Source organism: Dermochelys coriacea, chromosome 18 (genome assembly GCF_009764565.3).
Source record: "Dermochelys coriacea isolate rDerCor1 chromosome 18, rDerCor1.pri.v4, whole genome shotgun sequence".
Classification (NCBI taxonomy): Eukaryota; Metazoa; Chordata; order Testudines; family Dermochelyidae; genus Dermochelys; species Dermochelys coriacea.
Window position 1 is genome coordinate 8,950,850 of NC_050085.1, and position 112,570 is coordinate 9,063,419.

The 112,570-nt window shown below is 47.3% G+C and overlaps 3 protein-coding genes and 2 long non-coding RNA genes across 9 annotated transcripts; 1 reads left to right on the forward strand and 4 right to left on the reverse strand.

The window, feature by feature from the left end:
- Positions 1–4,774: 4,774 nt before the first annotated feature.
- Positions 4,775–22,270, reverse strand: LOC119845179. Its single transcript, XR_006276331.1, has 3 exons — positions 21,488–22,270; positions 14,008–14,142; positions 4,775–5,115 (listed from the first exon to the last, which is right to left on the reverse strand). It is a non-coding gene; the product is annotated as an uncharacterized LOC119845179 (long non-coding RNA).
- Positions 22,271–27,981: 5,711 nt separating this feature from the next.
- Positions 27,982–31,368, reverse strand: CAMK2N1 (calcium/calmodulin dependent protein kinase II inhibitor 1). Its single transcript, XM_038376902.2, has 2 exons — positions 30,953–31,368; positions 27,982–29,352 (listed from the first exon to the last, which is right to left on the reverse strand). Exons 1-2 carry the CDS (start codon positions 31,119–31,121, stop codon positions 29,282–29,284), a joined length of 240 nt encoding a protein of 79 aa, XP_038232830.1. The 5' UTR covers positions 31,122–31,368; the 3' UTR covers positions 27,982–29,281.
- A 13,353-nt stretch (positions 31,369–44,721) lies between these two features.
- MUL1 (mitochondrial E3 ubiquitin protein ligase 1) lies at positions 44,722–52,032 on the reverse strand. 5 transcript variants are annotated; one of them, XM_043499906.1, is made up of 5 exons: positions 51,985–52,032; positions 50,642–50,776; positions 50,389–50,476; positions 49,666–49,786; positions 44,722–46,964 (listed from the first exon to the last, which is right to left on the reverse strand). In XM_043499906.1, the coding sequence occupies exons 2-5, from the start codon at positions 50,762–50,764 to the stop codon at positions 46,235–46,237; spliced, it is 1,062 nt and encodes a 353-aa protein (XP_043355841.1). In that variant the 5' UTR covers positions 50,765–50,776; positions 51,985–52,032; the 3' UTR covers positions 44,722–46,234. The 5 variants fall into 5 exon arrangements, with proteins under 5 accessions (XP_043355841.1, XP_038232827.1, XP_038232829.1 ...); XM_038376899.2 differs by lacking the exon at positions 51,985–52,032 and adding an exon at positions 51,683–51,829; XM_038376901.1 differs by lacking the exon at positions 51,985–52,032 and adding an exon at positions 51,578–51,690.
- Positions 52,033–61,351: 9,319 nt separating this feature from the next.
- Positions 61,352–65,254, reverse strand: FAM43B (family with sequence similarity 43 member B). Its single transcript, XM_038376842.2, has 2 exons — positions 65,105–65,254; positions 61,352–63,818 (listed from the first exon to the last, which is right to left on the reverse strand). The coding sequence occupies exon 2, from the start codon at positions 63,809–63,811 to the stop codon at positions 62,840–62,842; it is 972 nt and encodes a 323-aa protein (XP_038232770.1). The 5' UTR covers positions 63,812–63,818; positions 65,105–65,254; the 3' UTR covers positions 61,352–62,839.
- Positions 65,255–73,513: 8,259 nt separating this feature from the next.
- Positions 73,514–80,972, forward strand: LOC122457068. Its single transcript, XR_006276364.1, has 2 exons — positions 73,514–73,640; positions 79,813–80,972. It is a non-coding gene; the product is annotated as an uncharacterized LOC122457068 (long non-coding RNA).
- The last annotated feature ends 31,598 nt before the right edge of the window (positions 80,973–112,570 follow it).

Genomic DNA, 112,570 nt, shown 5'->3' on the forward strand with positions numbered 1-112,570 from the left:
CTCTAGTGGCAAGAGGAGAATTAATGTTTTATGACCTGTTCAGACACAGCCTCTCTGTGGAGACTGTCAAGAAGAGGGCCAATGGTGAGATGCGGGGAAGAGGTCTAGTTCGTAAATATGGCCATCTGCCCATTAAGACCACCAGCTCATTTCACATAGGCTACCAGACATCTGTCCAATGATTATAGAATATTGACTAATATGAACCTGGCTTGGATCCTAGGCACCTGTAACCTAGAGGATGAAAGGATCCACAACTATGCGCCAGCCTATCTGGTGCCCTGATTGTCTGTTGCTGTGTGTTCATGTGTATAGGAGAAAGCTTATATTTTTATACCTGGTTGCTATGCTGTGAGCACTGAGAATCTCCAAAGAACTAAAATACAGGCAGTGCTGCATAGATGTGCAGTGGAATTCACAGATGTGCCCTGACTTCAGTAATGTTCATGCTAGTATAAAAAAAAATCCACTGGTTTTGTTAAATATTAAACAGCAGCTGAAACCCAGGGGTGTTTAACTGTTCATTCCTGCCTCTTTTGAAGACATTTTGCAGGGAAGCCGGTGTGACTCCTGGCCTGATCCCAATGGAGAGATGCAGGCTGGAGGGAAGAGGAGGTGTTCAGAGCATTTCCCTTGCCTGCTGTCTGGGCAGACTCCGGACAGCTGGGATTACCCGTGTGCAATTACTGCCAAGTGTGCGTATGATGCAATCAGCACTTTAGTCTGTAGCTTGCAGTAACTTTGGAGTTGTTCTCCTTGTTTGCCAAACTGTGTGGAGTGAGATGGCTGAAAAGCTTTGGAGGAGACCCTTGCAGAGAGTAGTTCTGTTAGAAAGGAGGCTCAGCCTGCACCCACTGCTTCAAAGTCGTGCACCAATAACATTTCCAGTAGCCCTCACTGTGCATTTATAAAGTGCATGTGGGGACATACACACGCGCGCGCCTCTCCACCACAACCAAGTTGCTGTAAGGAAATGCTTTGCAGTGTATATTACCAAAGTAGCAATTCTGCAAGTGCCACGAGGTATCAGCTAAATTATCCCAATTCTTCTCCGATCTCAGTTATATCCACAGCCATCAGCTGGCCTAACAAGGGAATTGAAGATCCTGAGTTACTGGACCACTCAGCAATTATAGGAAAATAACTTGCATGGCTTCACCTGACCTGTTACACTAATATTCAAACACAAGTGCATTGGTAAGTTACCATAGCAACTCCAGCATCACATGGTGCCAGTGTGTGCTCTACATACAGCCCCTCAGAGAGAGAAACAGAGGGAGAAAAATATCACCACGAGAACTTTATGTTTTAGCAGGTACAGTCACTTTGGTTACGATATTCTTGCCGTGAGACTGAACTAGCAGGACATGGCAGTCAGGACATATCAGCTATATCCTTATATCAGTGACATGATAACCCCGACCAGGATAGGTCACCGCTATGTCATCTGTCTCATGCCAATTGTATCATGGAGGTGGCTCTCTTGTGCCATACCTGGGTCAGGAGCATGTTTTATTAGGACATCCTAATCATATGGAGACAGCTGGGCCAGGATAGTCCTGGCACGATGGATTTCAGAGACAGATCCCAAATTTCACCAGATTTCAGTCGTGTTTGGAGCTTAGGGTGACCAGACAGCAAATGTGAAAAATCAGAGTGGGGATGGGGGGTAATAGGAGCCTATATAAGAAAAAGACCCAAAAATCAGGACTGTTGGTATAAAATCAGGACATCTGGTCACCCTATTGGAGCTAGGGTTTTTGTTTGGACCATTACACAAATAGTGAGAAAACCAGACCCTGGTCAGCATGTTTAGATTATGGTCCATCCTAACACGACAGCATTAAATCAATGGCACAAGAGTGAGGCCACATTAGTCACATACAGCCACATACGACTAACATAACTGTAGCATTACCATTGCACAGTGGCTGAGCCATGATCATTTTCAGCTGCCTGCTTCACTGTTCATCCTTAGCTGGCTCAGAGAAAACATACAGTTTTCTACATGCCTGTTGATGTTCCCCTTTGCCGGCTCATAGCAAGTGAGAGAGAAGTTATTCACCTGTTGCAGGAGGGAGATGGAAAACAAAATCCCTGCATGTTTTAAACAAGACTTGCGGTGGCGTTTTGTTTGGTTGGATTTTTGTTCTTAGAGACTAAGGCAGTTTATATATACAGGGTACAGCCACAAGTCACACAACTCCCTCCACAGAGTCTATCAAGACTTACGTCTCTAGCAGCACTCCACTTCTGGCCTGGGTCTCATGAACAGTCAAGGGAGGGCAGATCTCAGGAGCACTCTTTATGCTGCCTAGCACTCACCAGGCAGCATGGAGAGTGCAAAGCAAATGGATTACTGCTGGACTAAGCTGACCATCCCATCCCAGGTGTGACATAAGTAGCCAGGTGCATCTCTTCCCCTTGCAGCAGTCAGCAGAAGTGAGAGATGCCCGCTACCCTTCCAGCCTCCAGGAGGGGAGAGAGGGAGAGAATTCTTCCCCTTTCACCAACTAGGGCAGGGTTGTGCAGGTGCCATCAGATTCACAGCCAGCTAAATACATTAAACTGCGCCCCCCCCTTATTAGGGATTTCACAAAGCGTTTGAATGATGCTGGTTTTGCTTTGTGGCGGTAGCCTGGAATGCAGACCCCAGCCGCCTGGGATGTTTGACTCACTCTGCAGTCAGCTTAATAGGAAAGAAAAGTAGACGTCAGAAATATTGACCATATTTTTTTTTATACATAGCAAAATAAATATACAAGCCAAAAATACCGTTCTGGAGGTCCAAAGCACCTCAGACTCTAGTCTGATTGGTGGGGTTAGCAATAGCCTACTCCTCCCTGGGTCGTCCAATGTTAAACTTCTGGGGAGCCCTTCAGAGCTGTGCCATCAGTTCTAGAATGCATTGCTTTGGGAGAAAATATTGCTGACTTGCCAAGCCTCCCTGCACACTGTCCCAATGCACTCAAGTCAGGTAGCAAACTGAGCCTTCACCAACATTCACATTGGCAAATGGAAGACTCACTGACTAAGTGATCCCCGAACACCGCAACTAATGATGATGCATCATCAAAGAGTGATGCAATCTCGAGACCCACGTTTTGCAAAGGAATCCCTTTTGCTTCAGTAACTGTCCCAAACATAGCAGCTGGCAGTAAGGATACTTCCCTGTTTGGAGTGATTGTCTCAGCATCCTTTATAAAAAGGATATGACAGTAATCATACCATGATTGCTTAGTGGCTCCACTGAATGACAAAGTGCCTCGACAGCTGGTAAAGGCTGAGTACCTCTTCTCCAACCGGTGTCAATAGTGAGAGATAAAGACTAGTTGTGTAACAGTATATTATACTGCACATTACACCCAACCCTGATATTTTCTGTTTTAACTATTTTGCACACATTCAGGGAGGTAAGGAAGAAGAGAGAGTGAATAGGACTTTTTGGGTATCCAGCAAATATAATCACGAGCAATCAGGAAAAGACAATAAAGAACTAATTTATTACATAAAAGGCTGTCGGATTCACACACCTGACTAAGGACCTAATCTTGAGGATTTCAGCATAACATATTAGGGACAGATTCTGATCTTACAGATACTGGTGTAAAACTGACATAGCTCCATTAACTTCAGTATGAATCCTCCCTCTTTAAACCAATGCAAGACCAGAATCAGGTTCTTAACCTTCCCTCTTAAACAGAATGCATGCTTTTCCAGGCCAATATCGTACCACCCACTGTCAGTGATGTTCAGTCTCTCTAGTGATTTCCACTTCCTTAGTATGGATCTCTTGGCCAGGTGATTCTTGTCTCAAATACCCAACACCTTGCTAAATTACTGGCTGCTTTGATCAGTGATCAATGATTTGCAGTGGAGGATGCTAAGTGGAATAATTGCATTCGAGTTGACACAGAACAAAGATGTCTAGAAATCAACAGCTTCCAAACCCATAAACCTGATCAGAGCCAGCCCTAGAAATCTTCAGAAGTTGTTATAGCTCAGACCCTCACAGGCTTTTTTCATCTAAAAAACAAAAACAAAGAACCCCTAAAGGTCCTTCCCCCACCCCACATCCTTGAAGTCAGTAAGAGCATTTGGTTCATAAGGGATTGCAATAGGCGGTTCCATTTATTTACAGATGGAGTCCGTGAACTGGACCAGCAGAGGCTGGGGCAGCCAATGTAGACAGAGGATTCCCCATTACAAGATCATTAATAAATAGGCACTTGTTCTGCTTTCTCCTTCCTCACATTGGGCAAGAGTCCCAGGCCTTTTCTGACTGTTCATGCCACTTCAGTGAGGCTTCTGGAGCACACAAAGGCACCTCTGTTATTTCTCATAACAGCCCTAGAAACCACCAGCTGTCCACTTCAAACAGTGCCCCTGGGTGGTAGACCAGCTAACACCACCCGGCAGTGACTGGCTGATGCTAACCATCCAGTCTCTGGCTACCTGGTGTTAACCCACCCCTAAGAGTGCCTCAGATCACACAAGCTAGCCTGCCTTACTCCTACCACTGCTCTAAATGACACTCATCACTAGTCTAGTGCATTTCGGAATCTGGATAGAGTGTTTAAGAACAAAAGAACAGCCATACTGGGTCAGACCAAAGGTCCATCTAGTCCAGTGTCCTGTCTTCCGACAGTGCTTCAAAGGGAATGAACAGAACAGGTAATCGTCAAGTGATCCATCCATTGCCCATTCCCAGCTACTGGCAAACAGAGACTAGGGACACCATCCCTGCAGCTCAGAGCAACCTAAATACCAAAGATGTTTTATTTAATAAATTTATTTTTTTTAAAGTAGCCATTCCAGTCTTATTCATACTGAAACTCCAGTAGTTTGGTGATAAGGACAAAGGAAGAAGCAAATGATCTGGGCTTTGGTTCCCAGTTTGGCAGGACAGATGCTCGCCTTTGTATTCCCACTAGAAGGAGAAGAGTAGAAATAGCACAGCTGTTTTGTTACCATTTCTTGGGTCCAACAGAAGCGAGTAAGGCACAGGCGTGGTCATGGTGGCCATCTTCTTGAAGCCTCCGACTCTTTCGAGAATCATCCAGAAGTGGTTCGTAGCCAGCCTCCCTGTGTTTTACATCTCCAGCCAGTCAGGCCCTAAGAGAGTGATTTAGTTTGAAACAGCCTGCCAAACGTGTCACAGGAAGCACCGAATCGATCAGTCACAACGCAGACATGTTTTGAGACCCGTGCACAGCCTGGCGTGTTGAGACAGTGAATCTGCGCTTCCTTGGGAAAGCCAGAAGTACTTAAGAACAGAGGGTAATCTGACTGATGCAGCACTAATCTGCATTAGCTTCCTCTGGAACCACGCACAGCCTGTGGGAAAGTATAGGGCCCTAATCCTGAAGTCTTTCCATACCCAGCACTTACTTCCATTGACAATGATTAACGGCCTTAGGACCTGTGCAATTTGGCTGTTGTAGGAGATCTAATTCTATGAAAATTGCATTTTGCTGAAAGGAGTTAAGTAATAAAGGGTCCAACCCCCTACAGCCCTTGCTCAGATAAGATGCCTTGCACAGCCAGAAGGAATTTGGTCTGGGTAAGGAGTGTTGGTCTTGCTACTCTAGCAATAAGTAAATGAAATACAGAGTATTAACTGAACAAGGGTTCAAGCTAAGAGGGTCTTTCTGAAATGTTTTAGCCCTCCCCGCATCCCTACCCATCTCATAGGAGTTCTACCTTGGGCTGCAATCCCAAGCAATTCTCATACGCGAAGCACGGCTGGCCCAAGTTAGCACTCAACAGGGGAGCTCCCAGGAGGGCCGAGCTTGTTGCAGGAAGTGGTGCTGGTGACTCCGTTCAGGTTCCACCTGAGTCAGTATTGAACCCGTGCCCGGCACGGTGCTCAGAGGCATATTTAAGATGAGGCATAACACTGAGGTTCCTGAATGCATGTGGCCATCCGACAGTGTGATGGCATTTTAATAAGAGCAGGAGTGTTAGCTCCAGCATCCCAGGGAAATGCTAATGTAGATAATTTGCATTCACCCCCTCCTAAAATGTCCTGTGCAGTTTCAGTTAAAAAGATGGTTCTTCAGTTCCTGTCCTTAAACTGCCCAGCAGGGATGCTTTGCACTGTCATACACCACCCCAGGAATGGCTGGATTTCAGGGACAGCTGGGGCTGACTGCCATGGAGGAAGCACATACACTGCCCACTCCAGCCAATGCTCAGCAGAAGCCTGCGACCTGAACAATCCCAGCTGCAGGAGCTGCCCCTGCGTAGCCCTCCTGCAGTCACTAGGCAGGCCAACCTGGTGGGTGAGGAGATGCAGGGAGAAGGACTAGCTGTGGACATTTGCTGCACCCCTTACAGGGTGGAGTAGCAGGGTACACCAGGGGGCTCCCAAAAACATTGCACCCTCTTGAGGCACATGGCTCTGGGAGCTCCCCTGGGGTGGATCTCACACCCACCCCAGGGCTGTACCTGAGGGGCACCAGGAGCCATGGCCTTCAGGAGAATAGGGAGCTCTAATGACCAGTGGCTGGAATTTCAGCTGCTCCCATTCTGTTCAATCAGCAGCCCTGCATGAGCGTCTGTCCCTGGGGAAGGAAGAACCCACCCACAGCTGAGCTCAACAGCTCTGGATGCTTGTGGCTTGTGTTCTAGTGGGGGTTAAAGTCTTCAATAGAATGGTCAGTCCTTGAGTAAGAATACAAAGACCATTGTGTGCTGGGTTTAAGGGGCTGGGGTTTCACATACTCTAGGAAAAGCTGCAGATGTTAGGATCCCTGTCCCTCCTTAGAGATACAAAACCTGCATGTTATGGTGAACTAATGCATCCTTCCTCCCAGTACCAGTGTTGCCATCTGTGCGGCTCCGTTATCCCTCCAGGATGGAAGTGAAGGGTGGGGGCAGGGCTAAGAGGAAAGCAGAAGTGGCCACTAAAGCTTTGAATGGGTATTTGCTTGGGGACCCATCCACAAACCACTATGATCCCTTGCCCAGATCCGCAGTTAGGAAGTGTTGGAGTGTTTAGTGCATTAGCATCCCCCTGTACAAGACACAGGCTTGGGAGAGGGGTGATAATTAGGGTGGCATGGAGTGGCACCCCCGCTGCTCACTAATGGCAACTGGAGGACATTAAAGAAAGTCTGCCTAACTTTTCCCTATCAGAAAACTCACCAACAGGGAGCGTTGAAAGCACCAGTTAGGACATTAGACCTGCACCAGAAGCATGCTGGTGGGAACAACCTTGCACTTTATGGGGCAAGTGGGAAACTGGCCCAGGCCTTCCAGTCTTTGTGATAGTTTGGGCGTGAGTGATGTGTGGAAGGGGCTGAGCCCAACAGGGTTCACACAAGCAGAGCTGAGTTTCCCAGGTGAGCAGTGCTCAGGGGTGAGGATAACTTGGGAGGCTGGTTTCTGGAAAAGCTGGACCAGAGCTCCTGGTTATCATGTGACCATGCACACAGAGTCCCCTCAGCCTTGCCAGAAACCAGCACTATGACTGGCAAGAGTTGGCAGCCTCAGCTGTAAGACCACTGCTTGAAAGAGACCAGACTGCTCTCTGACCCCTGGACCAACAAACACTCCCCCTACACACGCTGCTGCATCAGTGCTGTGCTCAGAAGATTTCAGGCTCTAGGGTGATTGTGACACTGCATCCCATATTTTTCAGAGTGATATTATGATGTGGTTATGACATAATTAAGGCATTTGGTACAAGAGAGGGCACATGAGGTGTCATTGGAAAAGTTATGATTTGCTGAATGTGATTATTCTATTTGTGTGCATGTATCATTTTTGTATCTAAAGTTATGAATATTGACTATATAGTTGTAGTTCAAATGTGCTTACTCTGGGTGACACCCACAACTAGCCTTTCAAGTACAACAATGAAAATGCAATGGACCTTGGAAGAACTTAACCTTCCTGGAAATATTCCAGGCAGCCTGTAAGTAATATCTGCTATGACTCAGCAAGGTATGCAAGGTCACATGACCAGGTCACATGACTCTGGATTCCATCTTGGGCTATCTGTATTTTTTCCACAAACTGGTCTGGGAATCAAGTTTAAAACAAAGGGTTCCCGTGACCTACGATAAAACTATACAAGGCAGGGAGTGACATCATCTAGTGTTCTTCACTCCCCACACACGAAGACAGCTGAGGAACAAAGACTGAACTGGGGGAAGTGCTGGACACAGGCTAAAGAAATTTCTGTCCTGTCTTTGAAATCCTGGGATCCCAGCCTACAAAGCAAATGCAGCTTGTCCCTTACGAATCTGCAAGCCTGCTTATGCCATCTCTTAGGATATGAATTAGCAGTTTCTCACCCTATCTATCTAGTATGTTAAAGAAATTAAAACAAAGCTTATTTGTTAGGTAATCTGCTTTGATCTGTTTGTTGTCCCTTATAATCTCTTAATTAGGGCTGTCAAGCTATTAAAAAATTAAGCACGATTAATCATGCTGTTAAACAATAATAGAATACTATGCGGAAAACATCCAATATATTTATATAAAATCTCAAATATACTGATTTCAGTTACAACACAGAATACAAAGTGAACAGTGCTCATTTTTATCATCAGTATTTGCACTGTAAAAATAAATAGTATTTTTCAATTCATTTAATACAAGTGCTGTGTGCAATTTCTCTATCATGAAAGTTGAACTTACAAATGTAGAATTATGTACAAAAAATAACTGCATTCAAAAAAGAAAACAATGTAAAATGTTAGTGCCTACAAGTCCATGCAGTTCTACTTCTTGTTCAGTCAGTCATTCAGACAAACAAGTTTGTTTACATGTGCAGGAGATAATACTGCCTGCTTCCTGTTTACAATGTGACCTGAAAGTGAGAACAGGCGTTCTTATGGCAGTGTTGTAGCTTGCATTGCAAGATATTTACATGCCAGGTGCGCTAAAGAGTCATATGTCCTTTCATGCTTCAACCACCATTCCAGGGGACATGTGTCCATGATGACAGGTTCTGCTCGATATTGATTCAAAGCAGTGCAGACTAAGGCATGTTCATTTTCATCATCTGAGTCAGATGCCACCAGCAGAAGGCTGATTTTTTTTTTTTTTTTGCTGGTTTGGGTTCTGTAGTTTCCGCACCAAAGTGTTGCTCTTTTAAGACTTCCAAAAGCATGCTCTACACCATGTCCCGGTCAGATTTTGGAAGGAACTTTGGATTCTTAAACCTTGGATTGAGTGCTATAGCTATCTTTAGAAATCTCACACTGGTACCTTCTTTAAATTTTGTCAACTCTGCAGTGAAAGTGTTCTTAAAATGAACAACATGTGTTGGGTCATCATCCGAGACTGTTATAACATGGAATATACAGCAGAATGCAGGTAAAACACAGAGCAGGAGACATACAATTCTCCCACAAGAAGTTCAATCACAAACTTAATTAACACATTTTTTTTTAAATGAGCGTCATCAGCATGGAAGCATGTCCTCTGGAATGGTGGCTAAAGCATGAAAGGGCATACGAATGTTTAGCCTATCTGGCACATAAATACCTTGCAATGCCAGCTGCAAAAGTGCCATGCAAATGCCTGTTCTTACTTTCAGGTGACATTGTAAATAAGAAGCGAGCAGCATTATCTCCTGTAAATGTAAACAACTTGTTTCTCTTAATGATTGGCTTTACAAGAAGTAGGACTGAGTGGACTTGTAGGCTCAAGTTTTACATTGTTTTCTTTTTGAGTGCAGTTATGTAACAAAAAAATCTACATTTGTAAGTTGCGCTTTCATGATAAAGAAATTGCACTACAGTACATGTATGAGGTGAATTGAAAAATACTATCTTTTGTCATTTTTATAGTGCAAATATTTGTAATAAAATATAAAGTGAGTCCTGTACACTTTGTATTCTGTTGTAATTGAAATCAATATATTTGAAAATGTAGAAAAACATCCAAAATATTTAATAAATTTCAATTGGTATTCTGTTGTTTAACAGTGCACTTAATCACGATTAGAGTTAATTGCATGAGTTAACTGCGATTAATCAATAGCCCTACTTAAAAATAATCTTTGTTTTATGTTTTAATTTAAACCCAGTGTGCCTTTAAGTGAAGCGTCTGGGGGGAAAAACAAAAATCTCAGCTTGGTTTAACACAGGCTTGTTGCATTTCCTCTCCACATTGATGGGGAGGTGAACTGGATAATAAATTCATACTGGCTGGGGTTTTGGCCAGGGCAGGACGGTACAGCTCTGGGGTCCCAGGCTGTGAAGCTGGTGGTTATTTTGGCTGTAGCCTCTCTATGGTTTATGCAGTGGCTGGTCAGAGAGCCTGCATGTAACTGCAGCTGGGTGTGAACCTACCTGTGTGAATACTGGAAGAAGTGTTGGACCAGGAGTGGGTCTGCAATTTGTCACAGCAGCACAGTGTGAGAGGGAGCCCAAGCTGGTGGGTCAGAGGGCTCAGTAGTACCCCAATTCCAGGTGGCACCCCCAGGGGCAACCCGTCACAGTGGTCATTTCCGTCACACCAAAATTCATCCGAAAATATTATTTAAAACCCCAGCCCCAGATGTGCCATTCTGACGGTAGGGATGTCTCCAGCTGGGTGACTATTTGTTAAGGGCTGAGAGTGCTTGGTGCTGTATGATCCCCGCAGATCCTAGAGTATGGCAGACACCCAATGCATGGGAGACCCAGAGGGGAGTTTGTCATCTCGGGCTCATTGCCTCTCCTTACAGGGACTTTTGCTCCCCTCTCTTGCCTGCTCCTGAGGCTGCAGCATGAACAGACCCCTCAGAACACCACGTTTTCTGCAGTAAAACCGCTCCCACCCGCAAACGCATCAAAACAGCCAACCACCAGTTTTGTTACCATGCCGTTGCCATGGAAACATGGCTCTGGAGATGCTCCTCCTGACAGTGCCTGAGTCCCTGCTGTCTCTCCAGGAGGGTATTTTCCTCAGGCTGCTTTACTGCCGTAACCGGAGCCCTGATATCACATGCTTCTAATTGCCAGACTCCATGGGCACTTACAGAAGGTCATTTAGGAGACAATGGGCTCTCGACAAGCAGTGGCTGGATTATCTTCCCGGCTCTCCACAGAGGAAGCCAGGCATCTTGTTTCACGTCTCACCCTCCATGCCCTCACACCCCAGAAAGGGCAGAGGTTGCCCACAACATAGAGGAAGGGCAGTTGACCGGTGCCTCCGAAGTTTGTGATCAATTCTGCTCCCTCTTCCTCCACCCCAACTCTTGTCCCTCAGGGCCTGACCGGATTGACCCAAGCTCCTCGGGATGAGTGGTATCTTCCCAGGTGTTTGTACAGTGCCCAGCTCAGTGGGGCCTTGAGCAGGGCCTCCAGGCACTAACGTAATACATATAATAATTCATTATCTCGTGCATGGAACATGTTTTACATCTTTTACTCACAATCCTGGTTTCCTATTCAGGATATCCTTCTTCCCACATTACTTCTCGTAATCATGAATAAATCATGTGAACCTGTGTCCATCTACATTTCCAAAAGAGGCCTCTTAGACACGGCCTAGGACTGGAAGTCAGGTTTCCTGGCTCTGCCACCAATATACTGTGTGAGCCTGGGCAAGTTGTTTCACTCCTCTGGGCCTCAGTTTCCTCCCTCCTCCATAAGGGAGGATAAATACCAACCTCGCATGGATGGGCGTAAGCCAGTGTGAGACAGCATGACTTTCCAGAAGTTCTTTGAGGGCCCCATCAGTTTCTAAATAGGATATTGAGGGGCAAACAGATTTCTTACCCCTGGCTATGAACCCCCATGGCTGAGGGCCCTGTTGCCTCCAGAGGCATTTTGGCCAAGTGAGCTACATAGTCACAGATCAGCTGGGAACAATTGCCCCTCCTCTAGTCCAGGTCCAGTTGGGGCATGCTATGTTTGGAGACGCTGCATAGGTAGTACCATCATGATATTTGCCCTATGCTTTTAGTTCCCTGCCATGTACTTCTCTGTACAAAACAGAATAATTAGTACTGAATGAAAGTTACTATTTTAAACAAGTCAGAAATGAAGGCTATCCTAGCAATGCTAGCTCTCATAATTATCTGTGAGGTATCTAGGATTTTTATGCAGCGTCCAAACATTTAAAACTCAGATGCCTAAAACATAGGTTCCTAAATCCATGCTTGGGCACCTAAATAAGTAGCCAGATTTGTCAGGGGTGCTGAACACTTACAAATTGCAGGTGCTTATCACCTTGCAAAGAAAAAAGAACCAGCCCATTACCTATGGATTTAGGAGTCTAAGTTTAGGTATTTTAGCTTGAAAACTCTGGCTAACCACAGTACATCCTGTTTATATGCTGAACGTGCATTTAATGCCCTGAACAGCAATAGATTAAAGATTGATTCAACAAATGAGTAGAAAGTGTGACATGCACAACATAGCCAAGTCAACATGAGGGTGAGAATCTTGGAACTGGGTTTCCTGAGCCTTTCCTCTATTTCTCCCACACAATTATTAGTTGCTTCCTTTCTCCTGATTTAAGTCACTTCAATGTATTTTTATTTTAAAGGGAAGCCCCTCCCCCAAATTAAGTCACAGGAGCGGGGTTGAGATTGGGAAGGAGAAAGGAAAGCTAAAGAGTGTCATAAAGTTGAGGCCCAGTCCTGGGAGCTGCTGTGCATTTCTAAGAGGTGCCAAGCAACTTCTCCTTCTAGTCCCTTTCGGAAGCACACCACATCCTTCAAATTCAGGAGCATCTGGCCAAATTTTGCTGTCTTTACTCACTTGGCCAAGGCTCTTGTGGATTTCAATAGGTGCTGCGGTGGTTCAACACCTCGGTGAAAGTTAAGCCACTTATTTAGGAACCCAAACTTTTACACAACCACGTTTGAAGATTTCATCTTTGATGCCTAAAGATTTTCTACACTGCAAGCTTTGAGCAGGGTGTCCATCTCCCAGGAGCACAGTTGGCAAATCACAATTGGCCTGTCCACCAGGGGCAGAGAAACACCCCCACATACCAATAGGCAGCTTCACATCATGGTCAAGCCTGGGGCATCTCATGCTATTTTGCCAAAACGAGGCCTTGATTGCAAAATCTGGATTGTGCTCCGAAGCACTTCTGGGCTTCAGCCCTGTGCCATGGGGGTCTAGCAATTCCTCTGGCCTGCAGTGAGGAAGACACCAGTGTCCAAAGCAAGCAGCCCTTATCAGATAAGCACGGTGGCCCCAACAGCTGCTAAAGATGAGATCAGGCAGTGAAAGAGTTAGGAACCAAGCTCCATCCCTGGACCAGCTTCAGAGGCAGCACTATCAGCTCCAAAAAGCATCCTGTATCTGTTTTCTCCAATGGCTTGATCCCTGCCCAGCCAATGGCGGCAGAGGAAAGAAGCTCTGAGCAAGGGTCCCCATGGAGTTTGCCTTCCCTTGTGGGTTCTTTCACAAGATGGGACAGTGTGGGCTATGGACAGCAAATTGACTGCAATTTGACATCTGTTAAATGTTCTGTGCAACAAACTCTTACCAAGCGTTCAGTCTAATCCTTAAGCACCTTTCAGTATATCATACAATCTTTATGCACAGTTGAGGAGCACCAGCTCTTTATGTCCTTTCAATTCTCATCTGAAATCATTGCCTTTTTCCCTACACATCTTAATTTCACTGGCTCAGCTATTACACCCATAGAGTGGGATAATGTGTATTATTTATCTCTGTAACTGAGCCAACTAGAACACCATGCTCTGTTACTCCATTATTTATTTCGTGCTCTACAGCACTTTAAGAGGCACAGTTTGTATGAAAGACACTTTTAGAAGATATGAGAAAATTCTAATTAATAATACAACTTCCCCCCGCCCCAACCTTTTGGGCCCCAATCCTGCTCCAATTAAAGTTAACTGCAGAACTCCAACAGATTTCAATGAAAGCAGGATCAGGCCCCAGTGTGAGAATGGCTGCTATTCCTGTTCAGAGTCAAGTTCATGCCAGCTCGTGTGGAGGTATGCTAGCTGCATCCTAGACTCAACTGAGTTCACCAATCTTTGGACCCAAGCTAGATTTGCTCAAGGAACATTGTTGGTACCTTTGCTAAGATTCAGTTCTTCTAGAAATCTTAGAGATGGGCGAGACCATGGGCCTATGGGTCTTGCATTCCCAGGGTTCCGCAAGCCCTGGGTAAGAAGAGACCCCTCCCATCTTCAACCTGAACCCAGGTCAGCTAGAAAAGCAGAAAGAAAAAGATTTGCAGAGCTGTCTTGTCTGCAAACACGTGTATTAAACAATTGTCACGAGAGTGGAAAAGGTGACTAGCTTCAATCCACAGTTATTTAACACTGAACGAGCAAGACCATAACATCCTCACATTGCTCATGCACTAGGGACAAGCCAGAACCAAAGCCCTGAATCCAACCAACCCTGAGCTTTATGGTAGCATGGTCCAGTGGCTAGGGACTGAACCGAGAGCTAGGAGCATAGGCTCTGTTCCCAGTGCTACCACCAATTTGCTGAGTGTCTTTGGGATAGTCACTTCCCCCCTCTGTACCCATTTCCCCTCTTGCCCTTTGTCTGTTTAGGTTATCAGTGCTTAGGGCAAGGTCTTATGGGCACGTACAGCACCTAGATTGGAATCTCAAGGTGCTACTGTAATTCAGCTAATAGATGCTGAATCTGCAACTCCAACTCATCTACTATTGATGGAAGAACCTCTAAAAGGTCTGGTTTACAGGACCCCACCCCCGCACCCTGACCCTGCTCCACATATTTAGCCCCCTGGGATTATACAATAACAAAGCTTCCTCCTGCTCTTTTGGGGCTGTGGCTCCAGCTGCTTCCCAGAATCAGGAAGTGCCGAAACAGGCGCAGAGATGGAAAATTGTTTTGTTTATTTCAAGTTAACCTAAGGAGCCCTGGAACATTGGTTTTGTGAACGTTTGATTTGTCATTACTAACATCTACATGCTTTGCACGCTGATTGTGCATTTCAAGCAGGATTTTGAAGCTTCTCTCACAAACAATACACTAAGCTTTTTACAGTGCCCTTGTGAGGTCAGCAAGTATGATCCACTTTTTTACATACAGGGTAACTAAGACGACGCAGGCCCCAAGGTCACAGAGCAAGTCCTTGCTCCCAGTCCTTTGCTTGACCCCTCCACACATGGCCTCTCAGAACATCCTGCCTGAGGAAAAGTTTGGGTCATGTCATTAACTCTTTCCATTTCCCCCCCCGCCCCAATTCGTACTCTTCCCACCCCCTAGCAATCTGTCCAGGCCACACCAGACACATATCATAATCCGAACAGCAGTGGCATTGTAGAGATGCACCCTTAGCAACTTAGCTCTAGTTTTTAGGGTTTTTTTTTTTCTGGATTTGTGAACACCCACCCAGGGAGGGGAATGGGGGTGTGTGAAATCAGATGCTCCCCCTTAATTTGGCAGCAGACCTTGTGCATTCTTGCACTTATTTCCCCCATCCTCAATGCAGTTATGTGGCTGCACCTCTGTCACCTTCTTCCATCAACCTGTATCCATATTATATTGTCTCATGCCTTGGAACGTGTTAACTCTACCAGTTTCTCCTCTCACCTCACACCCATGTAGCTAACTATGATTCCTGAATTACACCCGCATAAAGTGGGAAGAAAGTCAGGATCCGTGTTCTTCTGTGGTGCCAGTCTCTAAGAAAACCCAATCAAAATAAAACTTAAAGATTCCCTGCAAAACTCTCCCTGGAGGCTCCGGCAGGGAAAGGTATGCAATTTACACGAGGCTAGCTGTAGATGAGAAATGAAGTCTAATCAAAATAAGAATCACTCCTTCGTGTAACCTTCCCTGGGCCACTTCCTATGTGGATTGACTTCTCTGAATATTATTCATATGTTAAGGGAGAGAGATGCTGATGCATTTCAGAGGCAGTAAGTAATAATGAGGCCAGGCTGCAAACAGATGGGCTAACAGGATAAATCCTCTCTCCATTGATTTTATTTTATTAGTGGTATTATTGCAGGCCTTTAAAAGGCAGATTGCAATTTCCTCTCTCAAGGGGAATACTCTAATCTGCACCGTAAAGTGTAGCTACAGAGAAACCAGTGTGGAAGAAAATGAGGCCTATTGGTTACAGCATGAGACCAAGAATCAGCAAGCTTGGGTTCTGTTCCTGACTTTGCCACTAATGTTGGCTCACCATGGGGCTGTGAGGAAGCCACCTCCCCATTTCACAGAAGGGTAAATGGAGGCAGAGAGAGAGAGAGAGAGAAAAGATGATACTTACCTGGAAATTGAAAGGTCTAACTAAGTGGCATGGAGAGGACACTGAGCCAAAAGGTACTACACAAAGACCTTCTGCTCTCAGCTGCCCCGTAGCTAACATTGAGAAGTAGTTATATTACAGGAAGATCTGATCGTGCTGCTATTAAGGCTGCCTGATACTTTTCATTTTAAGACCCTGTTTTCTGTTGCGTATAACTTTGCCAAACATTGGCCATTTCAGCTGAAATTATTCGCTCCAGGTGTTTGCCTCAAGCTGAATTAAGGTTGCATGGGGAAGCTAAATTCTGGTACTTCCTAACTTTTGAGTGCTTAGTTTTGCAATCTGAATCATTCCCTTTTAATGTATTTTTGGTGTATTATAATGTAGGAGGCACCCAGCTGTTCAGACGGGCCCCTCCGGCAGTTCTTACACTAATCTTCAGTCTCTCTCTCTGGAATCTTATCTTTGTATTTTCAATGCCTTTCTCCCTTTAACTCATTCTCTGTCCCTCACACTGTTCTTCTCGTACATGTTTTGTGTAAACTAGGCATGGAAATCAGTCTCTGGGAGGGCTTGGACACAGGTTTTTGTTTGAAGGCTCAACTTCAACAGCTTGAGCCCACCCTTACTGGCCTATTAACATTACCTCCCTGACTTCTCTCCCCTTTGGAAAGATCCTGCTGCTTTCACTACACTGTCTCCTCTGTCCAACCTGCAGGGAACTGAATTGGTCTTGTTGTTAAAGTGACAGCAACCAATCTATTATTGTTTGCTGTTCTTTACCTCTTCTCTTGGTTTGAGGCAATGCACAGTGGCTCTACACATCAGCCATCACTGGGAACTGAACTTAGGCACTCTAACAAAGACCTGTTTCAGAGTAGCAGCCGTGTTAGGCTCTCCACCTCTTGAATTAGAAGATAAATCTTTTTACACACAAGTAGCAGGCTACTACAGTTGCTGGTACGAGCCACTAGGGGACACAATCCCATATCCCCATTCAGTATCAGGTCCCAGTCCTTAGCGTATAATGTGCTTAGATACAAAGGACGAATGCTCAGCATGCCCCACCAAGGCATCTGTGTTTGCCAGGAACCGTGAAGTGGCAGAAACCTGGTTAAAACTCACTGAGGGCAGAGGCAGTGAGAAGCCCTGGAGTGCACTGCTGTGAGTCTCCCTAAAAAAATATGCTCTAGCTCAACCTTAAGATATGATCTTGGTGCTGGAATTACTGGGTGAAATGTTTAGGCTTGTGTTATGCAGGATGTCAGACTAGATGATCATAATGATCCCTTCTGGCCTTAAATCTATGCATACTAAGACTATTTATTCCATTAACAGGGGACACTGAGTGCAGGTGTCCTAGGGACAAACATACTGCTTTTTCTAAAGCACATGCTTTTGTTTGCATTAGGACAGGTGCCTCCAAACTGCAGAGTCAAGAGCACGAAGACTGGAGTGCAAAGAGGGCAAAGTCTTGATGAAAGCAATTGTCATTGTAAAAGACCTGGAGGTAATTAGAAATGAGAAGTCAAAACACAATACCGAGTGCCAAGCCTCTTGCCAGCTCCCTTAGACCTCCCCAACTTGGGCAAGTGCCATGCCCTTCCCATCAGATCATTCCAGGAAAGGAGAGGTCATGAGGGGCGCATGCTATCACATGACACCAAGCAGATCGGTTACACCATTTCCCTGCACTTGCAGGTGCAGAGACTCATTTACGAGTAGCATGAAACTCCATGGACCTAAGGGTGCTCACGCCAGGGATGATTAACTGGGTGTAAAATCTCTGGGTGGATGGTAGTTTGTTCTGTTTACATTGACAACTGAGTAGCTGGAAACACTGATCTCCACTTGGTTTAAACCCAGGTTTAACATGGTCAGAAACCATGAATTGCTAAGAAATCCTGCAGGAGGGAGAGGTGAGCTACAGGAGATGAGGAATAGAAAGAATCTTCTTAACCCAGATGTGCTCAGAGGAGCCACCTCCACTGAGGAGGGCTTGAATAAGACTATGTTAGTCACCAACAGACTGCTTTGCCAGGGCTCGTTAGAGATGATTACCAAGTTCCTGCAACAACAAAACCAGCTTCTCACAACGAGACCTCTCTTCCTCAGCCACAAAGTGGGACTAGCCCCAGCTATTATTATTAGAATGAAGGCTGCTACTTTCAAGGTCTTTCGCAGAAGATAATACTCTAAAACACGTTGGTTTGGTCTCTGATCCTTCAGGGAAACAGGCCCCAGACATAGGGACATCAGCTCCCCTTCACCACAAAGTCCCCTGTCTCAGCAGCTCAGCATGGAAGGCAAGCAACCCAGAGTTCTATTCCTGGCACTTCAGCTGCCTTGTTATGAGGGCAAACCATTCCAGCTCTCGTCAGACAGGGATAACGATGCTTATTTACCTGCCTTGTAACAGCAGCAGCACCACCATGGTGATTATTAGTGGATATTAATAGAGTGCTTTAAAGAAACCGGATTAGCAGAACCTGCTATGAAGCACCACTACCAAGTGCGAGAGGTGGGCTAGAAGTGCTAAGGATGGAGGGAAAATTGTTCACCAGAAGACACTGGTGCTTTCCCCTATAAAGGAGCCAGAATCAGAGTTAGAGGGCCAAATTTAGAGTCAGCGAAGTCAATGGAGTTGCACCAGGATTCATACCAGATCTGTTCATGCCTGCAGCAAGCTCCCTTTGAATACAATCCATTGCACTCCTTCCCTGATTGCCTGAAACAGCTGAGAAATAATGTCCTCTGCAGCCCTCCCCTGCTCACACCATGATGTAGGCTTGCAATGTGGGGCCAACCATGCCTCATGGTCCAGTAAAGAATACTGAAAAGACTGTTGGGGGAAGAAGGTGCCTTGGGGGTAGCCCTTTCAGGTCTGCCCTATCTGATTAAAATATTCTCTAGGGCACTGCTGATCCTGCCAGCTGGAGGACCCATGGTTTTGTGTCGTGGAGCCCTGTCCAGCAGCAGGTGAACTCACACTCAGGGTTCATGTAGCCCAGAACACCAAACAGCCATGACTTTGGGTCACTGACAGCCTGACCTACGTTTGCACCATTGACCTGCAAGGTAATATCTTGATATCCTCTATAGAAGTAATCCCCCCAAACCACCCATGTCCTTTAGCTTTAAGGCTCTAAATAGACCCCCTTAATCTCTCAGTGCCTGGGTGTGGGACACTCACCCATCTTGCAACGACACAGGGCTTGTTGCTACCGCATGAGCAATATTTTCCATCCCCTTGGTTTCCTGCTTCTGTATTTGAGAAGCCAGTTTGATACAAATAGACAGAACGTAACAGCAGCTTTCTGCAGTATGGAGTTAGATGGGCACCTAAAATGCAAGGCATGTCACCAGCTGAGGGGCAGCTCTCCCTAACCTGGTCACAGTGCTGTAGTAGAGTTCACACCAGACTGCAGTTTTATCCCTTGTGACTGTACAAGAGATCAGCCAGGGGCCCAGGGTTAGTCCCTGCAGCAGGTTTCACTGGGGTCTATCCCCGACAACGCTGGGGAGGGGGGGGTTCCCAAGGTAGCACCCTTTGCCAGTGTAAAGGTTTTCATCAGACATATCAACATTTCCAGCAGGAGAAGGAGCTTGTTGTATCCCCAGATTTCAGGGATATGCCCCTGTGGCTCCTTCATGCCGCCATTTCACTCCTCACCCTGAGAGCGAGCTACTTCCTGTCAGAGGGCAACCCTGACTGGAGCATCTTACAGCAGCAGGCCACAGCATAACACACACACACACACCCCTACCTTCCTCAGTTTCCCCTCTTAGGTAACCCAAGGAATCCAGACCATGCTCTCTTGCCTCTTTGTTGGGGCTGGTTTATTACAAGAACACAGTGTAAACAGTACAAAAACTAAGTCTCAAAACATAGTCTGTTTGTCACCCCAGCACAAGTAGTCCTTAGTCACATATCCCCTCAGCCATTGACGTGACACATCCCGTATTCCAGCACCTTCTGCCACACCTGGTCTGTTGGTCAGTCCTCTCTATCCCTCTGACAGGACAGCTATCCCACTGGAGTGCAAACCCACTCTTCCCAGTGGGCACCCCCACAGTTTCTCTGCTAGGAGCTGATCCTCACCAGGGGAGGATCCCTTAGTCCCTCACCCCTCTCACTGTTCCCTGAGCTCAGCTCTCCAGCAAGGAGACAGCAACAAGTAGCCCCTGGCCTATGCCCCTCTCTGGCCCTCAGCTTCTGCTTTCCAGCTCCGGGCCAGCAAGTAGCTCTGCTGCTGCTGCTCCTGCTCCTCCCCACTTCAGCTCTGGCTCGAGGAGGTCAGCCAGCAAACCCCTCTTGCTGCTGTCCTTGCCTTTAGCATTCCCCCAAGAAACCTGCTCTCACCTGCCCCTCCTCCTGACTCTCACTCAGGAAGTTCTGATTCACCAGGTCGTTAGGTCTGTCTATATCACCAGGGAGGTAGGTGGCTCCATCCATCTCTCTCTGATTCTTCCTGGTTCCCAGGTGCTGCCCTCTCTCTTAAGAGAGCAAATGGGAACACCTGTTCTACCACAAGGGAGCTGGACCTACTTCATGCATTGGATCCAACCACCCCATGACATTTCTGCCAGCCATGTCCCCCTGACGTGTGCCCTCTACAGAGAATTCCACTGACTTCATCTCTCTGCAAACCTGCACTGCCTGCTCCACCCCCAGGCACTGCGCACACCCCTCCTTACAAAGTGCTGCATATCACACTCCCCCCAGAGACTCAGTCTGTCACATTCCCCATAAGCCCCACTAAGGAGAGACTGCTGCTGACCACTTCTCCTATACCCCTCCACACCCCCAAAGAGGCACTGCCTTCCAAGTCTCTTGTGCCTCCCAGAGACTCCAGCTGACCACATTCCTCCTCACCCCGGTCGCCGTCCCGTCCAATAAATCCCATTCGCACAGGTTCCTTTGCCTGTTCCCACCTCCTACAGACTTCAGGCTCTTCCAGCACACAGCTTCCCATGTTTCTCCTTCCCAAGATATTGGTATTTCAGAGGGTCCCCCCCCCCAAATGTAGTAGCTTGCATTCTCCCACCCCACCCGCCCCTTCCCTCTAACTCAAGATAAATCTGTTGTTTCCTTCCCATATCTCTAAGGTCTCTGGGCCCCTTTGTATTAGTTCTCTCTGGCCTCAGTGTTTGCAAGAGCTCCCAGTTCAGGAACATCAGCAAAGCTGATTAATATGCTCTTTCCTCTACTGCTTATTGCACATGGTGATCAATCTCCCTCTGGACATTTAGGCTTTTAATGAAACAGTCTTAATATTTACTCCATTATTTTACTAGGGAAGGAAGTTAGGCTTACCAGAGGCTAACTGGCAAGATTGAGTCTTCTCTTCTTTCTAGACACTCAGTGGCATGTTTACTTCTCTTTAGTCCTCTCCTATCTCCTCCATCCTTTCCCAGAAATATTCAGCAGGAACAGCATAGCATGTTTGTTAGCTCCTTCCCCACTCACTCCGTGACCTGTTGGTTTGACATTCACACCTTTTCCAGATAGTCCCCTTACCGGCTTTTCCAGCTGCAGCTATTTTCAGCAGTTTATTACACCCTGTTTTTTTTTTAAATGGTTAAAAGACATTTATAAATGCTTCTCCTTCTAATTCTTTTTAACAACCTGCTGTCTGTGGGCTCCTCAGTCAGTGAGTCAACCCCTTTTGGATGTTTCTATAGCACCTGCTTACTACAATAGCTAAGTTCTGCTGGTATCTCATTGGTAGTATCTGGCACCTACATGCCCCCCTCTACTTCTACGTGGCAACTTCCATACCTGTTGCCTATAAGCATGTTCTTGTCCTTATGCTCACCGAAGACTCACTGACAATGTTCTGTAACTGCCTCTTCCCAGCTACCACAGGCAACTTCCCACAGCTACATCACCATCCACTGAGATGCTCCTGGACAACCCCCTTTGTCTCCACTCTCCCACTGACTCCCAGCAGCCCTTACACCTACCCTCCCCTTTCATTAGTATTTAGCACACAGCTTTGCCCTGTAGGTCTGCTCTGAACACTCCCCCCACACATCACTTCAGCAATTTCCTGCACCAGTGACCCTTCCAAAATCACCATGGCGACTTCTTGCACCTGTGGCCAGAGTCCTTCTCACACAACTGCCACACATCCCCTGAAATCTCTCTGCAATTACTCTTCTGTCCTGGATCTTTTTATATCTACCCTCCTTCCTTTCCTTCCCACCCAGAGATACATCCACCACCCCATTGGCTCTTTCCGGGGCACAGCATCTCCCAATTTTCATTCTGAAACCAAATGTTGAGGGGCAGGGGATCTAGAGAGTCTGGTATAATTTATACCTCCTTCACACCTCCTCAGGGCCTAATACCAGACTCAGTTCCTTGTGGGTGACTCCATTTGACTTCCTCTAGTTTCTCCGCTGACCGGAGCTCAAACTGAGTTCCAGGGGGAGGGAAAGTACCCCTACCCTGAGGCTAGACTAGTACTAAGGAACTGCAAAGCAGCTATATTGCCTCCCCGTTGAATACCTCTGGCATAGGAGGCCTCCCTGGTAGACATAAAGCTGGGATTTGAGGGGACATGGCAGAGGGGACATGGCAGAAGACCGAGGAGGCATGCCCAAGGACATTCCTAAACCTCAGCTGTTCTCAGGTGGCACAGTAGCTCATTGCAGCTAAGATGCAAGTGAGGGCAGCTTACCAATGGAGAAAGGATGGTTCTGTGATTAGGGCACTAGACTAGTGCTTGGGAGCCCTAGATTAAGTTCCCTGACCTACCATAGTCCTCCTGTGTGGGGCACAAGCCTCTTTGTGCCTCAGTTCCCCATCTATATACCATGAGGTAATAGCACTGCCCTGCCTCATAGGCAGTGCTGCTGGATTAAAGAATTCTGGGGCCTTGTGCTCTATGGAAACTGCCCCCGCACACGCCAGACTCGTGATGCTGTGACCTGGCATGTGGGGGTCACATGCCACTCAGGTTTGGCCTGGTCACCCCTTGTTCATGACAGAGGGGCAGGCAGGCCAAATTTGAGTGGTGTTGCAGCCTGAAAAAATGAGACCGGTGGCACCTTAAAGACTAACAGATTTATTTGGGCATAAGCTTGCAGCCTGGCAAGCTGGGTCACTTTTTTACTTTTTTTCTGGTGGTCGGGGGCCCCCCCTGAGATGGGGGCCCTGGGCAAATACGCTGAGTGCACGTTGGTTAATCCAGGCCGACTCACAGGTGTGTTGTGAGGATACATATATTATAGATCCTGTCCTGAAGCGCTTTGAGATCTACTGATGGTAAGTGCCGTATGAGAGGTAGGAATTAGTATCCCCGAGTCCAACCCTGAATAAAAAAGGGGCAGCCCCAATGGGTCCCTGTGTGTGTAACTTACACCACCTTAGACTCCACAGACTGAATTCATCCCTGGCTAACTCAAGTGAAGACTGAAGTTGCACCAGGGATGAATTTGGCCACATTAGACTCTCTTATACCCACTGCCTGAAGCATAACTTACAACCCTTTCCGCATTACCTCTGCAAGTGGCCAAACAGGTTTTGCCATCGGCTGCCCTGGGTGCAGGCTTAGACCCTATGTTTGCCTGCAATTGCACCATTTGATAGCAGCTATTTCAGAACTGCAGATGAGAGATTTCATTTGCTTTTACCAGAGAAACTCTGCAGCCAGGTGCAAGTCCCCCTGTGCTAGGACGTGCTGTCATTAACATTGCCTTATTCCACACAGCAGGTTTTGGGATAGTTTTTACAATGTTTTTTTTTTTTTCTTCCCAAACAGGCAGGTTTTATAAACCAGAGCAGCTGTTCCAAGGGTGAGAGGAGAAGGGACTGTACAGTCTCCAGTCTGAGATGACAGCTCTACTCAGCAGGAAGTTGCTTTTATTAAAATATTTTTTTGAAAGCATCCATCATGCCTTTTGCAGAACCTAGGCTACCACGGACACTGCATTCTTCTTAGCTGGCTTGGGGTTTGCACAGATTTCAGGGCTTGCATTTATCTTACAAATATCAGCTCTCTCTTCCCAAGAACATTTCTAAGACTCTTGGTTTTCCCACACACAGTCAATACTCAATTTCCCTGCACAAAGCAACTGCTGTTTACAAAATGCCAGGCACTGCTGTTGGCCTCTTTACAACTAATCAGTAGTAGCAATAATAACTATTATTTTTAACGCTGTGAGCTGTGTCAATGGATGTGGTTCTTTTGTGGTGTGTGAAATACACTTCTCAAGGTGTGATTAATTTTTATGGTCATAAGTGTAAGGCAGAAGCATCTAAACTTTATGACACCGAGGGATGTGTTGGCAATTAGCCAGCAGCCCTTGGGCAGCACCTCATTTGCATATAAATTTACATCCATTTATCTTTAAAAAATCCACACACCACCATAATATTTATATCGTTGCTGGCAGGATATTAACGGAGGCTACTTGGTGTTTTAGTTCAGCGGCTGCTATACGCAAACTGCAGGTGACTGGTTTTGTCTTCACACTGTATGCAAAGGGAAAGGGCAGTTGCAGGACCCCACCAGAAGTGTTTCATCCAAGAGCTACACTTTGAGGTCTCTGATCTAAGAGAAATATTTTGTGACTAATAATTATATTTATAGACTAATAATTAACTTAACTTCCCATGAACAACTGTGCATTGCTAGTCTGAGCTATTCCACAACAGCTGTGCTGCACCCCAGATGTGGCTGCATTTCAGTGCTGGATGACATGTTATTTTATATGTCTGACTAACTCACAAGCCTGTTGGGAGACTTAAGCTAGGGCCCAATCCTGCACGCCCTTATTTGTGTGAATAAGCTTTACTGATGATGTGTGTTGTCCTACTAAAATCAATGGAATTGCTTGCATCAGTGAGAATGAGAATTTGCAGGATTGGGCCCTTCATGTTTGCCAAATACTTTGAGATCCTCACATGAAAGGCAAATGTGATAGATAGCCTGATCCTGTAATGGGCTTCACATGGGCACGGAGGTCCACCTGCACGGAGTTCATTACAGGATTGTGTCTACAGTTCACGTTTTTCCGTGGGTGCAGGATTGGGCTCCATTATTCTTAGGTCTGATTGGGCCTGACTTGTGCTGTGTGTGCCAGGAAGTCATTTTCTCCCCCTCTCTCTTTTCATTCTCTCTGCAGCTGCTTCTTTTATTTCTCTCTCTCTCTCTCTCTCTCTCTCTCTCTTTCTCTTTTTAAATCAATAATTTACAAGAGTTTGTAAAGAATTCCCATTAGAAGCAAGGCTGGGGGTGAGGGTGTCTTTTAAGTTGTCAGCCCTGCTGGGGCATAGAATCCACCAAGATTTACATTTGTGCAAATATTCAATTAATTGTGTTTGAATAATGCAGCCCTTGACACTCAATCAATAAGAGAGGATTATAGATTCTCTCATCATCTTTAGAGTTTAATATCCTCCCTTTCTATATTTACTGTTGCTCAGACATATTTTCACAATATGTTTTACACTTGGCATAATTTCCTGCCAATTAACATGCTTCCAGATTCCAAAGTGCATCCTTTACAGATGTTTACATTCACATTTTCCATTTAAAGATGCCCATGACACGGAAGTGTCCACAAAACGAGCTGACACGGCCTCCTCACCACTGACACAATTGCTTTGGTGCTATTATAGTAATATTTTAATGCCAACTCCTGAAAAACCATCAGAGCCTTTCAACCACCAATTGACAAACCTATTTGTCTTGAGAATAGGAGCTCTTTGTTCCCATTCCACAGCCATCCCCTCTGCATAATCCTCTCACAGTATATTGTCCAGAATGAAAAAAGGCTACACAACAGAGACCGCTCACACAATTGTTAGAGAGGGGGAAAAAAGAAAGAAAGAAAAGGGGAGAGGGAATAAATAGAATTAAGAAAATCTATTTTTCAAACATATAAAAAGAAAGACACAGTACAGTTTTGGAGGCGGGATAATATTTTTTCCCTCTGTATTGTTCCCACCCGGCCCCTACCTCTCAAATGTCCCTGTTTTGAAGGAGGCCACTCATCTTAAGACTAAAGTTACCTAGAGCTGCACAGATCAGCTATGTCCTCAGTTTTAGTCTTGAAAGTTATTTACCTTGGGTTTTTTTTGTTTTTTAATCGCAAAGCTGAGGCTATAGAATTTGTTATACTGAAGTGATGAATCCCATGGCATGGAAAGTTTTTTGCATCAATTATTTTGTGTCCCTCATTTGGGGCCTCGCTCACATGTTGCATCCCCCGGTCAGGCGCTAGCAGATTGAGAGATGCCCCTCTTAGCTCTTCTTGTTGAAATTATGATTTTCTTAACACCACCTCCGTAAATTTCGCTTCCTAGCTGGGGCAGTTCTTTGGTGAAAGGAGGAATCTCAAACATGGCATTACACATGCACACAAAACTCACAACCTCAGTAAATATGAATTCTTAACAACACCACAACCTAGCTGTCACAGAGTGCTTTTCCTCCACTGATATCAGGGTGCTAATCCTGTGGCACCAGCCACTACAATAATGATCCATTTGTAGGCATCTTCATGTTTTATTATTTATATAGTGGTAGGGCCTAGTAGCTAACCAGAGTGGAGCCCCACTGCATTAGGTGGCATATAAACCTATAAGGAACCATTGCAAATAACAACTCAATTCACATGTGCGAGTCAGACCTATGCACCTTTGTATTGCTATTGTTATTATTCTAGAATTATGCTTCTTAGTATCAATTGCCATTGTTCAGTGACTAACACTCCTGAGTTACTCTCTGGGCCCTTTTGCCCTGGCTGTTACATCTGTCTGAGTCACTCCCAGCCCTCATATCACTGCATTCAATGTTATGACACCAGATCTCAAGAATCTTACCACCAGACCCAGCAATGCTCCCTGAAGTAATGGATTGTGAGTTCTGGTAATAATCCAGGAAAGCCTCTTGCTGGCAAAACTGGGAAGAGAAGTTGTGTTGGTTTTTCAAAACCAAAAGCAGGAACAGTTTGGATCCAGGTGCCATTTAATCTGAGCCCCCTCCCTCCCCTCGGCCCAAGGTCAGGGAAGGGGAACTGGTTAATTTGCTCTGCTTTGGCCCAGCTCTAGTAATAATCCAGACAAACATTCTCTTCCCAAATCCCCCAGCCCTTCCTCCATCACCATCAATATCAGAGGTTCCAGCAGCAGGCATGTTATTGTTCAACCCACTTGGCAACTGTTGGAAGTTAGGGATACCAAGTTAAAGCATGGTCAGGTTTCCTCTGCAGTGAAGGGGCCAGGGGGAGCAAGCACAAGGATCCTGGGGGTTGGTTTTTGTTTTTGTTTTTTGGTCTTTCAAGTAAATCCTCCTCCTTACCAGTAGTGAGTTTTCCGTTTGTTTGTTTTTCAATATATCAGACAGACAGTTCTAAGCAGGCAGGAATGGCTGGTGGATTTGCAGTTGTGTAATGCCATCCAAGAAGAGACTGGCACAAAGATGGAGATTTGTGTGTGTGTGTGTGTGTGTGTGTGTGTGTGTGCGCGCGCGCGCGCATTGAAATGAATCAGTGACAACTACCAAACCAACACACCCAACCCATCAGGGTCCATTTAGCTTTCACCTAGGGAGCAATAATCACTACTCCTCCATATGCCCAATTCTCTATTAGCCTCAGTATGAGCAGAAAGTACTTCCAGCATGGGCCAGCTTGACATTTCATTAATTTCTTCTTTCCTTGACATTCCCCCAGTGACCACCTAACACCTCACTTTGAGACAGACATATGCAGCCTTAGCGTTCGGGCTGAAACAGATCTCACTGCATGCTACAGGCACAAAAACAAGACAAGAGATAGTGATCAGACACAGGAATGGACTGTTTTGTTTTTTATTGTACATTGCAGAAATAGCCCTGTGTTGTGGATAAAAGTGCAACATACACAATATTTAAGAAAAGAAAAAAATAAAACCCTTCTTGAGGTCTGTCTTTCAAAGTTGCAAACAGTAAAATATTCCCTCACACAAGAGGCTATTTTTTTTTGCACATATCATGCAAAAAAAAAAAGGTAAAAGAAAACTCAGAAGATATTTTTCTATATATATAGATGTCTAGATATCAGTAAAATCCAGTAGAGAGCCCTATATAAAGAACAGAGAAAAGACACCAAAAGTGCTACTTCACAGAGACTCAAAGAGCACTAAATAAGAAAGGAAAATAGACTGCCATTTGGCATCTCAAGATATTTGGCACTCTTGTGATTACATTGGATTTTTTTTTGTTCCATTTTCTTAACACAGTCTATTAAAGAGAATAAACTGCCACAATATAGGGAAAAAACCAGAGATTGCCCACACTACAGACTGCATGGTAGTTAGAAAAAGCTGAGCATTTTTATCTGTTTTACATATAAAATTTGTCCATTTGCGCTAACTTGAGCAGTTGCTCACAGCAACAAAGTAATACAAGCTTTAAAAAATAAAACAATAATTCTTCCTATAGTTCATTCCTTATAAAAGTTTTTTCACACATTCCATCGATACGTTAAAATGTGACTAAAATGAAATATATATATATATATATATATATATATATATATATAAAATTTATATAGAATTTTTTAAACATCCAAGGACATCAACATAAAAAAACCCAATGGAAACTGATAGCATGTTACATCCAAGTGCACGGAATCATTTTTGCAAGATTAAATAATGTAAACAAGGTGCTCATTTGGAACCACCATGACCAGAAAAAGGTACCACGGTCTGAAAACACTGTGTTTTGCTGCATTGTTCGAAGTACTTTAAACCCCAGATCTAGAATTGTGCAATATTCATCATATAGAAAAAAGAAACGATTAGTAATTTAAACAACATAGCTGCAACTGATACACTTTGATTTATTACTGTTGTTTGTGGGTTGGGTTTAGGGTTTCTTTTATTGTTTGTGTTTCTTTTTTGTGGATTTTTGTTTTGTTTTGCACATTACTTAAACCTTCTTCCTTTTTGCACCTCTTCTGTCTCCAAGCCTGATGTTAAGATTCAATTTGCTCATGTGCATTGCGGATTGCAGGCTGGTAATGAAGGATTTCAGAGTGCTTTTTTTGTTTGTTGCCAATAATGTGTTACATTGTAAATTATTTTCCCCCTTTACTCAGTGTCTCTGGGAGGGAATTAAACACCAGGAGGTGCCTTTTCTGAAAGATTTTTCAGCACATCATCAATTCTATCATCTTCAATGACAACTGTAAAGCAGAAAAACAAAATGATGAATACATTGTAGCTTCCCTTGTCCACCCCCCCCTCCCCCCGGCTTGCCGTTGCATGAATTCCCCTGGTACTGCAATTTGCCCCCATGAAACATGTATGAAACTACAGAGTCTCTCTACCTAATGTCCAAGGCAACACTGAATTCCAATACACACACACGGTTATTGCAAATGATTTTGTTTAAATAACATCAAAGTCAGGGAAACAAGAGTTTCATAGAGAAAAGAGTGTGCCCATTCAGCGATTTCCTGCTATTTAAAGAGAAGAAGTGATACCATTGCAAAGAATTAAATGCAGTGGATATTGTTACACACTTAACCCAGTGTTTTCAAGGTCACCGAACACTTGGCCCCAAGGTTAGGTTGTCTAAAACAACTGATAGTGTATTTTTTAAATCGACTGGGCTAAGTTGTAGCTGAATGGCACCTATCCCCTCTGAAATGAGTTGCAGGATCTCTCAGCTCTCTAGATGTCAAGAGACACTCCCAGGTTAGCTATGTTGCAACTATTGAAATCACCTGGGATTTCTTTGTCCCTAATAGGGTTTTTTCTAGGGTTTTTTATCATAAACATGCAATATGGAGAACGAGAGAGAAGAAAACATCTTTTTAGCTGCCAGATGACCTTCCTTCTCTCCCATGAGTACCTACAGGATCTATTGCAGTTTTTTCCACTCCTCTTTGCCACTCCATGCAGACTCAACACCTCCCCAACAGCATCTCGACTTGCAAGAAGGAATTCTGCGACCAAGACTCAGACTTGGATTCGGTACATTTAAACTAGGCAGAGAACTACATCGCCCTCCTCCCCCACTCAAGTACACATAAAAAAAAAATTAACTACAGGGATGTGTTCACCTCTCTAAAGAAGTGAAAATGCTGCCGGGGAGGTGCCGAGTGTGCGGTGAGTGGCAAAGGGGGGCGGGGGGGGAATCGCTTTGGATCTGCTCATCTAAGCTGTGGGGTAAAAAAAAGACCCATCGGTTTACACGGCTAAGTGAGCAGACCCCGAGCTGCATTTATTCCCCCCCCCCCCCACACACACCCCATATTGATCACTCCTGCGCACAGAGCAGGCACACAGTGGCAAACGGGACCGCACTCGTGCCCGGTCCACGCTGCCCTGGGATTCCCCCCACCCCCAGCAGGCTGGCGACCCTGACCCCTTACTCAGCCCGCCGACCGGTTCAGCGCTGCGGAGAAGCCCTTCCTGGCCCCGCAGCCTTGTTCTCCCCCAGCCAGGCTCGAGTGGCCGCCGCCGCCCGGCTTCGGATCCCCCCTCTCCCCGCAGCCCCACTTCGGGGCGCCTGCCTGGCCCCCGGCCCCCGGGGGGGGGCACCTAGGCTTTGCGCGGCGCTGTACGCGGCAGGCTCCTGGCCAAGCAGGTGTGAAACCTGGAGGCCAAAGGAGGGGGGGGGGCGGACTCCCAGGGAGGGTTCGGCGCTGCGAACGGGAGGGAAACACTCCGGAGTCGGGGCGAAGTGACTCCGATTCCGAACAGCCGCGGGCAAGGGAGCGGGGCGGGCTCGGGGGCTGCGAGGCTTTCGGAAAGGGGGCAAGGGAACCGGGGACTTACCTCTCTTGCTCCTGCCGATCTGCCCCAGCTTGGGGGGCCTCTTACTCTGCCCCCCGGCGAAGAAGTTGCTGGTGTCCTGCAGGCGGCAGGTGAAGGAGATCTGCCCCACCTCCCCGCCGTCCCCGTAGTGCCCCAGCTTGTCCTCGCCGTAGGGCAGCACCTCCGACATGGTCTGGCCGGGCGGGTCCGCTGCCCCCGGTCCTCCGCCCGCTCCTGCTGGCTCGCAGCCGGCAGACAGGGTCACCGCTGGCCCGGCAGCCCCGGCCCGGCAGGGGAAGCGGCGGAGCGAGGCGGGTCCCGTCTCCCGACTGGGCTCAGCAGCGGCCCGGCCCCAGCCACATCCTCCGGCGGCGGCGCGAGAGTGGCCGCCCGGCTCCCGGGCGAGAGGAGGGGGCGGCGGCTGGGGCAAGGGGGGGGGGAACCGGGGGCGGGGGGCGGGAGTCCTTCCCCGCGCCGCCGCCGCTGCTGGGGGCTCCGGCAGGCTGGGGGGGGGGGGCAGAGAGATCCCGGGAAGAGGAGCAACGTCAGCGAGGGCAGAGCCCGGCTGCCGCGCGCACGGGCTGGGCTCTCCCCCCCCCCCCGGGGGGGGGCCCCCCCCCCCCCCCCCCCCCCCCCCCCCCCGCCCGGGTGCTTTCCCCGCTGGGCGCACGAGGGCTTTGCCCTTCCCTGCCCGAAGCCTCCCCTCAACCCCATGGCAGGGGGGGGACCGGCTCGCCAGACCCACGCCTGGGCTCTCACCACTCATCCTTCCTCCCTCCTCGAGGGAGAAACAGAGCCCGGCCCCCCGCCTCCCAGGCAGGGCTTAATGGGGGCCCCTCTGGGCCTGGCCGTTCACAGCCCGGGCCCCTCTGGCCTTGGCTCATCAGTTATGAATGTAAAAAAAAAAACCACATTCCTTGAGCCCCGCCACTTCTTGCCTTACAAATTAAGCGCTGCTCCCAAGCCCCCTGGGCAAGGCCGCCCTTCCTCTCCTCCACCAGCTTGCCGCTGTGGTTTTCAGCAGCAGGGCACAGTCTCTGCTTCTCTAACCCCCGCCATACACTGCAGCATTCTTGCTTTTCTTGTATTTTCTGGGGCACATCCCCGTGCTCCCTTGATTTCTTGGAGCACCCCTCTTGCAGCAGAGTGGAGGAGGGGTGCTTTCGGCAACAAGCTGGAGTGGAAGGTACAGAGCCAGCGAGCTGCCAGATGCTCTGCTGAAAAGGCAAGGGCTGCTGCTTTAGTTAATATATTATCATTGTTCATTATTTTGGAGGAAATCTTCCCCCCCTCCGCCAACACCCCTTGCTGCTGTGATCTCCAAGAAAGGGTGTGACAATTGCCTTTCTCCCTCTGAGTACTCTGGTCTGGGTCAGTCTCCTTAGTGAAGGGGCAGAGACACCACCTCAGGTGGATGTTTCATTGGCTCCCTTTAAAAATCTAAGGAGCATTTTGAACAGCTTCTGGCTAAAAGCCTCAGTACTGAGATTAACATCAGAGAAACACTGAAAGAAGGGACCTAGATAATCTAACCTGATCTAGCCAGGTATTTGGACTGCTCATCAGATTGGGAAGGGACCAATGCCCCCCAATGCCCATGCTCTTCCCAGTCCTAGGGAACTAATTGTATAGTACATGCCTATCTGAGCTTATAGACTATCTCAGCTCATCACTCCTGAGTGTGCAGTGCCCTCCGGCAACAATCCCATTTATAGTCTATCTCTGGCATCTAGGTAATTATCCTTTTCCTCCCTCACCCCTTCCAGGAATCCCAGTCAAGTGGATTTTCCCAGCACCTCCTGGGAAAGGAAGCCTGAATGTTGACCCCCTGATGAAGGTTATGCAGTGCCCTGGCCAGCCATTACTGCCATGGGGAAAGGGATGGCAAAGCCCAATTTTCTTTAGCCTCAGAGCAGCAGCATGGCAATAATGGCACCAATGCAGCGGGTGGAGCATTAGTGAGGGTTGGGCTGAGGCCATTGCCATGTTCCTTGCGATGAAACCTTAAGGCCAGGGAGATAAAATCTTCTACGCTGCTGGCAGCTTTACTCTGTAAATGGCCCTGTTTCCTAATGCGTGCTTTGCTTCCATAACCAGTCCTCCGTGTGGATGGAAAGGAAGGATTCACTCACAAAGGGGTGTAGATGGCAGCAGATGAGGGATGTTGCCTGCTTATGGAGATGGAATATATAGTGAAGACTGCCGTATGGTATCTATGTGCTCCACATACCTGGCTCTCCACACAGCCAACACTGTAGCAACCTACATGAAATCTGGAGGGAGGAGCACAGGTTGCAGGATGGAAGAGTTTGGAGGAGGCGCTGGGAAGTCAGTCTGTGTGCACATGGCTGGAACGCTAGCTGCCATTGCAGCACCCCTGTGAACAGTTCTCTTAATAAAGATTTAATTTAGTTCTAGAAACATGGTGCCCTCTCATGTCATTACTCAGGGTGCGGTACGTGAAACAAGCACTGTGGGCTTCTCTCCTGGCCCGCTCTCAGATGCATGTTTCTGCCACTACCTCCTCCCAGCAGTCCCTGCTGTACTGAATGGGAGGTGATGTAACGTGATAAGGTGTGAATGCCTCCCAGAAACACTGGTGTACTCCTATGTGACATGGCATAACCCTGGTGCAGTGTGTCTGATGCAATGCCTGGGCACCTGATACCCTGTAACTTCCTACTGCTGGATGGCAAACAAATTAGCCTTTTTTGACCAGGAGGATGTGACTTGAAGCAAACAAAGAGAAGCAGGAGAATCCTACCCCAACACAAAGGTCATGCTACAAAAAAACATGAGCTGTGAAATTTTTAGTCTAAATCTGTGTTTCCCTGTTGTCCCAATCCAACACAAACGGCTGTGAAACTACAGGGCTGCACAGCCCACAGCAGTGCAAAGGGTGCCACATAAAAGCAGTCCTATGACACATGGCAAACCCTCTGCAAACCAAAGCGATGCTAGAATAACAGCATGGCCCAAGGGAACTTGAGGTTATGCAATGCTGCAGGACCTGTGTAACCCAATGCAACAGAGGGAGATAGGCCACTGCAGCAGAGTGCATTGCGGTGTCATCTGATACGAACATCTAATCCAGTGCAGTATGATAAAATGGTCTCCTGATTTGGCGATTTAAGCATTGTGATGCCCACTGCAGCAGAATGAGGCTGGAACCACATATACATGCTGAAGCAACACGAGCAAGGTTATGTGACAGTGACTAGAAAAACCATGTACCATTCCATCCCAGTACCCATAACGCGCCGCTCCAGTGTACACCCTTTTAAGGGAAAGGAGGGCATTGTTAGCGGAGCTCCTGAGTTCCTGCTGATTCTTACAGGCATTTTTTGGAGTCTGTTCTTCTCTTTGAGCAAACCTCTTTTGCTCGGAGGGTAATGTGTTGATCCTGCAGCAATTCCCTTGTTATTTAGCGTTAATTTCGATCCTCGTCTTGTGCAGATTTATTCAGTCCATGGAGATGGGTGTGAATTGTAGTGCTGGCAAAAGGTGCCAGACTGACAGCCCTGAAGAGTGAAATCTTCTTGTTTATGCGGAGAACAGGTACGAGCACAGGCAGCGGCAGCTTATAGAGAAGGTGTGGGGATGGGTAGGGGCTCTGCTCCTTCTCTCCCATTGAGGTAACAGGAGTAGAAGCCCGTCAAGCAAGCTTTGAACCATGAGTGGAGGGCCTAGCGCTAGAGGTGATTGAATTATCCTGTCAATGGCTAGCCTGCCCACTCAAGCCTTAGGCTCTCTGCTGAGGCTGCCAGGAAAGTTCCCAGTTAGTGCCCATCACAGTGGTTTTGGGATGTTACCTGGACTGATACTGCCTGCTCACTGCACCACCGTCAGGTGGGAACAACGCTTCTGTCCTTCCTGAGTTGAATTTGAGCCACTGACCTAGAAGCAAAAGGCTTGGGCTATCCTATTACCAAGCTCACTGCCCCTGTTATAAAAGTTCTGTGATAAGTAATATTCTTTGTAGCATTCCCAACTAATAACAAATTGCCATCTTGAAGCATTTAATGCTTCGCAAGCATTTCAGGAATCAAGGGTCCGGAGAGCTCATGAGATTAAGCTACCGAACCTTTCGTTTCTGGGGTACTGATCCGACTCCAGCTCCAGCTGTCTGTGACTGAATGTTATTGCCACTCCACAGCTGTTCCATGCCCTCTCTGAAATAAACTGGTGGTCCCAGGGCACTTCCTAGTGAACAGATGTGCACGTGAGTCTCAGCACTAATTAACATTCCTGCTGGCAGTCTCAGCTGAGATCCAGCAACCTAGGGTTGATGGGTTTAGAGATAGAGCTACCCTCTCCCTTTAAAGATGTGTGCATGTGTATGGGGGGGAGGCAGATCAAGAAAAGCAGGGTAGGAGAACGTGCACTGTTGTTCCCCGTGACATACTTATTCAGTGGATTCAGGACTTCAGCCTCAAACCTTCCACCACTACTGAATTCAATGTAAAAAATGGAAATCCTTCCCCTGGCCCTGGAGCCCAGGTGGCACCGAGCATTGGCAGGCTGGTCTGAGGGACTCCGGTGTGTGTCAGAGTGGGAGCTGGAGGGCACTGTGGTTAGTGACTGTGGCAGAATCACAACATCTGAAGGGGCTGTTGTCTGTAATCTATAAAGTGCTTCAGCAGCAGACAAGCAGGTAAACAAGCACTTTCCACTCCCGAGAGGTTTAAGAGCTCCAAAATGCATTAAATGTAAATTAAGAGCTTTTCAGTAGTGTCTTCCAAGAACCAACCCACCCAGGAACTCGAAACCTAATTCTCTCAATCCTGCCCAGCCTTGCAAGGAGACGCTGGCTGTCAGCTCCCCAAAGCCTCTCTTTCTGATGTTTCTGTAATGAATAAGCCTATTTCAGGCTTTGCCTGCAGACTCGCAGGTCCCAGTGCATAGGAGATGTGTTTAAACAGTTATATTTGCATGGCTACCTTCTTTTCCCCCTGGAAATCACCTGGCAACAGAGATAACAGAGCAATGGTGTGGCTGCTGCCTGAAAGGCTAAGTCTGGTCTGGAGAAGGAAGTATCACTTGTGCCAAAGTCTCTGATTAAAACAGACAAACAGGCTTCATGGGAAGCAACCCTGACCCTCTGTTTTGTGCAGCACATCGCTCAGCAGAGGGGAAATGATACAGCAAAGGAAATAATAGGCAGTAATGGGTCAAACAGCTGGGCATAAAAGCCTGCACTAATTGAGCAGAGCTTTTGGATAATTTCCCTGCCTCCAGAATGGGGGTTTCTCCTTTTGTTAACCACAGGCCTCCTATACTGTGGAGGCAGCGTGGCCCAGAGGCCTGAACACAGGAACAAGGACCAGAAGCATTTAAAGCTTAAACACATCTCTGCCACCGATTCCCTTTGTAGCCTTGAACAAGTCACTTAACCACTCTGCTTCTCCCTGTCTAAATGGGGCTAGCAATGCTTCCCTATCTGCTTCACAGAAATAGAAGGATAATTCATGTTAACAGAGTGCTTTGAAAATGAAAAGTACCAAATTGTTACCTGATAAAGGAAAAGGGGCTTTTTAAAGTAGTAAAGTCAAGTCCTCAGTAGCCTCAGATTTTAGGGGCTAAATTTTCACTGCAACACTTAAATGCACCTGGGTTTGTGGGCTCACCAGACCCAAAACAAGGCCTGTCCGCCAAACCAACTAGGGATATCACACCAGCATGCTCTTCATTGCTGCGAAACACACCCAATATATCTGAACATCCCACCAACTGGTGTGAGGTCCTTAGTGAAGTTAGCAGCACTGCCTGCCACAGAGAGGTCCAACAGAAGCATCTCAGAACACCATGGTTTATTAATAAGGTATACAACTTTCTCTGGCCTTGAAACGTTCTTGGTGGGTTCCAGGAGCGGGGAAGAGTTACTTGCTGGTTCAGTTTTCACTTGTGCTGGCATTGGTCATCTGATCAGTTGTATAAAGCAGCCAGAAACTATCTTTTCTAATCTAGCAGCTGGAGAGATTTTTTGAAAAGAGGAGGGGAGCGGGGATGAAGCCGAGAGGCAGCATCTTCTGCATTGTAATTGTTCTGTTGCATGAGTGTGTGTCTTGATTCAGGTCAGTAGTAACGTTTCCAAGGACACTGCTTTTAGGATGGATTCTGCAGAAGCTGCATGTTAGCTAAATAAAATACCCATTTTACAACTGTACCTATTTTACTGATCGCTCTAAGGCTCTTCTACCACTCATTGCAGATGCTCAGATCATGCAGCAGAGCTGATGTTGGATGAATGCCACCAAGCTGCCAAGTCCTACACGCAGATACCATGTGGCTGCTGATTATTTTGCTGCCACTGCAGGCTCTTGATATTGCATTGGCTTGGTCCACTCAATTGGAGGAAGTGACTTAGAGGCGCTATCTGGACCATGGTAGGCAATCCCCTGCTGAAGGAAGAGCTTGTCTGAGGAAGAAAATCTCCACCATGCACAACTTGCCCTGGAGAGGGGAATCTCATCACTGAAGGACAGAGGGGAGTAAGAGCTTTGCCATCAATAGTCATTCTCATGCACAGGCCTGTTGATTTCAGTGGAATACTCATGTAATAACCATACACTAAAGGGTGTAAGGGGTCACAGTGTGTCCCCGAGTAAAGGCACAGAAGCAGCTGGCAGGAGGAAATGAATAGCTTGCTAGAATGGGTCTCTCATTTGAGCAACATGGTGGGTAACAAGGCACATATGCTCATTCAGAGCCTGTCGCAGAGGCTCCCCTGCCTTGATACTGTCGTTCTTATTATCTGTCCATGCTGCTCAGGTTGTGGCTGTTGTGTGGGTGGGATACATTTCACGAGTACTAAATTCCCATGCACTATTTTCTATTTCTTCCTGAAGAGTCTGGCTGAAAGCCAGCAAGACAAGATGGGGCAGGAGAAGGAGGGGATTACCTATGTGACTGTGCATGTCGGAGACATAATGGGAATCTTAGCTCTGCTATCATGCTTTACAAAGGACAGCCGGTATCGTTAACCTTGTCCGGCAGCTGGCAAAACTACAGGCAGAGAGAGGGGAAGTGACTTGCCCATGGTCACAGGGATGGTCTAGGACAATGATACTCTGACCTCAGTGGTTCAGGAGCCAAATTAGCAATCAACATTACCCAAAAGAGCCACAGTAGTGTGAATTCATTGTTTCATTTACTATAGTACTATATATTTTATATATAGAATTCTTCTCACAGCAAATAAGTTCATAACTTAGTGCAAGTTGATAACTTAATTGGTTAATAACATTGGTTAAAAATATCCTGACTGGTTAATAACTTAGATTGATTAATAATTAAATCACAGCGTTTTAATATTATGTGCTGTAAAGAGCTGCAGCCAACATGTTAAAGAGCTACTTGCAGCCCTCCCTCTGAGTATCACTGGTCTAGCAGCACTAGGGACAGAACCCCAGTCTCTTTACTCCCAGTCCGGGGCACAGTCCACTGGACTATAGTGCCTCCCCCCTTAAGATATAAAAAAAATTCATCATTAAAAGGAAGGCAGAGAATGTAAAGAGCTCGAAACCCTGGAAAAAGTGAACATGAGGGGAAAACACACACAGAGTTGTCACTGCATCGAAAACAACAGATGCACCAATTTGTTTCTTTAGCAATTCAACATCTAGCAAGTTGATCAAGCTCTCTCTCTGAATTCTGTCCCTGGAGACAGCTGCAGCTAAGAGCTGAGATCTTGACAGATTCTGCTGTTTACTGGTGTGTTGCTATTAATTCTATCAACTAAGGACGTAAATGGATAGCAATTAAATTGGCAAAGGTTCAGAATCCCCCAGATCCTGAAAAGAGGGGACTAAATCAAGTGAGGTCAGGCTGCTTATTGGCAATCCTCCAACAACTGAAAGAGCTTTTCTGTTCAGAAAAGTGAGTATTAATATGGCATCATTGCGTCACCTGCTTGTCTCAATAATTTTAATAACAAAGTAAGTTTACAAGTAAATTATGGAGCTTTTTCCTCCCCTCTAGCCCCCAGTTATCCCTTCATATTCAGTTTGGGATCTGACAGTCATATGGAGTTATTCTCTTCTGCTGCATCACCACCCATGGCTATTGAGCAACCCCCTTGTCTACACACTGTGGCCTCCATGTACTTCCCTTGCTATCAGTGGGTTGGCACATGTTAATCGACTGGAACTTACTACATAATTCTGTTGAGGCCTGAATAGAACCCAGCTCACTTCTCTTTAGCGCTGCAGACCTAACAGGAGTAAAAACTTATTTTTGACAGTAAAATCAGCCAATTTGATTCCACATACAAACAAGAAGCAGACCTGTTGAGTAAGAGAGAGGAGTTTTTCCATAGCAGCTTTTCAAAAGAGACGGGCATTTTGAGCTACCCAAGAGATCATTTTTATGACATCATAAAATGGAAGGAAAGTGCTTTACAAGAAGATAAACTGCTGTAGAGAGACATTGAAAATTAAAAGTCATTTAGAAAACATAACCAGGGAGAAAAACAAAGAGAATGCAAGACAAAAAGAAAGGCGACCACCTTTCCCCACAAGAGAATGAGAAGCAAATAAATGAAAGAGAGGGAAAAAAGAGACGGGAACATAGAATGAGAGGGAATTGTAATACAGACTAAAGCACTAGTTTGGGCTTACTTATTTTCCTTTGCAGTAATGCCTAGAAGTCTTAAATGAGATGAGGGCCTCATTGTGCTTGACGCTGTATATACACAAAGTAAGAGAGAGTCCCAGCCCCAAAGAGTTTACAGCCCAAATAGACAAGAAAGAACAAGGAAGTATTTGTATCTCCAGTGGACAGGGGAAATGGAGGCATAAAGAGATTAAGTAATTTGCCCAAGATCACAGTCTGTAGCAGAGCCAGTTACTGAACCAAGGTCTCAAGAGTCCCAATTCCTCAATCACAAGACCATCTTTTGTCCCCTGGCTTGTAGATGTTTAATTAAAATGGTCAGTGAGCATTGAGTGGCAGTCTTTGTTTCATACCAAATCCTGTTGTCTCCCTTTCCTTATTCCCTATTGAGGAGTGAACCTCTTGGAGAGAGAAATTATAGTTCACATTGGAACCAAATACAGAGAGCCACAGAACAAGGAGCGACCATATTAACAGCAACATGCATGGTTATAGTGATTTTCCATCATGAAGGATCTCAAAGCACTTTAAAAATTTAGTGTTTTATGAACTATATACAGGATAGGGATCATTTCAGTCACCACTGAATTGCAGCCACCTCTGGGGGTGGGGCATGACAGCTGTTTAAACAGCAATGCAAGCATTCAAGAGAGAAAGTGAGGGGAAACACCTTTTTCTGAGCAAATCTGTGAGGGAGAGGCAAGGAGAGATTTAGGAAATGTGACCAAGACATGAGAAGCTCAGTATTATAGGATTCATTACATAAATCCCCATTAGCATCCTTCTCTTCCTCAGCTCTGATCAATTCTACTGCATTGCTTGACTGAAACAGGTGGCTGGTGAAGTGGAAAATAAACCCTCATCTGAAGTGCATTGACAGGTACAATGCTATCACAGTAGTGGGAGTGAAAGTGCGGAGTGGTGAAACCGAAATAGCCTTGAGTGGCAGTCCCCTCTTCGCTACCGCTCTTCATTATTGCACCCTCCCACCCCTAGGTCTCTCCTCCTCTGCCTGATCCCACCATTTCTAGGAGAAAGAGGCAGCCTGTTAACAGATACGGGGACTGGCACTGCAGTTTTACTGCAGTTTTTTCTAGAATTAGTATTTTCAAGAAAGCATATATACTGTATGGTGAGATATACAGTACATGGAGCTATGGCTATCATGGTTCTATTGCGCCATCTAGAGTATAGACAGGACTGGACACAGCTAAAAACCTGTAGAAAACATGCAGCTTCAAACTCTGCAGATTGAAAGTTTCTGAACATTCTGTTACAGATGAAACGTGTCTAGTTTAGGAACATGTTATGGTCCAACTGCTTCCGAAAGTTGATTATGCAGTTAGTCTCACTGCTGCAAAAGTGTTGTCTTTGTTTTGGTAAGAAGATGATAAATGAATCATCGGGAATAGCATCAAAAACGGCAAGAGGCAGAAAGGTCAGTTTCATTCTGCCTGTGGGGAGTTTCTTGATTCACTGCCTGATTACTAACCCTCCAAGGATCTACTTTCAGACCAAGCCTATGAAAGTTAAGTCCTTAAATTAGAGAAACTCCAGACTAATGCAGGACAACTGGCGTATCAGGAAGAAACAAAGCCCCATGAACTTCCATTAATAACTCTTAGTTAAATGTGAATCCGGCCATAAAGAGACCCTCACAGAGAAGCCAACATTGTAACTTAGAGTTTCCCATTTCTATTTTTTAAAAGACATGCATAATATATTAAACCGTTATTTCTTCCCTTTTCAACCCAGCTTGCCCTGGATCTTGTGGACAAGCCCATCAATGAGACATCCATCTCATCACTGCAGTGACTTTTGACTTGGCCACGGGCAGGGAAACTAGACTGCTGTGAAGATGCTCTTTGTTAGAATGCCAGTCCGGTTGGCAGGGGGGTACAGGAAAGGAGAGCAGCGAGTCCCCACTGGCCTCTTACCACCATTTAGATGTCTCAAGCTCTGAGGCGTAGGCCTGAGTGACATCCCCTCTAATCCCCACAAGCCTGCTCTCTTAAGTTATGGGCAGAGTAACTAACTGGGCCGCACTAGGGCCTCAATGCTGAGCTCTGCAGTTTCACTGCAAGATACCAGCAACTGCTTGATACATATCCTGTTTCATAAACATGCCTTGGATTGTTTCATTGTAAAACTAATATAGAGAATTTACCTTTTAAAAAGACTCCGTTCAGCTCTGGAAACAGTTCTCTTAGGGGAAACTCACCTGTCTATGCCTGCAATTAAATCTAACTACCCATTGTTTTCGTGAGAACCCCAAAGGGCAATGGCCCGTGTTCTCTGTCTCAGCTTTGCAGAAGCAGCTCATACTATTCCCAGAGCTGACATAATCCTGGACGCTGGGACACAAAGATCTCTCAGTTTAACCTTGCTAGCATTTAACAAAGAAACAAAGCACGTAATTCACCCCTTATTCTAGCGGCTGACAAAAGGAGTGTGTGTCAAAGAGGGAGTTGTTTTCATTTAAAACAAAACAAAACAAAAATAGATCTGAGCAATCAGAGCAAAGGGAGTCCCAAAGTGAGGATTATAAAAGGCTGAAACTCCTGTTCAAGTTCATTGACAGCAGCAAAAAGTGTGACAGTTGTGCTGTGCATGATATAACCTTTAACGGTGTCAGTTTAATGTGCACAGTGCATGCAGCCATCATTCTAGCACAATGTGTATCAGGGAGTAAAATAACAATGAAACAGCTGTACAGGAAATGACTAACAAGCACATCTGGGAGCCGTGAGGGATTTTTGGATGCAATAAAATGGAAATTCTTTTATCCAAGATTGATAAAGTAGCTCAACCCACTTCAGAATAAAGTGTGGTTCTGCTCCTCCTGGCCCATTTCAGCCAAAAATCCTGGATTAAATGTCATAATGAAACACACCACAGTACAGCTAGCTCATCTTGCAAGGCAGGCCCTGGTAATGTATTCTATGTCCATGACAACTACACCAAACCATTATACTGATAAATGAAGAATACACTGTGATCAGAGAGGAAGAAAAAAAGCCATTGTCCCAAATCCCCTCCTCCACAACCTCCAATAACCTTCACAATCCTTGGTACCTCACTCAGAGGATTAATGTACCAGGGCAGACAAGCCAGGGCACAGGATATCCTGGGTACAAGGTGTGTCAGAGAGAGAGATGCTTGTTAACACAGGTGAGGGTATGATGACAAGTCTGAAGGTGTCACTGTGAGCTTTGTAATGAGGACATGGAGTGGCTCTGGGGTAGGTGCGGCATCTCTCAAAGCATCTTACTCTCTTTTTCTGGCATATGCTGGACTGGTGAAGTGAGCTGTAGCTCACGAAAGCTTATGCTCTAATAAATTTGTTAGTCTCTAAGGTGCCACAAGTACTGCTTTTCTTTTTGCGAATACAGACTAACATGGCTGCTACTCTAAAAGAATATAAACAAACACATGCAGATCTGTCAGAAGCCTTTTGCCCCGCCAGCTTAAAGAGCCACATAGATCCAAACTACATGCTGGATTTCAGTGACAAGGGCAGTTGCAAGAACAGGTACCTAGTCTATGTGGAAATGGGGTAACATGTAGTTTCACTTATCAGAGCAACTCCTTCCTAGTCAGTCTGACGGAAGGGCCTCTACACAAGGCATGGGGTAACAAAACATCAGGAACTAGGATACGAGCATAAACAAAGAAAACATCTGATAGTTTCCCCTTGCTCCTTTAGAGCATCCCCATTCTTCTATCACGGTTAGTTGGGAGAATGTGGCAACATGAAAAGGGGCGAAATCATTAAAGTGAAGTTACAAACTGGCCTGCTGCTAAATCACATCAGCGGTTTGGAGTGCTCCTGCTTTTGCTGATTCTCTATCCAATGGTCCCTTGATCTGTTTATGTCATGCTCACCAGGGGTGAGCATCTACCATTTCTCCAGAGAAGGTGATGAGGAACAGGCCAGTGCAGGGGCAGAAGAGGGAAGAGAAAAAAGGATGACAACCCATTTTGTACATCTTGTGCCTAAAAAGCAAGGGCTTGGCAGACTTCTAGTGCCCAATAGCAGCAGAATGGGAAATGCAAAGTGATTTGAGTAAATTAAGTACAAGACCAGCAGCCAAAAACCCCAAGGCTTTGGGCAAATTTCAACTCTCCAGGTCTTCATTATCCCATTTGTTAAATGCAGATATGTACCTCATGCAGTTGTTTGAGATTACACATTTGTAAAGATACAGACTCTCCCTCAGGCTGTTGTTCCAATACAGGAGCCCCAACTCCCAGCCAGGTCCTTGATTACAGTATTGCTTATTTGGAGTGGGGAGCCATACTGCAACACATTCAGCACTGCTCCACTCGGACAGAAGGAATACTGAGACTGATGGAGACTGTCTCCCCTATCATTACACTGACCACTGGCCAATGACTATTGAGCCTTACATGGTTTAACTGTCTTAATACTATTGGCACTAAACAGAGACCTGATGTCTTCCCTGAACTCCAATTTTCCAGTTGTGCCTATCAGGGTCTCTAGAACTATCACAGCTACTAAAACACAAATGGTCAAAATATCAAGACCTCCATTTAAAAAAACAAAAAACAAAAACAGACAGGCCTGAAAAGCCATCCAAGCTCCAGCACAATTCCCTTTTGTGCCAAATTTTACTTTTAACCCATCAACTTCCATTGGAGTTGCCACCCTAATCCATCTCCTCCATCCTCTGGAATGTTTACTCCCGTATATATGAGAAAAATCCTGGTCCCTAATTGCTAAATCTGTCCTTGATGAGCCAGCAACTTTCTATGTACCTCCTCAGAGGTATGCGGTAATGTTAGCCAATCAGAACATGTTATATAAATGAATGCAACATTATTGGTTGTGAGCTCCAAGCCAGTAGTTTATTTTCCAGGTATGTAGTGAAATCCCCTCTTCAGAATGAGTTTCAAAGGAAATACTGTTACCCTTTTAAAATTAATGGCCATAACAGAAGTTGAATACACTAGAAATATCTCAAAATATTTTGAATGTACAAAAACACAATACATCCACTGACTTCATGTTTACTGAATAAGAAGATTTGATGTCCTCCAACGTAAATATTGACCTTAATGTCACCCTGTTCAGGAAGTCTTTATATTTCATTCAAGAATAGTTTCTATCTATCTATTATTTAATATGAAATTTGGGAAATGAGAGAGATTTGTGCTTTCTTTTTGCAGATAAATGTTTATTTGTTATATACATGGTATGAAATAAAGAGGAGTACCGGAGTATCAACAAAGCTTTGCTTTATGTTGTGGTCAATGCACAAATATGCAATGCATCCCTTTGTTTCACAAATGTTGTGAAATAGTACTGAGGGTGACCAGCACTCTGTGGTTCACCACCACTCATGAAATCAGAACGTTAAATCAATGAAAGAAAGAAGGCAAAATGGTGCATTATAAAGTACATTTAAAAAAATAAAAATCTAATCCCACTCAAGATTTTACTTTATAACCATACACTGTCTATTGTCATGATGCTGCTTGGCCAATTTGTGTATGTGTCAGAACAAACAGAAAGCAAAAGAAATACATACAACATAACACAAGACTCCAGAGGAGTGCTGTTCTCTTATCGCTTACCGCTCTATTGCTGGGAAGTAGCAACATTTATTCTGAACTCATGGACAGAAACTTTTAGAGTCAGATTCCAAAAGCCCAAATAACAATCCCATCCATCATCTCCATTCCAGTTCCTAGCTGACATCACTACCAGTCTCACCTACTAAAATAAGGGACATTGTCAAAATAAAAACTCATGAGAAAGGAAATTTCTTGCCTGCTCTACCACCCACTTTAAGATTTGTTTAGTTTTAATAATCTAAGTCAAATTTACTTTTCACCATTGATGCCCTTTCCTTTTTGTATCCAACTCAAGCTTGGACAATGAAGCCAGACAGGTGAATTTCACTGACTGGTTTTTGAGTGCTAGCATGATGCAGTTGTATATGGATTTCCAGTGCTGCAGAGAAAGGTTTAACAACCAACCCCATATGTTTTGTGGTGGTGGTAGGAGAACAAGGAGAGGACAATGTGGACATAACTGCTCACTCTAATTAAATAAAGTCTTTCATGAAAATATTTCCCTAGAACTACTTGACAGCATCACTTTAAACCTGCAGTCTACAGGCCATCTCAGACTAAAGCTTTTTCTAGCCCAGATATTTCAGACACTGAAATCAAGTGGGATCAAACCAAATCTACAGTGAGTGCAGATCCAGTTACAATAAACCAGTAACACAAAGTACAAAAATCAAAAGATATGTAGATACTGACTGTAATAAACACAAGGGATTGGAAGTGCAGAAAGAGAAACATATTAGCTCACCAGCCTAATAAAAACTTCATTTCTGGAGATTGCATAAACCATCCTCAAAGTCTATTGGGGGCAGTCTAAAAGAAACTCAATGCACTCATTAGCTGGATTTGCTCCCTTTAGGACTAGTTCTTTGATTAAGTTATAACCTTTACGTCAGTTCTACCTCTGCAGTAAAATTTCGACTTTCGCGTTTTGGATCACAAGGCAGTCTCACCCACTCACTCTTCTCCCAGCAAATTTCACCCCCCAGGAACAGCACCTGCCCAAGTTGTCAGACTGGCCAACCAGCTGGAGGACTTGAGAAAACCCCTTAAAAAGGGAAATGTTTTTGCAAATTGCTCCAAAGCCACAATCGTTTAGCTGTTGTATAAGGGAACCACTCTAGCAATCGCCTTCCTACAAATAGGGCATTTCTTTGGGTCTGGAAGTGCCTGGTAGCACTCGTCACATGAGCAAACGTGTCCACACTCCAGAAAGACACATGACTTAATGTTACTCAGACAGACAACACAGGCATTTTTTACAGTGTCCCCACCCTCAGTGTTCATGTCATGCCTTAGCTGCTCCTGAGTCTGCCTGAATTCATCTTGCATTTGTTTCAGGCGCTGCTTTTCCCGAAACTCCCGGTACTGCTTCCTCAGAATGAAGAAGAGTGTGGCGCAGGTTGCAAAGCCGAAAATGACAGTCAGGATTTTCCAGAGTTTGACATTTGATTCTTGCTTCTTCAGCAAGGAGTCAAAATCCAGGCTGCTCAGATAATATTGCAACCCTTGCTTGGGGGGCTGCAGCTTGATAGTGTTGTTGTCTAGGACCAACTCTCCCACTCCCGTTAACATTGCGCCAACCTTCAGCATCTCTTCAGTTTCTTGGATGCCTTTGGGACGTTCACCGCTAATGTAATGGCCAATCACATCCGTGAAGGACTGAATAGAGGGATGGAACTTTTCGTACACCGTCTCCAAGCTGAGTTCTGCAGAATCCAGGGGCTTTACCACCCGTACTGTGACGTTGGCACCGTCCTCGTGCGGCACCAAGTCAAAGGGCGTTGCATTGGTTCTCTGGTGGATGATCTTTTCACAGTCATTCCTGGTGGAGGATAAGTGAGTGAGAAATAAAGCAAATGCAGAGATAACCGTTTTGCCATCAGCTGGAACATGTGACAAGCAAAAACACAAGCCACTTTCACCTAATTAAAGACTAGCCATGAAATAGGTGTTTAATCTGCTTTGTTGTAAACACACCATTTTCAAGCCCTCTAGTCTCTATAAGATGAGGTTAAAAAATCTTCAAAAGATAAAATTAGTCAACTTTCAGTGTATCCACAGCCAGGAAAGAAAAATCTTTATCAGCATCTAATCCTACATAAATTAAATCAACAATGCATCCTTCCTCTCACATACTTGACAGTAGCATAGTACAGTGTTGTAAGGGTCAGCTAATTAATGCTTGCAAAGCACTTTGAGGTCAGTAGACAAAAAGTGCCAAAGAACAAATTATTACATTAATTCCCTTGGAACAAGTACTTTCACACTGCTGGAGCCACTGAAACTTTCTGCAGCATTTGATCCTCTTGAAAATGCCCTCCTTTATATTCATGTGCCATAACTTGGCTTTTGGGAAAAGCACTGGTTCTATTTGAATCCTATTTTTACATGTCTAGCAAAAGTTTCTCTAGGTCAAAATAACTGTAAAGCTGTTTCTTTCTGTAGCAGTGCAGCCTGGGGGTCTGTATTAGGACCCGCTTTTGTATTCTCACACTTCTGCTTAGCTCCTTATACGGAAGCAGACACTGCACTTCCCCTGGCAAGAAGATGACACTCAGACATATCTAATTCCATCTAATCTTCCAAATGGGTTTCCAACTTTGACAAATTGTTGTGTGGCAAGAAGCACTGCATGGCACATAAGCAATTTTAATAAGTGTAACTCGATTAACTGAGGCTTTGTTTAGGCTCAGAGAGTGAAGCAATGATCCGGTTTCAGCAGGTTCATTTGGCAATGTGACTTCCGATTCCTTCTCCAGGTACTGCATCAGGGAATCATGTTCTCACCAGATTTATCATTTGAATTTTGCTGCAAGTCTATTATTAAGAACTCATTTTAACATCTGGGGAATATTGCCAGGTTGTGACCATTGTTCAATATGAAGAATTTACAGCTGTTGACAAATGCTCTTAAACTAGCTAGGTTGGATTAGTGTAATTCCCTATTGTCCAGGTACGTGAGGGTCACAACACATCCTGGTCTTGAAATCTTTATGCAGGCTGCTCCATAAATTCTGTAGTAATTTTCGTTGATAAGGCTTTTGGGAGAACACCTCCCACCCCAAATGACACTTCTACTTCCTACACCCAATAGTTTCATGCATTCTCTGAGTAGGCTAGTTATGTGAAATCACCCAATCTTGAAACTTTGGGGTGGGGACTAAGGGCTTGTAATGACGACTCTCCTCATGCTTACAGAGTGAAATACCCTCCCCGATGTAAACAACGGCAATAGAGTTCAAAAGTAGGTTAAGGAAGTGACTGTTTGCTGCACACTTCAGTTCACCATCACTGATTTTTTTATGATTTTATTGAACAGCTTTCAGAGTTGGTGAGGAATGCGCAATGAGGCTCAGATTGTTGTTGTTGCCACTGCTAATAATAATCCACGCTACTTTAAAGCTTTGCCATTCCCACCACTCGATTGCCAAGGAATTTAGAACAAATGCATCATAGATTATCTTGAAAAACCTCACAAAACAGTGTAAATTGCCACTGCAGTAGCCGTTAAAGGGAATGAATAAAGCTGGTAAGGCCAAAAATCTGACCTACGTACATCAATTTGTAAAGAAAATGAGTGTCTACAGGTGTCTTCCTTCCCAATTACCACCATCAATTACCCTGCTCACCTCAAGGGAAAAAAAGAAATAGAAAATGGGTTTGAGAGAGAAAAGTTTTCAGCTCCTAAAGAAGGACCTAATATGGGGAATGGGAAGGAAGATGTTAAATCTTATTAAAAAGTATCCATGACATGTACATGCACTTTCAATACATACACACTTTAAGGGATTTACAAACTTTATATATAGGAATGACTTCGCCCCACACTGAAACGCATTCACCTCCGAGGTCGATCACAGCAGCTGCTTAACACTGCACAGCAACAATATGCACCAGTTTCACTTACCATCACACCCACTTTTCACAGCAGAAAGAATTTAAGGAGCCAAAATAAATGGCATTTGGCTAGGACCCCAAGGTTAGCAATATTACTTCTCATGAAAAGTGTCATTTGACCTCCAGTAACCAAGTGGTTAAGGTTTGATCCGAATGACAGCATTACCAGCAGCAAAAAATAGCCTGACAATCCACCCTGGAGCCTTGGTCCAAAACTGATCAGTAACCCATCCAAATACCGACTAGACCATTTTAATTGTTGAATGACTCACATGTCCATTCAAATCCAACACAATATTTGTCTGGTTTTGAAACAGCATCCATAATTCATGGAAAACAAAATACCCAGCCAGCTAGTTACTAAGTAACCTTGGTTTACAGGCTATTTTATACAGAAGGAATTGCCCTATAGTTGCCTCTCCTAACAAGTAAACTGAGCTATAAAATCTAGTTCACTGCCAAACTCCTGCATTATTCAGTAGACTTCATGACCAAATGAAATCACACCACTAAATTACCTCACCAAATTCAATACCCAATTGCTTTCTTTAGCAGCTGTCTTCATCATAAAGCCAACAGGGGGAACATATATGTCTGGAACTTTCCAAGAAGAGAAGCAGACATACCAGATATGGGTTGTTCGATTCCACACCATTTTATGTTCCTGTAGTGTCAGCCTCTGAACTACCCCCTTGCAACTGTCCACAAATTGGCTGTTGAGAGTTTCCTTAACAGACCGCACAACACCTGAAAGATACAGAACCATTTTACCAAGAATTGTAAAGACTATATATTCGTTAACCATTATTTATTATACATATCATTTTTATTACATATAAAATTAGTAATGCCAGAATTAACCCTGTTATGCAACAACACAAGACTATGGTACAGACAGGCTAAAAATATAATAAGAAGAGAATTAGTGCTTTAAATTGTCTGCAACTGTCCCAGATGAAGAACTAGAATAAGGTCTAGAGGGTCAGGAGGTGGATATAGGCTAGGCAAGGAAACAGACACACTATTCTAGGGAGACTGCCTGACTTTCTATTCTAATGGAGGTCATTTAATGTAAGGACTTGTTTGGGATTAGACAGGATCCACTGGAAACATTAGGAACTATTTTATACATGTATGTGCTGAGCCTACTGCTTGAAATGGAACTTCATTATCCTTGTGAGTTTTGCTGGATGGTTCAATGTTTTCTCGACCAACCTCTGCTTTAGCTACCTGGACCAGTATCAGAGATGCTGGAGAAGTTATTTTCTTAGAAAAAGGGAAGGTGAAATGGAAAAGTTTGGAAGTTTTATTTATAAGCCTTTAGTGACCCAGGCACTTATGCACAATACCTTCAATAACTGCATACGGGACACATTTTCCAGGTGCTTCCATAAGAATGTTCTTCAAGTCTTGATCTAGATTCACTTTTTTTGCTCCCTATATAAAAAAAGAGAGTCATATGCATCAGTAGTTATAGACTAAATGTGTGTTATGAAATAGATGTAAAAGAGACTTCTCACTTATGACTAATTTCTAAAGACTGTGTTGTGCATATAAAGTTAGTACTTTTCAATAATAAAATAAATATATCACACAACTGACCTTGAGGCTGTGAGCAACTTTAGATTTCTGCCTGTAAATGGAGTACAGAATTGCGGTGACAGCCGAACTGGTGGCCAGCAGTATAAGTTGGCCAGTTGAAGGCCGCCCCCCACTTTCCATCATTGCAATTTAGATCTAGTTCAAACATATATTAAAAAAAAAAAGTTACAATAATGATCAAGTTTCAGAGTAGCAGCCATGTTAGTCTGTATCCGCAAAAAGAAAAGGAGGACCTGTGGCAACTTAGAGATTAACAAATTTATTTGAGCATAAACTTTCGTGAAGTGAGCTGTAGCTCATGAAAGCTTATGCTCAAATAAATCTGTTAGTCTCTAAGGTGCCACGAGTACTCCTTTTCAATAATGATCAAGTTATTAAGAGACTTTCCTGTGACCATGCTTTTGAGAGGAGAAACAGACCTCATTAATAAAAAGGATTTACAGTGGTCTCAATCTGAGCCAGAAGCACTGAGCCATCTGGGAGGGGCGGGGGGAAGCAAGAAAGGTACCAGGAAGCAACAAGGATAATTTAGACGCTGATAGCTCGTGGCAGCAAGGGAGAGTCAACTGGTGTGCACTGTATAAGCATAAGCAAAAGCAGGGCTGATGTCAGCTATTTACTTTATAGGGATAGTGGCAGGAGGGCGAGGTGAGGAGAGTAGTCAGTGCTGAGCACTAGCCGCTGGGAAACCCAAATGTGACCAATGGGGAGGGCGGGCGGGCAGGTCCCCACCCCCATCCTACCTGTCCCACCCCCAAGAACTCCCCTCCTAGCCCCAAACACACCCCTGGTAGCCCTACTCTCCCCGACACCCCTTCCCCCGGTAGCCCTACTTGCCCCTACGCTCCCCTGGATCCACGCTCCCCCCCCCTTACTTTCCCTTCCCCATCCTTCCCCCCGCCTCCAGCGTCGTCTCCTAACGCCCCCAGCACACACAGCTCCCGTGGGGGGAAGGGGGCGAACCCCTTCCAGGGCCTGCCCCCCCCCAGGACGCCCCCGGCCGCTGCCTCCTCCCGCTGTGTGCCAGGGAAGGACACTCACCCCACCCCGCCCTGTCCTTGTCCCTGTCCCTTCCGGCGCGGCCTGATGACGTCTCCGCCTACACTCTATCCGCAAGCAGCAGAGAGATGAAGCGGGACCATAGAGAGTAGGGCTAGAGGAGACACGCGGGGTCCTCCACTCCCCCGCCCCTCTGAGACAGAGTCCTCCCTGCTTTCCTCTAGGGCTAGAGCCTCCCCATCTTCTGCATGGCCCTAGCTCGCCCCATCTTCTGCATGGCCTAGTGCCTGCCTCTGGGGATGGGAGACAGGGTCAGGGCTTCTCTTCCCAGTTCTGCCCCTCACCTGTGCACGTGACCTGGCACCACCATGATCCCTGCCTCTTAGCTAGCCCTTCCCATGGGTAGCTCTCACAGCACTTTACAGCTGGGGAAACTGAGGCATGCAGGGGGGAAGCGACTTGCCTAAGGTCACCCAGCAGGCTGGTGGCAGAGCTGGGAATAAAACCCAGGTCTCTTCAGCCCAGGTGCTCTCTCTGCTAGGCCACACTGCTTTTTACATTTACGTACTCTAATCCCAAAATTTGGCAACCAGGAATCATTTCACCGAGAGGCGGTACTAGCCCTGTGGGGGCCTTAAGCAGGAATATCCTGAGCCCCACTTACCACACATCCACTCCCCTAAATATACAAATTGCATTATTTCCACAAACCAAAAAATATGCCAACACAACACATACAAATACACTTGTTAAAAAGTCCGTGTTAAATAAGATGAATGGTATTTTGGGGGGTAATACTAAACTGGGGGACCCTTGAGCTGCTTGGGACCTTAAACAATTGCTTATTCTACTTATGCCTAGCGCAGTCTTCACCCACTGTTGCAGAGCAGAGGCCTTTGGAGTGGAATTCAGCACAGCACTGCACAATTGACTGGGGCCAAATGTTCAGATGTGTGGGGGGGTAACAGCTAGACACCTAAGTAATCCATATTTAAGCACTTAAATATGTGGCTTAATTTTCTGAAACACTAGGCACAACTCCTGTGGAAGGAGTCTGAAGTCTATAGGATTTGTGGGTGCTCAACAACTTTGAAAATCCAGCCACTTACTCAGAGGTCCATATGTGGATTTAGGCACACAAGTTTGAACCGCTTGGCCTGAATGCATTATTGGGGAGGAGGTCACCCTCACTTAAGACAGAGAGATTTCACTTTGGAGATCTATTTATCTATAACTATATATGTAATTATACTTTAAGAAGAGTTCTGTGTAAGCTTGAGAGCTTGTCTCTTTCACCGAGAGAAGTTGGTCCAATAAAAGATATAACCTCACCTACCTTATCTATGTAATTATACCACATTCATCACACTGGTATCTCTTCCTTGTTCCCATCAGTGCCATAGGTATGGTTGATAGGAGAAGTTTCAGGGGCTCATCAAGAAGAAAATTTGTCCCATTAAATGTAATATTGCCAAGGCTGGATTCAGTTCTTTTCCGTGTTGCTTTCTTTCTGTCCACTAGATGGTGAGATACTCACATTGATAGCGAAAGCAGGATCTGGCTTTAACTTTAAAAGAGCTAGTGGTGGAAAGGATGGGATGTGTTTTCTAAGACGGGATGGCTCTACTGCATTCAGTATTTAATGTTTAGGGGAATGGCCAATCCTAGGAGGGAAGTCGGGGGTACTTCCAAAAGGCTCGTGGCCATTGCTTTCCACTAGAAGGAACTTGCACACTTGCACCAGTCGCTATTATATCAAAAGGGACCAGGCCATGGGTGTTGTTTTCAGTTTTTCTTCAGATGATTTTACCAAACAAATTAATTACAAAATAGAAACCTATTCTGAAAAGTTCTTTTGCTGAGCACCCGCAGAGAATGATGGTGCTAATTAATATTTTATTCAGTGCTCTGAAGCTAAAAAGGACCGTATAGGAGCAAAAACTATGTCTAGGATACAGACCCTATGCCAGCATAGCCCCCTACTGTAGACACAGCATATGCCAACAGAAGGAGTTTTTCTGCTACTGAAGGAATACCATCTTCCTCAACAACCTTAGCTATGCCAATAAAAGCCCTCTTCTGTTGGCACAGCTGCATGCACACTGGCTGTTTTGTTGGCATAGTCAAGAGTGAGGCTTCTTCATGCTCCTGATGGACTTAGCTATACCGGTATAAGTTTTAAGTGTAGATCATGTCTAAAGTAATGTTAGTAGCAATGAACCTAGCCAGTTTCTCTAATTCCTTCAAGTAGGAAATGAGACCTGGGATAGATTCCTTGGGATATGCATATAGATAATATTCAGTTCTCTGCTAATGAGCTTCTTATAGCACACCCATCACTGTAGTATCTGAGCTACTGAGATACTTCTAGGATGAATATAATCAGCTATGGTACCGCTGAGCTGCTTGGCTCTCCAAAGGGAATATCCATGTAATGTAACTGGCCGCTAGATGTCATCAAGTACTTCACTTGCATTCTCAGAGAGAGCCAGTCCCAGTGCTAAGATTCCTGTTGTCTCAGCCTGTTACTGTAGGAGGACTGCCCCGAGATGTTTCCACTGCTGATAATACAAACTGCCTATGGAGCACTTTTTATGAGTTGATATCAAAGAAGGGGAAGCCACAGTTAGCCCTTTTAATTAAGAGAGGGGATATGAGGTATGGAGAGACTAAGGGCCAGATTTTTAAAGGTATTTGGGTACCTAAAGATGCAGAGAGATCCCTCGTGGATTTTCAAAAGCCCCTTAAGCAGATTAGGTGCCTAAATCCCATAGGCACCTATCTGCACCTTTACATGCTTAAATACCTTTACAAATCTGTCCCTTAGTGACTCATTCAGGGTCTCATAGCAAATGAGTCAAAAAGCTGGCCAAAAATCCTAAATTCCCATCCCATGCACTGTCCACTACCATGCACCAATTTGTATGGAATACTGACCCCCCTACCTCCCTCCCACACCTTCATTCTCCTCTCCCATCATCTTCAACTGGGCTGTTTGGACTGAAGGTTGCAATTGGGTTTGAAAGGTTTCTCCGAGAATTACACACCCCACGTCCAGCTCCCAGACAAGATATGAAACACAGAAGAAAGTGACGTGAATGAAGTGGAAAGAGGGCACACATTGTTAACAGTAGGGTTAATTAACCATTGGAATACTTTAACAAGAGCTTTTACGTCACTTGGAGTCTTTACATCTAGAGTGGACATCTTTTAAAAGAGAGAGGCTCTAGTTCAACCACAAGTTACTGGGCTCACTGCGGCTGAATTACTAGCTGACAACTATGGCCTGTGTTAGGCAGGAGGTCCGACTAGATGACCATAACGGTCCCTTCTGGCCTTAAACTCTATACATCTAGACGTGTTTGTCAGTGCTCAGCCAGCTTCCAGGTGAACAGATGTCCACACAATAACACCCAAAACAAAGAGCACTAATTCATTGGAGAAGTCAAGAACTGAATGGGTCTTAGACACTTAGGCCTGATCTGCACTTAAACGTTAGGTTGACACAGCTATGGCACTTCAGGATCTGAAAAATGTATACCCCAGAGAGGTGCAGTTAAGCTGACCTAGCCCCCAATGTAGAAGAGGCTAGGTATATGGAAGAATCAATGCTTTTGTCGACATACCTGCCACTGCTCAGGGAGATGGTTTACGAACATCCTTGGAAAAACCCCTTCCATCACTGTAGAAGGCATTTACACTGTGGCAGGACCGCAGCATAGTGGTGTGCCACTGTAGCACCCATAATGTAGACTTGGGCTGAGCTACCTTTCTCCCTAGCGGTAGTCCCTCCAGATCAGGATTGGAGCAGCGTAGGAAACTGTGTGGTGCCACTGACCAGGCTCTAATCTGATTTGTGGGTGCCTGGTACTGCTACCAATGCAACATCTGTTCTCCACCTCACCCTGGTTGGACTGGCACAGCTGGAGGAGGAGAAAGAGGAAGCTTACTGAGAATGGAAAAGGAAAGAATACCACAGTCCCTGCCCTATGCTAACAAGTACCCAGTTAACTTTAATTTACCAATAGTGCTGCAGCATCCACCCAGTGACTGCATCATTTACACACCTCCTGTAGGGAGCACGTCTGCAAATCCTTGAGCAATGCTGTGATACAAGGCATGGTAGAGATTCTTCCCTTTACTTCCCATGACAGTTTGGTAACTGTACTGTGCTTCAGGGAGCTAATCATTTCAATTCCCCCTTTGGTTATGGCCGACAGACATCCGGGGCACAGTCCAGAAGCATCTGGATTCCTGTGGCAGGAGGAGGCAGGAGCTCAGGTATAAAGCCATCTATCTCCTTCCATCCGGGAGCTGCAGCTTTAATGAGAGATGAGCGTTGCACTTTAAAGAAAGTTTCACAATGGCATAGTGGGGGGATAGGAAAAGCAAGGGGAAGCAGGAGGAGTAGGGAAGAGAAAGAAAGGAAAGATGGAGGAGAAAGGCAGAAGAGAAGAGAAGGTTTATAGGAGCCTAAACCGTACTGAGGCCATTGGTCTAAATGCCCTTCTGAGCTCAGGAAAGGATGTCTCTGTGCATGAAGCCCTGTGCTGTCAGCTGTCCCCAGTGGCTATAAAAACTGGGGACACACACTTTGTGTCTTCTGTAGGCTGAGTTCATTGCACTCATCATTAGGGTGACCGGATAGCAAGTGTGAAAAATCGGGACAAAGGCTGGGGGGTAATAGGCACCCATGTGAGAAAAAGCCCCAAATGTCTGGACTGTCCCTATAAAATCGGGACATCTGGTCACCCTACTCACCCCGGCTCCTGGCATCACTCTGATACACTGCACGAGCTCTCTATATGCTACCCTTCCTAGTTCACAGATTCCCTGCAACCCCACCTCTCACTCCCTCCATGTCAGGGGTTCTGTGTGACCCCATTTGTCCTTTCTCCCCCACATGCCAGGATCCTCCATTCTCCCCCATGCCTGAGGCTCTGTGTGCACCCCTTTTCTGGCCATCACCTCTCCATTGCCTCCTTCCCTCCCACCACTCATTTCTTTCTGTCTGGGAGAGAAGTCATTTCGGGCACCAACATATTTAAACTGTATTGAGACAATGGGGGGTGTTGTGCTGAAAAGTGTTCCTCGCTGCCCTCATCCAGTTCTTTGATATGTAGGCAATTACAGACCTGGTTAAAGCACCTGGGTCTGCTAACCAGATATAAGGGGCCCTGTGTGTCCTTCCGTGGCCAATGATACCTAGAACATTCACTGAAATGGTGAAATGAATCAGATATGGTGTTGACAGACAGAAATGCCACTGAGTTGTGTGTGAGACCTCACTTTGCTTGGCCAGTAGAATCAGCAGCACAGCTTACAGAGAGCTGAGAATGGCCACTCATGAACCCCTTTTCTTTCCGATCCCCCTGGAGACAGGCGCCAGTGTCCCCGGGTGAACTCATTCTATAGCCAAAAGGCAGAAAGGGCTTGAGCTGACACCAGCTGCACATATCCCTGCCAGCTGGAGAGAGATCAGCATGAACAGAGTAACTCTCTCATCCAGGACCCGTGGCTCATGCCAGCAACTGAGACAAGGGCTTGGCCCAAGCGCTGCCACAGAACAAGTCACACTTGGATTTTCACTCATATCAAGTATATTCTTGTTGTGACAACACAAGCACGTCCTTCCACTGTGCTAAACCGTGAGGAGCAGCCAGCGTGAGAGTTGCTGTATTCCATCCACTTGTGCTCCCTCTGGACTGTCCCACTTCAGAAACCACTGGGGGTCAACACTTTCTAGAGTGGGATCCCCCAAGCGCACCTTTAACCCTTTCACTGCTCATCCTTCATCTCACTGGTCATTATCTATGAAGATCACATTTGTGCTAACAGCGTGCTAACAGAAATGCCAATAAATCAGTAATGAATGGAACGCCAAGAGCACTCAGCAGGTAGGTGCATTCTGCCCAGCTGCACCTGGGCCATACAGCTGTTCTCCACCTGCAGTATTCATTTGGTCTGAAACTGATAGATACCTCCAGCAGACAGCATCCCCTAACACCACAGTGGGATGTCAGTGCAATATCAGCCCAGATGGAAAAGTAGCATTTCATTAGTCACCAGCCCCACCTTAAAACAGCGAGGTGGCCCTTGTAGGTCTCCTGTCCTAGTTCTGGTCTAACCTAACCATGTTCAGCTTTCAGATGTGTTAGGGTCACATCTCTGACAAGTCAAAGCAGCTGAAGTTCTATGGCTCATGAGATTCTTCTAAGCTCTCCAGGGATAAGCAGCAATCTATTAATGGAAGAAGAATGTTCTCAAGCAACGTATCCTGGAGTTCTCCTTTGCCTCTGATTGCTTCTCATCTTTCACAGATGTGTTCCTGTCTGTCTGACGCTTGCCATGGCTGCTGCACTGACTTGCCTCTAGCTGATTAAATCTCTAGGAGGTGAGAGCTGGAGTGTGATTTCTAAGCCACGTGCAGCAATCAGGGCTGCTTTAGCCCTAGCAAAGTTTCTACTTTTAAAGGAATCTTAACCTTAGGATGCTGGGGATGAGTCTGCAAATTCATCTGTAAGTTCATGCAGCTGCTGGATCCCACTATGATCCCCCACCCACACCTCCCTGCAACAAACTGCCAAATCCTTCCTGTAATGAGATCCTTGATCTTCTAACCAGCTGCCTTAACCCTCTTTCTAAAATCCTGGACATCCACCCAAGTTCCCTCCTCCCAGCTGCCAGAATGATCATTTATGTGTGCAGGCCTGACTTATCCAGAGAGGTACCCTAACTCTGCATTAGCTGTCTAACCTGCCACCAAATGCCCCTCCTCAAGGCAAGACCACATTTCACTTCCAAATCCAGATCCTCCTAGCCCCCTATTGTGCAGCCTGACCCACTTTCTAGCCACCAGAATCCTTCTTCTACCTGCTCCCAAGATATGCACCCCCTGGCCAGGTGTCACCCACCTGGAAATCAGGAAGCATTCTAAGGGGTTAAGATTCCTTTTGTAAGACACAAGCATGTGATGAGTTAATGGCCTTAGGTGTCTGCACCAAGGAAAGGGTTAAAAGTTAAATATGTACCTTCCATGTTCCTATTGTGTCTAGTTGGGAGCTAAATATCTTCCACTTCTGGTCAGGCCAGGACCACACATGGGGCTAGGCTAGGCACAGATAGGATAGTCAGCCAGCTGAGAATGCTTCTTCTCTCTGTGAGAGGAGGGGGTCTTAGGCCTGGTCTACACTTGTGGGGGATCGATCTAAGTTATGCAACGTCAGCTATGTGAATAACATAGCTGAAGTCAACGTACTTGATGTCTCCACCACGGTGAGTCGACTGCTGCCGCTCCCCCGTCAACTCCGCCTGCACCTTTCGTGGTGCTGGAGTACAGGAGTCGAAGGGAGAGCGCTCAGAGGTCGATTTATCGTGTGTGGGTCTCAGGATACTAGAGAGACAAGGTGGGGGAGGTCGTATCTTTGATTGGCCCAACTTCTGTTGGTGAGAGAGACCAGCTTTTGAGCCACGCAGAGCTCTTCTTCAGGTCCAGGGAGGTATGCCGAGTGTCACAGCTCATCAAGGTGGAACAGATTGTTTAACCTAAGGAGTTAGCACATATTCTAAGGGATGCTCGGAGCACCTTTCCCAGACCTGAGGAAGGGCTCTGTGTAGCTCGAAAGCTTGTCTCTGACACCAACAGAAGTTGGGCCAATAAAAGATATGACCTCCCCCACCTTGTCTAATATTCTGGGACCCCCACATGACTGCAGCAACACTGCCTACAACAGAGAAAGGGTCTGTAAGTCTTGAATTAGGTGGGGATGGGAACTATGCTACTTTCATACTGAGTTCCAGGCTCCAGGTACCAGCCACACAGAGCTGGGGATTTTGCATGGATTCTGCCTTCAGTTACTTTCCATCCTCTCCTTCTCTGCCTCAGCCTGGAACCAATGCTGAGAATGCAGGGGAGCTGTCTGGCAACAGCAGACAGGCCTCTTGGCTGCTACTTGGAGTGGGCCCCCGTGGAGCGATGCAGCCAGATTTCCCCCCTCCCTCGCCCCCTGCATCCAGCTCCCCAAGAATACAGCCCTGACCATTCCATGGAGAGACCAGCTGGCCAACAACCCAGTTCCCAATACCACTGGGTCAGGACAAAAATGGGACATGGGGCTGCTTTGTTAACTGGTGGGTTAGCCCCTCTCCCCAAGTTCTTAGGGTACCAATACACCTCAGGCTGGACTTTGGCCACACATCCACCTTGTAAGCTCCTCGGGGCAGCCATATGTCTTTGTCTGTGTATTCAACAACAGCGGAGGGCATGTCACCAGAGGAATAATAATGTCCCTCAGGCCTTGCCCCTGCTTTGGGGATGTAAGCCTGAATCCCAGTGAAAGGCTAACATCCAATTCTCAGCCCCCTCACTCAGCACAAAGCAAATAAGCTTTTAATAAAACCCACATGCCTCAAAGGCAGATGAATAAAGGGAAAAAGGAAAACAATCTTCTTAGCTTAAATGGGACCAGTCCCTCCCTGGTGGAAGTTCCTCGCACGGGGTGGAATTATGCCACAGAGGCATTTGGCCTCATGATTTTAAACATGCCAGTTGCCCTGGCCACTGGAAACGGCTGCTTATTTGACATCATTTCTAGAACTTCCATTGCCATCGGGAGGGAATGTGGATTTTTAAAAGCATGTCGCGACTTTTCTTTGGTTTTGTTTTTTCAGGAGCTGCAGAGATAAATGCCACGGAAGCGTGGGAGTGGCAGCCCTGGGGAAGATGAAAAGGCATAATGCAGCTGTCGGCTTGCAAAACTGCTTACCCCTGCCCCCTTTCTCCTCCTGCAATACACTCCGGGATGGTCCTCCATGTTAGGGCACAGAATCATTCCTGAGTTTCTCTCTTTTCTGAAAATTGGTTGCTAGGGACTGATCTCCAGAGAGCACCACACAAAAAGGGTGAGATGCTTTCATGTCTACAATCTACCCTGCATACAGCACACAAAGAAATATAGGGCTGTGTTGTCAAACAAGTGCCTGAATGGGACAGCTACATCTCACATTTGGTCATTGAAATTGGCACTTAGAGGAGGTATTTATGCATTTGCAGGTAATTTATTGGCGGTACACGCTAATTTGAACGTAAGCATGTGGGCTTTGGGCATCCTGCTACAGCTCCCCAGTTTGAAGCCAAATGTATAGCTATATTCCTACATGTGCACATGGCAGACACATGAAATGCACATGCACACAAGTGTGCGCACAAAAGTGTGAGCACACATTTGGAAAAGATACATGCATAAGCACACACCGAGAGACACAATCACACTGATTCATATGCACGTGCACCCTCCCCAAATAATCACACACAACCCCCTTTTAGCAAACAAATCTTCGCCCACATACACACCCACGCAAACATCGTCATCACCATCCCAACAGAGCAATAAAATCCCTCATTTATAATCAGTGCTTGGTACGCAATCTAGCCAAATGACCCGCCTGGTCCAGAACCTAGACTGGACCCCATAAAGGGAGAGATGCCAGAGTCTCCATGAAGACCACTAGGAATATTGATACTACTATTAATTTTACAGGAAGACACTCAGATACTACTGTGAAGGGCAGCAGTATAAAACTCTGAGATAGATCGATAGATAGAAGCCCGATCCCTCACCCAGCGCTGAGCTAGTTTGTGTTCCAGCCATTACTGCTCTGGAGATACAATGGCAGCTAAACGTTTACAAAAGATAAAGCACAGTAATTATATTGCAGAACACGCAGAGAAACTTTATTACAATTACCACGTTATATGCACGCGCGTGTGTGTGTGCGCACACGCACACACACGCCATTGGGCTTTGCACTGTGAACTTACAAAGGAGACGTGCAACTGACCGTCTTCTCCTGGGGTTAAAACACCCCGTGTTCTGTGTCAGAACAAAGCTTCTTTTTCTCTCTGTGTGATGCTCTGCATCTCATCCCCAGAGTCACACACATGTGGGCCAAATCTGTTCGCCGTGTGACCCCATTGAAGCCAAAGCAAAATGAAGAATTTGGCTCCTGGGTGTTCTATAGCCCGTCTCCTTAAAACACAGCAAGGCACCCAGGGCCAAATTTTTCAAACTTGGGTGCCAAATTGTAGACAGCTAAACCCACCTTTAGCTACCTAAATCAAAGAGGGCCGATTTTCATAGGTGCTGAACTTCTGCAAATCCCACCAAAGACAACCGGTGCTCAGCACCTCTGAAAATCAGGATGCTTATTTAGGCATCTAAATATGAATTTAGACACTTATCTTTAGCCATGTAACTGTGACCTGATTTGCAGAGCTGGGGAGGGGGGAACCCACACAACCCCTTCCGGAGAGCTGTGGGGGCCCAGCACCTTTGAAAATCAGCCCCTCAGCCCCATAGTGCTGTACATGCTGTCCCCAAACCACATCCCCTCCCCAGTGTCAGACGCATACAGGCACCTGTCCTATGTGACATATACAAAACTGTACAGAAAAATTCCATGTTGTAATAGAAGTGAAATCTAAGGGCATCTGTCTGTAAATAGATGGCTTTTTTTTAAAATATATAAATTTTAGTTTAGATCAAGTAGTAAAAGTCACTTCAGCTGGACCAGCTTCTCCTTCCCTCCGCTGAAATGGAAATATAATCCCCCACCCGCAGTTTTTGTGTGTGTGTCTCTCTCTCTCTCTCTTTCCCTTGAAATCACTGCAAGTACAAAATACACACAAGAGTTGCTCCCTGCCCAGTCTGTGGCAGCTGCCCATTCAGGGAACTCTTCCCCCTTCCAGAACTTGCGGGTATGTCTCAGTTTAGCAGGAGCCAGCCCATGGCTTTGATGCCAGTCATTAGAGTCAGTGCTGTCTTTCTCTGAGCCGGTTAGCGGGTGTGTGTGTGTAAGACAGGGAGATATATGCACCAACCGGTCTAGATCATTTCAGTGTCCGCTCAGAAGACGATCAGGTGAAAGGGCCAGGTCAGAGCCGTGCCTGTACTCACATGGCAGGAGTGAAGGAGTGCTAACTGCAGGCTGGGTAGGTCAGTCTATCTGAGTGTGAGCCCCGCCCGTCCGCGGGGCCCGATGTCGGTTGCCCGCCTCCAGAGATCTGCCTCTCCTCGGATGCAAAGGCAGCAGCCAGGGGCACCGGGCAGGGTGGCGCGTCCAGCCTCATTCTGCCCAGCCTCACCCCAGCCCGGCGGGCCCTTCCGAGAGGGCAGCTGGGCGGCCTCCAGCCTCCCGGCCTCAGCAGCCCGACAAGCGGGGTCCCTCCGCAGCGGGCTTCCAGGCCGGTGGGGAACGGAGGCTCCAGCCCCGCATCTCCCGGGCTAACGTCAGCACCTCGGTGGCGCCCGCAGCCGGCGGCCGGCGGCCGGCGGCCGGGCTGAGGCCGCCGGAGGGCGCCTTGTTGCGGGAGCTGCCCAGGTCCCCCCCCTCCTCCTCCTCCTCCTCCAGGATGGAGCTGAGCCGGCGGCTGCGGTCGGCGGGGGGCCGGTAGGGGCGCCGCCCGTGGAGCAGCTTGCGGACGGGCACCGGCGGCACGGCGGCGTCGCCCAGGCGCTGGCGCTGGAGGCGCCGGGAGTCGTTGAGCCTCTGCCGGCGCTTGAAGTCGCCGAAGGCGGCGCTGGCCGTCTGGTAGAGCAGCCGCGCCACGGCCCGCGCCTTCTCCGCCTTGGCCAGCAGCGCGGCGTGGCAGCGCAGCACGACGGCCTTGTTCTTCACCTGGTGCCGGTAGACCCAGGCCAGGAGCTCGGGGCGCCGGCCGCCCGCCGCGCAGTGGGTGATGCGGTGCAGCAGGTAGGCCTGGCCCGGCCGCCGCCCGCCGGCGCCGGCCCGCGCCTCGCAGGGGGCCAGGCGGATGCCGTGCGCCCCCAGCGTCAGCTTCACCTTGGTGCCGCCGGCCCCGCCGCCGCTCTTGGCCCAGATCTTGCCCACCGCCTCGTCCGTGCAGCCCTCGCCCTTGGCCTGCAGCGTGGGCGCGTTGCCCAGGTACCAGGCCGTGTAGGTGGGGTCCTCCCGGTTCAGCTCCACCTTGTGCCGCCGGCTGCGGAACACGCTGCCCAGCCGCCCCAGCGGGCCCTCGGGCAGCAGGTCCGGGCAGGAGCGCAGGAAGCTGGAGAGCAGGGAGGCGTAGCTGAGCCCCGGGCCCAGGCTCTTCGCTTTGCCTTGGCGCTCCGCTTCCACCAGCACGAATTTGTTCCTGCGCCAGGGCAGCATCGCGGCGCTGTAAGGGGGGAGCGGGGAGGGTAAGAGGCTGGAGAGGCAGCGGGACCGGTCCTGGCCGGCAATCGCTGCCTTCCCACCCCCCGGCGCAGGGAAGGGGCTTTCCTTCGAGCCCACCGGGGGGGCCCCGATCCCGCGGCTCCTCCTCGAGCCATTGTTCCACCCCACCCGCTCCGGGAGATGTCCCGGTCCCTACCCCACTGCGCCGCCCGGAGGAGTCCCGATCCCTACCCCACTGCGCCGCCCGGAGATGTCCCTGTCCCTACCCCACTGCGCCGCCTGGAGATGTCCCTGTCCCTACCCCACTGCGCCTCCCGGAGATGTCCCTGTTCCTACCCCACTGCGCCTCCTGGAGATGTCCCTGTCCCTACCCCACTGCGCCGCCTGGAGATGTCCCTGTCCCTACCCCACTGCGCCTCCCGGAGATGTCCCTGTTCCTACCCCACTGCGCCTCCCGGAGATGTCCCTGTCCCTACCCCACTGCGCCGCCTGGAGATGTCCCTGTCCCTACCCCACTGCGCCTCCCGGAGATGTCCCTGTCCCTACCCCACTGCACCTCCCGGAGATGTCCCTGTCCCTACCCCACTGCGCCGCCTGGAGATGTCCCTGTCCCTACCCCACTGCGCCTCCCGGAGATGTCCCTGTTCCTACCCCACTGCGCCTCCCGGAGATGTCCCTGTTCCTACCCCACTGCGCCGCCTGCAGATGTCCCTGTCCCTACCCCACTGCGCCTCCCGGAGATGTCCCTGTCCCTACCCCACTGCGCCGCCTGGAGATGTCCCTGTCCCTACCCCACTGCGCCGCCTGGAGATGTCCCTGTCCCTACCCCACTGCGCCTCCCGGAGATGTCCCGGTCCCTACTCCACTGCGCCGCCCGGAGAAATCCCGATCCCTACCCACCTGTCCTGCCTGGAATGGCCCCGGTCTCTACCCCACTGCGCCGCCTGGAGATGTCCCTGTCCCTACCCCACTGCGCCGCCCGGAGATGTCCCGGTCCCTACCCCACTGCGCCGCCCGGAGATGTCCCGGTCCCTACTCCACTGCGCCGCCCGGAGAAGTCCCGATCCCTACCCACCTGCACTGCCTGGAATGGCCCCGGTCCCTACCCCACGGCACCTCCTGGAGATGCCCCGGTCCCTACCCCACTGCAGATTGCTGGGGGGTGCCCCTCCCTCCCTCTGCCCTGCCCCACTGCAAATGGATGGATTTGCCCCTCTCTCAGCCCCCCCCCCCACGCCCGCCCACTCTCCTGCATCTGGGCGGGTGCCCCTCTCCCGCTGTCCTTACCTCACTGCTGCTGGAGGGAGATGCGCCGATCCCGATCCCGTCCCGCTGCGGGCTCCGGCTCCCGGTCCCACGGCTTCTCCTGCCCTGACAGCAATGAGGAGAGGATGCGGGGATTCATCCCCTGCTGGTGCGTGTGCTGCTCCCCCTCCCGGGCTGCTCCATCAGCCCGCCGCGCACACACATGCAGCCACACACACGCCCCGCAGCCCAGAGCTCTCACACAGACACACACACACACACACACACACCAGCCCAGAGCTCTCACATAGACACACACGCACCAGCCCCAGCACTCTGTCTCTCACATACACACACACAGAGCAGCCCAGAGTGCTGTCTCTCTCACACACACAGCGGCTCAGAGCTCACTCACACACCACACGTGCACACACACACATATACACACAGAGAGATCAGCCCAGAGGACACACACACACACACACACAGAGCGGCTCAGAGCTTGCTCAAATGCATGCGCACACACACAGTGGCTCAGAGCTTGCTCACTCACACACACACATATACACACACAGAGATCAGCCCAGAGCTCACACACACACACCAACTCAGAGCTCACCCACAGGGAGACCACACGTTTCCCACAGCCTCTTCTGGGCCATTCCTGCAATGCCCATAAGCCACTGGGCTGCCTCCCAAGTAGACGCCAGTCCGGCTCTTGGCTACACATTGCTTTGGCCATGGGGATGTGACTGGGTGAGGTGTGTTCCTTGCACTCACAATTCTGAGGACTCACAAAAGCAGAGAGATGCCAAGGACGTTTGCCATAGCAACCTTAGCTCAGGCCTGTGGTGTCTAAGTACTAGAGAGCCCACGGTTCCTCTGGGGGGGGGCAGGGGGGGAGAAACCAGTGCTGTGGTCCACTCAAAGCAAAAGAACCTAGAATTAGCCCACGGTGCAAAAAACAAATATTTACCCTGCCACGTACACTCAGGGTCAGTGCTGTGGGACTTTCATACCCGCTTCCTAGTGCTGGTTTCAAAGATGCTGGAGGCAAAAATGTAATGGATGCTTAAAGACAGGCAATTTTATCAATATTTAGGCAGGTAAATAAGTGGCCCCGTTTCCAGAGGTGCTGAGCAACCGCAAAATCAGGTGACTTATTCCAGGCCTAAAGGTGCATCTAGGCACCCACGTTTGGAAATTTGATTATTTTTTGGCACTGCTCCAAAGCACAAAGGCCATTGTCATCGCTTGCACAGTGCTCTCCATCTTCAAAGCACTTGGCGAACATTTATCATTGCAACAAACCAAGGGGGTAAGTAAATTTCAGGATCCTGTTTTACAGATGGGGAAACTAAGGCAGAGCGGGTGGAAATGACTTACCAAGGCCTCAGAAGAATCAGAGATTAACTCACGAGTTCCTAACCCCCATCTGTGCTCAGATCATGCCTCTTAGCCCAATTCACGTAATGCCATAAATCTTGGCTCAATTGTAATTTTCTTTTTGTGAGTTTCTAATAGCCTCTGAATATTATTTCAATGAAATATTTATGGCTGTTGATGAGTATGGAGTTAGGGTTTCCAGGTATCCGGTTTTTGACCAGCACACCTGGTCGAAAAGGGACCCTGGCAGCTCAGTCAGCATTGCGCACTGGGCTATTAAAAGTCTGATTGGTGGCACAGCAGGGCTGGCAGGCTCCCTGACTGGCTCCACGCGGCTCCTGGGAAGCGGCCGGCATGTCTGGCTCCTAAGTGGAGGGGCAGCCAGGGGGGCTCTGCGTGCTGACCCCGCTCCTCGCCCGCAGGCACAGCTCCCATTGGCTGTGTCAGGCCACGAGCACTCCAGCTGGAGTTGGCTGTTGAGGGGTCATGGCATGCGAAGCTCCTACTGCTGCCCACTTCTCGTTCTCCTGTGGCTGGGCTCCAGCTGCAGTGCGTGCCCCTGCGGCTACCCTGTGCTCAGTCACACCATTGCCGGCACCAGGAGTTCGAGGTATCCCTTGTCTTCTAGTGATGCAAGGGGCTCTGGGAATGAGGCTGCTGAAGGACCTCCCAAAGCCCGCACCCCCTCCCACACCCCAACTCTCTGCTCCAGCACTCAGCCCCCTCCTGCACCCCAAACCCCTCATCCCCAGCCCTACCCCAGAGCCCACACATGCAAATGGAGCCCTCACCCCTCCCACACCCCAATCCAGAGCCCCCTCCCAGACCCTGAACCCTCATTTCTGGCTCCACTCCAGAACCTGCAGCCCCAGCCCAGAGCCCATATCTCCTCTCACATCTCAACTCCTTGCCCCATCCTGGAGCCCCCCACACACTCTGAAACCCTCAGCCCCATGCCCCCAGCCTGGAGCCCACTCCTGCACCCAAAACACCTCATCCCTGGCCCCACCCCAGAGCCTGGACCCCCAGCCAGAGCCCTCGACCCCTCCTACACCCTAACCCCAACCCCCTGCCCCAGCCTGGAGCCCCCTCCCACACTCCTAAACCCTCAGCCCCACCCCTCCAGCCCAGAGCCCTCTCCTGCATCCCAAACCCCCCATCCTTGGCCCCACCCCAGAGCCTGCACCCCCAGCTGGAGCCTTCACCCCATCTCATACCCCAACCTCCTGCCCCAGCCCGGTGAAAATAAGTGAGTGAGTGAGGGTGGGGGAGAGTGAGTGATGGAGGGAGGGAGGATGGGGTAACTGGGGGGTGGGGTCTCGGTGAAGGGGCAGGGCCTCAGAGAAGGGTCGAGGTCTCAGGGAAGGGGCAGGGCAAGGGTGTTTGGTTTTCTGCCATTAGAAAGTTGGCTAACGTACATAGCCGTACAAGCACGCACACACCTTCTGTATGTCATGTGTGTATGTGTCAAGTGTACATGAAAGAGAGAACGTGAATTGTGTCTGTACATGCTGGAGGCTGTATGTACATATAGTATATTGTTTGACACCAGCACATCTTGTAAATATTGCAGACGTCGTTCACTCCAGAAATAATTCAGGTTTCATCAGAACTTGCAAGGAGAATAAGTGAGGCCTAATTCTCATTTACATTAAGGCCCTTTTGCACTGAAAGGGACCTTAGTGTAAATGAGAATCAGGCCCTCAGCGTTCCTGAGAACTGTGACGTGTGTGGTTGCGAGAGCAATGCTGTAATGCTCTGTGTGCACGTGTGTGTGACAGTGAGTGGGGGAGTCAGGAATGTGACACACAATTGCCTGCTGGAAGCCAGAGCTGCAGTTTAAGCTTGATAGCTCTCTGTGCTGTGGTCCTGGATGAGTGCAAGGATGGGTTCAGCTCCTGGATTTGAGGCATAAGACCCCTTGCAACCAACTAGAGAGCTGCTGCCTGACAACATTTAGGCTACATCTGCACTGTGATCTAGGGGTGTGATTCCCAGCTCACGTACACCTGCTCGTGCTAGCTTGAGGAGAGCTAGTGCAAGTATAAATAGTAGCTGTGGTAGTGTAACGCTGCCAGATCCCGGCCGGCGGGATCGAACCGCAGACCTCTGGAGCTTAGTGCATGAGCCTCTACAGCATGAGCTAAAAGCCAACCGTTAGCTAAGGCTGCAGAGCAGACTCATTTCTTGCTCGCTTTCGAAGTGGTCTCGGTGCCACTAGATGGGACAGAGCTCCACGCCCAGGTGGCATGTGGGTTACAGCACCACAGGCAGTGGTTGGAAGGCTCAGCTGTGCCCAAGTGAAACCCACCTGACCCCTCTGGGTCTGTGTTTCAGCCATGCCACCACGGTTACTGCCCATGCTACCATGGCTACACGGCTAGTTATACTGGTGCTTGCTCTCAACAAGCTGGCACGAGTACACGTATGCGAGCTGGGAATCACACCTCTAGCGCGTCATGTACATGTAGCCTCTGACATATGTCAGCTCCCCCCCTTTGATGGTGAGGCCTGATTTACACTTAAAACATAGGTTGACATAGCTATGGCATTCGGGGGGGGAGCGGGGAGGTGTGAAAATCCACCCGCTAAGCACTGCAGCTACACCGAGCAAAACCCCCCAGTGTGGGCACAGCTAGGTGGGCGGATGCATTCCTCCTCCAGCCTACCTACCGTCTCTGGGGGAGCTGGAGTTAGTACACTCACCAAAGGGGTGCTTCCATTGTAGCAACTTCCCAGTAGAGCCTACACCACAGGGTAACCATTGCAGCCCCATCGTTATGCCACTGTAAGCCCTGGAGCATAGACAAGCCTTTAATCAAGCTGATCGCTTTCCTCTCTCTCTCTCACACAGACACACCCACACATGTTCTTAAACACACAAAGTCCCCTGCCTTCTGGGCTCCTCAAGGGCCGACGGGTTGGAGCTCTCTCTTGCACTGTGTTCATGGGAGGTAGTGGGGTTCCCATTCCGTGTGCCCAGAAACCGAGGGGGGGGTCTACTTTTTATTCGTCTTATCCTTATTTATTATTCATATCACTGTAGGGCCTAGGAGCCCCAATCATGCCCCAGGACCCTTCCGTGCAAACACAGAACAAGTCTGACCTCTGCCACTGACTCCCTGAGTGACCTTTGGAAAGTCAGCTAATTTCTCTGTGCCTTGGTTCCTCGTCTAAAATGAGATTTCCTTCATTTAAGTTGTAAGCGCTTCAGGCTATGGACTGTCTCTGACTGTGTGCAGGCAGCAGCTGTGAAAAGGCTCCCATTGACTTCACTGGGAGGTTAGAGTGGGGCTCTAAATGAGAGGTTGCATGAGAAATAGTCACACCCATCTCTGGGCCTCGCCAGTGCTAATGCTAGGAGCAGACTCCCAGATTTCCATGGCAGCAGCTCCTCATTCGCTGATCCTCTTGGTTTTTCATCTGCTGTTGAGCCTTCCTATTCCCTGAACTACTCTGACCAAGGCTTGGCAACAGCCTGTCTCCGTGATGGCCGTGCGGGAGACTGGACACTGTTAATTAGAAAAAAAAGACACCTGGCCCTGCCAAATCACAGTTAATGAAGTTAAGATTTAATATTCATTAGCTCTGCAGTGCTTGTTCACCATGAAGATGACTCCTTGATTTGTAACCTCACTTCAGGAGGGTGCTAAAACATGACCACATAATCCTACTGCCGCCATAAACACCAGAAATGGAGTTAGCAGGATGATGGTCAGAGGTGATGGAGGGCCAGGCGGACATTTTACCGAGGACACTCAGCTGTTCGTGAGTTTTCAGTCCTGCAGTAAATCCTCAGGCCTTTGGAATTCAGCTACTTCTTTCTTAGCAATTGTTTCCTCTCCTTCTCTCTTTACTGCGATGGGTCACTCTGGAAGGAATGGACAAAGCATAGGTATGATGCAGAGGAATGGAGCCATGCCCAGGAGCCTGCTTTACCTTCCACAGGATTCAGACAATCTGTTTGATTTTCTGCGAGGTACCCGTAGTTATTGGAAGGAGCCTGGTCTAGGGACAGCGTAAGGTTGGGTGCACTACCCAGATGCTCAGGTACCGGGGTGATAGTGTTCTGAGATCACTGTCCTGAGCGTGGGATGAATGCAAAGAAAGAAAGAAAGAAAGAAAGAAAGAAAGAAAGAAAGAAAGAAAGAAAGAAAGAAAGAAAGAAAGGCTTGGATAAAATATCAACACTCCTCCCCCATTCAATCTTCACCCATTTTAGGACTAAACCATAATTGATCTTCAAAAGTGGAGAGACGCGCATAGGTGGGAGAGTGGTTCAATGAAGAAGAAGGAGAAAAGAGAACTTGTGGTGGGAGTGGAAAGGAGCAGAAATGTAGCATCAGAGAAAGGAGCTAGGAACTCTGCACCCTCTACACCTACAGTGGCTGGTGCCTTCCACTTGATGCCAGAATGTGCACTGGGCCTGGGGGCGGCTTGCCCTAAAAGTACCTCTGTGATGTTATCCTATGCCATTAAGGACCTCACTGGAATAGGCAAATGGGGACGGGAAGATGGATTGGATTTGCTGGAAAGAAATGTAGAGCTGAAAGCACTTCCTCTGCTTCTGGGCCCAGCGGTTTATTTTGAAGATCTCTGGCCTGTGTTCAGACTAGACGGTCACAATGATGCCTTCTGGCTCTGGAATCTATGAATTTGGAAGCTCATTCTTAACATGAACACTGCAAATGTGACAACCCACCTGCCCCACGTGAGTCATCAGATGAGTTTGGATTTTCAGCATCACAACACAGACTTTTACCACTTGACTTAAAGGAGTAGCTTCATTAGCTGGTAGCAGGAATAGGCTGTTATCCTCTAATGGCCTAGCCCCTAGCAGGGGGAGCCTGACACACGCTGTGCTAGGATAGGTAACACAAACAGTCCTGTTACCAGGCTGTGTTTATTTCAGCCCCAGAGCTGTCTCAGAGAAAGGAGAAGATCGCAAAAGAGGAACTATCAGATAACGAAATAAGCGTCTGAGCTGCAGGATGAGTTTGGCAGGATCCTTTATGCTAATCAGGTTTCAGCTCTCTTTCATTCCACTGACCCGATGACAGGGCAAAGGCATCGCCTCACTCTGCAGTTCGAGCCTGAGACATAATCCCCCTAAGAACCCTTTTGAAACATCACACCGGGAACAGCAACATTTTAACAGGACCAAAGTCTGGGGAAAAGGGACTTCTGAGTCCTCGCTAAGCACCTTAGTAGGTGTCAAGCATCCCTCACCCCCCTCCCAAGGATGGTGGGTTGGGAGGCCGGACGGTCAAGGCAGAGATGCTAATCTGCAAACCCTTGCTGTTGCACAGAAAAGGCAAATAGCTCACTGCTTCTTCATGAAGCAACATTGCCCAGCAGCTCTCCTCAGCCACGGGGCGATTACCGATGAGAGATGTGGGCCGGGCGACACTGACAGGCACCGGGGGCATGTGCTCCTTCACGGGACGTGCAGCGCAGCCAGCCAGGGCCTGCAGCTCTCCCTTCAAATCAGATCTAGGGGAGGCGAAGGAGGTGGTGAGAAGCAGCCCCCTAACGAGCAATGAGTGTCTCACACCAAGCCAGCAGAGCTGCTCAGCGGTGCTTGTGACTGGCGCTGCTGCCCTGGAGGAGCCCTGGATAAAGAGTATTATTCAGTGACGTCTCCCATTTCCTTCCCTTCTCTCTGCCTGCCTCGATGCCTCCCCGACACTCATGGCAGCGTGATGAGCTCTGGGGCATGACAACGTTAATTACCCCTGCTGCCCGCAGCTTGGTTCTGTTCTGCTTCCTTCATGGGGAGGATGGAGGCCTTTCAAAGAGGGACGATGAATTTGACTCATCAGTGGGACTGGAGGGAGAGCCCTCTGAGCGGGATAGTGCTGGACAGCCTCTGGGGTGGATTTTCCTTCCTATGTTCCACCTCCCTGACCCCTCAGTGGTGGGGCCATTGTGCCCCACATCCTTTCTTCGTAGGACGTTATACAGGAAGTGTGAAAAAGCCCAGCCTTGTGCACAGGGCTACCACAACGTAAGTCCCATGTGAGTGATGTTCAGGGTTTGTGCTGACTGTCTCTACAGGACAGAAGCAGGAGTGGTCAGTTCATAGAAATTAATAACCAAGGGAAAGGAATAAATAACAACACTGTAACTAAGGCTACCAACTGAAACGAATCTGCTGGGTTGCATGCATGCCCGTGGCCCTCTTCTGGATCGAATCAGCACTGCTCATCTGTGTGTCAGTCCCCTGTACTACTGGCAGGTAGTGGAGATTCTCCAGAAGCAGAGGCTTCTGAGTTGCTAGCCACGTTGTCACCATAATGTTCCGAACCATCTGATTGTGCAGCACAAAGACAATCTCAGTGTCCTAAATGGCATAGATTTTTTCCCCATGATACTTTTTCATAGTGTCTCCTATCCAAGGCTTTCAAAGATATGAATGAACTAAACTTCTCAGCCTGGGAGGGAAGCATTATTATCATCCCCATCGTACACTTGGGGAAATAGAAATGCTCAGGGACTTGCAGAAGACCATGGAGTGAATCATTGGCAGGGATGACATTCAAACTCAGGAGTCCTGGTTACCCAGGATGCAGGCATTTACATTGTGTTCATTGCCACCTGTATGGGCCAACCCTGAGCTCAGCCCACTAGACCACACTACCACTGGATAGAAAACCCCCGTGCAAAGTGGTCTAGGTACAACCGCGGGAACTACAGGCAGAAGTCATTCATCCTGGATTTGGTTATGGCTGGTGCTGCTATCAGATCTTTGTCATCTCTGAGACGTGACTCTAAAAAGCAGTTTTCAAACCCAGTCCAACATACGGTCTAAAAGACCAGCGGTTAAAAGCTGCTGGCTCTTGTTAACAGTAAAAACCCTGGACCCATTTGTCAGGTTCCTCCCCGCTTGTAGCACCATGTGCTGAGGGGACTGAGACACTGGCCAACAGAAGGGCCCAGCAAGGATGGAAGCATCCCCATATAAGGGGCTCTTGGTATAGCTGGGAAATGTACAACTCAAGAGCACTTTTCATAGTAACTTCCTGATCCCTTTGGTGTCTTTCTGAGACCAGCTTGCCTGCCCTCTTGTAAGCACTATTTTCCCAGCATACTTTTCTAGGGACTGTTCCTTTAAATGCAGCAGAGCCAACCAGCTGCAGGCTTAAGAAAGCTGTTTTACTGCCAGGCACTGCTTCTCCTGATCTTCTACTTGGTAAGTTCCCTGAACTCCTTTGATGGTTTCCAGTTCCTTTTCTTGTTAATATTGCTGAGCAGAGAGCATATTCCCCCAGAGCTCTTCTCAGATGGGGGAGGTGAGACCCCATTTTAGCAAAGTGTAAATAATTGTTGTTAAAACCTATAGGTTGGACACTTGATGGGCACCCTGAGCTCCAAAACCTGTAAAGGATAAGGCCTTTGTTCCTGTGTTTCCATTCCTGCATAAGCCAGAGGAGCCTGGCTATCCAAACACTCACTGAGGAACTGTCGTACTGCATATTTCCAGATGATAGTCCTTCAAAGCATTCTTCCACAGTTGAAATCCAATTTCCTGGGGCTACAAATCCAGGACATTTGCATAGGACTATTGCAATATAAATAAAGTACCAGCAGGCAGCTTGCTCTCCCTTTCCCCTTTCCAACACAGACATCCATCCATATACATACACACCATGTTTATACACACAAGCACCCCATTTGCATGCAAATATGCCACATTCATACATGGCACATTTGCATACACACACCCCCTATTCATGCAAACACACTGTTGTCACTCTTCCCATTCTCACCCACGCTACAGATAACACACAGGCAAGCACAGTCTCCTGCTTTCATTTCCGACAGCATATGCTATGACACCAGCAAGAATGCAATGCAGCTCTAGAATACTAGTATAAAAGAAAAGCAGCCAAAATAATCATCAAAAATGGCTTTGTTTCTAAAGTTCCTCCTTTTAATGTGAGGGCTCTGGTTTGGAATGCACTTTATCCTATCTGCAGTGTAAGGATGTTTAAAGGGTTGTTTGTAGTGTCTACCAGCTCAGGTCCAAAATGTAGTGGGATTTTGTTTGTGTGTTTGCTTGTGGAGTGGAGTGGGATTATTAAACCTAATGAAAATGCCTTGGGGGTTGAAAGGGTGACTTCATCCTTCTTCTTAAAGGTTATGAATGAACATCCCCACAGCAGCATTGTGCTAGGTAGTGCCTGAGAGCTGGGAAGTGAAACTGACTATATACCACCATGAAACTAACCAGTCTAGTTCTACCCTCAGAACTGAGTGAAATGCAAAAATTAAACAAACACCATAAATGGTGAAAAGTACAGTACCAAAGATTGTATAGATTCTATCGATCTGTCTATTCGTGTCTCTAATGATCATACAATTATCTCTGTGGTATCTGAACACAAAACTTAACCTTTTCATTCTCTGTGATATTATTGGTGCCAGCGGTAAGGAATCTTTATTTAATTGCTTGACTTTTATAGTGACAGGGTCTCTTTCAGCAGATTTAAAATCTCCCCAAAAGCTGGTGTTTGTTAGCTGGTTTATTTATAGATCTTACATTATTTAGGAAGCGTGGGGTTTTTTTTCCTCTCTGGTTTCTGCTTTTCTGCCTCCTGTTTGCTGCTTTTGAGTTCCCTTCCACAAGCTGCATGGGAATACATTTCTTTTTTTTATCCTTGACATTTTGCTGTTTAACTTGATCATGGCTTAATACCGACTGCCAATCAATCACTCTGTGTGTGTCAGTCAAATCCAGGATGGCTGTCAGAGCTAGTAAGTTTAATGGCATTTCTGTGGTTTGTTTGTCTATAATGTGATAGCTTTTTAATGCCGCATCTGATCAATTCCAGCATTTCAGGGAACGTTCTAGGCCAGAATCCTATTGATCTGAGGAGAAACTGGGGAACCGGCAAGCCCCTACCATCTGTTTAGTACAGCCACAGCTTCAAGCTCCTCTGCAGTTATCTATGGATCAAAGAACTGGTGGTTGGTGGCTCCCCTTAACACCCTCCAGCATAACGAGACACCAGTCTCATCTTAGCCCATCCTCCCAATAGAGTTTAATATGTTGACACCCTGAATTGCTTATCCTTCCTCCCAGATCAATACAAATGTTGGGGGGAGAAATTAAGGGGGGGCATTCACACAGCCCCTGGCAGGGGGAGAAGAATGATATAGAGGAGGAGCAAAGGTGGGGGCACACAGAAACCCTGGTGTGGGGGAGACTGGGAGATCCTGCTATGGAAGAAAGGTGAGAATGCAGGGGAACACAGAGCCCTTGCCATATGGGAATGGTGGTTGACACAGAGCGGCTGGCAGGGTAGATATTGGGGAAGTAGGACTGAAAGGAAGGAGGATCGGAGGGGGCTACACAGTCAGCTTGCTGGGGGAATGGTGGGAGGCCAGGAGCCCCTGATGTGTGCAATGAGCTCTGCCTGCCTAAGCTCTGAAGCGTGCATCCCTTATTACGTACCATTGCAGGGAAAGGAGATACACCTCTCATGGCTGCTGCATTAACTTGTACTTCCCCTGAGGGCTGCAGGACAGGTACCTTCTATAAGGATGTTGGCTGGCAAGTTCTCTGGGGATTTTCCCCGTTGTTATCTCCATGGAGCAGTCTGCACTGCGGAGTGTGGATAGGGGATGCTGGAGCACCAGGCGACAAACTTCAGCAGGAGCCCTGGCCAATTCTGCAAAGAACAGGGAGTCTGACTCTGTCTACACTGCCATTAAACACCGTGGCTGGCCTGTGCCAGCCAACTCAGGCTTGCAGGGCTTGGGCTAAGGGGCTGTTTTAATCCAGGCTGGTGCTGCAGCCTGAGCTTTGGGACCCTCCCACCTTGCAGGATCTTAGAGCCAGGGCTCCAGCCTGAGCCTCAACGTCTACACTACACTTAAACAGCCCCTTAGCCTGAGCCATGTGAGCCCGAGTCATGCCAGCCGGGGGATTTTAATTGCTGTGTGGATGTACCTTTAGTTCTCTCCATACTGCAGAGGGGTTGGGCTGACACAGACCTTCCTCTCAGTCATAAATAGAGTGAGCGCAGGGAGTGAAGGGGGCAATCAAAATTACCGAGTGGTAATTTAGTTGGTGTTGGTTCTGCTTTGAGCAGGGGATTGGACTGGATGACCTCCTGAGGTCTCTTCCAACCCTAATATTCTATGATTCTAAACCACAGTTTCCCACCGTTTGGTTCTGTGAGTTGGGCAGGTCCCTATCCTGTCATCGCTGGTGAATGAAAGACAAATGTGACTTGGGTCACAAGTGAAATGAGTTTGGCAGTCTCTGTCTAGAGGACACTGCATGTTTGCCCAAACTGCTGCTTGTCATAGATTGTCAGAATTCAAAGGAGAGGCCTGGCATGGAAATGGGCAGGTGACAGTGATTCACTACCACGGGAATAGCACCTTAGAAATCCACGATAGAGCGGCCGAGTCAGTGTTATGTGACGGGAGGGGGCATCATGTTGGAGCAGCAGGAAGGCGGAAAGTTAATGGCTGAGATACATCGGAAGAGCTGCAAGGCAGGCTGCGTAGCAAGTGCATGGTGCGATGGAAGGGAGGAAGGGGCAGAACTGGAGTGAATTCACAGCACACCAGCATCAACGATCAACTGCAGTGGCTCACTCGAGGAAAGGCTAAAAAAGCTAGGAATGCAGAGATTGCCTGAACTACAAGTAGTGGGTGACTAGACCTCTACTACTGCTGCAGGTATCGGTTCTGGGTCCGGTTCTGTTCAATATCTTCATCAATGATTTAGAGAATGGCACAGAGAGTCCATTTATAAAGTTTGTGGATAATACCAAGCTGGGAGGGGTTGCAAGTGCTTTGGAGGATTAAAATTCAAAATGATCTGGACAAACTGGAGAAATGGTCTGAAGTAAATAGGATGAAATTCAATAAGGACAAATGCAAAGTACTCCACTTAGGAAGGAACCATCAGTTGCACATGTACAAAATGGGAAATGACTGTCTAGGAAGCAATACTGCGGAAAGGGATCTGGGGGTCATAGTGGACCACAAGCTAAATATGAGTCAACAGTGTGATGCTATTGCAAAAAAAAGCTAACATCATTCCAGGATGTATTAGCAGGAGTGTTGTAAGCAAGACATGGGAAGTAATTCTTCCATCTACTCCGCACTGATTAGGCCTCAACTGGAGAATTGTGTCCAGTTGTGGGTGCCACATTTCAGGAAGGATGTGGACAAATTAGAGAAAGTCCAGAGAAGAGCAACAAAAATGATTAAAGGTCTAGAAAACATGACCTAGGAGAGAAGATTGGAAAAAAAAAAAGGGGGTATGTGTTTAGTCTGGAAAAGAGAAAACTGAGAGGGGACATAACAGTTTTCAAGTATGTAAAAGGTTGTTACAAGGAGGAAGAAGAAAAAATGTTTTTCTTAACTTCTGGGGATAGGACAAGAAGAAATGGTCTTAAATTGCAGCAAGGGAGGTTTAGGTTGGACATTAAGAAAAAATTCCTAACTGTTAGGATGGTTAAGCACTGGAATAAAATGCCTAGGGAGGTTGTGGAATCTCCATTACTGGAGATTTTTAAGAGCAGGTTAGACACAAACCTGTCAGGGATGGTCTATATAATTAGATACGTTAGATAATTCACTCTGTGTGAGACACTTTGTCTAAGAAATCCCAGATTAGCTAAACTTGGAGTTTCTCCTCCCCCAGGAACACAAATGGAGATGTCTAAATAAAAGGATTGTTAGTCATTTAGACAAGAATCTCACAATTTACATATGGCTCAAATGTGTGTCTCTCTGCACATGAGGTGAGAACCCCCAAAAGGTTGATCGAGTAACATCCTGCTTTCCTATGCAGAGTGACCCATTTAATCCTGTGAGTGAATCAAGTTTGAGAGGTGGGCAGGGAAGCTCAAAACAGTTAGAAATAGCTTGCTGTGTTAGTTGGGTTAAGTTTCCTCATTCAAGTCCAGTTCAAGTTTTCACCCCAAATTAGAAACTCTACATTTGTCTGCGTTATGAATCAAACATGCTGTCGCTCTATATGTGGATGATGTCTCTGGTGCATATAGTAAGTGCTGAACAATGTGAAATGAAAGGTACTGGATATAATCAAAGAATGTATGGACTATGTCCACTACAGTAGAGGAATTATAAGGTATTTTGTTTTCTCTACAAATGATGGTTGCACTCTAGAAGTGATGTGGATTGTATAGCACGAGCAGGACAAGGAATATTGAAAGATATAAATACCTAACATAGAAATATTACAAGAAATCCCTTTAAAAGGCAGGGAATTGCAATTACTAGTCTGGATAATAGAGAAATACAATCCTTGAAATGAATAAAACATAAAAAGCCTCTGATAAAAAATACCTTCAATCCTTTTATGACACACTCACACCATCTAGTAGATATTGACAGAGGCAGGCAAAAAACTGCAAGAGCTGAAATCTGAGAGCTGATTTCCAAGTGTCCAATAGGAAATTAGAGAGTTTCCCTCTCTAACCATCCCTAAAAACAGGTGATAAAACTGAGATCACCATATGGGAAGCTCAAGAATCCAGAAGAGCTGCCCTGTTGAGATTTCATTTCTGAGATTGCGTTTCTCTTTGTGTTCTTTAATAGAAGTAACTAAAAGTTCCCTGGTTGCATCTACGCTCTTTCTAGTGAGACCCCAAGGAACCATAATCCAAAATAACCCAGGAATGCTAAATGTTATTCCTCAAAGAATAACAGTCAGCATTGTTTGGATGTTTCAAACTAATCATTTACTGGCTAAATTGGCGCTGTTGCGATTGAAGCAGCGGTGTCAATTTAGCGGATCTGGTGAAGACACGCTCGACCTAAGTGATCGCTACTTCAGTTAAAATCCACACCCCATAGCGATGTAGTTATATTGACCTACCCCCGGGCGTAGACAGAGCTAGATCGATGGAACAGCTTCTCCTGTCAACATACATACTGCCACCTGGGGAGGTGGATTAACTAGCTGATGGGAGAGGTGTCTCCCATGGGCTTCGAGCGCCTTCATTAAACCACTGCAATGGCACATACATTGCTACCACCACTCAGTGGGGATGGTTTAATGATGGCGACGGGATAACTTTCTCTCGTCGGCAGAGAGCAGCTACATAGCTAGCTTACAGTGGCACAGAGGCATAAGTACAGCCTTGCCACTGTCTGGTCTCTTGTGTAGACATAGCCTGAGCCAGCGTTCCCCTATCTCAATAGAAGGGGTCGTCGTAATTAATTCCATTCAAATGTTGGCAGTCACTTCAAACTGGCATGCCTAGTTTGGTAGATGTCGGCGGTCAAATCTAGCTGACGCTTCAGCAAATTCATAACATTGACTCCCCATCTCCGCATACACTCCTGTTGTATTTATCTTGGTTTGCTGACAGGTCTGCGTGTGTTCAGGACTGCTCTGGAGACTGGAGAAGGGGTGGCGTGCAACCCTCTCCTCCCCCCACATCCCAAGAAGAATCCTCTGTGTTTTAGGGACTCAAAATCCCAGATTTGTGCTGCATCAGCACGTCGGAGATAAAATTGCTGACTCACCCTGTGTTCTGCAGTTGGATTAAGGGGTTCCACACCCAGAGATCATCTTCAGCAATAAGACCTTCCTCCGTCAGACTCCAGTAACATCAAATATGCTCATGTAACAGAACCAGACCCTGGCAGTGATGCATCAAGTGGAATACAACTTCAGTGGCAATTTTCGCAAGCTGCAATCCACTTCCAGGGGGAGGTGCCTTCGTCATTGAAAATGCATTCAGTAATGAGCTACCTCTAGAAATCTACAGGATCCTGCTAGGAGGAGCGTACGGTTAAGGCCCTCTGAGATTACGCCTCAAGACAGCTGCTCCTTTTCAGCTCACCTGGATCTGAAGGAGGCGAGAACAGCAGGATTGGTGTATGGGGGATGTGCAGATTCACACCAGATGCCTTGTTAGTTTGACTATCTCCATACGGTTTTTAGGCATATGTTACCCCGACTGAGAGCACAGCTCAGGAACTGTGCAAGAGACAATGATAATCATAGAGCATGTTGTGGGAAGATGGTTAATTTTAATAAGGTGAACAAGCTTTGGGGAAAGGGTTCAACTCCACCCAAGGATTGGATCTCGGCCTTAAAGCCTGCAGCCCTCTGTGTGTGGGGGAATCATGAGAGACTTGCAGAGCATTTACAGAACCTTTTCAAAATGCACAACCCCCTTTGAGATTCACCCTTCCTTGCTGCAATTGAAACACATTGTTAACCAGGAGATGAAGATAAAACAGGGCATGTGATGGAAACCATAAAGCTTATGAGGTGCAGATATTGAATTCCAGCCCTCTGGTGGAAAGGAGGGAAGCATGTGGTGGGGGTGGCGACAAGGGTCAGTTCTCACAGTCTTATCTCATTCCTGCTAAGGTTTATGTGTGGAAGTCCTAGAAGTACTACCTTTCTTCAACAAGGCCTGTTTTGGGATCAGTGACACTTACGAGCTGTTGGAACAGCGTCCCGCAGGATGTGATGGATTCTTCAGCGCTTTACATGGAGAATGGCTGTCTTTCTAAACAAAAAAAAAAAAAAAAAAAAATGGCCACTGGTTTCTGGGTTTGAGTCAGGAATCGGGGGTGGGAGGAGGTTCTCTAGCCCAAGTGATGCAAGAGGTCAGGTCAGATGATCCTAATGGTCCTTCTGGCCAATATTACCTACGTATCACCAGAGATCTTTGTTGCAAACAGAACAGGGCCAATCTCCAGCCTGTCTGTTAAGAGATGTGTTAGGATTTTAAATTCAGTTAGCAGATTTTCTTCTTTCCTTATAAACTTGGAACACTAAATATACCCAGCAGGCCCTCTTCGGGCTCGAGATCAACCTAGCTGCCTTGGAGTCAACAGGGCCTTCCACAAACGCTTGATTCAGGAGCCCCTGGGTGGTGACATGAAGTGGTCCAGGCTGGGATGCCAGGTTTCCCCTAGTCCAGAGGCCTCAATAAAGAAACCCCTTCCTATTCAGCCCCACCCACACTCGGCCCCCAGGCCCCTTGTTGCTTCCCGGGCTGTACTGCAGCAGTGGGCTCTTCCCCCCCGTGATGGGGCCCCAGGCTGGGGCTGGCCTGTGCTCCAGGGCTGGGGGAGGGAGGCCACGCTGCTTGCTCAGTGCACCGGGGTGGGGGGGACACGCTGCAGGCCCTTCTGGGGCTAGGGGAGGCTGCGCTGCCTGCTCTCCCAGCTGGTGCTCCATGGGGCTGGGGGGGAGATGAGGCGCTGCTTACTCGCTCACCCACCCAGTGCTCTGGGGCTCAGGGGTGGGGGGGACTGGTCACTCACCCGCCTGGCGTTCCGGGTCTGGGAGCACTCGGGCGGCCTGGGGGTGTGTGGGGGGTGCTGGCTGCTGCACTGGGAGTGGGGAGGACTCTGGGCTCTGGCGAGAGGGGCAGGGCTTTGGGTAGAAAGGGTGGTCCAGGCCGGGGGCTAGCCTCCCCAAACCCGGGGTTTACCCGCCACCCATGACAACACCCAAGTCTCATCCCTTCTCTGCTATGAGGGACGCTACCCCAGAGACACAGCCCTGCCCTGCTGACCCTCTCCCGGGAACTGGGGCTTGCTGTTCCGGTTTCTGCTCCCACAACAGCATAAAAAATGGCAGAAAGTATCGCTGGAACTTTAATTATTCAAATCCGCTTTGCATAAAGGAAGAAAATTCCCCAGCCCGGAGCCCCGCTCTGTGCTCAATCTGTCAGTTGAAACAGCCGCTCCTCTGCCCGGCTCGTATAATTAATTAATAAGCCCCAGGACAGAGCCTGGCGCTCCCATGCTGCCCATGTCAGAGGGATATTTAGCACACTCCCAGACAGCGCTGTGGCTAGCCTCCTTTGCAAGTGTGTTTTAGCTGATTGACCTCCTTGGTATTTAGCCGTGAAAACAAAGGGATGGCAAAGAAATTTAATTCTCTGTTGCTTTAAGCTTCTTATGCCCTGGCTCCTCGTGTGGGTCCGTCGCTTTAGTCTGTTACCTGTCGGACTGGGCTAGTTTCCACCAAAGGGCCTTGGTGATATGAGACTGGCACGGCCCTGGGCTTGAAGCAGAGCCGGGGAGCTGACAGTGGGCAACAGGGGTTGGGCAAGAGTTTCCAGAGGAAAGTGAGTACAGCAGTGCCTCGGTAAAGGCTGGAAAATGTCTGCAGGCAGCTGCAGAGGGAGGCAGTGTAGTCTAGTGGCTTGGGCACCAGCCTGGGAGTCAAGAGACTTGGGGTCTATTCCCAGCTCGGCTGCAGACTGGGTTTGCCACCTTGGACAAGATACTCCTGTCAGTTAGGCCTTGTGTGCACACAGTGGCTATGTCTACACTGCAATCAGTGGAGTGATTGCACCTTGGGTAGACATACCTGCACCAGCTTTCATCTAACTAGCAAGGCTGAAACTAGCAGTAAAGACAAGGTAGCGTGGGCTTCAGCACAGGCTAGCAACGCAAATACGTGCTCAGGGTCCCGGTGGGCTTGTGCAGGCCCTGTTGAAGCACTTGCCAGTGCATGGATGCTGCTATTTTTAGCCAGGCTCGCTAGATTGAAGCTGTCACAGGTATCCCTGCCTGAACTGCGCTCACACTTCTGATTGCAATGTGGATGTACCCCGAGTGTATGCACCAATTTAACTAAATGGATTTAGAAGCTGATTTAGTTTGATCAGTGCAACTCCTACCTCTACCCCAGTGTGGACATGTATTGGACAGGTCTGCACACAGATTTTGTACTAGTAGAACTATTTTTGATAGGTCTGATTTTTCTTTATATTTTTATACCGGTACCATTATATAGATATAACCTCTAGTGACATACACTGACATAGCTTATCCCCCTTCCCTCACAGGAATAGCTAGACCAGCGTAAGTACATTTATATTGGTGGAACTGTAGCCCCGTTAGGGGGCTTTGTATTTTATTAACTATATGTGTCTATAAAGGTGCAGTTAACGCAGTACAACTCTTGTGTAGACAAGCCCTTAAATTAATTTAGCTGAAACTGATTACAAACCAACTTAACTTATATTGGTTTAAGATGCTTTTAAACTGATTTAAGAGTGTTCACACACAGAATTGCACAGGTTTAAGTAACCCAGTTTAAAATTTCACCTTTAGTTAAACTGGTGTAATTCTGTACGTAAGGCAGGCCTCAATTTCCCCATCAGTATAGTGGGGTGAGTGTTACCATCTTTCATAAAGTCTAGTGAGGCGAAAGATGGAATCAGTGTTCTTCATTGGGGCTGTGGTATCAGCACTGGCACTATAGATAAATCAGCAGTGCCTAGACAGGCCAGAATACCCTTGTGGACACATCGGCAGAAGCTGAAGAAAGGGCAGGAGGCTTCTCAAGAGATACCTAAAGCACTGGCAGTCAGATCAAATAACCCCTGAGGATGTACTAGTCATGCCTGGGGACAGGACAGAACATCCCTGCGGTTGTGTGAGATCTGGAGATAGGGCAGGTCACCCCTGCAGGTATACAGGTAACAGCCGGCCTGGCCGTAGGGCAGAACACACATATCTGCAGTTGTGTATCACCAGGCGAGTTAAAAATCAGGCAGTCTGGAGTGCTGGAGCCAGCCAACAACCAGGGACTGTCTATCAGAGAGGCTGATTATCATTACCATTATTTTCAAGTAGCTGCTGTGCCTGGAGATTAGACAATGAAGGAGGAAATTATTCCACCAGCTGCCACCGCAAGGGTGTGCGACTGCGACCACATTCGCACGCCACTCTCCGCTTGGCTCTCTGGCTCCGGTGTGCCCCAGTTTCATTGAACAGGTGAGGATTCCCCCATTGTGCACCCCACTTTTCACGGGTGCAACTGGCCCTCTTGTGCAAGGGGTCAACTCATTTAGTTTGAGGAGAGCAGGGCGCACAGGTGCAATGTGCACCCGGGAACACTACAGGGAGCTTAGGGGAGGAGCAGAATAAGATTGTGGCGCTAAGGGGTTTTGCCTGAATAAAAAAAATCCAGCTTAACCCGTCTGACTGCTGCTTACTTCAGCCAAAATCCCGCCAGCCTGTCCTCCCATGCACACTGCTGCAGCCTCCCTCTCTGCAGGAATAGCCCCTGCATCGCCCCCTCTGCTTTAAATTTCGCTGCTTCCATTCCGAAGAGCCCCCGCTGAATCAGAGGCCCCATGAGAATACGCGCTCTTAGGGGATCCACCCCTGGATTTAGGCTGTTGAAGGAGTCCCTGTTATTTCCCTTTCTCATGTAATGCCGCTTCAGTGCATCTGAGAAGGCAGATGTGCGTCTAGTGCAGATTATTACTTAGTGAGTTCCAGCAACTAGACCCACCCCCCCTTCCCGTGTGGCATCCCACTTTGAGATGACCACAATCTTGCCAGGGATGCCTCTAGCTCGGAGGTTTTTGAAGTGGGGGGCATGCCCCTCTGGGGGGAGGCATGAAAAGGTTATCAGGGGGTGTGAGGACTTGACAGGACCAGGCTGATGGGCCAGGGTTAGCAGGGGGCTCTGGCCAGCGTGAGAAGTGGACCGGATGAGGATGTGTGCCGGTGGTGTCGGCTGCCGGGACCAGGCTTCCTGCCACTGTCACTCCGCCACTGCTGTTACAGCTGGTACCCTCCTCTGCTGGGTGAGGCCGGTTGGACTCTGCGAGACGGGAACTCAGGACTACTGACCCCACTACCAGACTTAGCCCCCTACTTACCCTGGCCCTGGGCCACGGAGCCCCATCCACTTCCCCTGCCAGACAGAGCCTGCGCAGAGAAATCAGTCGGGGCTCTGCTGAAGGGCTGGGAGGGGGCCATGCCCAGCAGGGGAGGCAGTACTCACAGTTCCCCTCCTGACCCCAACCTTTTCAGTGTGGCCCCATTCACTTCCCCTGCATGATGGGTGGGGGGGAGCAAGATAGGCAGGGAGCAGTGTCCCAGCAGCTGAGACCCAACTGCAGCAGGGAGTGGAAGGTTCCCCAGCTGCCACATGGTGAGTTCCAGGCACCCTGCGCCCTGTTTCTTAGAAAGAGGGGAGCACACATGGGACATGATTCTCTGAAGGGGGGCTCAGCAAAAGAAGGTGGGGAACCTCTTGTCTGGCTGATCCCTCCAACCATAAGGTATCTAGTAGGGCTTCCCCCGTTTGAGCTGTTTGCTTGCCTGTGGTCTCCAGCCTTTAGAAGTCTCTGTGGTGTCCAGTCCAGAGTGAACTCCAGTTACTGTTCATTAACAAGGTCCGTACCCTGACTAAACAGCCGAAGGGAGACACAGACTGGCGATGCAGCCCGGGGACCAGTCTGGAAACAGGCGAAATGGGCAGGTATACAGCTGTCCCTGGGCTGCGATCCCTAACTATTCACTGGCATCAGGGAGTCGGGTCCACAGTGTTTGCACACACATCCTAGCTCCAGAAACGGCATTTCACGTCCCATCCATGCTCTGGAGGAACACAGGCACCAGGGGTCCATCAAGAACAAATGCAACCTAGTCTGTTGTAGTGACAAGACTGATCTAGTGGAGTCCATTTTTCACCTGAGAGCAGGCGCTCGGCTCAGTGTGGGACAGGGAGGCTTGTAGGTGCCGGTAGCATCTGAGCAGAAATCGGTGGGTGGAGAACGTTACTTCAGCCTCATGGCACCATCACTCCCGTTTACTTCAGCCCTGCGTCTGACCCGCTGCGACTTCCTCTCGGGGCCAGAGAGCATTGGAGGGTCCCTGACACTGCAGGTCTTTGCAAACTGGATACACTTAACTTCGGCTTGAATAGAGACTGGGAATGGATGAGTCATTACACAAAGTAAAACTATTTTCCCATGTTATTTCTCCCACCCCCACTGTTCCTCAGATGTTCTTGTTAACTGCTGGAAATAGCCTACCTTGCTTGTCACCATGAAAGGTTTTCCTGCCTCCCCCCCCCGCTGCTGGTAATAGTTCATCTTAAGTGATCACTCTCCTTACAGTGTGTATGATAAAACCCATTGTTTCATGTTCTCTGTGTGTGTATATCAATCTCCCCTCTGTATTTTCCACCGAATGCATCCGATGAAGTGAGCTGTAGCTCACGAAAGCTTATGCTCAAATAAATTTGTTAGTCTCTAAGGTGCCACAAGTCCTCCTTTTCTTACTGCAGGTCTTGGCATCTCTCCTAAGGTTGCTGGCTAGTGCCCAACGCAGTGTGAGTGGTGGTGGCGGCGGGGGGTGGGGGGAGAAGGTCATATCTGAATGCCTGTCCTCTAGGAGCTGGACTGCGACCATCAACACACCTTGCACTGGGAGCTTGGACTGTCTGTCCCTTCTGACATAGGCTGCCTCTGAACTGGCAGCCCAGCTAGGAAGGAAGATCTCTGATGTTCCTTCCCATTCCCAGTTCTGGGAGCTGTCCAGTCCTCTCCTCCCCCGTTTCCCTTCTATGGGAGCCGTGCACACTTGGCTGCCCTGCTCTAGAAAGAACCTGTTTCCGGGCTGGAGACACAGCCCCGTTATTCATCGGGAAAGCAGCTCTGTCACTTCAGTCTGGCTAACGTGAGTCCCACTTTAGGTGATTCGAGCTGTCTGAGCTCTGGGCATGAAAAGCACAGAATGTACCGGACAATGATTTTGAAACCAGCTTTAAAACCAAAACAAAAACAGTGCAACTGTTCTGCTCCTAGCCTGTAATTCTCAACTCTCCAGAGCCCAAATACTTGGCACTGCCTTTTAAACTGGATGAGGGGGACCATATCTCCCCCCACCCCGGGACTGAGAATGAAGGAGCCGGTCAAATTACTCCTCGTGAACTAATTACCTGACAAATTGAGCCCTTGTGTGTGAACATTTGCCTTCCAATGGGTTTGGTAGCCGTAAGTAAGGCTGCGATTTTGTCCTGGGTGTTTTTAGTAAAAGTCATGGACTGGTCACTGGCAATAAACGAACAATCACGGAAGTGGTGACCTGTCTCTGACTTTTTTACTAAAAACATACCCGACAAACTGGGGAGGGAGGAGGGTCCAGCATCCTGCCCCCGCCCTGCAGCAGCTGGGAGCTGCAGGGACCCCATTGCCCAGTGGCTGGGAGAGGTCCCCCTGCCACCCTGCGGGTCTCGGAGCTGCGGGGGGCCCCTTACCCACAGTCGCTGAGCAGCTCTGGGTAGGAGCTCCTGATGGCGGAGCCGCTGGGCAGCTCAGGGGTCGCCATTAGTGGTGGCGTCTGGTCAGTTGCGGGGGTCCCGCCACCGGCCGCTGTTGGGCAGCCCCAAGAGGGTTCCCCACCGCCCGTGGAGGTTGGGCTGCTGCCAGGTCCCCTGCTGCTGGCAGCATCTGATCAGCTGCCAGGGCCCCTAATGTCACGGAAGTCCCTGGAAGTCCTGGGTTCCATGACATAATCTCAGACTTAGCCATAAGTATTCGCGGACTAGTTTGGAAGGGCTACTTTGAGCCTCTTAGGTGTCCAGAAACTGTTGACTTGATCCATTTCTCAGGGTATGTGATTGTCATCTAAACCACATGGTTTTGTTTCTGTTCCCGGAGCTATAACCTGTAGAAGAGGGAATGACATAAAGGCAATTAATAGACAGTAAATTATCATTATTTATGTACAATATGGAAGCACCCAGGGGGTGCTGTTCAGACAGCTAGGAAGATAGGGAGGGGGAGATATTGGTGCAATTAGAAGCCATAACCCCGAATGTTTGTGGGAATGGACACCTGGCTGGGAGACCCTTCCCAAACAGCTGGTAAACGAGAACGGGACTGGATGTTCCTGAGCCCCAGTTCGGCGAGATTGGAGCAGCCCGAGGAATGGGACACACAGACCCTTCCTCTCTCTGGCCCAGGTTAGAAGTGATTGGAAACTCATTCCCCTCTGACAGCTGGCGTGAAGCAGTTTTGGGAGGGGGTACAGTCTCTGCCTCGCTCCTAGCAGACAAGTGCCCCCAAGCACAAAAGCTGCTGTGGGAATCACCGCAGCCCTACTGGGATTATGGCAAAGCCTGCGTGGATGTGCAGGCTCAAGTCTTCCCTGCCTGCCGGGCTTTAACTAGCACTGTGCGGGGAAAGGGCTGGATGTTGGATCCCCTCCACGAGGGACAGCACAGACAGCAAGGGGGGGGGGGCAGCCTGCCGTGTTTGAGGGCTTGGATTCGGCCTTTCTTTCTTTCCTGTCCAGGGATCAGCAGTGGGGTAACCCCAGCATGGAGGGAAACGTGGCTCTTGAGTGATGTAGCTCCGGATGAGTTAACATCATTGTAGCCGACGTTTAAAAGTAGCGCCCCCCGCCCACACCTCTCGCTTCAGACGATGCAACATAAATGGTGTACATGGCTAGTGAGCAATGGGGGTTCCTAGGGGCCCTGCCTGGCATCGGAACAGCAGGGCGAAGGGGCAGTCAGGACAGCAGAGAAGGCTGTGAGCGGGGGCTGGGGAGGAGGCCAGGCTGAATGTCCATCGAAGCACTGGGAACCAGTGAAGACAGCTGGAGGCAAGAGGAGAAGGTCCTGATGCAGCAGGGAATCAGGAATGGCACCTCCAGCATTGGCAAGCATCCTAGGGAGACTGCACAGAGGCAGGCAAAGGAGTTTGCACGAAAGCTGGAGCCACGTGTCCAACGCCAAGTGTGCAGGAAGGTGTTCGGGGGCGGGGGGTGGGGGTGCAGAGCTGTGTCACGGGAAAGGGAAGCTCTTGGTGTGCTGCACCTTTAAATGCAGAGGGGTCTTCCAACCTGCTGCTTCAGAGGCAGCTGGGAGGTAGCTGCCCTTGTTCGTCTGACTTCCGCTGCAGCATGCCACTTGTCTCTCCGTCTCACGTGGGGCTGTAAGAGTTGCTCACGCTTTGGCTGTGGGTTTGCAATCCTGCTCTCGAGATCCGATCTCTTACAATTTACAATTCCCCCCCCCCCGCAGCCAGAGAGCAAAGCCTGCTTTTCTCAATCAAAGGTAGCTTTTGGTTTCAGACGAAGGAAAGCTACAAGAAAGAACTAATGTCAAGTCTGCAGGACAGCAAGAGACACAGCGTGACTCTCTCTGCATCCTTATGCAACAGAGCACCCCCGGCAGCAGGCAGGGAGACCACAGGTCATTTCATGGGGCAAGCACGTTGCAAACAAAAGGTCGTCTACTTTCAGTTACCTAGCTAGACCTGGCGTAGGTTTGGATCCAGTGATTTAGTTCAGCCATTACTAAGAAAGGAACTCTTTGCAGAATCTGCCCCTCCCCTGGTAAATTTCAGGAATGTTCAACTCTGGAGTTTGTCCCCATCTCTACTTTAAATCTGAGAAATACTTGATGTCACGTGGAATTGAGACAGGGCTGGACTGAACGCAGCTGTGTTCTGCACCTTTAAATTCCCGAAAACTCTCCCTGGGTGCAGAGATGAGCCTTTTTATTCTGAGTTGCTGCAGCCTGTTAGACCAGGACACACACACTTTCTCTTTCTCTGCTCTCCGCTGGGGGACATTACGTTGGTTCTTCATTCTTGTGCTTTTCCTTAATCTAAAAATGTCACCTAGATGATCTACAACATCTGGGTCATTTTACAAGATGAGACTATGCAAAGCTAGTGGGTTTGAGGTCAAGTCTCAGGAGAATTCGCGTTGTCAGTTTTAGTTTCAGGCTTCATTTGAACCCCAAAACTCAAAGCAAAATTCAGGGGTCCCTCACAGCTTTTCCTATAAGGTGACCAGATAGCAAGTATGAAAAATCGGGACAGAGGGTGTGGGGTAATAGGCACCTATGTAAGAAAAATCCCCAAATATTGGGACTGTCCCTATAAAAGGACAAGGAGGAAAAGATCGGAGGTTTGGAGATGCAGGTGGAAAGTCTGGTTGAGTTTAGGAAGGGGTTTGAGCAGATGATGGAGCAAAGATATGAGGTATCTGAAGGGAAAAGCTCAGACTCACAGATGGAAGCAGGGCTGGGGAATTTTGAGGGGAGACTGGGTGAGGAAAGTGGTCAGTGGAAACATGTGACTAAAAGAACCAGGCAGAGGAAAAGACGGGCTAGTGAAGGAGAAATAGAGCTTAGGAACAGGTTTGCAGAGTTGGAAAATGAAGAAGGGGCTCAGCAGGTACTTGTTGAAGGTGGAAGGGTAAGGAAGAAGAGAAGAGAGGCTAGGAAAAGCGGAAGAGTCTAGGGAGACTAGACCAAATATGAGCCCCAGGAGGATACAGGATGGGTTGAAGAAGATTATAAGGGAAAATAGGAATGGAAAGAACTTGCAGCCAGAGGGAACAGGGGAGAGACTGGAGAATAGCACTGTCACCAGGAAAAGGCAGGTCTATGTGATCGGGGACTCTTTATTGAGAAGAATAGACAGGCCTGTAACTAGAGCTGATCCAGAGAATAGAAGGGTGTGCTGTCTTTCGGGTGCTAAGATACGGGATGTAGACCTGAGGTTGAAAAGGATCCTAAAGGGAGCGGGAAAGAATCCCCTAATTATCCTTCATGTGGGAACAAATGATACGGCTAGATTCTCGCTGGAAAGTATTAAGGGAGACTATGCTAGGCTGGGGAAGACGCTTAAGGAAATTGAGGCTCAGGTGATCTTTAGCGGGATCCTTCCTGTTCCTAGAGAAGGGCAACAAAGGTGTGACAAGATTATGACTGTCAACAGATGGCTTAGGCAGTGGTGCTATAAGGAGGGCTTTGGGATGTATGGCCACTGGGAGGCATTCATGGACAGAGGACAGTTCTCTCGGGATGGACTTCATCTGAGTAGGGAAGGAAATAGACTTCTAGGATCGAGGCTGGCACAACTGATAAAGAGAGCTTTAAACTAGGAATTAGGGGGAGATGGATGGGAGATGTCCAGGAAATCTCCACGCCAGATTTTAGCATTGAGAGGGAAGAAGACAAAGTAAGAAAGGATACAGCTGTGGGTAGGAGAATGTATATAAGGAGCAAGGGCGGTGTGGATACTAGTCTAATAGGTTATACTGGCTGTAGAATGACTGTGCCTAATAGGGTACAAAATGTGAGCGAGGCCAAACAGCAAAAATTAAGATGTTTATACACCAATGCGAGGAGCCTAGGTAACAAAATGGAGGAACTAGAGCTACTGGTGCAGGAAGTGAAACCAGATATTATAGGGATAACAGAAACATGGTGGAATAGTAGTCATGACTAGACTACAGGTATTGAAGGGTATGTGCTGTTTAGGAAAGACAGAAACAAAGGTAAAGGTGGTGGAGTAGCATTGTATATCAATGATGAGGTAGAATGTAAAGAAATAAGAAGCGATGCAATGGATAAGACAGAGTCCGTGTGGGCAAAAATTATACTGGGGAAGAAAACTAGTAAAGCCTCTCCTACGATAGTGCTTGGGGTGTGCTATAGACCTCCGGGATCTAATTTGGATATGGATAGAGCCCTTTTTAATGTTTTTAATAAAGTAAATACTAATGGAAACTGCGTGATCATGGGAGACTTTAACTTCCCAGATATAGACTGGAGGACCAGTGCTAGTAATAATAATAGGGCTCCGATTTTCCTAGATGCGATAGCTGATGGATTCCTTCATCAAGTAGTTGCTGAACTGACTAGAGGGGATGCCATTTTAGATTTAATTTTGGTGAGTAGCGAGGACCTCATAGAAGAAATGGTTGTAGGGGACAATCTTGGCTCAAGTGATCATGAGCTAATTCACTTCAAACTAAATGGAAGGATTAACAAAAATAAATCTGCAACTAAGGTTTTTGATTTCAAAAGGGCTGACTTTCAAAAATTAAGGAAATTAGTTAGGGAAGTGGATTGGACTGAAGAATTCATGGATCTAAAGGTAGAGGAGGCCTGGGATTACTTTAAATCAAAACTGCAGAAGCTATCGGAAGCCTGTATCCCAAGAAAGGGGAAAAAATTCATAGGAAGGAGTTGTAGACCAAGCTGGATGAGCAAGCATCTTAGAGAGGTGATTAAGAAGAAGCAGAAAGCATACAGGGAGTGGAAGATGGGAAGGATCAGCAAAGAAAGCTACCTAATTGAGGTCAGAACATGTAGGGATAAAGTGAGACGGGCTAAAAGTCGAGTAGAGTTGGACCTTGCAAAGGGAATTAAAACCAATAGTAAAAGGTTCTATAGCCATATAAATAAAAAGAAAACTAAGAAAGGAGAAGTGGGGCCACTTAACACTGAGGATGGAGTGGAGGTTAAAGATAATCTAGGCATGGCCCAATATCTAAACAAATACTTTGCCTCAGTCTTTAATAAGGCTAAAGAGGATCTTAGGGATAATGGTAGCATGACAAATGGGAATGAGGATATAGAGGTAGATATTACCATATCTGAGGTAGAAGTGAAACTGAAACAGCTTAATGGGACTAAATCGGGGGGCCCAGATAATCTTCATCCAAGAATATTAAAGGAATTGGCACCTGAAATTGCAAGCCCATTAGCAAGAATTTTTAATGAATCTGTAAACTCAGGAGTAGTACCAAATGATTGGAGAATTGCTAATATAGTTCCTATTTTTAAGAAAGGAAAAAAAAGTGATCCGGGTAACTACAGGCCAGTTAGTTTGACATCTGTAGTATGCAAGGTCCTGGAAAAAATTTTGAAGGAGAAATTAGTTAAGGACATTGAAGTCAATGGTAAATGGGACAAAATACAACATGGTTTTACAAAAGGTAGATCGTGCCAAACCAACCTAATCTCCTTTTTTGAAAAGGTAACAGATTTTTTAGATAAAGGAAATGCAGTGGATCTAATTTACCTAGATTTCAGTAAGGCATTTGATACCGTGCCACATGGGGAATTATTAGTTAAATTGGAGAAGATGGGGATCAATATGAACATCAAAAGGTGGATAAGGAATTGGTTAAAGGGGAGACTACGACGGGTCCTACTGACAGGCGAACTGTCAGGTTGGAGGGAGGTTACCAGTGGAGTTCCTCAGGGATCGGTTTTGGGACCAACCTTATTTAATCTTTTTATTACTGACCTTGGCACAAAAAGTGGGAGTGTGCTAATAAAGTTTGCAGATGATACAAAGCTGGGAGGTATTGCTAATTCGGAGAAGGATCGGGATATTATACAGGAGGATCTGGATGACCTTGTAAACTGGAGTGATAGTAATAGGATGAAATTTAATAGTGAGAAGTGTAAGGTTATGCATTTAGGGATTAATAACAAGAATTTTAGTTATAAATTGGGGACGCATCAATTAGAAGTAACGGAAGAGGAGAAGGACCTTGGAGTATTGGTTGATCATAGGATGACTATGAGCTGCCAATGTGATATGGCTGTGAAAAAAGCTAATGCAGTTTTGGATGCATCAGGAGAGGCATTTCCAGTAGGGATAAGGAGGTTTTAGTACCGTTATACAAGGCACTGGTGAGACCTCACCTAGAATACTGTGTGCAGTTCTGGTCTCCCATGTTTAAAAAGGATGAATTCAAGCTGGAGCAGGTACAGAGAAGGGCTACTAGGATGATCCGAGGAATGGAAAACTTGTCTTCTGAAAGAAGACTTAAGGAGCTTGGCTTGTTTAGCCTAACTAAAAGAAGGTTGAGGGGAGATATGATTGCTCTCTATAAATATATCAGAGGGATAAATACAGGAGAGGGAGAGGAATTATTTCAGCTCAGCACCAATGTGGACACAAGAACAAATGGGTATAAACTGGCCACCAGGAAGTTTAGACTTGAAATCAGACGTAGGTTTTTAACCATCAGAGGAGTGAAGTTTTGGAATAGCCTTCCAAGGGAAGCAGTGGGGGCAAAAGATCTATCTGGCTTTAAGATTCTACTTGATAAGTTTATGGAGGAGATGGTGTGATGGGATAATGGGATTTTGGTAAATAATTGATCTTTAAATATTCAGGGTAAATAGGCAAAATCCCCTGAGATGGGATATTAGATGGATGGGATCTGAGTTACCCAGGAAAGAATTTTCTGTAGTATCTGGCTGGTGAATCTTGCCCATATGCTCAGGGTTTAGCTGATTGCCATATTTGGGGTCGGGAAGGAATTTTCCTCCAGGACAGATTGGAGAGGCCCTGGAGGTTTTTCGCCTTCCTCTGTAGCATGGGGCATGGTTGACTTGAGGGAGACTTCTCTGCTCCTTGAAGTCTTTAAACCATGATTTAAGGACTTCAATAGCTCAGACATGGGTGAGGTTTTTCATAGGAGTGGGTGGGTGAGATTCTGTGGCCTGCACTGTGCAGGAGGTCAGACTAGATGATCAGAATGGTCCCTTCTGACCTTAGTATCTATGAATCTATGAAAATCGGGATATCTGGTCACCCTATTTTCCTAGCACCTGATGGGTGGCCCTACATAGCCCAATGTAGATGTGAGAGATAATACATTACACTTACCTCCAACATGAAGGATTGTCCTGTGGCAAAACTATTGGATGGGAAGTCTGTGACAATCTGTATCCGTATGTCCACCCCTTTTTCAAGACTGTGATACATTTTGTACAAACTCTGGCTTGTAAGGCATCATCTGAAAACTCAGGATTTGCTGATTTTTATTGTCCTGGTAAAATATGTGTAGCAGCATTGTATGTAAAGTTATAAGATTCGTATTCCAAATCTAGGGAAGCAGCCACAAACCAGTTCCTCAGAGACAAAAGGCAAACTGAGGCTCAGCCAGGTGTCAATGAAATCAAATGGACTGGCACCTGGTAAAGTGGCCATTCTTTGGCAGGGAAAATGGTGAGAGTGAGAAATGTTCATCTTGGCAAAGAAGCAGTTGGAGGTTCCTCCCTCATGGTCTTTCTGTCTCCTGAATCCCTTCTGGAGATGATCCTCAAAGAAGAGGAAAAGGTATAAGAACGCGGAACAGACAGCCCAAAAGATTCCTCCCTTTCTCTCTGCCCACAGCAACAACATCACCTAAGGAACAAAGAAACAGCTTTGGACTGAGGGAAGGATCCTGCCTGAAAGGAATTCAGCCAGTAAGACTGCTGACATGTGATGAGAGAGACTCTTGCTTTAAATTCACTTAGCTTGTTAAGTTAGGCATTAGTTTATGTTTTATCTTTTATTTCTTTATAACCAATTCTGACTTGTATGCCTCATTACTTGTAATCACTTAAAATCGATCTTTCTGTCGTTAATCAACTTGTTTTTGAGTTTTATTTAAATCAGAGTGCATGGATTGAGGTGTTTGGGGAGATTCCATTGGAGATAACAGGATTTGTGCACATCATTTTCTATTAATAAATGACAAACTTTATATGAACTGGTCTTGTCCAGGAAAGGGCTGGGCAGTACAGGACACATGTTTCTGGGGGAAACCCTGGGATGGGGAGTTTGCTGGTGTTGCCCTGCAGTGTAATTCAGGAGTGGCTGGCCGTAGCACTCACAGGGTGTAGCTGGGAGGGATTTACATGCTGGAGGCTGTGTGGGAGCAGACCAGGAGTGGTTGCTCTCACAGTGAAGCAGAGTAAAAGGCACACCAGGCTGGAGAACTGAAGGGACACAGCTGTTTAACCGTCCAGATTGTACCCTAGGTAATGTCACAGAGACATAGATCCTACCCCAGACTCTCCCGTGTATTGCCTGTGTGACCTTCACCAAGTCACTCCACCTCTCTCTGCTTTCGCTTTCCAAGCTGTATAAAGAGCTGCTGTGAGAGTAAATCCATTAATGTAAATTGCTTTGAGATCCTGGGGTGAAAGGCAATATAGACGAGTCAGACCCCGATGCTCCCCTCCCTGGAAACCCTACAGTAATTTCACTTATATCATAGTATTGTCTTCTGCCTGTACTGAACTGCTGTTATACAGCTGTCGCTTTCCACCTCAGAGGTGGCTGCATTCCAGTGGTGGATGACGTGGTTCCTCTTTGTAAATCTCTTTAGGATCCTTCACCTGGACGGGTGCTACTGTGTGGTTGTGTAATATGTTGCTTTAGTAAGGCTGGGGGGCCAAAAATCGTCGGTGCGTCTGTAGCCTGAGGGGAAACCCAACACAGCACACAGGGCTGGGAAGTGAGTCGGCAAGGAAAACACAGAGTTGGGGCCATTATCCACGTGCAGAGGGAATTTGACAGCGCTGTCCTCTGCAAGATACATGATAACCCATCACCTGGGTATTGGCACATTCTGCGTTGTAGCATTCTCTCTCCTTTGACGTTAACAAGGACACCAGATGCGGGGATGACACACGGGCAGCAATATGGCCCTGTAGAACATTGCAACAACTACTGGAAGTCACTCATTGTGTCTTGCCTCCGGATCTGGCCTCTCCTCCATACAGTTCAAAGGAGGGAAAACTATGCCAATGAGTGCAACTGAGCCTCCAAGGCAAGTGCTTGCAGACTGATAAGAGTAAGAACCCATCGCTGCTTATCAGCTGCGGAGCGAATGGCTTTGCAGAAAGGAGATGCCAGGAATCTCGACCTGGCAATGAGCTTACCCAATCCAGTGGCAGAAGAGCACTGGGGGCTTCATTCATCAAAGTCGTGACTAAGGTTGATTTAGTTGGGGATTGGTCCTGCTTTGAGCGGGGGTGGGACTAGATGACCTCCTGAGGTCCCTTCCAACCCTGAGATTCTATGATTCTATGATAAGGGAATATGTCTTGGACCCAGTGCAGAGTTCTGTGCGTTTATGACTTTATTGATTAAACATTGATCAGAACATTGGCTTTTTCCTCTGTCAGCACCTCTTCTGTTGTCAATAAGATCTTTCCCCAAAATAGTGCTTGGGAACCTTGCCCTTGCGCCTTGGCAGGGGGAAGGGGGCGTTCCAAAGGATTTTTTTTTTAAAGTCAGAGTTTGAGGTGTTTCTTTCAACATTGCTTTGGCCGAGGAATGTGACTATGGTGACCAGATGTCCTGATTTTATAGGGACAGTCTTGATTTTTGGGTCCTTTTCTTATATAGGCTCCTGTTACCCCCCCAACTCCTGTCCCGATTTTTCACATTTGCTGTCTGGTCACCCTAAATGTGACTTGAAAGTTGTTGGTGGCCTTCAGGGCTTCACCCTTGGCCTGCAGGAGAAGAAACCACCTGCGATCCTCCCTGGCTTTGCAGCGCCCCCAGTGTGTGTGGTAAGTGTACTTATCTCTTGCAATAGCCTACATTTTCAAGTGACACCATAGAGGGGACTGGTGCTGAGCCCCCTGAAGACATCCCTTTAAGGGCCCCCGAAACTATGAGTCAGTTTTGAACATTTAGACCAAGTCCAACAATTGTCTCATACTGTAGCAGAGCTTGTTAATCTGCTCATCTTATTCAGAGGCAACGTGTGGGGGGAGTATGTGGGGTCATGTGCCCCCTCGGGTTTGCTGCTTGGCTTGTACTGAGCAGGCTCACCCAGACTATCACTATCACTGCCCACCCACTATCAGCAGGCATGGATCATCTCTGTCTTAGGTACTTATCTGGGCCCCATTATCATAGTGTCTGAGCATCTCATAATTTTTAATGGGTTTATCCTCACAACACCGCTGTGAGGTCAGGAAGTGCTGTTACCCCATTTTACAGAGGGGGAACTGAGACACCAAGAGACTGCAGAGCTGATTATTGCTAAGATCAATAATATTGGTTGTTTTGGGGGTTCAGTTGCCTGACCCTGAGAGCCCTAAGAGAGACGCAATCTGATCTGCCTCAGGATATCAGCTGATCAGCCAAAGTGGTCACAGAGAAATATCTTCCCGCCTATACGCACCATGTCAGTGTATTTACTTGGGTTGTTTGTTTCTGACATAGCAAATACGAGCCGCTGCTGGAGCTGGTTTTAGGGGACTTGCTAGACCAGCAGACTCAGATACCCCAGCGATAAGTACAGCGTAAATGTTCAGCTGGATAGATAGATGGCTAGATTTAGCATGGCAAATCCTACACTTCCTAGAGGCTAGTGCGAGTGTTGGATGTTGCTCTGTAGAATGAATGAGTTGACATCAGATCTGCTCTTCGCTGTCATGTCATCTTCTGGTTGCTTCTCTTCTCTTTAAAAAGGAAATGTTCCACAAGGAGTGTTTTCATTGCAAGTTGCCCAGCGTTTGTTGTGATGTTCTTCGTCATATTTTGAAAGTTGTGTATTGACTTTTTTGCTCCAAGGGGTTTTTGTAAATGAGATTATTTAATGGGAGGAAACATACTTAGTCCCACATTGAACTAAAGGTAACATTTCTTGCTAATGAATAGTATAGGGCAGGGGTAGTCAATTATTTTTTGTCAAGGTCCAAATATCTTGGTCAAGATATAGTCAAGGTCCAGACTCCAGAGAAAATAATAACAACAAAAAGATAAATAAATAAATACATGAATTGATTCTGGGGTCTGTTCAAAAGTGTCTGGTGGTCCGGATTTGGCCTGTGGTCTGTCTATTGACTACCCCGGATATAGCACCATGTTTGGTCACCCATGAACTATCTCAATGTGCTTGGTCTGTTACTCCCAGGGATAGAGGAGATCTGAGATTTTGTGAGAACATGGCACGGTTTATAGTCACTGTCCTGGGGATGGGAAGGAGAGATCCCCAGGAATGAGACAGACCCTATCAATTCTAAAGGCAAAGTACCCCTCTCAGATCCACATGGGAAATCTTGATCTCCATTGTTTTATTTTTCTCCCTTGTGTCAAAAAAGGCAGAATATTGGGGTCAAGATTCCTCATCTGTAAAATGGGGATAATGGGACTGACCTCCTTTATAAACTGTCTGAGATCTAAAGATGAAAAGTGCCATGTAAGAGCTAGGGATTATTATTAATGACGAGTGAACTTCAGAAGTTTGAATGGAGCCTCTAAAAGTTCAGATGCTCTGTCAGGATCTTATCTGACCTAGCCAAACTCTGAAGTGCGCAAAACTAGGCTGGAAATCTCATTAAACTGGCTCTCCCACAAAATTTATGGCCCAAAATGCCTCATCATGAAGCACAGCCTCTTGCACCGGGATTCGAATCCTTCAGAACTCTTAGAAGCTTCTGTTCAATTTCAGTCTGAGACGAATGATAGTTCCTGAGGGGCTGGGGTCTCAAAGTGCTTTTCAGACCATGCTGAGTTAAACCTCACCATGTGCCCTGTGAAGCAGATCAGTATTTGCCACAATTTACAGGTGGGGAAACTGAGGCACTGAGCAATTACGGGGCTGCTATTCAGAGGTGCTGAGCATCTGCAGTTCCCCTTGTCTTTAACGGGTGTTACGGTTGCACAGTACTGCTGAATATGAGCCTATCCATGGGCAGCAAGTGGTTCACACCTGGACAGAACAGAAACTATATGTCACGATTCCCAAGCTTTTCCTTTACGCACCAGGCCAAGGGGGAAGTGTTTGGCTGAAGAGGAATTCCTTTGGCAAACGTGTTTTCTGGGGCAGCCTTCCCGGCACTGGCAGGAATTCCACAGAGAAACACCACATGTCAGATTGGCTTCCTTCTCCCACCTAGCCATAGGTGCATCCTGGCAGCTGCAGCTAAGAAACAGAGCTCGGCCTCCTTTCTCCTCTCGCAAAACATGCCAAGCTGTGCAATGAACTCGTTAGCTTTGTAAAGGCTATGCTGGCTGTATTGCTCGCTTGCGCTGGTACATAAAAACGGCCCTACTGGGTCAGACCGACGGTCCAACTAGCCCTGTATCCTGTCTTCTGACAGTGGCCAATGCCAGGTGCCCCAGAGGGAATGAACAGAACAGGTCATCATCAAGTGATCCATTCCCTATTGCCCATTCCCAGCTTCTGGTGTCATTGTCTGGGTCTCCCAGGAGGCGGGGGGTGGGGGAGAAGAGCCGTAGAACGACAGCACCATTTTAATAAAGGCCCTGCCTCAGTAACTAGCCTCATTGCAGGACAGCTCCCCTTCATCCTTCAGCAGCCCTCTGCAGTCCTGTCTCAGGCAGGAGGGCACAGAGGCCTGGGGCAAGCTGGGGCCATGCCCAGCGGCTTCTGGAATTGCAGGGGCGGGTCAGAGGGGAATGGAAGGAGGAGATGAAGAAACATGATTGATGCAGTGGGTGCTCAGTGCAGGGGATCTGACTACCAGCCTTGAACTGGGACTAGGGCCACTGATTGATTAATCTCTCTATTTTTAATAACCCTCTTGCTCAGAGCACACATTGACAAGACCCTTTCTACTGTCTGTCTACTCTTCCGATTCTGATAGGGCTTTGGGGGTTGGCGCGCGGTATGTACTCCTGGGAGAATGGAAAAGGAGGGCTTTGTGCTGCTTTGATTTATTGGGCTGGCTGGGTCATTTTGTTTCATAGGCATGATTATTTTTATGCTGCTGGGTAGTCATTATTGTGTGATTTGTTTTTAATTACCCACTAAGGTGCCTTGAGCTCCGCATAGGCACGATTTTATTGTTCAAAGCCAAATAAATAATAAAAATAAAGATTTCGTATGGATGCCCATCATAACCTCAGGGCACCTATTGAGTGTGTAATATGGCACCTACTGAGTGTGTAATATGCCAATTAACAGAGGTCCTGATTCAAGACAGCATCCCTGGAAAGCATGTGAACAATTCTAGCACACGCTTAGGTCCCACTGTACATGCGAAGTGCTTTCCTGAATCAGGGTGGAATTCAGTTCATAAGGTTACAGAATATAGGGGTGAAATCCTGGCCCCATTTAAACCAATCACAAAACTCCCGCTGACTTCAATAGGTCAGAATGTCACCCTATTTATCTCGATTGGATTCCATGTTTGAAAAGGCACCTGGGTTTCATTACAGCCACTTCTAATAAGGATGAAGAGCTCTATAATGGAGAACATCCAACAGTCCCCCCAACCCAATAGCCAATGGAGGAAAGAAGCTTTCAATCACTACTGGCCTTGATGGGATCCAAACTGGTGTTATAGATTGGGAAACTGAGGCACAGAGTGGAACAACGTTAAGGCCTGAGATCACAGAGTAAATTTGTAATGGGAGCAGGAATAGAATTCAGGTTATCTTGCCCCCTGGCCTGTGCTCCAACTATTATCCAATGCTTCTCCAATAAAAGCATTAGCTGCCCTGCTTTTATTTGGCGAAGACAAGGTGCAGCTTTGGAGCAGGGACATGGGGTTGTACAGAGAGTAACTCCGCTCTGGAAAATGTGCTAACACCTGCCTTTCTGGCCATGCTGATCCTCAGGCCCTGGGGCAAAGCCTGGTGTTTCTCTGGCGCTTTGCGATTTGGGGAAGAATTACGGTTTGGTTTCCCCCCGGCCTCAGGAGAGCAATGAGCTGCCTGCATCCCGGGTGCTCACCTGCAGCGTATCTCAGCTCCAGCAGCGCTATGAGAGGGCAAAAATCCCTGCTCAGCTCCCTCAGTGATAAATCCCAGATGTAGGATGGGGGCTTTCTATCTGACCTGCCTCGGGCCCTGATGGGGATGGCTGGCCCGGCCCTCATCTCTGGGTCGACATTGTGCCTCTCAGCATGATTGCTCCCTGGAACGCAGCGTCTGCAGTCAGATACTTCAGAACCAGCTTCACAATGGGCCTCTTTTCATGGAGACGCTGAAGATTATTTACCTCTGTTTCTTGCACTGCTCCGTGAGAGGTGCTAGGGTGAGAGTGCAGGAGACTGCAGCTCTCTGTTTACCTGAGCCCTGTCTCTGATATTATCCTGGGGGAGGGGGGAAATAGGGTCTTTTATTATTCTTATTTATTTCATGGCAGTTTTAAAAACTAGTACAATGTTCCCAATGCCCGGCTGAGAAATGCTGGGCAAATGGTGGCAACTATCAGAGTAAATAAAAAGCACCAACATAAAATCTCCAAAGCATGAGAGAGACCATCTCTCATCTGGTACCCAAACAGTGTCATGCCCTGTGATGGGTTCCCCCACCTCCAGGATGCCACTTGGAACTGGGATACCGCTGAGCCAGCCTGAGCCGCTAACCTGGGCTCCCTTTCACCCTGTAATGCTGTGACAAGCTGTAGACATGCTACCAATCTCACACTTTCACCAGCACACAGGTAGGGACACACCCGGCTGCAGAAACACACAGACACTGAAATCAGCTCTGCATGGGAAGACTTGGCTAAGGAATTGCCCAGTACTCAAGTGCACACCCCCCTCTAGAGGGTAGACCCAAAATTATACCGTCTTGTGCTGCACAGAGAATTGTACAGTGTAAGCTCATGAAATTCACCCCCGCCCTCAATGTGGAGAGAGATAGGCAATAGCTTTTCCCCCCTCAGTTATGAATTCCACACACTGGGTTTTAGACAAAACAAAAACAAGTTTATTAACTACAAAAGATAGATTTTAAGTGATTATAAGGGGTAGCAAACAGCTCAAGGCAGATTACTTAGCAAATAAAACAAACACTCAATCTAAGCTTAAGATACTAAAGAAATTGGTTTCAAGTAGTAATTTCTCAGCCTAAATGTTGTTTTAGGCAGATTTCAGAGATTCTTGAAGGCCAGATGAACTTGCCTGTATCTTAAAACTTCAGATATTCCATTCACAGGCTAGATGCCCTTCCAGCCTGCACTCAGTCCTTCTCCCCTTGTTCAGTCTTTGTTTCCTAGATTTTTACAGCAGTCATCTTGGGTGGGGATCAGTTAAGAATGAACCCTGATTATGTCACTCCCCAGCCTTAAATAGGATTTACATATGGTGGGAATCCTTTGTCTTCCAGTGTGATTCCCATCCCCAGTCAATGGAAAAATACTAGTATTATCAAGATGTCCAGTATCAGGTGACCTGATCACATGACCCTGCAGCCATAACTCAATGACTGGTTGCAGTATCCCCAGGAAGGCTTTCCCAGGAAGGCTCCCTGGTGAAAGATTAACATCTTCTGAAACCTGTTGTTCTTCCTAATGGCCCTTTCCAGCCAGCAATCTAGACTGATTACATTCTGTCTAGTGGGTGTTCCCCAGGTGTAAACACATTTGTAATAGATATGTGCCAATATTCCTAACTTCAGATACAGAAATGATATATGCATACAACTAGGATAATCATATTCAGTAAATCAAAACCTTTCCGATGATATCTCACATGCCTTAGCCTGCACAAAATACATCATCATTATGCCACACTCGCATCATAACAATATCTCTATGAAGAATATAGGATGTTGTGTCACAGCACCAGCTCAGTAACCCAGCAGGGCGAGCTGCCCCGGGGCAGAAAGAGAGACTGGTGGAGGTTTCCCAAGCCCCCTGGCACTCCACTTCCTGCTTGTGTCTCATTATCCGTCTCCTAGGTCTTATCTTCTAATTGTAAACTCTCCGGGGCAGAGCTTGTCATTTATTATGTTTGTACAATTAGTTGAGGCCCCTAGGTGCTACCCCAAGCTACTTATTATTCATAGTGAGCTCACAAAATAATGTCAAGTATCAGAGGGGTAGCCGTGTTAGTCTGGATCTGTAAAAGCAGCAAAGAGTCCTGTGGAGCTTACGCTCCAATACATCAGTTAGTCTATAAGGTGCCACAGGACTCTGTCACAAAATGATAAATTCCATAATCAATTCCAAATCACACTAGCTATTAATATTAATAAGGCACCCATCACTTAGAGTATCTGATGTTGCGGTAGATGCATCACTCTGCATAGTTAGCCAAATGTATGCTGAGAAGTAAAAAAAAACAAAACAAAACAGGTGAGTCTGGATTATTATCACCAGCCAACTGATTCTACAATGTCGTGCTTAGCGCTCTGTGCCCTGAATCCTGCAATCCAAGATTGAAATCTCAGTGGGGCCGGCATATGCCTTTACAATTGTCCACTGCGGGCTTAGGCCATGTCTTCACTGTCAGAAAATGTGGCTTTTTACAGCAACGTAACTTATGTGCATTAGCCATCTCGCTGTAAAATCCTAGGGAGTCAAGTCTCTGTAGTTCTTACTGCAATGTATTTGGTGAGATCAACCCTGGGTAGTGAACATAAGCCTTATTTCCACCAGGATTTTACAGCAAGATAGCTAATGTATGATAGTTATTTCCAGTGCTTAATTTGTGCCAGCCAGGGCTTGCCAAGGCTGAGCCCTGGCATCTCTAGGCTTGGCACCTCATAGCCCCTCCACCTCTGGGCTTGCCACATCAGTTATGAAAGTATAAGAAATTTCTTGAGCCCCTGCAACCTCTTTCATTACAAATTAAGTACTGGTTATTTAACTGCAACACCACAGTGAAGACTGGCCATGAAAACATGGTCTTACACGTCTTCCAAAGCAGCTGGCACAAACCAATGGGGACAAGATCCCTGACGAGGGACCCCACTGCTGTGATCCTGTTTGGCAGCCCTATGGAACTGTGTCTGTCTTATCTGTCTGTCTCAATACAATAGAGTGCTCTAGTTCTCCATCAAACAATGTTTTAACCTGTGTACGGTAAAACTCCCAGGACTGGATTGTCTGCTCCAGTGGGGGAAAACCCATGGGGAGGGAAGCATGGAAGAAAACTCTACTCTACCATGGTCCCACAGAGCATTTCCCCAGCCTTCCCCACTCTGGTGGGAGCTGCTAGGGGATGTCTGCAGAGTTCCAAGGCTGCACCTCTTCTCCCAACCCCATGGCCTTGAGGCTCTGCAGGGCTAGCTGCTGTTCTGATGGCTCATCTCTTTGTGATAGCATGGCTCCTGTTGAATTGGCTGGGTCCCCCTATACTTGCCTGACTCTACGCAGCCAGCCAGAGACAGCAGGTCCACTCCCTTCCAAACTGCTCATCCCACCCACTAGGCTAGGACTTATTTCAGCATTACGCAATGAAACAATGGGAAAGATTCGGGTTATCAAAGAATCAAAGCAGGGATCAGGCAAATCTATGCTGGAGAAATGGCTGCAGTCAGAACGCAGATGTTCCCACTGTGCTTTAAGCTACAGAGTATACACTGGTTTCAGAGTAGCAACCATGTTAGTTTGTATTCGCAAAAAAAAAGGAGTACTTGTGGCACTTTAGAGACTAACAAATTTATTTGAGCATAAGCTTTCATGAGCTACAACTCATTTCATCAGATGCACTAACTACTATATAAGAATATACACTGACCAGATTCCTGTGTGTCTGTATGTATCCAGTAATAATTGTTAGTGTATTATTATTGTTATGCTGGAGGGTATGGATAGCTGCCAGGCAATCTACCAAGAACTCCAATAGAGCATCAAAGTAGGTAGCAACCCTCTAGATCCCAGGATTACCACTGCAGCCACAAAGCCAAATTTCCTTGCTACATCACTGTATTGATCCTATCTGCATTTGACAAACAAGACATTTTGAATTATTCCTTTGCAAAAGCGGGAGGGAGGGTAGTACAGAGAGATCTGAGTTTGCATATTATCTCTGGACTTTGCCTGTGGGCAAGCAAAAGAAAGGAAATAATTTCTCATGTCACCAGCTTTTTGGTGTGGAAGAGAAAAATAACATGGTAATTACATAGCCTGGTTCTTGCTGATGTTCCTGCTACCATTGTGACTCTGATGTTTCTATCCGCTGCTGGAAATGGAGAGCATTGGCAGGCTATTTGTCCCCAGTGAACTAGCATGCCCTGTAGCATCTTTTAACACACACTCCACGTGTTGCCTTGCCCCCTTTGGAGCAGCCTCTGCCCTGGCAAGTTTCAGAGTAGCAGTCGTGTTAGTCTGTATTCGCAAAAAGAAAAGCAGTACTTGTGGCACCTTAGAGACTAACAAATTTATTTGAGCATAAGCTTTCGTGAGCTACAGCTCACTTCATCGGATGCATTCCAATGAAGTGAGCTGTAGCTCATGAAAGCTTATGCTCAAATAAATTTGTTAGTCTCTAAGGTGCCACAAGTACTCCTTTTCTTTTTGCCCTGGCAAGATGTCCCTTTGCACACGGCTACTGCCTTGTGCTTTCCAGGGTCAGTAAGATGAGTCCGGGGAGCAGGACTGCACTGACTTCTTTGCACTGTGGTAGTTAACAAACTTCCAAGCAGATTCAAAGGTTTGCAATGCTGGCTAGTCACTTTTCTGGAAGCTGTGGTCACGTGTCCCTGCTGGGGAAATGCACACATGAAAAGCCAGCAATAATGACCCTGACTCCAAATACACCCCCATGCTGCCCCTGAAGAAATATGAGGCAGATTAGTACCTGGTATAGCTACGGCCTTTGGGACAGAGGCACAGTGGGGAAAATGGGTCCTTTTTTGGCCCATCCACCTTCCTTTGACATTCCAGAGACAGGGACTGTCCTGAGAATCCAGAGTTACATGAAGCTGGCAGTAAGATTAGCCACCAGCAAGCTTTGCAGGCCTGGGGTGGAAAAGTTTAAGTGACTGGCCTTAAAGTGGGTAGCAGGGCTGGGTTTAGAATTAGATCTGGATGAAAAATGCTGATTGTTTTTCATGTGACATTTTGAAAAAAAAAGAAAAGGGGGGGGGGGTTGGGGATTTTTTTTTTTTTTAACAAATTTCCCATTAAAACGTTTGGTTTCTCTTTTACCTCCTCCCCCCACGGGGGAAAAAGATTTTGGAAAACTCAAACCCAACTTTTCTAGAAACCACAATTTTTCAGTTTTTTTTTTTTTAAAAGTCACTCCCCCTACCCCGCAGATGTTTAGTTCTTCATGAAAACGCGAGAAAACTTGGAATGAAATTAAAATGTTTTTCGATTTTGGAGGGGAAAGGCCATTTTTTATTGGGGGGGGGGGGAGGCAGGAACTGACCATTTTCTACCAGCTCTAGTTAGAACCCAGTGACTGCTGATTCCCTTTTCCCTGCCTTAACCACTAGGCCATGCTCCCTCCTTATGGGTGCTGTCTTTGGCACCAGCTCCTTGGTCCCTATTGTCTGTATTAGCCCCTGTGATTTTTGGTAGCCTGCGGAATTTCTTTTCCCTCCTCAAACTTTTTGGATTTCAGTAGCTTCCCAGCGAGGTCATGGATTTGGGCTCTCCTTTCTGCAGCTCTAGACAGAGTGTGTCTGTGAACAGTATCACAGCACTCTGTTTGCCTGGATCTGCAGCTGAGAGATTTAGCCCAGCACAATCTTCTTCGATATGCTGCTGAGAGATTTTTGTGTGACTTCCATCATCACCAGGAACATCTCTTTGCTGCAGGTTCTCCTGGGCCAAGGCGACTGCCTTACTCCTGAGTGTGCCACTGTAACTCCCTTTACTTTCTCCCGCTGATAACCCAGCAATGAGGAGTTAAGTACCGACTCCTAGAAACAGGCACTGTCCTCATCTCACCTGTTTCTCCTGGCTCAGCGCCCAGAGCAAAACATTGCTCCTCTCCCATCCCCCATCCCCTCGCTGAGTTAATGTCAGAGCAGTGAGCAGGACGCTGATGTTGGCAGAGTGGAATCCCCGAGGGCACCTGGCACTGCAGGCTGGAAAATGGCTATGCTGGCATTTCTATTCCAGGTCATGTTGCTGCACTTGAGTTACACAGGGAACCAGGGTTGTAACCCCACTGGGAGGAGGCAGTGCAGCCAAGCAGAGAAATAATCATTTGAAAGGACATAGACACAGCGAGGCTCTGTATGGCACTTCTAATTTTCTTCCTCACTGGAGAACAATTGTTAAATCGGTTCAATCCAAATGGTGACCTAGTTTACGCAATCGTTACAATCTGGCTGGGACTGTTCTCAACTTGTCTGACACCTGCCTCTCCCCACTCTGTCCCAGAGAGGTGAACCCCTAAAGTATTCACTGAGAGACCCAGTAATAGTTTTGCTCCGATGGTGATTCATTAATTCAGCCAGTGGACACTCTTATTCCTGCATGAGAGTGGGGTTGGGGGGTGAGTGGGAGGCAGTGTTGTCTAGTGGTTAGAGCACTGGACTGGGGCCCAAGAGATCTAGATTCTATTCCTGACTCTGCCACTGGTCTTCCTGAGTGACCGTAGGCAAGTCACTTCCGTGTTCTGTGCCTCAGATTCCCCATCTGTAAAATGGAGAAGTGATGGGATCCTTGGGGTGCAGCCTGTGACTGAGGGATCACTGTGCCCCCTGAACTCTCTCCAGCCTGGGCTGTGTCTCATGGTGCCTTGCTAGTGACAAGCAGCAAACCCCTCCAGGTGCTGTGATCACTCAGCACAACAACATGTGGAACCTCACACCCAGCTAGATTGCATGAACGCTCCCAGAGCCACTCATGAATCACACAGGGAAAGGCACCAACCAAATCCGCCCAGCTCCCAGCCTTGTACCTCAGGAATATACTATCTTGCACTGCTCAAGACTAGCAGTGCAGATTTATTAATTGGTTCACCACTTCATCGATGGAAAGTGGACATACACCAGCCTTTGTAAACCTGAGCAGATTTGCCACACACTTCATACAAACTCACTGGTAAAGATAAACAGTTAAACGAATTTATTGACTACAAAAGATAGATTTTAAGTGATAAGTGATAGGCACAAAGTCAGAGTTAGTTACCAAAATAAAATAAAATACAAGCACGCAGTCTAAACTCTCAACCCTTTTAGATTGGGCAACATCTAGTTTAAGCAGTTTTTCTCACCCCACTGGATATTGCAGTTCATAGTATACAGATTTCACCCTTGAAACCTGGGCCAGTCTCCTCCGTTGGAGTCTTAAGTCTTCTCAGGGTCCTTGTTGCTTGCAGCATAGGTGGGGGCAGGAGAAAGGCTAAGCATGGGGCCCCCGTGTTCTGTTTTATATCCTCAGTCCATGTGCTTGGAGAAAACGAGCCCAGACATGTTTGGTGGGCACCGCTGAGTCCCTAGACAAAATTGAGCAATTCTTCTGGTGTGGCCTTATGCAGGTGAGTCATTGAATTGTAGCTCCCTTGCTGGACAATGGCAGTTGATGGCTGTTTGACACCCCACCTGGGCATTGGTTACTTTCCTTGCTGTTGTCTCTGGGGCGCTAATAGCTGGCTGGTTCCCCAATTTATAGCATGTTTTAGTGACAACCATACAACACAATTCTCATAACTTCATGATACACGTATATGGATAGAAAAATGACTTTCAGCAGATCATGACCTTTCCCCTGATACCTTAGACAGCCTTCTTTATATGCAACATCACAATTATATATAAATGAGGAATATGTGGGTTACAAGGTGCTCCCCCAAGGTACAAGGTCACAGAGGATAGTTACACTGACCTCCCTTACAGAGCTTTTTGAATCTACTGAGTTAAGTGTTGTTACTGTTATTATTAGATTTAGCTTATTTGCTCAGCAAGGAGGTTAAGCTAAATAAAAAAAAAACCCACTCTAATACTGGACTAAGAGTGTCTATCCAGGGCTTATACCAATCACACTGCATCGATTTGACTATTGAAACTTTCCCATGTAGACAAGCCCTTAATCACTAAATGCGGATGAATACTGCGGATGAGGATGCAGCAAGATTTTTAAAAAAATTAATAAATGCAATTCTGTTGTGAATGGCTCCAAATAACATCTCCTTCTGTTAAATTTTGTGTTCACCTAGAAATGGTTTTTAATTTCCTGGGAGGAACAGGAGATATGGTGACTGGCAAGGCTTCTGAGGCTTTTTTGCCAGCTCTTTTTATGAACATGCTGCAAGGTTCCCCCGTCGACTTGCACCTGTTTTAGTGAGGAGACAATGAGTCTGAATTTCAAATGTTTGTCCCCCTATTCTGCAATCTGGGACCCTGAATGCTTGTTACGGGCCCCCAAGTTGGTGCCCAGATGCACGACTGGGTGCTCTAATTTACACACCCTACGTGAATGCAGCCCTGCGGTGGGAGACAGGGGCACTGGAACAATATGTAGAGTGGGGGGGCTAAGAGCCATTGAACCAAACTGTAAACCTGGTATATGATGGAAACCACTTCAAGCCAAGCGATGTGGAAGCACCCTCCAGCATCCCTCATTCCAGCACCTATGATGGGAGAGATTGTAGGTTTACTGTGTGCAGCAGGGAGCAACAGATCATCCAGTGGCTGTACAGATTTCAGATTGCTAGCTACGTCCCTGTTCTCAGAGCGATGTTGACATCAGCACTGAGAGGGAGGCAATATCGCCAGGTGGTTACAGTAGGGAGCTGGGAGTCAGGATTCTGAGGTTCTGTTTCTAGCGATGTGATTGGCTCCCTGTGTGGCTTTGGGAAAGGCATGGCACCTTTTGTTGCCTCAGTTTCCCCATTCCCCTGGAAAAAGGGGCTGATGATGAATGTTTGTAAAGTTCTCGAGGATGGTAAAGCAGTAGGTGGTGTGATGGTTCTGGGTGCTGACGGTGCACGAGGAGTGGGGGGTGAACATGGCTGAGATGTACATTGAGGTTTACCCCCATTAAAAACAGAGGGGCAGGGAGGGGGAAACAGCATTTGCCAACTGGAAAAGCAAAAACGGAGGAAGCAAATATTATTTTTGAATGTCTCCGAAGGTTTTACAGCAAATGGGGGGTTCATGCTGCCAGTATCAAGCAGGCTTGTGTAGACGATGCTTTCCCCGGCCATGAGGGGGATGCGCCAAGCTAGAGTCATGGCTCCACTTCTCCAAAGTCCTAGTTGGCAGGGGAGGATTAGGGTTTTATGGGGCCCTGGGCCAGAGCAAGTGGGGGTCCCTCCCCACCCCTTCCGCCTGCAGTCCCCCCGTCCCCTCCCCATGCACACGTTGCTGCCAGGGAAATGGGGTCGGGCCGTGGGGCTTCTCAGGGAGCAGGGGTTTGGTACACCAGCCAGGTAGTGGGGTCAGGCACCCTGACCACTACTGCCTGGCAGGAGCGCTGGGTGAGCAGATCAGGTCGGGACACGGGGGCACCCATTTTTCTGGGGCCCCTGGGCATGGGCCCCATTGGCCCAGTGACTAATCCACCACTGCTAGCTGGCAGGGCTTAGGGGAGCATGGAGGCAACAGATGTCACAGGCTTGTGGGGGTGTGGGTAACACTGCTCAGGGTCTACACCAGAGTGGGAAGATGTCATTTCCAGCATGGGTCGACACACTGCGCTAGCTCTAATCGACCTGGCATGCTAAAAACAGAAGACCATGGCATGTGGCAAACCATATGTCCTTTCCCCCCTCTCCAAATGTCCCATGGCACAATCCATTGCCTTGCCTACAGCAATCCACGCTGGGAAGAACTGTTCAAGGAAGCACCATAAGAAACCAGGTTCCACCGATCCACTACCTATCTACTGGATGGGACCATTGCTTAGGCATGGGCCTGAAGCAGGCAGCACAAAGCTACAATCAGCTAAAATTGATGCTGGTGATTAGTGCAAGATCTGTCACCAGCAAACAATATGTGACCTCGCCCAAAATTAAGCGCCAGCTAGAGCCTGCATTCCAGGGAGGTGGCTGGATGACCAGGCAACCCCTGTGCTAGCCCACCTTGCCCCATGGGTCACTGGACTCATCACAGATGCAGCCAGGAAGCACTGCAGTCAGCTTCTTTCCAAACACAGATGCACTCGGTGAGCTAATACGGTTTTGTTTTTTTCATCTGTAGTGTCTGATTAACGGCTCAGCCCTTGTGCTTCTCTTTGTAATGATGCCTATGGCCAGGTCCCTTGTTGGGCTTGAATCTGCACCGGTGAGCTAAAAGAGTGAGTCTCCACAGCCTGAGCTAAAGAACCAGCTTAGTAAGTGGCAAGGCAGCACCAAATTCATAACCCTTTCTGTCGGCTAGCTGAAGAGGCATGCCTGAAAGGCAGCGAGTTGGAATAAAGTTAGTCACAATGGGGTCAATTCTTGCAATATGTGGTGAAGTTTGTTTTTTATTTTAAAAAAAAACAAAACAAAAACGAGCTCACTATTGAAATTGGTTGGTGAACAGGGAGAGGAGTGATCCAGAGCTGCTTGAGAACTCCAGATGGAGAGGGAGCTCTCTGCTGCCTTCTGCTGGTGAGTAAGGGGAAAAGGCTGAATGGACCAAGCCTTATTTGCATTTTTGTTAAGTGATAATTTGGGACATTTTGATAAAATTCAGTTAATTTTTAAATTTGGGAGGTGATGGAACTTTATTCCTTTTGTGGAACTAAATGACCAGTGAACGACACCAAATGTGCCTGCGAGGAAGGGTCACCCTGACCAAAATCACAGTCTGGCATGATTGGGTAGTAGTGCCTGGGTTCAAATTAATGGGAAAGCGTTTTGTTTTGTTACTTTTTACTGATTACTTCTGGGGTATCAAGGACTCTGTTAAGGGTCCTATATGACACTGATTTATAAGCAAACTATGGAAATGTGGTCTAGATGAAATTACTATAAGGTCAATGCATAATAGGGTGAAAAAACATACTCAGTGAGTAATTACCAATAGTTTGCTGTCCAATTTGGAGGATCTATCTAGTGGAGTCCTACTGGGGTCTCCCCTGGGTCTGGGACAATTCAACATTTTCATTAATGACTTGAATAATGGAGTGGAGATTATGGTTGTAAAATTTGTGTGCGACACCAAACTGTGAGGGGTTGTAATCCCTTTGGAC

Bases quoted from the DNA above. Each gene is read 5' to 3' on its own strand.
- MUL1 (XM_043499906.1), bottom strand. From the start codon at position 50,764: ATGATGGAAAGTGGGGGGCGGCCTTCAACTGGCCAACTTATACTGCTG. The intron at 49,787-50,388 runs GTATTGTGCATA...TGTATCTTTCAG, and splicing joins CCCGTATGCAGTTATTGAAG to GTGTTGTGCGGTCTGTTAAG. The intron at 46,965-49,665 runs GTATGTCTGCTT...ATCCTCCACCAG, and splicing joins AATCGAACAACCCATATCTG to GAATGACTGTGAAAAGATCA.
- CAMK2N1 (XM_038376902.2), bottom strand. From the start codon at position 31,121: ATGTCGGAGGTGCTGCCCTACGGCGAGGACAAGCTGGGGCACTACGGG. The intron at 29,353-30,952 runs GTAAGTCCCCGG...TCTGCTTTACAG, and splicing joins GATCGGCAGGAGCAAGAGAG to TTGTCATTGAAGATGATAGA.
- FAM43B (XM_038376842.2), bottom strand. From the start codon at position 63,811: ATGCTGCCCTGGCGCAGGAACAAATTCGTGCTGGTGGAAGCGGAGCGC.